Source organism: Mercenaria mercenaria, chromosome 6, assembly GCF_021730395.1.
Source record: "Mercenaria mercenaria strain notata chromosome 6, MADL_Memer_1, whole genome shotgun sequence".
NCBI classification, from domain to species: Eukaryota; Metazoa; Mollusca; class Bivalvia; order Venerida; family Veneridae; genus Mercenaria; species Mercenaria mercenaria.
In genome coordinates this window covers 53,646,046-53,790,224 of record NC_069366.1, presented here as the reverse complement: position 1 = coordinate 53,790,224, position 144,179 = coordinate 53,646,046, and the positions used below count along the sequence as shown (strand labels likewise).

General features: G+C 36.4%; 6 protein-coding genes across 9 annotated transcripts in view; 3 read left to right on the top strand and 3 right to left on the bottom strand.

Annotated features, from left to right (window-relative positions):
- Positions 1-10,618, top strand: part of LOC123548868 (uncharacterized) — an 11,549-nt gene extending 931 nt beyond the window's left edge. The window contains exon 2 of the mRNA XM_045336479.2: positions 6,265-10,618. Coding sequence (XP_045192414.2) covers positions 6,279-9,188 — 2,910 coding nt within the window. The 5' untranslated portion in view covers positions 6,265-6,278 and the 3' untranslated portion in view covers positions 9,189-10,618. The remainder of the gene's footprint in view (positions 1-6,264) is intronic.
- Positions 10,619-22,316: 11,698 nt separating this feature from the next.
- On the top strand, positions 22,317-26,794 carry LOC128557750 (uncharacterized). Of its 2 annotated transcripts, none has more exons than XM_053545929.1 (2): positions 22,317-22,525; positions 23,692-26,794. In XM_053545929.1, exon 2 carries the CDS (start codon positions 23,725-23,727, stop codon positions 26,143-26,145), a length of 2,421 nt encoding a protein of 806 aa, XP_053401904.1. In that variant the 5' UTR covers positions 22,317-22,525; positions 23,692-23,724; the 3' UTR covers positions 26,146-26,794. The 2 variants fall into 2 exon arrangements, with proteins under 2 accessions (XP_053401904.1, XP_053401902.1); XM_053545927.1 differs by having other exon boundaries at positions 22,318-22,495.
- An 8,273-nt stretch (positions 26,795-35,067) lies between these two features.
- LOC128557748 (uncharacterized) lies at positions 35,068-61,159 on the top strand. 3 transcript variants are annotated; one of them, XM_053545922.1, is made up of 2 exons: positions 35,068-35,537; positions 56,811-61,159. In XM_053545922.1, the coding sequence occupies exons 1-2, from the start codon at positions 35,504-35,506 to the stop codon at positions 59,852-59,854; spliced, it is 3,078 nt and encodes a 1,025-aa protein (XP_053401897.1). In that variant the 5' UTR covers positions 35,068-35,503; the 3' UTR covers positions 59,855-61,159. The 3 variants fall into 3 exon arrangements, with proteins under 3 accessions (XP_053401897.1, XP_053401898.1, XP_053401899.1); XM_053545923.1 differs by lacking the exon at positions 35,068-35,537 and adding an exon at positions 56,299-56,545; XM_053545924.1 differs by lacking the exon at positions 35,068-35,537 and adding an exon at positions 56,299-56,557.
- A 4,147-nt stretch (positions 61,160-65,306) lies between these two features.
- LOC128557747 (paraplegin-like) lies at positions 65,307-131,190 on the bottom strand. The gene is made up of 16 exons (XM_053545921.1): positions 130,951-131,190; positions 129,857-129,965; positions 128,749-128,886; positions 123,314-123,441; positions 118,168-118,284; positions 111,117-111,238; positions 103,126-103,345; positions 102,430-102,585; positions 99,730-99,874; positions 95,219-95,333; positions 89,952-90,078; positions 84,159-84,321; positions 82,029-82,139; positions 73,157-73,429; positions 69,244-69,476; positions 65,307-67,242 (listed from the first exon to the last, which is right to left on the bottom strand). The coding sequence occupies exons 1-16, from the start codon at positions 131,086-131,088 to the stop codon at positions 67,048-67,050; spliced, it is 2,490 nt and encodes an 829-aa protein (XP_053401896.1). The 5' UTR covers positions 131,089-131,190; the 3' UTR covers positions 65,307-67,047.
- A 5,350-nt stretch (positions 131,191-136,540) lies between these two features.
- Positions 136,541-137,908, bottom strand: LOC128558044 (uncharacterized protein K02A2.6-like). Its single transcript, XM_053546817.1, has one exon. It carries the CDS (start codon positions 137,906-137,908, stop codon positions 136,541-136,543), a length of 1,368 nt encoding a protein of 455 aa, XP_053402792.1.
- Positions 137,909-139,378: 1,470 nt separating this feature from the next.
- On the bottom strand, positions 139,379-141,223 carry LOC128558043 (uncharacterized). The gene is made up of 2 exons (XM_053546816.1): positions 140,663-141,223; positions 139,379-139,858 (listed from the first exon to the last, which is right to left on the bottom strand). The coding sequence occupies exons 1-2, from the start codon at positions 141,221-141,223 to the stop codon at positions 139,379-139,381; spliced, it is 1,041 nt and encodes a 346-aa protein (XP_053402791.1).
- Positions 141,224-144,179: the final 2,956 nt, after the last annotated feature.

Below are 144,179 nucleotides of genomic sequence, written 5' to 3'. Positions count from 1 at the left end.
ATGGCATATTTCGGACTGAACCGGGTGGGAAACATGCAGTAAAAATAGTGACATATGTTTTCAGTGCGATTCCTACCTGGTTATATTTTTACCCTCTGTTGCTACCCAAGGAATATCAATGGTACGTGATCTTGACTAATATCTATACATTTAAGTCCGTACGATAACTAGTAAGTCGATATACAAAGTCAAAATTTCGAGTTATTTTATATTTGCAAGGAATTGTCTATTTTAAGTGTTTTGTCATTTCAAAATAAGTAAATTGATTATGTCTTGCATATTTGTCAAACCTAGTATATCATTTTGAACCAAATATCTAATAGATATTCTCATCTGACTACATAATGAATGACGAAGGCAAATACTTCTACTTGCAGTAAATGTATTTGTACACAATTAATGACACGAATCCTTGACCCTTAGAATTTGGCATTTAGCACCAAGTACGTATACGACATATAACATTTGATATTTGGCATTAACCATTAATTACATACAAATATTTTGGTTTTAACTTAAAATATTTGGCATTTAAAGATTTGGCAATTAGCATGGCGCACCTGCCTTCGATAAGTAAAGTCTCTATAAAGACAAATGTATGAAAGGGCGGTGCGCCATGTTAATGGCCAAATGCTGAATGCCAAATTGTTAATATAAATGCTATTCTACAAATTGGTTAATGTTAAATATTATATACCCTTCTCAAATGCGCTCATTTGATTGGTCGAAATGAGTGCACGCGCGGGTCTGAAAGAAGCGATATTGACCTGCAAAAGTGATAATGACTCTTGTGATATGACTTTTTCTTATATGTATGAAATATGGGCCAGTCAAATGAATGCATTCGAGTAGGGCATATAATATAACAATTATAGAATTATGTTGAGATCAATATGTGTTTTTACGGACCTGTAAAATATGATATTGACCTCGGACTGCGTCCTCGGTCAGTATCATTTTTACAGGTCCGTAAAAACACATATTGACCTCAACATATGTCAATAACTGTATAATATTGACTGTCGAAGGTAATTGTCAGTTGCAATATACGAAACAATAAATGCCAAATTTTCATTGCTAAATGTTTATTCAAATAAAAGGGAGCGGTGGTCTAGTGGATAAGGTGTCGGCCGCTCAATCCAGGGGCCGTGGGTTCGAGCCCCACTGGGGTCACGACCATGACTTCTCATATGACACCAGTACTGGTTTTTCCAGGAAGCGGACTCGAGAGTGCTTCAAATAAGCTTGAAGCTTTTATTACAATCGAGCTAAAACAAATTAGTATAAACTAAATAAAGAACCGAATATATCAGCGGATGAATGCATCCTTTAAACAGTTGTTGGCATTCGTTACATACCTTTGTCTCTATTACAACTTTATTTTTCTAAAAACTTTTAAAGTTCCGTGGTCTCATAACTTATTATTGCTTGAAATTAGACTGGTGGAAGATCACATTGAATGTATATGTTCCAAAAAGTTAATTGTTAATTGCTAAACTGCCACCAAAAATGCATATATCTTCCACATTTAACGTATACGTGCATTGAATCAAAACTACCAAACTTAGGTTAAACTTAAATCTAATCTTTAGTCATTATATTATACATCCAATGCGTGCGAACGTCCAATAGGTGGATTAATGTTTGCGAACTGAAATTTTATGAGAAACTGTGTCCGTAAATTTTGAATATCTTTCTCATTTATTATTTTATCCCGGAAGAAAATAGGCACTTAATGTGACAATAAAAGTTCATAAAAATAATTGATTGTTAAAAACTGCATTTAATGAATTGTTTCAACACATATGACAAGGAAAGGCCACTTTGTCTACGTGCAACAGTTTGCGGACAAGAACACAACAACTTAAGGTAATATGCGCCACATAACAATTTTCAACGGACTGTTATGAAATTTTACCAAATTAAAGTTGACGATATTTTCGATTGACTGGTATTTTTCCCAGTTTTTTGTTATTCTCCATTTTGCAGCTGTAAATCTTCAAACATGACCACTAACGTCATTTTTCAGCAGAGCGCAAAATGACGTACTTGACAGGTTTTTTTAAGTAGCGTTTTTATATACAACAAAAATACGGCAAAAATTCTTTATTTTCAAGTTTGTATTAAAATCATCTCTCCAATGATATATAATTTGTCAAGTTTATTTCGACGTCACATCGGAGGCAAACGATTTATGACGCAAAACTGACGTCGAGCTTCACCCAAAATTTTGCGTAAGGACGCCGTATTTAAGAAACTGCCAGATAGTTTATTGAATAAATTTGAACAAGCGTGAAAAATTTCAATCGTTATCGATTCCGTAAAAGAAAAATGGGGGTCACCGACTTAGATTTCGTTCTATTTACCGTTGCGCTTCCCCTACCCCCAGTTAAAATAACGACGTATAATACTTATTTCGTAAACTTCCATTAATTTAAATTCAGTTTCTGTTTATATTTGTGGATATATGATATCAAATTCCAATAATGATAAAACAAAGATATTATTTCATGAAATTCTTGAAATAAATGAATGATTTCGAGAAAATGCTCTCCTATACGACATAGAAATACAAACAATCCTTTTATTGAAACATGAAATGCGTATCGGTAAAGTGCGTTCTAGCCAAAAGTCGTATTCAGCGGGCTTACGCTGATTTCTTATTTGTAGTTACAGCTTCAATTCTTAAACAAACTTTTTTTTTTAAATTTGAGAACATTAATAATATTTGTCGAAATGCTAAAACATTAGCAGAAAAGTGAATATAATCCTTTGATACACAAATCAAATGTTATAATTCTAAACTAAATGTTTGTAGTCAATCTTTAAGAGATTCTATTACTTGATATTTTGGTGTACATCTAAGACTTCGTTTTAAATTTATGTTCACGGAACTGATAGTTACCAGGTATGATCCATGCCGGGTCCGGATATTCCCATGTCAGTGTATTTTTATCTTCCTTTGGTATTCTGTCGAACGCATGATAGGGACAAAAGGAACCGTTATAGAAAATAATACTGCACGTGACTTGTGTGCACAAGCCGGTAGCTAGGAAACAGGCAAAAGTTAGAACTTCCTCGGCGGAAGTGCATTTTGCCCGTTCGTGTAGTCGAAAAGTTGATGGCGGAAACAGGATTCCGTACTATAACTGCATCTAAACTCTAACCTAATCCCAAATATACATGTGAACAAATCGCATATTCGAACCGTGTGAAAAGCTGTTATTATCATTATTTATTATTTAATATCCCCTACAATGTAAAGACTGCATACTTCTTAGGCAATGAATGGAACGTTAATGCACACATTAAGGATGTATTAGTTTTTTGTTGTTTTTTTTTGTTATCGTTTTTGAAATCTTTGTCAATGTTTAATTTAATGCATGACTTCTGCATCCGAATTTTGACATGTATCTACCCACACATTGCAAATATTTTAAGTTTTCTCGTGCGAAACGTAACTTTTTTCTAGTTACTGTATTTGCAAACGCAAATTCAAACTGCGTAAATTGCTATATGGTATTTCCGTATCTAGACTTGGATATAGATTGATAGATTTAATTGCAAACATGACAAATCAATATAACCAGGGGGAAGGACGTATGATGGTATGCTGTAAGGATTAAGTGAGCGAAATGTATCGCTGTAACAAAAATGGCGGTCATTTAAACAGAAAATACACTTTGCAGACATATTTTTGACCAAGGGATGCCCAATATACACATATCCATCCGTTTTGTCCTCGCTGTCAGCTTGTGTACTGGTGTTTGCGTGTGTGCATGAGTGTTTCTATTTGGCGGTCTGTGTCTGTGGCTGTGTTTGCTGTGCTATATGATTCCATGAAATTTAAACTTACCTTTTACGTGTTTTTTTTTCTACTGTATTCATGATTATTAAAAAATACAAATCAATCTCATACAGTAAATCCGGTATTATTCGCGATGTTTTAATTTCCGCTATTTTTCGCGAATCGGGTGCATCGCGAATTCATAAATCCGCATAAGTTTCCTTCCATAACATACAGACATATTCGAAAAAAATGTCCGAAATACGGTCAAGTTCAGCAATGAATACTAGCCGCCTGTACACGATGTTTATTAAATGTACTTAAATTTATTTCAATATATTATCAATAAGTATAATAAAAATCCTCGAAACTACATTTCATGTAGAATATACAGCTTAAAGACAGAATTAACGCTAATGTGTAGAGGTTGGATTTACATGCATCTCCGTGATGCACTTTGTCAAACAAGCAGATAATAGGGATTAGTGGACAATTTATCACACCATTGTATTATATACTTGTACGTTACAATTATTTGTGTAAGGACTGTAACAAGAATAATCGCCCGTAAATTGAATAAAGGATTAAAAAGCTCTTTTCAATCAATTTAAGTCGAACAAAAGCAATTTGTGTGAACACAGTAACCGATTACTAATACGAAATAACCATTACGGACCATGTATTTAACGAGTCTTTGGCGTGCATAAATCCGATACGATACGGAAGAATGGACATTAATGTAATCACGACTTCCAGAATTGGAATTTCACTAATATAAGATAAGAAACTTCGTGAATTTAAATTTCTGACCCTCCCGTCGCGAATTCATAAAGCCGCGAAATAATTCAGGGTGCGGGAATTCGCGAAATAAATATCATGCGGATATAACGTGATTTACAGTATTTCAAAAATGAATTTGATAATCTCATTAACTTAAAGATTATATTGTTCAAATGAAGAACTTTAAATAGCCACCTTACCTCCTAAGGCTTTACATTTTATTGCATTTTTAGCATTTTGAGCCTTTTCATTTTCACGGTGCCGAATTTGATTGTACGCACAGGCGTATGCCCAGGTACGCCGCTGGCGGTGAACTACGTTGGACTCCGCTTAAAGCCTCGGATAACTACGTTCAGCTACGGATCAATACGGCAAGGTACGTTTAAGTACGGATGACTACGTTTTAGTACGTTTAACTACGAATGAATAAGTTTCAACCAAGTTGGACTAAAGTCACGCTCAAATGGCTATGGATCGCTCAAACTTTTATGCATGTTCAAAAGTTAGAGAAACTTGCAAGTTTGGGATAGGTCTTGAATACGTTTTGACCAAGTGTTGGTACGGATTGATACGGATTACTACTTTGAGGTACGACTCAGGTACGGATAGATACGGATTACTGCGTTTCTATCCGTGGCTAGACGTAGCTACCCGCGCCGCGCCGTATGTGTGACTTGGGTATTAGGCAAATTTGTTTGTTGTCTATAATAAAATCTGTCTCTTTGTCTCATATAGAACATTTTCTCGAAAACATTCATCTGTTTGAAGAATATCATGAAATAGCGTCTTGATTTTATTATTATTGTGATATTATTTCATTATATCCACCAACAGAAACCGAAACTGAATTTAAATTGATGGAAATTTAAAAAATAAATATAAAAACGTCGTTATTTTAACTGGGGGGGGGGGGGGGGGGGGGGGGGTAGGGGAAGCGCCGCGGTAAATAGAGCGAAATCTAAAACGGTGACCCCCATTTTTCTTTTACGGAATCGATAACGATTGAAATTTTGCACGCTTGTTCAAATTTATTCAAAAAACTATCTGGCAGTTTCTTAAATATGGCGTCTTTACGCAAAATTTTGGGTGAAGCTCGACGTCAGTTTTGCGTGTTTTGCGTTCATAAATCGTTTGCCTCCGATGTGACGTCGAAATAAACTTGACAAATTATATATCATTGGAGAGATGATTTTAATACAAACTTGAAAATAAAGAATTTTTGCCGTATTTTTGTTGTATATAAAAAACGCTACTTAAAAAACCTGTCAAGTACGTCATTTTGCGCTCTGCTGAAAAATGACGTTAATGGTTTGAAGATATACACCTGCAAAATGGAGAAAAACAGAAAACTGGAAAAAAATACCAGTCAATCGAAAATATCGTCAACTTTAATTTGGTAAAATTTCATAACAGTCCGTTGAAAATTGTTAGGTGGCGCATATTACCTTAAGTTTCATATATTGGCATTGTATTAACCGACACTAAATGGCGTAGCTAACACTGTGTCCTGAATTAAATAGTATCAAAGTACAGTAAAAATACTAGAGAAAACAGCACTAGAATAGAAGTTTGCTTCATAGACAAAATGTTTTGAAAAAAACCCCAAAAATCAACAACAACAACAACAAAACTGCTGGTTGATCTGATCTGGTGCTCATTTGAATACAACTAATTTAACACATAACTTTTTTTCTCAGAATTGTTGAGCGACATGGTGGCACTGTCTGACTTTGCACTTTGGGTGATGGTATGCTGCAGTATTGCAATCTCACTGGCGCACAAAGAGATCATAGAGACTCACGATGAAATGTCTAGAAAGACAAATGATACATTCAGTCGGTTCCAGTCACAACGGTCAGAGGTCAGTGAAGCTTCCGAAGCTATGGGGCTGATGAGAGCAGAAACGCAGAAGTATAACAAAATGAACACGAGCAGCCCTAACAAGTATAAACAATTTGAAGAATTTAATTTGACAAGACAGAAAGGGCGTCAGATAAAAAGAAGCAAATCAGCGCCAGAACCTCTGGAAAACCAGAAACAGCTTGAAAATAAACACGGTACAGTGCACCCAACATTTAAAAATAAGCACTATTTACTGCGTGAAAGAAGACTGATAAAGACAGGACCTCCTTTGATAACAAATGTCACAACTTTACTAGGGCTATCGGATGACAATGATAAATTTTATAGTCGTAAATCCTTTAAACCACATGCACGAGCAGAAACCTTAACGAGAAATAAACGTAGTTTGGCTTCCGTGCCTACTTGTGAGCTTCAGATCAGCAATCAAAGTAAAACTTACTTTCATGCGCAGTTGTTATTAAGAGACCCAAATTTCATTGGATTCCACCTATCATTTTGTAATAAAATTAGGTACAACACATCAAGCACAACAAACGTTTTTAAACCACTGAGTTGGTTTTGGACATACAACACAACATCTGGACCATTTCCTTTTCTTTCCTGGAACCTCGACTACGGGACTCTATCTTTCGGACTTCTAGACGCACAAACGATAAATATTGATTTTGTTTGCATTGATACCATAAACACATCAGCATCATGTGATATAAAGTTTGGAGAATATCAGACATCAAAAGCTGTTACAACAGCACTGAAATCACTTGTCAGTGTAGAAGAAAATAATGCCTACTATAAATATCCAGAGAATTTCTTTTGCTACCTTTTGACAAGACAAAACTACCACGGTACAATTTCTTATTGGGCAGCAAAATATTTCATATACCCTATTCGATTTGTATATTACGAATGTTGTTCTGTGACGCTGAATTACACATCTTACAAGTTTGAAGTAAATTGTCCAGAGAATGGAACAAGTGAAGGACGATTTAATACCTGGAAAGAAACAAGAATATTACCATATATATTAGGCCTCTTGATTCTTTTGTATTTCCCAATAATGTTTTTCAATTTCGGGGCTTGGTTATCAAAAGACGAACACATATTGTGCGAGGATCGAGATAACTTGGACACCTCAAAGGCAATATTAAATGAGTGTTGGCTATTTGCTGATGGAACTTCTCCACTCATTTTGTGCGACCTTTTGAGTTTCAAAACTTTAGGTCTTGAAAAGTTCCCAGTCACAGCTTCTAGGATCAGACGCTTTTTCCTCGTGGTATTATTTCCAACCTTTGTCTATTTGGAACTTGTTATGTACTCCAATGGAATAGGCATATGGAAACAAGACAATTTAATCACTGTAAAAGAACTTGTTGAAGCAGGCGTTCCCATGGGAATTCTATCTGTCTTAGCAGATAACAAACATGGGACTAATGTCTTTGTTCCCTTGCTTGGCGGTCCAATAGGAGTTATCATTATATATTACGTAATGGGTCTTGTATTTATTTTTCTTCCACGAAGCCTGAAACAAATTGTAAATGACGGTTTGCCGTCTTCAAATTTGATGATTAAATCACCACTTTTCTTCGCGACGGATGAAATTATCGGAATGGCATTGATTGATGTAAAACCGCATGACTTGTTACCAGGTTACACTAAAGGGTCTACGTTAATGAGATGCAGATTTTATATGCTGTTTGGGTCTGTTTTCTGGAGAAAGGTATGGCATATTCAGACAGACAGATTTTCATTTGTCTTGTCTGGCAAACCGATATGGTTTAAGATAATAATCATTTGTTTGTTTTTGCCAGTTTATGCACTCTTTTGCTTGATCGAGATTTGTTGTTGTTTGGTGTTTAATGCTGTGCCTTTTTGCAATTTTGTTGCCATCCTTGTTGGCGGGGGACTTAAATCCTTGCGTCATCTTAGAGGACAGAATCGGTGCCTGTCTGCAATCTTTAAATATCGTGTGACCGCCTTTATAGGAGCAAGTTTCGTATCAGCTGTACTCATAGTCTACAGCTATGTTGATGCACTAGCTTTTCTCGCAAATTTCAGTTTTATTTCTAAAGTAGTAACATATTGCTTTGTTGCAATCGTGATATATCCATCTGTTTCTTTTGGATATTTATTTTTCTTCGTCATACTTTTGTACTACTTTGTCAAGCTCTTCAGAGACTTTGGAGACGGCTACACGGATCTATTATCAACAGCTGTTGATATTTCCAGAAATCTTTCTGATGGTGCAAAAATCTCGGCAAACGATGGAAATGTGGTTATTTCTAACTTGAAGGCCGACAGTTTCGAATCTATTCGAATAAATGGGAAATTGTTGGACGTTTCTCAAAACACCTTACAAACTTTGAGTGAAAATGAACTACCGGTAATGATTAGAGAAAGGAATAATATTTTCGGGATACCAAAGCAATTGTTTAACACTTTAGTTCAGAAACATCGACCAGTTCACCAGCAGGTATTAGTCCTGTGTTTCAAGTCCTCCATGTTGATTTTCTTTGTTATTTTGACTCTCAATATATCCTCCAATTACGTCAAAGGACCTAATGCAGACATATCAGAAGTGATGCACGTGATCTTTATTGTTGTAGTTGGTGTTCTTCCTAAGCTAGTTGTGGCCGCCCTCTCCCGCTCAGACAAAAGCATTGTTCGGGAAATTCAGAGAAGAGATATAAAGGCGTCAATTGTTGAATTCTGGAACACGGGCATGACTGAAGAGTTATCGAACCTTGCACAGTATCAATAATTTTCAAAAATTGAAATAATCATAAAATCAAATATTGATTTTGCATTAGATACACGGGAATTAATAAAAAGAGAACATTACCCGGATTTTAATGGGTATATAAAAAAACGTTACGTTGTTCGTCACGCTGAATAATTCTACAATTTTCAATGAATTAAATGTATCAAAAGATCAGTTATTTTGGCTAATTAAGCTAACACAATATTTCCTTTGTCTGCCGTAACATTTGACTTATGAAAGCTGGTAGGTTGTCAAAGTATGGTTTGTATAAAAATATTTATGGTCAGCATTTAGTAGGGTTTATCTTATATGCCTGCTAATCAATTAATTTCACCGTCGAAAGAGTTAGTTGTGTCGCTTTGAACAATACCCGAATTTTCAATTGATAAAACATTGTGGCAGCAAACGGTGTTGAATTTTTTTTCTAAACTAATATGAATTAAGGCACCGCCTAGCATGGGGATTTATCTTTTATACATCCACTTACAAAGAAATATTCAACACTCAAAACAAAGTGAGAAAGTGAAAATTCGCTCTATCTGAAGTTTACAATTAGTGTCATCATACCTCTTACAGCGAATATCATATTTTGCAAAATTTACGGGAAGCCGTGACATAACGTCATTCTCCGCGTTCTCGCACTGGCTTTGGATTTTTTTTTTGTTTGCACTCCACGCAGAATCTTGACGGCCTTTACACTTCTTTTTAAAGTGTTTTTTAGTTGCATGTGCAGTTTTCATTACGAAAAAGAAGTAAAAAAAATCATGTTGGCGCGGTTCACGAATTTCTGTGACTGGTTCGGGGTGCCCGGATGTTCATGCAGACAACCAGTCTGCGGTGTGTACATAAACCGGAACCGGAAAACATCGAAAAAATTGCCTCAGTATATGCAAACAACAAAGACGAATAACTATATACGGACGTTACCGTCTCGGGGATTTTCATCCCCGGCGCTTTGCGCCGTGGATAAATCCTGTTAAGAACAGGAGTGCCTTTACGAACGATGTGATTAAAACAATAAATTACAAGTGATTTGTTGCATAATAATTCGTTTTTTTTTGTTTATAGGAAAACCAGTCTACTAGCGTAATACCAAAGTTAAAAGTTATGAAATGGCGTTATTTCATTTCCATGACGTCAAACACGTGATAAAGACCATTATTCTTAAATGGTTTGAGTTAGGCATCTCCATATGCTTTGTATTTACGTATAGTTTCTGACATACCGGTAGTTACAAGAACTGTAAGACCACACGTCTCATAGTTTAAGTTTTCCGCGGTATGAAGCGTTCTATTTTCTATGGGCCCTGATGACTATCGGCCCAGGTTTACGTACTTGAACATATTTGTTTCTCATATGAGGGAGAGAGAGATTTGGAGAGAGAAAGGTTTGTAATAATTTCTTGTCACTGCATTAAATGTTTGTCTTAATTTGTCTTTGTTACGTTTGTCTGTGATATATTCATAAGCTACTAGTAGCCGTCGGATAAATTGCCCTGAAATATTCAAAAAGTAATATATACCAAACAGTGATTTATCGTTGAATAAAATCATTGTTTGGAGTTTAGATGAAAAGGAATTATATCACAAAGGGGCAGCCTGAAAGATATTATATAGAATAAAGAAGACCTGCAATTTAGTGTGTTTAGGCCTATTAGGCTTATCGCTACGCAATCCCTTCCCATTATCGGGTCCTTTCTTAAAAACCTCGTGTTTTACTCTTCTCCGTTTCAGTATGTCCTTGTAGGTTGAAATCACTGATTCACATCCTTCTTTGTTTCATATAAAAACGACAACTTCAGGTCGAATTTACGTATATTTATAGAATATCATTTTTTTCCTAAAAAATGCAAAGAAAATATGGGGCTGAAAAGTTCCTAGTGAAATGCCAGTTAGTTGTGGTGCATATTTTGCTCTCGGTTTCGATCTGCAAAACTCGCCATCGTTGGAGTATAAACATGAAAATCATCTTATTTGATGCAGAACGTAATGTAGGAATGAAAACGTGTGGTTAGAGCAATCTTTCCACTCGAATTTGCGCCAAAAATGGGAAAATAAGGATCTATTTACTTTGAACTTCTTTCGACTCGCCACGGAGGCACATTTTTGATCGAATTATACTGACTATATTCCTTGTAGTTTCAGCTTTTTATCTGTATTTCAACACTATCCATTAGAATACAAATCGCAAGCACAATGATTTTTCCATAAAAAAGTCATATGAAGACTACTGCTGTAAGTATTCTAAGCTTTGATATTTGTTTAAATAAATGCAAATAAAATGAGCTTATTATAGTGTGTTTTAATAGACCTGGCGGAGCGGAGTTAATCTCTAATTCATGCAAATAATGGTAATCTAAAACAAAAACGAGCAAAAGAGGTAGAGCTACAGTAGTTACAGTGTAAGGTAGATGGCCAGTGAATAAGAAATCAGGTAGCCGAATATACTACATATCCTGCACAATAATACAGTGGACCGTCGCGAAACCCCGCCCCGCCAGGTCAATTAAAATGCACTATACTTACTTTAGAAATAAAATGTTTTGAGGCTACAATAAACAAGAAAGAGAAAAATATTTAATGTTTTCCTACGAAATTACGATAAAAAGCCAGATATAAGATATTTGCCAAGGTTACTTTACAGACGCGCCACAAAATAACTGAATTCTTTTGTATTTCCATGATGGTAATTATAATACATGATTTGCATGAAAAATACAAGTATCTAGTTACAAACTGACAGGGATATACGATATAAGGCCAAGACAGTGTATTTAATGTCTAAATATAATTATTATTAAATTAATGTAGCTGCATGCACAGTACTTGGTGTATTAATGTGGGTTTAGACCACACTTTGTATCTATAGTGTAAGAAAGTTATCATTCTGTGTTTTTAAACTATGCTGAAAACAGAGTTCTGCATGGAATTCAATTCTTTGAATAATTTTGAAAGGGAGCCACCAAGGGATCATTCCTGTGAAGTTTGGTGTAATTCTGCCCAGTGGTTTTCAAGAAGAAGATTTTTTTAGAAATTGTTGACGGACGACGGACTACGCACGACGCACTACGCACGACGCACGACGGACATCAAGCGGTCACAATCACAGGTGGCAGTAACGTACCTAGGATACAGTATGGGTCCATGAGCCATATGCCCTTAAATTTACTACAATTATAATGTTTTCTTACGAAAAAAATGACAAAAAGCCATTTTGAAAAAAATTTTGCTCCTGTGACAATGAGCCATGAGAAAGGTGATCAAGAACAGTTTGACATGTGCATTGCTTCCATGTCCGTATTTTTTTTTCAAAACAATATTTCCTTATCAATGGTTGGCCGCCTTTTCGGCAAAAGATTAATCTTTCAGAAAAACCTTACTTCAAAACCCAGTTCCAAACCGTTTACGCATCACGAGCGAGCAACGGCATACGAAACGATAGTGATTTCTCCACCCGAATAAATCCCACACATTTTTCGCACCGAAGTCTCCCCCGTAAAACAAATCAAGTACACCATGTCAGTTAAAAATAGCACTGCAGGCAGTCAGAATAGGCTAGATGTAAACTGACAAGACTAAAAATAAGGTTCAATTCTACTTAATTACTTACCAGTTGTTATTTGTTTGAATTTGGTAAATAATCCTCGTGAGCCATCGCTGCTTGTTTATATTCGGGTACTCTTTGGATTTTATCGTTACGTTTGAAATACGTAAACTGTCTCCGCCAATGAAAACGTTCTTTACAACCACCGTCTTGTCAACGGTAATCATGGCAGGCGAAGGTAATTTCCGAAAGCGAAAATGTTAAATAGCGAATTTGTAAGTAACAAAGTAGGATTGAACCTAGTTTTCGTTCTTGTTACTTTGTGTTTAGTCTGTTATGAACGGTTATTACGTTATTTTAAACTCGCATTGTGAGCTTGATGTGTTTTAGGGGGGAGACTTCGATGCGAAAAATGTGTGGGATTTATTCGGGTGGAGAAATCACTATCGTTTCGTATGCCGTTGCTCGCTCGTGATGCGTTAACGGTTTGGAACTGGGTTTTGAAGTAAGATTTTTCTGAAAGATTAATCTTTTGCCGAAAAGGCGGCCAACCATTGATAAGGAAATATTGTTTTGAAAAAAAAATACGGACCTGGAAGCAATGCACATGTCAAACTTTTCTTGATCACCTTTCTCATGGCTCATTGTCACAGGAGCAAAATTTTTTTCAAAATGGCTTTTTGTCATTTTTCCCCTAAGAAAACATTATAATTGTAGTAAATTTAAGTGCATATGGCTCATGGATCCATACTGTATCCTAAGTACGTTACTGCCACCTGTGGTCACAACAGCTCACCTTGTCACTTCGTGACAGGTGAGCTAAAGAAGTGGAAACTCAACAGGTCGCTTAACACGACAAAACGAAAATATTGCAGGCTTGGTTTGATTGAGCCTGTTCATGGCCGGTAGTGGAAATGCATGCTACCGTCCATGCACACTAGCCCCGGGTTGAGCAGAACTCAACATTTACACATGCTACAAGTACAAAAATCAATTTGGAAACATCCGCAGATCTATTCATAAGGCGATGCACATGGAACCTTCAATGATACCCTAGCTTGTAATTCCATGAAAAGCGGCGTATGGTCCCCAGCTAAAATAAAAAAAATGCCCTAAACGAGAAAACAATGGACAGAACTAAAGAAACTGGAATTTAGATAGGGGATCTGAGGTTATGGAGCCTACATATCACAGGAACTGCAAGTTTGCAGATGAAGTTCTGAAAACCCATTAATTCAGGGAGGGTCTAAAATGTCCACCTGTTATCTTGCAGAATAGCTGCATTATACCAGTATTATCAAAATGATTTGCACAAAGTTCATGTAGGCGGAAAATGTAGGTCAGTAGGTTGTGGCGGGTCTTTAAACGTTAAGATAAATAGGGTACCATGTAAAGTGTTATATTTTCTGCTAATGATATAACCCTATCATTCCATTTTGGTCATTAAGAGAATGTACTGAAAACCCCGTTATAATACATAGTTATTTAAAAATGAGAGAAACTGCGTTACCATCGCGACATATACATTTATTCTAAGCTTATATTAGAAAGTTAACGCGCATTCTAATAAAATTATAAACTAAACAGACTTCTACGGGAAGGAGTGAAACCGAAATACACTAGAAAGAGTTAAATATCCGTATTTTCCTTCTTCATTCAATATAAAATGGTAGGGTGGCAATCAGGTCATTCAGAAAGTTGAACCCGGACCCAGTTTTTTACAAAGCAAGTTATATACCAAAATGTCTGTAGATGTCTGAACCGGCATAAATTGGCATAAAATAAATGGTGGCGATCTGAGAAATCTAAGATGGTGTCAAAGATGGCTGCAACAACAGGAATGAAAACTACAATGTTTAAACACACCATCATATCTACATTTTCATTTTCATATGAATTTTATTTATTTTCTTTTTCCAGTATTTTACTACCATATGTCAGATTCTATGAGTATTTATTTAACATAAATTGTCTAGAATTATTATCCAGATAAAAGATCAAAAGGTCAAATAATCATAAAATATACAAAAGGTAATCTTTATCATAAATTTTCAAGTCTATGTTCAGATTTAAAAAGTATTTACGCAAAAAGATGTCCTTAGGTTCAGAAATTTTGCATTCTGGCAAACCCTTCCTCAAATTGTATCTGATGAAGCGTACTAAACTGAATAATTACGAAATGATGCGAATATCTAATATTTATGCCGTAGGAAGATCCAGTCTGAAAAACTGGATAATGGTAAGTTATTTCTTCATGATTTATTTTTACAGTCTTTCTACAACAAAATACTGCATATTCATCTGTTCTATTTTTATGCAGTAATTAAGGGTAGGACCAAATGTCATGGATATAATTTGCCATGACGCGAGAGTTTAGTTGGAGGCAGATTCAAATGGAAAATTTAATTAAACAATGTAGTTAACCATCCTTTCAGAATGTGTTAAATGAATTCTAGTGAACTGGTGGAAGAAAAATCAATTTTATCATATAAACAGTGAATTTAATTCATTACCATCCCACCTTTGATAAATAAGTTAATCACTCTGAACTACATTTTAAATGTAATTTGTAAACAAGCAATAAATCTTTATTTCATTCAACATGGATATGTTATTGCAATACTATTGAGCATAGAGAAATTATACATTTGCAAAAGCTACTGACAATATTTGGCGATTTGATATTTCTTGCCCTGATATATAGTTATATTACTGAATGCTAGATGAATATATTTACCGGTGTTTATGTAAAACATAGTTGAGTCTGACCATAATATATTTGAGAGATTTAACCATAAAGAGGACACAGATACAGTTTCCATAGACATGAAATAAGCATTTGACACCGTTTAGACATATGACCTCATAGTCAAGTTAGACAAACTTGGAATTAAATGTAGCACATGGCAATATATATCGACCTTCTCGACAGAGCGAAATGCCAGATACCAATTAGGAAATGAAAAAGTGAGAACTTCAGCACTGATAATAGCTTGCCCCAAGGCTCAGTACTCTCAATTTTGCTCTTAAATTTTTATCTAACATTCATATTTAAAGAAACTGAATGCTGCAGCATCAAACGTGTGGATGATGTTATCATGTGGAAAACGGAGAAGATTTCAGACAAATAGCAGTAATTATCAACACAGATCTAGAATTAATACATGGTTGAACACATAAATGGAAAATGAAAGTGAATACAGAAAAGAGGTCGGCATTAAATCTCCCACATTAAGCGCTATTAAACCTATGTTAAACCTAACCATAACCTCTAGTCAGTATGTTGTACACTCAATACACGGTCTCAATTCCAAAATCTCAGCCTAGCTACAGACAACCTTTCAAATCCTAATTATCTTTAAAACATGCTTATCAAGTAAATAAAATCAAGTAAGTCAATAATATTATTCGTGTCAGTCCACCTGTCTGCCCGTTCAGTACTCAATAGTTATTCCCTTGTATACCATTGACGCCTCTATCACTCCATTAGCTACCCCTTTGACATATGAAAAGTTGTACAGTCTAATTTTTGCGTCAGTCTTATCTGCAGCATTATCCTCCTCCTGTGGTCTCCCATCACCCTCTAAAAACATAAACTGATACTTGTTCCGCAGGCCCCTTCTTGCGATCATGGGAAATGTTTTGCTGACATTCCTTTCTACAAACATGGCTGCAAATTCATGTGCCATGAGTCTCTGGTCGGCAGACATACTCCTCCAATTCTGTGGTGGCCGTACCAACTTCAGACCCGGTCCCAAATCTAACTCGGATGCCACACCCCAGTCCCTCTTTGCCGGTGGGCACATATATACATCCTTTCTGAAGAATCCTATACGCCTGGTCCTTTATATCTCCCCCAAGACCTTTGAATATAATGATGCTACTGTTCGAACTCTCAGAGGAACTTGGTGACCCCGCCTAACTATTCACATTATCATCCTTTCTATCAATTACTGGTCTGTTTGTTCTATCTTTATCCTCACCTTTATCTTCAGTTTCTTTATCTGACTCATCGGCCACTTCTTCTCCCAGATCAATTTCATCCTGGTATGTTTTAAGCCATCTCTTTCTGCGTCATCTTTCTCGCCCACTTACTCTATTTTCCGGCGCTGACTTCAAATCACTTGCCCCTCATCGATGTGGGTTCGAGCCTCACTCGGGGCGTTGAATTCTTCATGTGAGGAAGCCGTCCAGTTGGCTTAAGGAAGGTCGGTGGTTCTACCAAGGTTCCCGCTCGTGACGAAATAATGCACGGAGGGGCACCCGGGGGATTCGCCTACCATTAAAAAAAGCTGGAAAATCGCCATATGACCTATAATTATGTCGGTGCGACGTTAAATCCAACAAAATAAATAAAATACTTGTAGATTCCGCCCCCGCACCTTTCCATTGTACATCCCTATCGTCATCGTCTTTGCTACTACTATTTCCATTTTTTATCAATACCTTCACTCGTTGCTCCTTCTGATCCTCAATTGCTAATTCCAACTCTGTCCTTGACCACTGTTCTGTCCGTCGACACACTCCTTTCTATCCTAGTCAGCTTAACACACTCTTTCTAACTTTTATTCCATTCCTCCATTCTTTCCTTCCTATCCTCGAAATCCTCTGCCCAAGACCTCTTAGCCTTTCTTGCCTGATATGTCGTATCTGACTCATACTGGGTTATCTTTCCCACTATCATGGCATAGTCCTTTGGGTACTTTGCCAAGTAAAAACCATTTGACCTACTAAAAACCTTCTTGGGGACATTCACTTCGGTAGGGTGAAAGGTAATAACATGGACCTGAAAATCTCCTATTTTTGTAAAAGATTTGTCACCTCCCTTACACAGTGGACATATGACCGTCAACCTCCGATGGGCTGCTAAAGACAAATGACCATTCAGATGCGTCTTGTTAGTGAACATCGCTTCACACAACCAACATTTCTACATGAAAGATAAGAAACATTTACAAGAACTCGTATAGAAATAGAGGCTCTTATTGTCCACACACAGAGTCATTATTGCATTGCCAGTCTGTCGATGAGGGTAGCTGGTGACGGTTTCTTTGGCGGGGGGTGCAACTTAAACACACTGCCTTTACGTCTTATACTAACTTTTACATATTGTTACATTTATATTATTTCACTTGTTTATTGTTACATATATTTACATTTGTTATATATACATTTGTTTTACTGATAATTTATTAACTTTGTTGAACATGCCCTCACGCAGTCATTTTATGGGCATAAATTCTACACATTTTAAATACGGTTCCAACGAAAAACCTTCCTCCCATGATAAGGATGAAAAGGGTCAACACGGTAAGCTTTTGGCCTGCCCTTGGGCGTTCATATCAATATCAAAACCATGCACATTCATAAAGTCAGCATTGGTCACTTCTGCTACAACTGTGGTTAGTTGTTTTGTCTTTAGACATAGTGTTGTGCGTATTTGCAATGTGAGCCGAGTACAGATCTTCCCAAATCACGTTAAATGTTCCCTGGCTTAAATCATGGGACATCTCTCCAGTATGAATTGACAGCCGACACTATTGTTTGTTATTGTTTACTACGAGTTACTCATATACTACAGGCGCTTGCTTCGGGTCAAAATGTGTAATGATTGTGATTATTAAGAATTGACATAAGAAAACAGACCAAAAATCAGATGAACAAAATTCTTATTTCATTTATTTCACCGGACAGTGGAATCTGTAGTAAAATACATTTATAACATGATAATATGTGTTTTGAACGCCGCAAAATCCGGACCTTTGCGACGCTTGACAAAAAAGTCCGGCTAGTCACGTGACCACCTGACGTAGATCAAGGTCATGTGATCAAGTGCCGTAGATCAATAAAAATATACGGCACCTTGTTATTGGATTGAAATTGATACAAGTGACATAATAAATTATACTAAATCGTCAATGACTCTAGTGACTATATATGGTCCCTTCAAACATATTTGCCAATTTGGAGCTGACCCAAACTTTTCTAGTAGGACCATGTAGCCAGACTTGTTGTCCGGTTGTATAAGTTATCCTTTTAGAGTTGCTGTCGTAGTATCTTTTCTGGTACTTCGAAGCTAATTTCAAGTTTTCCCTTGCTGTTTTATGGCACTTGCTTAAACTATTCTGAAGATCCATTACATAATGGCCACAGTCACTCGGATCCTCCTCCATCTGAGACGCCCAGTAACAGTTTGCATAGGCAGAACTACTTCACGCCCAAACACCGTCTTATTTGGAGTGATCTTCGTGCTGCTTCTCGGAGATGAACGATATGACATCATTACCTGTTGTAGATACGTATCCCACTGGTTTTTGTGAGATTTACAGTATGACAGTAGAAATCAGGGTTCGACTGAACCTTTTTACTATGCCATTTGCTTGTGACTACTGGTGTAGCGTGCGTTTTCACAACGCCCAACATTTGACACAAGTCTATCATCAACTTTGATTCAAAACACCTGGAATATATCTGCAAAGGAACTCCATACCTGCACATGAAGTTGTCAATGATTGCTCTCCATGTCTGTAATAGCCACACTCTCGGTCCACATTGTGAACCAGTAACATATGACTAGAATACCGTTGAAACTGGAAGTGGTCCTAATATGCCAATCATAACGCTTTCCATAGGTCCGCCAACATGATACTGACCTAGTGGGGCTTTGTTAGATTTTCTAGAAAGTTTCATAACAGTACATTCATCACTTTCTCTGCAATACCGTTAACTTTTTCGGTCATTGCAGGCCAATAGAATGCTTATTAGACCATGATATCCTGTGGAATTCAAGTTCATTATTATTATTGTATTATTTGAAGGTTAATGATTATTGCGCACAGAACAAGCAGAACATTTTCGATTATATAAAGAATATAAAAATGATTCAGAATATAAACATTAGAGATATATTAGGTATTTTCCTTAAGTAAATAAATTCCAATTGTCCTTGATTTGATCCAGGTCTTAGGAATTTAGATTTTTAAATCTTTAATGAACATCGTTTTAAAAGGAAATATCCATCAAAGTTACAAAGGACATTCTTTTATTTAAAATTTTAGATAACGTGTGATATGTTTATTTTTGATTTTCAAAACAACTCCGTCACGTGATATATTAATTCGAGAGCGTACTAATTATGGCATTGATGATCGAAGGGCATTAAAGTAAGTTACATCAACGACATCTTATATGCTTCAGTGACTTTTATGACCCGGTCTAATTAGGTTACATCCTCGAATTTAAAAAAGTCCAACGTTATGGTCTTCACCACCAAGGTGACATATGTTGTATCATGTCAGTTGCATAAAGTTACGTTTTAATTTCCCGTATATTACTTAACACAGCAGGTTTTATATTTGTGTTGTGGGCGGATCTAGACTTCGGAAGAAAATAAGAATAAAGCCGGCTTCTCAAGAAAGATATTATGAATCTGACTTTGATCAAGGCATTCTGTTCAATAAATTGTCTGGTCAAAATTCTCTTTATTGTGGCAAAACAATTCCTTTTATGTAGGTTACTTATTGTTAAACAGTCTTTTTGTCACACGTAAAGAGCACCAATAGCGTTGTAAATCCGTCAATCATGTATAAATGAAATGTAAATATCAAAAATTTGTTCAATAGCCTGAATAGGATTGACAACGAATACTGAACTAACGGAAAGAATTAATGCAACGGCACGCCTTAAATTACGCCACGCACCCGATATAAAATTCAGGCGTCAGTGTATGGAAAATATTGACGTTTCCGATACCATTATAACTTAACGGGAGATATAAACGAGTATGTAATGAATTTGTTTTCAACACAGTTCAACACAGTTCGATGTTTACATTTAGGCCTATTCAGCGATGCTACTAACTGCATTTCTTTAGAAAATTTAACTAATGTTATAATTACAATATTAAAAAAATAAAAAAAAGTTAACATTTACATTTTCTTCGTCGACGGGATATCTTCTACGTGTTTCGGACATAAAAAATCTTAAAGTTTTCCTCAATACCAACCTGTTTTAATCAACAATTACATGTATATCTGAAACGTCCACATTATTTAGACATAGTTACTAGCTCTTGCAGACACACACAGATATGACAACAGCCTACTTTACATGTCAAAACTACATTTAACGAGTGGTGAAAGGCTGTTCTACTTGACCCAAGTGTCTGTTGATATTTTGCCAAAAGTGTAATTTCACTTTAAACATTTAAAAATGACTTGTCAAGGTTTACATCAGTCCTTTTCCAAATTAAGTGTACACCATACACACAGAGAAAACGTCTCGATTCAGGTGACATATTGCCTATATTTTCATTATTACTTGACGGATTTTCATAAAATATAGTGCGTCATAAACAGCAAAATGAGTGCTTTCCTCCGCACAAAGTAACTACCCTAGTTCTCAGTATGTTTTTTTCAAACATGTCACCCTACTGCTTTTCGTGGACTGTGTAGATAACGTACACACTTTCGCAGTTGAAGTGTTTGAGAACTTTACAGAGAGCGGACATTTTGTGCGGAGGAAAGCACTCATTTTCCCGTCCTTGCCAATCTTTATCGTATACAAATTCGTCAAGTAATGAGGAAAATCTTGAATATGGATAATCTGGATATTTTCTCCGTTAATAGTGTGGGTTAAAATTGGTCATCCTAATTTAACTGTCAAGTAAAATAACATGCCAAATAAATGCTCACAAAGCATTTTACATTTACTAACATGCATCATCATGTATTATGTATTTCTCAAAGTTAATTGTATATTGCTTATGGTGCTCCAAAATGAAACAAACAGAAACAAATGAGCCGTGCCATGGGAAAACCAACATAGTGGCTTTGCGACCAGCATGGATCCAGACTAGCCTGCGCATCCGCGCGGTCTGGTCAGGATCCATGCTGTTCGCTAACAGTTTCTCTAATTGCAATATGCTTTGAAAGCGAACAGCATGGATCCTGACCAGACTGCGCGGATGCGCAGGCTGGTCTGGATCCGTGCTGGTCGCAAACCCACTATGTTGATTTTCCCATGGCACGGCTCAAATATAGTCATACCTTTCTATAAAGACCTCTCTTAAGAAATAAAAAGTGTTGTTCGACTTTTGTTGACAGGAAGTCATTGAAAACAGGTGACTTTGCACTATTTATATTTAAGGGCCCCCGGGGCCAAGTGGTTAATGTCGCTGACTTTACGTCACTTGCCCCTCATCGATGTTGGTTCGAGCCTCACTCGGGGCGTTGAATTCTTCATGTGAGGAAGCCATCAAGCTGGCTTACAGAATGTCGGTGGCTCTACACAGGTGCCCGCTCGTGATGAAATAATGCACGGATAGGCACCTGGGGTCTTCCTCCACCATTAAAGCTGGACAGTCGCCATTTGACCTATAATTGTGTCGGTGCGACGTGAAACCCAACAAACTATTTCTGTTTAAAGAGTGGCATATATATGCAGGTTTTATAATTGTGGCGTTTATTCAGGAGTGAATCACAGATTTGACTGTATCAGAGTGCATATTTGTTGTTCCACACTTGTTAATTCCGGTGTCTTTCATGTTAAGTCTCATTGTCCAGTTAAAAAAGCCAATTTATCTTCCTGGCTACTCTGTTGATTCAAAAGCTCATTGGAAATTATGTTTTGTCATAGCCATGCGACAGAAGACTTTTCTTCCTTGATGGATTTTGTGCATAAATAATAAAATTAAATCAATCGATCAGTTCGGATTTATCCAAGATATTGAGCAGAATTGTCTATAACGGCGCAGTTTCATACAGGTTATTTCATATCTTCTGATATTATCTCACGTAAGATTTTAACATTGTCACTGGATAAAAGGTGGTCACATGGTGACCTCTATATTTCTGTGTAGTGTCAGTAGATTTTCATTTCGTTCTAGGCTAAAAATAAGTGGTTGATAAAACAAGTCAATCATAGTTTTTTAGTGACCGTAAATATGTGGGGTTCAGTATGATACATACCGGGACTAGGCTAAAGCCTCGCCCCCTTTAATCATATTGGCCCCACATGTTTCTGTGGAGGGTACCTAACAAACTCAATATCAATTGTAAGCTGCAGTATATATCAAGTCAGGTAAACAGGTAAATATATCTTGTACTTAATGTAGGGATAATGCATGGTTTCTGTGTGAAAGTATATTTGGCATTCCGGTGGTTTCACCAGACGTTATAACAGGAAACAAAATGGCGTTAACACTATTCTACCATAAGCCGTGAAAAATAACGATGTTGCTCATTGCAAAGCTGGAGAGGTCTTTTGCGCAAGTCCGGAAGTGATTATCAGATGGAGCGCACGGCAAAAATACTCAAAAAACTGCCTGTCCGCACGTATTTAGTGTATAATATGTATACTATACTGACTAAAGGTTAGGGTTAATATGGTTACAAAATATATACATTAAAGATATTCATCATTCAAATTGTTTCAACCGGTATATACCTGAGTCACAGTCGATAAATAACAGATCGTTCTGAAATGCGCGGGAATAACAACGTTTGATCACGTTTATGTCATTTTCCTTTCGAATTTTCCGTTTAACTAATATTTGACCATTTGTCACGAAAAGCGCATATATTGTGGATATGTATTGACAGCGGGTGAGCGCGAAAATCTCTATGATTATACGTATACTCTCTAGTGAAGCATACCCCTAGAAACCTTTTTATGCTCGAATTAATGCAAAACAAGGGTGACAGCACTACTATTCTTACACTTATTCATAATCTTATTGCACATAAAATAATAACCTGAAAGCCAATTTCCTGATGAGCAATTCAAAACGTGGTTTGAAGAATAGATTTATCAATAAAACGAAAAGTAAAAGTTGTACCCTCGAACTGAGGTATAATTTGATAACAAATAATATAATTTTATGTTAAATTAAATAGATGCAATACATAATAAAAAAAGGAAATATTTGTAAAGGTATATTCTATCTTCCTTTTCATTTCAGACCAGGCACAGGACACGTACGAAAAGCAGAATCATGATTATTAACATTTTCTTGCCAGTGGCACTCGTTGCATTTGCCGTTACTCTCGGAGGTACAGAAACAGACTTCAATACATATGACACATTAGAGGCAGACACAAACTGCACATTCACAATATGGAATCAAAGTAAGACCTTCTACGATAGTAGGCTTATTGCTGTAAAACCAAAATTTATGCACTTTACGCTACAGTTGAAACACCTTTATAACGCAACACCGGGCGTATTCCGGCCTCTTCATTGGGTGTGGACTTACACTTCTCCAACTGCAAGTTATCCGTACCTGTCTTGGAACATCGATCACGGACTGCTTTCATTTGGACTACTTGACGTGAAAACCGTGAACATTCCGTTTGTGCAACTCCAAGTTCAAGATAATTGTACGGTTACATTTGGAAGTCCAGGTACTACATCGAGTATTGTAAAAGCCTTGACTGATCTTATCATAAATATGGCTGACCAAAGTTATCACAAATATGAGCAAAGTTATTTTTGTTATCTGGCAGTGGCTCCGGGTATTCGAGAGAGAACAGAGTACTATGCAGCACTATATTTAAATTACCCAATTGCCTACTTGAATTACAACTGTTGTATGGTTTTGTTCAGTTACGTGAATAATTCATACCTACAAGATTGCGAAAGGTATAATCAGCATGAGAAATGGATACAATGCACACTAGGACCATATATTCTTGGACTTATAATTTTCATGAATTTTCCAATCATATTTTTGGAATTTTGCGCATGGTTATCCAAAGATGAAAAGATCTATCGACACGAAGTCGAGATGATACATAAAACTACGGAAGAATATGAAAGTTTAAACAGAGATGAAAGAGAATGGGTTTTCTTGGATGGAAAAGCGCCAGTAACACTGCTTGAGTCGTTCAATTTTTTATTCTGCGGTCTGAATAGAAAATACCCGATACTGGCATCAAGAATACGTCGGCTATTCTGCATTTTGCTGGCACCATCTGTCATTTTCATTCAGTTAAGAATGTACGCAGATGGAATTGGAGTTGAACAGTCAAAAATAACTGTTCCTGAATTGGTTAAAGAGGGAATGCCGATGGGATTTCTTTCCCTTCTTGCCGATAGAGAAGACCGAATAAAGGTTTTCGCGCCACTTTTTGGCGGACCAATGTGTCTCCTAATTATGTACTACGTCTTGGCTATCGTATTCCTCGTTTTCCCGCGCAGTCTAAAGCAGATCGTAGAACGAGGAATGCCTAATACTGACATTTCGTCTCCTCTCTTTCTACACGCGGACGAGATCATAAAATTATCAATGCTTTCCGTGTCACCTGAACCCGGGTATGAAAATGGTGCTGCTGTGTGCAAATGTGGTATATACATGATATTCAACAAGAAGTTTTGGCTCAGAGTGCTTGATATGCAACGAAGTCGATTTCACTTGAACCAGTATGACGAACCAATGCTCACACGTTGTTTGAAATATGCCATTCTCCCTTTCTACCTGTTATTTTGTTTTCTGGAAATTCTATTATGTACCATTTACTATGGTATTCCAGTATTTGGATCGGTGACTATAATGGTAAAAGGTGTTGCCAAATCATTTTTTATGTTTCGAATGCAGAATAGATATGTTTGTATGATATTTAGAAACACGTTGTCTGTTTTACTCGGCACAGTTATTGTACTGGGTCTGTTTCTGTTCTTCTTTTACACTGTGTGTTTGATCTTCATTCAGAGCTTTTCATTCATTTCTGAGGTCATCATCTTCTGTTTTATCGCGGTGATTGTGTACCCATCAGTGTCATTTGGTTACTTGTTTTTCTTCGTTGTCTTGTTGTATTATGTCGTTCGTTTGGTTAAAGATTTCGGGGATGGTTATTTAGAACTGTTGTCTATCGCTGTTGAAAAATCGCATGACATGTACAGCCAAATTAATCATTTGTGTGTGTATGACGGTCAGCTTCTTCTGTCAAATGTACAAACTCATGAGATAAGGGGAATTCGTGTAAACGACCAGCGACTGGACATCCCTCAGAATGTTTTGCAGAGACTGGGCAAAGAGGACATTGTGAAAAAGATCGTTGAAAATGACGATGTATTTGGAATACCTAAACGCTTGTTTGATGTAATTGTCCAGGCACACAGACCACTACACATACAGGCACTCAAAATACTGTTTCAGCTGGTTTTTGTCATATGCCTCGTTACCATAACAATGAGCATAACGTCGAAGTTTACAACAGGTGCAACATCAGAGATTTCTGACGTCATGCACGTGATATTCATCGTGACCGTTGGAGCGTTGCCGCGCATTCTTGAAGTAGCGTTAATGAATTCCAGCGAAACCGTAAAGCGGGAAATTGAAATAAGACGTATTGAACGGACGATAAAAAACTACTGGCTTCTTGAAGCAGACGATGGTTTCACATTTGAATCATGAGAATGTTTCAATAATATGTTCTTCACTTTTCATAAAATGATCACATATGAATCGTATTATAAATTAATATTTTAAGAAGACAGCTTGTAAAAGAACTGGAGCGCTGAAATAAAGTAGATGTACTTGAGTAAAGATTATTTTTATATAGCATTAATTAATAATGAAACACATTTTTGACGGATATTACTTCGAGTAGTTCAAGGTCTTCAAAACATTTATCGTCTGCTACAGTAGCGGGAGTGTAAAATGATGATGCCAAACTGAAATGATCTGAGCTTCAAATGCAACAATAAAACTTGTACCTTGCGTTTTAACTGGATTACTGCAGATATATCGCTCTTTTTATGCTGAGTTTCAACTTGCAGTTAAGGCATAATGAACAATAAAGATGATAGAGTGAGTTTCATTGAAGTATTTCATCTACGACAAAATTATCAAAATTTTCAAAGAACAAAAAATAAACCAGTGACAAATTCACAATGTGTAATACCCTCGAGATAACTGATTTAAGAACAATGTATATACATAATTATATGTTTTTGTTTTACATTTGTGTTTTATTAGATAGCAAGTTGTATTTGGCCAGTTCACATCATAATTGTTACATTTCATAGCAAATTTAGGAATTGTTAATAAAATGTGAGGACTGCGCAAGTTTCTAGTTTTTGAGCATGTTTGTTACACAAAGTAAAATACCTGGGCCGTTATGTGAGAAAACCTTTATTAGTGACTTGATGTAATTATAATATAATTTCTAGTTTCTGCATGAACATAATTATTATTGCATGACAAATAGTTTTAAGTACTGGAAAATCATTGCTTTCTTGTGTTCATGCAGAAACTAGAAACTAGTACACTGTAATTCAGTTGTTTAAGGCAAATCAAATCCGACAATATTTTACAAATAAATATGTTTGTGTTGTCTTAGCAACTGAAATTCTACAGCACCCATGCACCAAGAGAATATAAAGGTGTATAGATAAAAGGCTCATGACGACACCTAAAATAAACAGTTAAATCATTTTATATATGTTACTATATGTTCAAGTGTGTTTAGTGATATGTCGCATAAATGACATTTATCACAAGTTTGACGTCGCGGGAGTGTATTAAAGCCATTTCATAAAAATGATAATACACTAGTGTAATAAAGCTTTGACGTCGTTTATACGAGTAATTAGTATAGGGAACGTTGGTCCAACTGACTTGTTTATATTGTAAAAGAAAGTAGAATTTTCGACAGGAAAAGTTAACATGTGATAAAAGAATATTATATTTGTGACTTTCCACATTGAATTTATTAAACTCGTTGAATTGATAAAATGCTCGGCAGAGCATCGCCTTTAATTATTTTATTCAACCTGTTTAATAAATTCAATATGAAAAGAAACTCGTTTATCCTCTACGAAACCTCCACGCCATGCACAACGATGTCATACTGCTAACGTCACGCCTCTAAATTTTCAATGTAAGTCTTGAAATAGTGAATATGATTTTTTTGAAATTTTCAGATTTTAATAGTAAAAGAATGTTGTGCATGGCGTGGAGGTTTCGTAGATGATACGCGAGTGTCTTTTCATATTGAATTTATTAAACATATGTTGTTATGTCGATTTTGATCCCTTGTCGCCAATACAGGTTTTGTCACGGAACGGCTTAAACCTATTTGTTTGAAAAACAGTTCTGTGTTCACATTTAGGTCTATCCGTCGATGCTACCAACTGCATTTCTTTAGATAATTCAAACTATATTATAATTATAAGAAAAAAATAAACGTTTACATTTTCTTCGTCGACGGGATAGCTTCTATGTGTTTCGGACATATTAAGAAAACATTCTTAATGTTTTAATAATGACAAAGCTGTTTAATCAACAATTATATCTGAAACGTCCACATTGTTTGGACATAGCTACGAGCTCTAGCAGACATATGCGGACATGACAGCATTACTGGTGTCCTTCAGTCCTTGGGCAATACCATTTATCATCCGATGGGATGTTCACCGAAAATTTACTGACTGAATAGCGAACTGTGCAGACGGATGCGCAGACTGATCTTGAGAAATGTGTGCGAAAGGCAAAATGTGGTATATTGTGAGGATGAAGACTACGACGGAAAATGAATTACATATAAATATATAAAATTCTCATATCAACAGTTAAAATCACTTTACTGCATTGTATACAACCACATATTGTTAGCTCAATAAGAAGAACGCAGATCAAAGGATCGCGGGGTCGTGAGTTCGATCCCCGGGGGAAGTGTATGTTCTTTTCTTTTACGATTGGTCAGATATTTATCATCATATTTTATGTATTTGTAATTACGTAGCGCAATTAAAGCACTATCATCAAAGCTGTTAATGCAATTGATTTGCATTGTTTTAATCTTAAAATTCAGAATGCTATTTCTGTTTCGACCTTTATTGTTTTTGGCTTTGTTTATACACTTTCTCTTCCTGTTTAAAACAAAAGTTGAAAACCAATCAGATCGTAACAATTTATACATACATCTGACTCTTGGTTTCAGACAGGATGTTCTTTGATAACATTGTGAAAACAAAGATTGTATCTTTACACTGAAACATTAGTCATTCACATGTCTTACAAATAAAAATGAAAAATAGAAATATAAAAACATCAGAAAGGTAGCTTCAGATTTTTTTTTATAATAGTAACACTTAGGCACATTCAGTGAAATATTGAAGTCATACCTTCCGATATTTTCATGATTACTGACCTGATTACACAACTAATCAAAATGATGAAATATGGTGGTTCGATAGTAACTAAAAGATATACAATGCGTAAAAATAACTTCCTGCAGGATGAAAAAAGCATGAAGAAGGGATTTGAAATTCAAAACGATGCATTTATAATAAACAAATACTGCCAATTGAATATGTCAGGCTAAGACGTCTATAGCTTGTGAAGTAGGACTATTATGGGGTATATTCATTTCTTATATAAGGGTAAGAAGCTCATACTGGCATTCCGCACTGAATTGAATGGACAATAGATTTTTAAACGTTTTAGGCTGCAGTAGCGTTAACGCACATTTGTTTCATTTTATAACATCAGTAGATTCCTTTGTGATACACTAATACGTTCATTCTGCCTTGTTCTGTCTCGGAATTCTGAAGGGTGTTGTAACTGGAAAGCAAACATGCGTTACCCCTATATTCAAAGTCATAAAGGTCATGCTAATATAATTCGATATACTATAAAATTCACAGCTATTAAGCCATTTTGAAGTTATGACATCCATAGAACCGTCATAAGCAATTAGTTACAAAATTGTAAGTGTTAAAGAGACTTGAAGAGCGCTTACCAGTTCTTATAATAGCCTAACATTAATGTGCAAAGTAAATGAAATAGCTGATTCAAAAATATGAAGAGTATCATCTTCATGCTAATGGAATTAAAAATACATAACATTTGCACTTATCTAATATCTATACTTAAACTTTGATATCGCTTTATTTTTTTGTACAGAGATAGTATTTCTAAACGCCCACACATCCCTGAAATTACTACAGTACATGCGTAAACCACTGGAATAGAAATTTAATTGACAGCATAATGATAATGCTTGAGAGAATTTGCACATTATCTACTTTCTCACGAACAGACTTAATCAAACTATACTCAGTTCCAAAAGAAAGTGTGCACTTTTTAAGTTTAAATATTTCAAAAAATTCCCCGACGTTTTTGTTTCATTTTTTCATACACTAACTCTCAGGTATAACTCAAGATCTAAAATGCATACCAATTTGTTTACGAACTGATTTAAATTTTGGTACCAAACATTATAAGTTTTCATGAAAATAACCGAGAAAAAAATAACAGAAAACTAAGTGCACACTTTCTTTTGGAACTGAGTGTAAGTTTGCTATTTTTATGTCATTGCGTTCTGTGCTCCCGAAGGATATCTTTAGATCTGTCAACAGTTAGTACAGTCGAACTATGTTCGCAAGAACTCGACGGGACAAGCAAAATTCGTTCGAGATATCAGTAGTACGAGCCAACGAAAAATATACATTATACACATATTGTGCTGGGACTGACGATGAGTTCGAGCTAAGAGTAGTTAGCGAATATTCCGAGTACGAGCAAACGAAGTTTGACTGTACTAGTCTTTATAAAAGACATGCCATTTTTTTTTCACCCGGTACTGTTCATACAGAGAACAAACCAGCCTATTTTAAAATTGTTAGCCTGAAAACGGATGTTTTAGAAACATGAAAAAGATATCTTTCGTAAATGAACAAAATATCAGAGCGTACGGGAAGTAGCTCATTCTATAGAAATAACTTTAATCTTTTTGAATTTTGCCAGTCCCAAATTTAATAAATCTACTTCTCAAATTCATAATTATCACAAAAAATGTCAAGTTTATATTAAAAGGTAGCAAAAATGGCGAAAATCTGACGTTTATAACAAAAATGCACGTATTGACCTATGACCTTGTGTTGTGACCTTACTAGATCTACGACCCTTAGAAGGCGAAAATCACACTGAAACTTTTATTTTATGGGTACTTCTATCAACTACACCACGAAGGCACATTTTCAACCGAATTTTCGAACCTACACCCTTATTAAAAATGAATTTATTATACACACGTGTAAATTCGATAAATATTGCAAATCGAGCGAAATAAAGGCAAGAAAACGTATGATCAAATGTTGGTGTCAGAGTTATTTGTATATCTGATATATTGATAACGTAACACATAAGCACAGATAGTGTTTGATTCCCTTTTCATGGTGCCATTGCTATAATTATTGTTGAATTGCTGTTTATAAAAGGGTTTGGGCTATTTCTGGCTGATTTAGGTTCATTTATGTTGATAGCTGGATCCCAGCATCACACAGTAATAAGTCATATACAACAGGTAAATGGAACCAGATATTTGTTAGAAGAAGTACTCGTTGTAAAATACTATGTATAAATCTGGACCAATCGGAAACAAGTTCTATAAATAGCACGTCTGCTGAGGTATAAATAGGTAGATGGATGACAGAAAGAGCATTCCGTATCCAGCGGTAGAAGAAGACAAATCGAGGATTCAACTAATAATTTATCGCAGTACCTTGATAAGGAGGTTATTGCAACTACCCTGTCAGGGCGGATAAGATATCAAAAAAGGAAGTAATTTCAAAATTCGTTACATTTGAATAAGGGACTATTAACGTATTAACGCTGAGGGTAAGTTTGATTTTCATTTCTTACATTTCATTTTCTTTCATATTTTCATCCGCAATTCAAGAAAATGTTTTTAAATTACGTACGTTGATGTTTTTCTATAACCCTGCCGTTTCTCGTAAATATTTTCATTTTAGTAAATGATAGATTTCTTTTGGTACACGAGAAATAAAATCTATTCTGAGAATTATTTTTCAGTTGACTTTGAAACAGATAAAAATGTACTGCATGTATTCTAAAAAAATAATCAAGCGAGCACTGGCTGTAATACTTATGGAAGAGCATAAGTGTCAGGTAAAATTTATTAACTGGAAATTTCTCAATACAAAACTCAAAACTTCCATTTACTAACTCTAAATTTCAATTTAATATCTTGCCTCTTTAACAGCATAATTTAAACATCCGTCCATCTGTCCGTCACAGGTCAAAAGTAGGAATGAATAAGATGGCTACGTACTTTTCCCCAAAACCCGATGTCATTGTATTGACATTGAGATAGTAAGCTGTAAAATGGATGCATCTAACTTCACTTCATAATTTTATGGTATTTATTGGACCTGACTTTTAAGGACTAGAGCCAAAACGCAGTATGACATAAACCTATATTTCCACTTACAGTACGAGCGTATGTACTGACCGTAGACCGTAGACTTGAAACATGTCGAAAACCTTTTTTCCCTAGTTTTTACCCAACCTGACCCAAATTCAAAACCATCCAAGACTTCATGATAACAAACATTCTGACTAAGTTTGTTTCATGCACAGTAAATGAAAAATGCAGCCCTTATTGCCGACACAAGGTTTTTCTTTGATTAAATCAGGTGACCTAGTGTTTGACCCCAGATGACCAAGATTCGAACTTGACCTAGATTTCATCATGAAAATCATTCTGATCAAATTTCACAAATATCAAGTAAAAATGCAGCCCCTATTGCACATACACAGTGTTTCTTTGATTTGATCGGGTGACCTAGTTTTTGACTCCAGATGACCCATATTCAACCTTGACCTAGAATTTATCAAGACAAACATTCTGACCAAGTCTCATGAGTGTTAACAAGGTTTTCCTTTGATCCATTAAAATTAAAATTAAGGGAGGTTATTTGTCAAAAATTCACTCTGGAGTTGTCTGCTCTGCTTGTCTGTGTCAACTTGATCACATAAATGAAATTTGGAACCAATCATGCAAGTAGTTACCAAAATATGTTCATTTTAATTAAAGACAAAGGGAGGTAATTTGAAATAATATCAGTCTAGAGTTATCTACCTTCATAATCTGAGACCACTTGAAGACATATACTTGAACTTTCAAATCAATCACATACACATGATTACGACTGGTGAAGAAAGGAAAATGCGAAACAATGTGAAATATAACAATTTTTGTAAATCAAGGGCACATAACTCTGGTCCTACTAAACTGTTTTAGCTCTTGGAACCCGTCCATGATCTTTTACTCATACACATTCTGTGTAAATATTATTTGGATTGGTGAAGAAATGAAGTTGCTTGAGTGTAAACAAGGGAAAATATAGCAAATTCTGTAAAATCAAGGGCGAGTAACTCTAGTCCTAATGGTCAGATTTCACTCATAATCGAACTCATCTGAGACCTTATGCTCATACACATTATGTATAAATATGATTTGGATTGTTGAAGGAATGAAGGTGTTATAGTGTAAACAAGGTAAAATATATGGATTTTTGCAAAATCAAGGGCCCATAACTCTGGTCCTGCTTGTCTGATTTTGTTCAAAATGGAACTCAACCAAGATGTTATGAAAGTACATATACTATTTAAATACTAGTTTTGGATTGGTAAAGAAATGAAGGTGCTAGAGTGTAAACAACGTAAAATATAATAATTTTTGTAAATCAAGGGCACATAACTCTGGTTCTAACAGCCAAATTTTGCTAATAATCAAACTCATTCAAGCTCTTGAGGTCATACACAAGACACATGAGTGTAAACAAGGTGAAATATAGCAAATTTTGTCAATCAAGGGCACCTAACTCTGGTCCTACCAGACCGATTTTGCTCATAATCAAACTCATCCAAGATCTTGAGGTCATACATATTCTACATATATATGATTAGGATTGGTGAAGAAATGAAGATGCTAGAGTTTAAACAAAGTGAAATATAGCTAATTTTGTGAACAAGGGCACATAGCTCTGGACATACTGATCCGATCTAGCCCATTATCTAACTCGTCCGTGGTCTTGTGCCCAAAAACATTGTGACCAAGTTTGATTTAGATTGCTTCAAAATTGTGTATGCTAGAGTGTAAACAAACTTAATGTGAACGGACGACGGACGGACGGACGACGGACATTCATTGATCCTAATAGCTCACCATGAGCCTTCAGTTCAGGTGAGCTAAAAAGCAAGGTATAAGATATTTCAAACATATCTGTTGCCATGGTTACTTTAAACGTTAGAATAAATAGGGTACCATGTAAAGAGTTTGATCTTCTGCTAATAATATTACCCTAATTTTTCATTTTAGTCATAAAGAGAATGGAAGTGAAGCCGTCGAAAAGCCTGTTATCATACATAGTTGTTTAAAAATGAGAGAAAATGCGACATATACATTTAAATTCGGCTTATATGAGAAAGTTAACGCTCATTCTAATAAAATTATAAGCTAAGCAGACTTGCAGACTTCTACGGATAACAGTGAAACTGAAATACACTGAACAGTTTTAAATACCCGTATTTTGCTTCTTCTTTCAACATAAAATACCTTTGGAGGGTCATGTGCTTCAAAACTGGATAACAAAATGTACTTGAATGGACAGACAGATTCCGCTTAAGCCGTTGCTGGGGTGGGGGTGCGTGAGAGGTGTTGCACATTTCATTACCTCTCATTAACAGACTCAGTCAAACCGTTTGGTTGCATTCTATGCTCCCAAAGGATCTTCATATATTAGTATATTTTATTGATATTTTTCGTTCTTTTGAAAACAGGTTACAGTTGAAAAGATCAGGAAACTCATCACCTACCTTAATTTTTACTTTGGTATAACTGTTTTCTTGAACATTTTCCAGTTTTAACAGGTAATCTATACCGTTCATCTGTAATGTCGCGGTACTTGGCATTCGACGTAACGACATTAAACAAGAAACAACACAACAGTGTATTTCTTGTCTGTATCACAATACTTCATGCCATATGCATCAATAACTGTGTGAAAATGAATAAGATATCATTCAAGTAACATCCATGTGTACTTCGAACAACAATAGTCAGCCATTGTTATCATGTGACGTCACATCACTAATGTCGCGGTATAGGTCAACAATTGTGTCAATCAAACTATCATAGGTTACAAAACACTAAATATAATTCAAACATTGAAAAGCTATTTAAGTCAAACTAACAGGAACACTCAAAAGTCATTAAACGCCAATTTAAAAGTTTTATATTATCTGTTTACATTGGCACTATCGAAAATATTCTCCACTGGGCAGCGGACACAACAGATATTTTGCAAGTAAATCACAAGGTCGCGGGCGTGGTCATAATGTAGCGGAGCCTAAGAATCGTACTATTACTTAATATTTTCTATTTGATAGTTATCTAACATGTTAAAATTCACTGCTCAGTATCATGGGTGTATTTTGAGGAGATGGTCAGGGGCCCCCATCTCTTCCCACCCCCTTAAAATCCGTCGAGTTACGACGTTTTATGGTTCGCCTGATACCAATATTTCATTCATTTTTGTGTAGCTGGGGGATGTTACGTAAAATTTTGTGTCCTCTAACCTATAGGCGGGACTTAATTTGCATATTTAATGAGGACAAATGCCGATCAGCTGGTAGACGAACTTATAAACATTGCAGATATTTGCTTAATTCATGGATTTTTGCAATAGATATGTGAAAAATACGATTTTAATAAATATTGACAGATATTTAGCAATGTAACTGCAGGTAGGAACATTTTTCGCCAGCATGAGTAAAATAGGTCACGAACTTCCCCGGTAAACACCACATATAGGTGGCGCAACTCAAATACCGCGAAATTAGTGATGACGCGAGATTAGTGATGTTGAGTAGTACGAAATTTTATCACGAAACGCAGCAAAGACTTTTGGATATTGGCTAAATATTTTTCTAGGCCGACTGAAGTTTTGAATAATGTAAAATGTATAGAAATTGCTATTACTGGAATTTTATGAGTGAGTACCATGCGTTTATAAACAAAGCTTTAAATTTATATCAAATGCTATGTTAAGCCATTTGCAATTTGCGGACGCTTGCTGGTCCCATATGTTATGCAAAACACATTTGCTTAAAATATATTGGACTGCATTTCTAGATTTATAATGGGGATCTATGAAACATTTATCATGTTGATGTAAAAACACTTAACTGAAGATTTTACAGTATCTTCTCTCACTTCTTAATTTACTGTCATATGGTCAAATAAATTGTATAGGTCCGCTTATTCATTTTTAGATCTTGCTACCGATTATAGATATCAGCAAATTACAGACTGATTTTATGATATTAATACATTGTATTCATTTTTTTTCACATATTAGCAATTTTTATGATATTCAGTCTTAAGAAATATAGTGTCTTTTTACTTTATCCCTTAATGCACGGATTGTCATTTATTCAAGGCATGATCATGATGGTTACTACCTTAATTAAGTGAAAAGGTAGAGATAAATTTATAAATTATACGCTTTTTCGTCTTCATAATGCAACTTTTAAGTGATATCGCAACAATTTACCGTTTGTCTCAATCCTCTACACTGAGAAATAAGGATGAAACTGTGACTATACATAGTCTTAATAAAACCTTCCTTGTTTTACAATTGAGCCGCACCATGAGAAAACCAACATAGTGCATTTGCTACCATCATGGATCTAGACCAGCCTGCGCATCCCCGCAGTCTGGTCAGTATCCATGCTGTTCGCTTTCAAAGCCTATTGCAATTCGAGAAACCATTAGCGAACAGCATGGATCCTGACCAGACTGCGCGGATGCGCAGGCTGGTCTGGATCCATGCTGGTCGCAACGCATGTTGGTTTTCTCATGGCGCGGCTCAATTGTTTTGACCTAATTTTTATTATAACAAAAATTGTAGAACGCACATCCAAATCGGATCCAAAACTTGTAAAATCTTCCTCTTCACTGCTAAATATAGAAAATATTTAGCAATAAAAAGGAAGATTGTACAAGTTTTAAGAGTGTCCTATTATTGCATTGCACGAACTGTATTGCGGTATTGAAGTACTTGAAACTGAAGATGGTCAAAACAAGTGCGTGTGTCATTAGTGATAAGTCATTTATTAACATTTATTTAGCATGTATTAAACGCGTACTATCAAAATAGAAATAAAAAATAAGTAAAGGCGATGTAACTGCAAGAATTATAAAAATAATTAAAAAGCATTATACCCAACTTTGAATAAGTCTGCGCAAAGCAAACGAAGCTGTGATTAATTACTTCTTTTGACCTTACCATAGAATAACCTCTAATAAGGTAAAAGGAACAGCGCGGATTCAAACCAATGACGCATTATCTCAGTTAAGAGATTGTCTATTAAACCATTAAAGAAAGCTGAAGTAAGAAAGAGAGATTAAAACAATTAACAAACAAAACAAAACAACAAGTTTATTCTATATCAGTCGATAGAGTTTTTATTTAAATCTAACACTCTGGACACTTTTAGGCGTTAAGGTTATTTTTTTTAAAAAAAAAGGAATATAGTCTCTTATGTATGATACTATCGTCCTATGCAAAGAAACAATGGTATGGGAAACTGTTAAAAAAGATAAAAAGACTCAGCTGCACAAGGTTATCAGTACGAAGATAAATACCAGAATTTCATATGGGAAAATGCCCCTTACATATGCTTTATACATATGTATTGTCAAAAAGAGCAATAAATGAAAATTTTATGAAGCAAACATTATGTACAGCGCATTATATAACAAGTACGAAAGTTGAGAAGGATTTTTATTGTTAACTTGTGATTCAATGACCTAATTATTGACTGAACATGACCCAAATGCGAAATTGGAATGAAATGTATTGTATACACAATTAAGGTTGTACTTAAATTCAGACTCACGAAGTGACTGAGTTTCAAACTTAGCTCAGATGTTATCAAGACCCCTATTCTGATAAATGTTTTATCAGAAATGTGGGCTCTATATGATACTTTCAAGTTAAATGATGAGGAAGGACTAAGATGTACAATGAATGAAACACAACAAACATTATTTTATCCCGCCTAGGGGCGTGAAACTCATAGTTTAAAAGGAACAAGAAAATTATAACCAAAGTGTTATATGTTGACGATTACGTTGGTGTATTTACTTAGAGGGTATTGTTGTTGTTGTTGTTGTTGTTTTCTTCACCTCCTCCTTAGGAGAACAGCTTATGAATACGCGGCAATGAATATTGACTAAACAGTTCACTGCTATAAACACCTTTAGTTTAAACAATATTTTATTATTTTTTAAGCAACATACACATAACATGTACAACAAATTTTTACATGTCAAATACATGGATTTGAAAACAAGCTGATAGCTTATGTAAATTCCTTTCCAATAAACAGATTTACAACAATAAATGTACAAGGTTACGATCAGTATGACATTTATGAACATTGTAACGAGGTAATTCAATTTATACTTGATTAATGTTTCACGAGTTGGAAAGTTGTTTGGGGTAGAGCGTGTTGGGAAATGACCTAAGTAGACTCTTTAAAACATGTGTATATGTCACGTTACTACAATCAAATAAAAGTTTAATGTGAGAAATGAGTTAGAACGATAAAATCGATGGAAAAGAAAATAAGAGAAAGGAGGGGTTCACACAGCTCTTGACATCAGTCCAAAATACGAATACATTAACAGAATCGTTTAGAAGAAGATATAAAGCTTTGCACTTTTAGAAACACCTGACTGTTTTGTTCGAACGTGAGGTGCTCATTTCCATAAAGGAGATTGCTAACTGTTTTTGCACATGGGAGATTGCCAAGGTTTTCTTGTCTATGCATGGTGTAAAGGGGACATTGAAGCAAGAAATGGGAAACAGTCTCAGGGGCTCCGCATCTGCAGAGAGCGGTATCGGTAATATTTTTCCTGTGAAGGTCAAAATTTAAAGAGCTGCAACCGAGGCGTAGACGAGTATGTAATATCTGGTTTTTACGTGTTCCAACGTTAAAAAGGGCAGGAGACTTGGTTTGTTGTTTCGTGATTTTGGTTTTGAAGGTGTGAAGAGTGTTACAATTTCGAACATCAGACGGGAGAGAATTCCAGTCACGAATAGTTGCTGGCAAAAAGGAAGAGTTATAAAGTTGCGTTCTAGATGGTATCGTAGGTATGTTATCGGAATTCCTTAAAGTATATCGATTTTGGTTGTTTTCAGGAATCAAACTACTGAGATAATGAGGAGTAAGACCGTTTGTCATTTTGTAGAATAGAACGAGCCTGTTTTTCTAACGCCTTATTGGAAGGGTCTCCCACCGAAGCTCAGACAGCATAGTTTGAATATTGCATAGTTTGGTCGCACCAGTAACGATCCTCGCAGCATGTGCGTGAAATTAGCCAGAGCAGCCAGAGTAGCCAGAGTTCAGCCAGAGTTCGGCCAGAGTTCAGCCAGAGTAGCCAGAGTTCAGCCAGAGTTTAGCCAGCGTAGCCAGAGAAGTCAAAACTCTGGTTACTCTGGCTAGCCAGAGTAGCCAGAGTTCAGCCAGAGAAGTCAAAACTCTGGTTACTCTGGCTGGCCAGAGTAGCCAGAGTTCAGCCAGAGTTCAGCCAGAGAAGTCATAACTCTGGTTACTCTGGCTGGCCAGAGTAGCCAGAGTTCAGCCAGAGTTCAGCCAGAGAAGTCATAACTCAGGTTACTCTGGCTGGCCAGAGTAGTCAGAGTAGCCATAATTCTGGTTACTCTGGCTAGCCAGAGTAGCCAGAGTTCAGCTGGAGTAGCCAGAACTCTGGTTAGTTACTCTGGGGGCCCGGGTAGCCGGTTTTTAAGAAAGATTTCTCGTACCCAGAACTCTGGTTAACTCGGTGGCCAGAGTAGCCATAAAAACCGAGTAGGCAGAGTTTTGATTTTTTAAAGTTTGGTACTTGTTCACCCAAAGTGAAAACGTGCCCGAGTCACCAGGATTTCATTTGCTTGGTCATTTGGGCTGTTTTAAAGAGTGCCAGATTTTCAGCCAAGAAGCTAGAGGTTTGGTTTTTAACATTTTCGGCTCTCTGTCACCCAGACTAGCAGTGTAGCCAGGTAACCGGTCCCTGTATTTTCGTCTTAGAAAAGTTAATTTTGAAATTAAATATGTCATTTCTATCTAAATAGGTATTAAAACTGAATTTCAATTTAAATAACTTTTTTCAAGTGGTTAATTAAGTAGCTTGGTTACTCGGGCTAGCCGGTTTTTGGGTTTTAACTGTTCTGGCTCTCTGGTCGCAAGAGTGCCAGAGTAATGGGTCCCGTGTTCGCAAAAATTTTCGTTTAGCTGAATTCGATCTTGAAACTTGATGTATTTCTTTCTAATAGCATTTTTTAAAACTAAATTTCAAGTTAAAAAACTTTTTTTGTTAGTATTTATAGTACCCGAGAACCAGAACTCTGGTTTACTTTGCGGGAAAGATTTGGCAGGTTCAGCCAGAGTGTAGAAGTTGATTATCGGGCTGGCCAGAGAACCAGGTTCAGCCAGGTAACCGACTTTTTTGGTTTTTAACATTTTTTGGGTATATCCCAAAGCAGGAAACTCAATGTTTAAAAAACTGAAGGGCAGAACTAGAAATAGAGGAATAATGATCCCGTTTTTGTTATACAAAAAACCATTAATAAAATCATTCCTTTCATTTTTAATTTTGCATATGCCTTTTTTTTTGTTTTTCCAATATTGGTATGTCAATGTTTAATTTTAAGCGCCCTTGAAGTATATTTTTATTAAATGGGCGCTCAACAAATTTGGTTAGTAGTGAAAAATAAATATAATAATAAATAATAATAATAATAATGAAAATAATTCTTTACAAAGTTTTTTTGAAATGGATGAAATAGGTGTTCAGATTTAATTGTGAGCGAACGTTGTTTTTAGCAGTTTTTTAATATTATTGTTTAAAATTGTCACATTTTGTATAAATCTGAGAGTTTTATAGCTTTTGAAGATGAAATATTTCGTAAGTGTTTCAAAGTTAAGACATCATAAGATATAAAGCTTTTTCGTGTTTTTAGGTCTTGATTAAGTTTATTGGAAAGATATTTTTTTTTTTGGATTCCTTTTATTCGCATTTATCGATTGTTTCCCATAGACCGTTACGTTTCCCATTATTTATTTTGTAAAATCATCTTGAACTTTGTAAGAGTTTTTAAAACGATTCTTGTTGAGGAAAATTTGATAGTGTCATCAGCAAAAAAGCGTTTTTCCCCTTTAACAGAGTCAGGAAGGTCATTGTAAAATAAAAAAAAAAACAAGGACCAAACTGAACCTTGAGGAACCCCCCTAAAAGAACTGGTAAAGTTGTGAGCCTTCAATTACAAGATTGAAAATTTGTTACAAAGGAAATTGAATCCGGATAGAGAGTTCTACCGTTTTTGGAATTTTCGAAAGTTTTCTAAAAAAACCATTAAAATGGATGTTTGTTTCCAGATTGGATTTGTCAAAAGTTCCTTTTTTAAAAGGATATAGGTGAGCCTCACAGCTATGTTTAAAACGGAAGCTTTTGGAAGGTGTGAGAGTTGTTGACATCTGGGTTCTCTCAGGGTTGGTTTTTTGTTTTTATGTATAAAGTGATTATAAAACGGATTTTTGCCAGGTGCCGAGTTTCAAAGGTTTTAATGTTGCAAAAAATGCCTTATTTGTACCCTCGGGGTTTTTTTTGTTTTTCATGTACAAGGTTTCATCCAAACGGACTTAAAGAATGTCTTATCTTTTAGCAGTAAAAAACTGTTTAATCCGAACACAGTGAGTACGCTTCATACAATACACAAGTGATACCGTGTTAATAAACGGGAATGTTAATTGTTGATGGCTAAGGTGACCCAATCTTTTTTTAAATGGCATTTTGCGTTTTGATTTCATCCCACGGGTACCTACCTTTTCCAAAGGGTTTAGATGAAAAGCGTTTTTAAAAGCCGCTTTAGTGTATGTTTTTCAATTTCAACTTTCGTCAACCCCACATTTTAATATGCAAATTACGGGGAATTTGGTGGTTGTCAAATGTATGAAAAATTTATTCTCCAATTTTTTTATATTATCTTTATGTCTTCAGTTGTTTTTTGGTACAAATTCAAGGCAAACACTAAATTTAAAAAAATAAAAACAAGAAGCCTTCAAATAAATTTTCTTTATTTTTACACTAAAAGTTATTGGAATTCCTAAAAATTTTTTTATGTTCGTTAAAAATTACAGGACTGTGGTCTGAATCGCTTCCCTGGATTTTTGGGGATTGCGTCATAGAAAAATTCAAAATTTTTGGAATTGTCAACTTTATTCTGGGTATTCGGGAAATTTTTAAACTTATATTGTATAAGATTAAAGTATACTTAAATCCAAGAGAAGGATTATATTCCCCGGGGGGGGGTTCAATAAAGTTTGAAAGAACACCTTATAAATTTTGCAAATTTACAGCAAACTATTTACTCTTCAGTCCCCTTTGTGGTCTAAGATTTTTTGTTGTAAATATTAAATTTTTTTTTTCTTGAAAAAAATTTTGTAGGATCGTTTGACTCTGGGGATTGGTTTACTGAAAAATATCTTTTTTGTCGCAATTTTATGAGAGTTTTTAAAAAGATTTTCTGAAAGACTTTGCAAGTCATTAGCACGCGGGGGCAATTTGATATCAGGGGACTGATTTGTAAATTTTTAAAGAAGGGTTTTAAAGGGGATGTACATACAAATATATATAGGGGCCTAAATGAAAATAAGCTTTTTTATGGTTTTATATTACTTATATAAAACTTATGCCCAAGGCAGATCCAATTGACCCAAAGTCCATGATTGAAACTTTTTGAAAGGATGATTTCCCAAATGTTCTTGCAAAAACCTAAACTCTGGGTCTTGGATTTGGAAGATTTTTAAGGTTTACAATACAAAATGGAAAAAAGTCCCCGGTTTCAGTCAAAGACCTGATAAATTTGATAGAAAAGACAAAATTTGATCTTAAACCTCACACGTGAAAATAAACAAAAAATTTTAAGTTAGTTTATGGGGTCACTCAATATATAATGGTAAACTATTAAATATCATTTAATCGACTTGTTTTATTTTTTAAATTTTGTTCAGTAATGTAAAGTGTTTTACCATTTTCAACCTGTTAGTACGGCGTTCGTTTGGGCAATCGTGATTTTTTTTTTATCAAACCGCAATGCACGATGGTACGATGACGAAAACGCGATGGCGCGATGACCGATTGATAAAAACACGTGGTACGATTTTTTAAAAAAAACGCGATGGTACGTGCTAAATCGCGTTTTTGCGATGTCGATGAAATATCGCGTTTCAATCTCGTACCATGCGTTTTTTCAAATGTCCCATCACGTTTTCACATCATTCATGCTTTTTTTCCCATCGTCCATCGCGTTTCTCCCCGTCCTCGTGGTTTCCATGTGCCATCGCGTTTATCATTCCATCGGGGGTTTCCCATGTACCATAGCCTTCCAGTTAGAAAAGCGTGTCCCCTACCATTTTTTTTTTTGTCAACTTTTGAGGAATTTTATCTAAAAGTATTTTTTGGGGAAGAAATTTACCATTTAGATTTGTTGTTTTCCAAATGTCGGCTTGCTCAATAAACTGTAAAATTGCAATGTGAAAATGAGATTGTATCAAAGCCTGTATTTTTTCTGAAAAATGTATTGTACCCTGCGCATGACCTGGATGGGGACAATGCGATGGTACATGATGAAAAACGATGTTCGAGACGAAAAACGACGTGAAAAAGCGTTTCTCGACATTTCACCTGCGCCGTGTTTCATCACGTGCCATCCGTTTTGTCTTGCCCCCCCCCCCCTTTCATCACTTTTTTTTGTGGCGTAAAACGGGAAATGTACCCTTATGGGGAAAATTGTACGTTTGTATGACAACGCTATTTTCAAAGGATGCTCCCCAAAAATGGACAATGACAAAAAAAAATTTAAAAAAAAAAAGTGCTCCATTATCGTCGTGCCCTGCCGGCTTAGCCTTTATTCCCATGATGTAATTTTTACCCCAACATGGCAGGCAATTATGTCCGTTTCCGCCGGGCTCAAACTCGCGCGGTCGGATTGATGACGACGCTCTGCACTGAGCTAGGAGGCGGAATTTTTAAACAAGGTTTCTCAAAAAGGTGTTTATCATAAAAAAGTATTTGCAATATATAATTAGTAACTTGGTTTTAGCCCTGGGCAACCGAAATGAGTTTCGTGTGGAGGTTGACCCGGGTAATAAATAAAATGCCCGGACCCGTTAAAAAAGTTTTTAAAAGGGTATTTTAAGAAATTGATCGAAAATACCCTTTTTAATGATACAGGTTTTTACTAGTATGTTAGCCCTTTAATATCCGGGGTCGAATGTTTTTACGGTTCTTTGTTTTCATTAAGAGTCCTGGAACAATGAAATTTTTAAAGCTTGTATAAGCTTATAGAAAAAAGACAACCGATTTTGGGGCGTTTAAATAAAGTCATTTTTGAAAAAATTTGAAAGGGAAAATTCAAAATTTTTTTTTTTTGTATCTTAGTAGTCAAATTTTAAAATTTTGTTAAATTAAAATTTAAAGTAGTGGATTTAAAAAAGGGCCCAAAACCTGGGGGCGCCCACCAGTTTAAAAATAAATTAGATGTGGGCGTAAATCAAATATAAAGCGGTATTTTGCCCCCAGACCTTGAGGCTTTGTTAAATTACAATTATAGAAAAAAAAAAACATACCTAAGCTTTTTCAATGTAACTCGGCGGCACTGAAAAAGTTTCCCCCAATATATTACCTCTTTATTTTTAAAATATCGCGTCACTTTTTCATGGCCTTTTTGCCGGTTTAAATGGGACCCTGTCTGATCATGTTCCTAACCCTTTCATGACTGTCGGTGAGAACAGCTATACGACGTGCAATTTCCCACATGAAAGTTCGGCGTCAACCCTGCCAAAGGCTGATGGCGTTCATCGTACCTTAAACGTGGCTTCTTACAAGGATATTTGGGTTTTTGACTATTCCTTTTAGTCTGTCGGGCAATTTTTTAAGTGCGATGAATGATTTGCGATAGAAAATTCGTACATGTCAACATTGCTGGAAAAAGTCATTTTGCAAGTGCAGGGCCCTTTCCTCAAATGGGGGGTTAAACGAATTTGACAAATCTTTAACGTAACGTCCAGCTGCGTCAAAAATGTTTGTCGTGTTAACCCTTTAACACAGTCCCTGCGATTTTTAAATTTAAGGGTCATTAGGTGGTACTTTTTGTGACGCTGAGTTTGTTAAAAAAACAGCCTTTGCATTAAAACCCGTTACTTTTTTTTTTTTTGGAAAAAGTCATTTTTGTTTGTGTTACTTTAACTTTGTTCGAAAATCAGCCGTCTTACAGTTTTTTTTGTTGTTGGTTTTTGTTTTTTTTTATTTTTAGGGTGTTTTAAAGACTTTCAAACTACCATAAAATATAGACCCGTCCCCTTTAATCTTTGTGAATTTCGCCTTTTTTTAAACCCCCACACAAAAACGCAACAGGTCTAACTTTTTATTTACATTATAATTTTATACAAAAAGTTAGTGCAGCCTTTCATGTATAATATGATTTTTATGAAAAAAAGGGGCATACATTTTAAAAAAAAGGGTTAGTTTACATGTTTTTCTGTATTTTCTTGGCTTTTTGGCCAGCCAGGTAACCAGAACCCGTGCGCATTTCAGTTATTCCTGGTTACTTGGCCGCCCGGTACCGATATGTGAAAATTTTTTAACAGATGTCTGGTCAGCAACAGTAACCGAGTTGTTAAATTTGGGTACTTGGCAAAGGTTTTACTGATTTTCTTTGGTATTTTGATTAGCAGGGTAGCTTGTTCCAATGGCCTCCGAAAATTCTGGTGTTCTGGCTAGCCCGAGTAGCCAGAGCAAATGAAAATCATGGGCACTCTGAACTTGGCTCCGGGCCAAATAGAAAAAATTAAAAAACCTAGAACGTCGGCTCTCTGGGTGCGTTAAAAAATAAGACAATTCTTTTAAATCCGTTTTAGAAAAAATTGATATATATAAAAAAACTCAAAAAATCAAAACCTGAAGAACCAAAAGGGCATTTCGCAATAGGTATTACAGTTTTTTTGGCATTGGGGTAGCCTAGGTAGCTAGAACAAGGCATTTTGGAAATTTTGGTGTTCTGCCTAACCCAAAATAGCCAGAGCAAATTTACTTGGTTACCGGCCAGTCTGGCCAGCCAGGCAACCAGGGGTTTTGGTCTCTGGCTGATCTGGATATTTGGCCCGCCAGAGTAACCAGGACTGGTATCTGGGTGAACTTGTTACTTGGCTACTGGTGAACTTGGGCCCGCTATGTGACCAGAGTCCTGGCTCCCCTTTGGGTACTTAAAATACCCCTTGAAAATAGTTTTTAAATTAAAAATTTAGTTTGAACTGCTTTTAGATGAATGAAGAGTCGTGCCCGAGAAAACCAAAAATAGTGGGTTTGGCCTAATGGATCCAGACCAGCCCCGAGCGTTAGGATCCCTACTGCTCGCTAACAGTTTCTCAAAGCCAAAACGCTTTAAAAGCAAACAACAGGAAGTGACAAAACTGCACGTATGCGCAGCCGGTCTGGATCCCTGCTGGTCCAAAGCCACTATGTTTTTTTTTTTATGGCACGGCTCATTATTAATTTCTAATCAAATCCAGTAAGAAATGAAAAACTTTTGTGAAAATGGGACCTGGTTCCTTTGGGTCTTGGCTGACCAGATTTGCAAAAAAAAAGTTAAATCTTTCAGACTCTGGTTCTTGGCCAGCAAAGTTTCCAGAGCAAAAGGAATCCCGGTGACTCGGGCTACTTGGTTTCTGGGACCAGAGTAGTCAGAAATGTTAAAAAATCCCAGAAATCTTCCTTTGGGTGAACTTTGGGGAACTCTGGCTTCTGGCCGCCCGAGTAACAAAAGGTTTTGGGGTACCTGGCTACTCTAGATTAACCCGATTTTTTTGCACTTGGCTCTTAAATAGCCACTTAAAAAAAGTAATTAAAATTAAATTCAGTTTTAAAAATGCTATTTTGATAGAATTTACTATAAGTTTCTAATAAATTTAGCTAAGACGGAAAAAGTTTTTTGAACCAGGTTATCGCCTGCTCTTTAAATCATAGAAAACTTTGGCTCTTGGCCCGCTAACCAAGCAAATAAAATCCAGGTGACTCGGGCTTTTTTGGAAAAAAAATTCTATGGCTACCGAGTAGCCCCGAAAAATTTTAACTCCCACAAACCGGCTTTTTTTGTGAACTTGGCTACTTTGCCAGCCCCGGGTAATAGGTTCTGGCTACTCTGGTGAAAAATCTGGCTACTTGGCAGCCAGGGTAACTGAGTTCTGGTACTTGAATGAAAAATTTGGGTACTCTGGCCAGCCAGAGTAACGAGTTTGGCTACTCTGGCTGAACTTGGCTATCGGCTGAAAAATTGGTACTCGGCCGCCCGAGAACCACAGTTTGATTTTCTGGCGAACTCTGGCTACTCTGGCTGAATCTGGCCGAACTTGGGTGAACTCTGGCTACTTGGCTGAACTTGGGCCCAACTCTGGCTGAAATCTGGCTACTCTGGCGCTCTGGCTAAATTTTACCACTCCTCGCAGCCTCGTTTGAAAGGATCTATATATTTTTTAATTTACAGAAAAAAATGTCCCTATAACTCTCCGTACTCAAGAAGAGGCCTAACGAATGAAAAGTACTTTTTTTCCAGACTGGAACGTGACAAGATAAATTTCAGTGATCGCAATTTGCCTAACTTCTGCCAGGCTTTATTTACAGACGAAGATATATGCTCCTTCCACTTAGCGTCCTCGGAAAATGAAATACCAAAATGTTTGTGAGTTTTAACAGAAGAAATAGGGACGTCATCCATGATTAGACAGGGGTGGTTTGCACGATCTCTCTTTCTAGAGAATAGAACCTGTTTCAGTTTTTTGGGGGTTAAAATCCACAAGCCATGTTCTTGACCAATTTGTTACTTTACGAAGATCAGAATTAAGGACAACAGCGGATGCATCCGGGGAATCAACAGTTATGTAAAGTGTAGTATCATCGGCAAACAGCCGGATATTGGCCTGGAGATCATTTACAATATCGTTAATATAGATTAGAAACAAAAGAGGTCCAAGAATTGAACCCTGAGGAACGCCAGCGGAAATGTTACGCCAGGACGAAGAAGTATTTGAAATAACAACTCGTTGCCGACGGCCCGAAAGGTATGAAGAGAACCATTCTAGGAGCTTTCCCTGGATTCCAAAAGAAGAAAGTTTAAGAAGAAGACCCCGATGCCAGACTCTATCGAAGGCTTTTGATATGTCACAAAACACCGCGCGCACTTCCTTGCCCTCGTCCAGTGCTTGACATATTTCATTGTAAAGGAAGGTCAGCTGGTTAACCGTTGAATCACCTTTTATGAAACCAGATTGATTCGGAGTTAGGAGGTTATTAGCAACAATGTAATTGTAGATGTGCTTGTGAATACAGCGTTCCATAAGTTTGCCTATGCAGCTTAAGAGCGAGACAGGGCGATAGTTAGACGGTTTGGATGGGTCGGACTTCTTGAATATTGGCGTGACATTAGCGAGTTTCCAAGAAGAAGGAAAGAAAGATTGCTGAAGGAGCTTGTTGAAGTAGATGGACAGGGGTTCAGCAAGAACATTGGATCCCTCCCGAATAAGACGGGGACTGACCAAATCTGGGCCGCATGCCTTTCCGGGGTCGATTGAATTTTAACTGTCAGTCACGTCTTGGACTGATATAGATATGTCCTGAAGTGAGCATCTGCTGACAGGGATATTTGGTAACTCGTGACCTGTATCATCTATGCATGACTGGGGACAGAAGTATTGATTTAATAAGTTTGCTTTGTCTACATCACTTGAAGATTGCGCATTGCCACTTACCAAGTTCGGGATAGATTTTGAGGAATCCTTTTTGGTTACCTGTTTGGCCAATTTGAACCATTCTTTAGCTGTTGTATTATCAGAGTTCATTTTATCGGTGAGTTTTGATAGGTATTCAGATTTCGATTTTCTTATTTGATTTGTAACCTCATTTCTTATTTTCCTAAAATTAGCACAGGTAGTAGGATCATTGGAGGTTTTCGCTATTTATAAACACCTTTACCTCTATATATAGTCATATACTGATCAACTGATATTTTGGAAGGACAAACGGACAATTTTGTGTAATCAGCCATCTCTCAAGAAAGACTACTGTTCTGACATTGCTAAAGGTCAGCCTGTAAGAAACATACATTGAGATAATAGAGCAAGGCTACTTTAAAATGCAAGTCACCTTGGTTCAAAGGCCAGTTTTTTGCCTTATTGTTAGGTGACATTTGTAAAAGGTTTGACTTTAATTATGCATATCAAACATTAAATACATAAATATTAACTTAAAAAAATCAAAGTATAAAACTAAAAACACAGGTTTAATTGTTGATTACCGAATGAGGAATGGGCATAGCTACGCCTATGGCCATGCCTACATTAAGATGATAGAGCATTATACCTTTAAAGTGTTGCAATGCAACTAGATACACAACATACAACAATCTTTAACAAATGCACATCGCTTGTATAAAACTTATTTATATACCGTACCTGATGATGATAGTTGAGTTTATTTATACTCGCTGCCGGGAGACCCATATGAGCGAGAATATCTGCGCCTTCGTCTTCATTGTAGAGTGTCGACGGGCCTCTTTTCATGCTGATCTGTCGTAATCCTTGCGGAGTACCCTGTTCTGCGTACGTTGGTAACTTGAAACTAACGAAGGTAAACCACCCTTCTTAGGACCACTGCTCCCGCCCTTGGTTGTGACTCCACCCGCTGTCATCAATATAATTATGGTCACTTCCGGTGGAGCCACATGCCTTCTCCACGACGTGCACGCGGCGGGAGCTCAGGAGAAGAATACTGTACCAATAGACATTTTCGAATTAAGTCTGCGTGGACTGTGAACACCTAAGACGATCGATTTTTCAAGGGGACCGTCTCAACATAATAATTTTAATTTATGTTTGGTAGGAAACATTCCTATAATGATGGTAAGGTCTGGCTTATTATGTCGCCGAACAGGATAAGATTTTTGTTTGTTTGTTTTGGGTCTAACGCCGTTTTTCAACAGTATTTCAGTCATGTAACGGCGGGGAGGATAAGATTTGGATTTGTCTTTCCGGCTGTCTGTTTACCAGAGAAATGTTTTGTTATATATATCGCAAAAAGTATTTGAGCTAGCGTCATAACACTTTCCTGAAATGTTATTTAATATTATAAGTTGCGCATCTGCGTCTAAGTTGAAAAGATGAGCTAGTCTGATTGCAATGTATCCATATTCCATCGTCGTCCGACATGAAAAAATCTAAACTGGGTCAGCTGGGATCAAAATGTAGGTCAGTAGGTAAGTCATTGTGAAAACTGTGGAAAACATAATACTAGTAGCTTGCGCCTCCATTCCCTTGTTATTATTATGAGGGGACGTATTTTGGGATACCTCAGGTGTTCATCTGGCCGTCTGTCTGTCTGTGTCCGTCTATCCGTAAGCAATTTCGTTTTGTCTCCGTTCTGTAACTCGTGAACCCCTTAAAGGATTTTAAACAAACTTGACAAATGTTCTCCACATCAAGACGACGTGCAGAGCGCCTGTATCAGCTTTAAGGTCAAGGTCACACTTAGGTGTCAAGGTCATATGACTTTGTTTCGTGTCCGCTCTGTAACTCTTGATCTGTTTGAAGGATTTTAAAGAAACATTGCACAAATGTCCACCACATCGAAACAAGGTCAATGTCACACTTAGAGTGGGGTCAAACGTCATATAACTTTGTTTCGAGTGCGATGTGTAACACTTGAACTGCTTGAAGGATTTTAAAGAAACTTGGCACAAATTTTCACAACATTATGGCGACGTGCAGAGCGTATGGCTCGTTATAATACTTTTTTTGCGATATGTGTAGCATATTTTTCTTTCTGATGGACAGAAACACGGAACAAGAGCTGTCCGTAAGACAGCGCGCTCGACTTTTCTCAGTGATTGACTCTGAATTAGAGCTTTGCCAGTAAAAAGATTCTAAGTTAAAACGGGACATAACTCTGTCAAAATTCAAATCAGAGTAATGAGGAATAATTCTCTGCGTGAAGACTTTGACAGTAAAAACGTATTTTAAGTTTCAAGTCAAAAGCTTTAATAATAACAGAGATATTTGACAAAAATTTATCCAAAATGAATCTATGTCAAAAGGGACATAATTCTGTCACAATTCAAATCAGAGTTATGGGGACTGATTTTCCTGGTGTAGACTTCGATAGTAGTTAAGAGGGGCATAATTCTATCAAAATTCAAACCAGAGTTATGGGGATTATTTCTCCTGGTGAAGCCTTTGATGGTAAATAAGTATTTTAAATTTTAAGTCAATTTCTTTGATAATAACAGATATATTTGAGTTTATCAAAAATTTTAACCGAATATTCTAAGTTAAAAAGGGGCATATTTCTGTCAAAATTCAATCAGAGTAATGAAGATTGTTTTTCCTCGTGTAGACTTCGATAGTAAATAACTGTTTTAAGTTTCAAGTCAATAGCTTTGATAGTAACAGAGATACTTGACTTTATCAAAAACTTAAACCAGAACTTCTAAGTTAAAAAGGGGCATAATTCTATCAAAATTCAAATCAGAGTTATGGGGATTATTTCTCCTGGTGTAGACTTTGACAGTAAATATTTTAAGTTTCAAGTCAATAGCTTTGATAGTAACAGAGATATTTGACTTTATCAAAAACTTTAACCAACGGCGACGCCGACTCCGACGCCGGAGCGAGTACAAGAGCTCTATTTTTTCTTCAAAAAGTCGAGCTAAAAACAGGCACATCCGAATTTATATCACCTACCGCATAGTGATGATATAGTAATCCAAACCCTATTGCCGTTATAAACTCTTTTTCCTACCGCCCATAATATAATCAAATTATGTTGAGATGGTCCCCTTGAAAAATCTATCTTCTTAGGTGTTCACAGTCCACGTAGACTTAATTCGCAAATGTCTAATAAAAGTAACACAATAAAAAGGCTTTAAAATTGGCATAAATTAACTTTACAAAGTAGTATCCGGAATTTCGGTTGGCATAAAAGGCCTAACCCCCTATCATATGAAATAAATGAGGCAAATAACAATGCCTACAATATAATAATCAAATATTTTACAATAAAATAAAAACTAAAATTACTGCACACGAATAAGGTAACCTTCTCTCTTTCCGTATTCATTAAACTGAAAAGGAATTCTCAAAGTGATGTCCGACATAAATTGCTTTCTTTACTGCTATTTTATTCTTTTACTGCTTCTTTTTTCTAGTGAAACTTATTTTTCTCGTTTGTGTTGTTTAATCTGATTCCATTAGTATGAACTAGATCAGACATTAAAAATTTGAAATTTTGCAAATCGAATGAAAAAATCGTCATTTACGATATAGACTGCACACTTAGCACTAAAAAAAAAGCCATCACAAATACTCAGCGCCTGTGGGCGCGGAGAATAAAATGTATACAATGGAGGATTTCGCAAAGTCAATTGCATTAGAAACCTTTGGCATATTGTATTTGTATATTATATTGTATTTGTATGGTAGGTTGTAAGGTACAGTATTGTATAAGTAGTAACGTAATCCTGACCTACTTTAAAAAAAAAAAAGAAAAGCAAAACTTTGTATTCAGGTATTTTAGATTTTTACAAAGATTAGAGGAAGGTAAGTTGCAATCACTCGAAACTATTTTGATATATCAAATTACGAAAAGAAGTATTACAAGGCTTCGCCCAAACATAAAACAGGAAGATTAATAAATAAACAATAATGCGTTGAAAAGATATGTTTTGTTATTTAAAACATGTAACTGAAGAAACTATTTTAACATTACCATTCACGTTTTGACCTAATTTTTAGCATAACGGAGAAATTGATTGAAACCGATAAATTTCACGAATAAAAAATAAAGGAGGCTTGTTGATTTTAAAAATGTAAACTTTTAACTTCTCAAATATTTTTTATTCAGAACGCGAGAATATGTTAACATGAAGTTTTATCGAACACTTACGCATGGAAAACTCAGTCACACATCTAAACTTTCTAAATGTTGTCTTACATTGAATAAACAATGTGCATTTCAATGTTATAAGATAAAACACGAGCAATGCACACTTTATGCAACGAAAAAATAGATTTGAAAATTCAATATAGATGAAACACAATGCAATAATTTTGTCCCATTTTATTATATTCCAAAAAAAAAATGATTGCATGTTGATAAAATCATTTTACCATTTTTTGTATAAGTATTGTATAGAAAATATAAAGGTAAGACAACTATCACTGGTGTAGCTTTTACCCATTTATATGATATTTGCAGATACTCTATCAATAAAACAAATTTTATCGGGTTTTCACAATACCTGTGGTTAATTATTATTACAATTTATTATTATTATCATTATTATTATACTTTATAAATATTTTATTATTATTATTACAATTTATTTATTATTATTAGTATTAGTATTATTATCATTATCACTGTTGTTATTATACATTCACTGAAGGAAGACTACTCTCTTTTAACTCCATTGCACACATCTTCATGGTCTAGTTGGGACCCCCCTGCTGTGCTAATTTCCTTTACTACTGATAAGATGGATTATTTTTATCTTTATGGAATATTCCGAAAATTTATCTAATTTGTACAGTACCTGTACATGGGTCGTATCTCGGAGTATTATCTGTTTGGTCTTCTTTTTAGCTCATCTGTACGGAATTCCGTTAGGGCCATCGCCTTTGTATGTGTTGATCTGAAACGCGATACTCGATAGTACGATGATGAAAACGCGAAATCACGAAACTACGATAACGAAAACGCGACAACACGATGATGATAACGCGATACTACGATAACGAAAATGCGATAATACGATAGTACGATGATGATAATGCGATATACTATCGCATTTTCACCATCGTACTGTCGCGTTTTCACCATCGTACTGTCGTATTATCGCGTTTTCGTTATCGTAGTATCGTGATTTCGCAATATCATTATCGTACTATCGCGTTATCACCATCGTACTATCGCGTTATCACCATCGTACTGTCGCGTTATCACCATCGTACTATCGCGTTTTCATCATCGTACTGTCGCGTTTTCACCATCGTACTATCGTATTATCGCATTTTCGTTATTGTAGTATCGTGATTTCGCAATATCATTATCGTACTATCGCGTTATCACCATCGTACTGTTGCGTTATCGTCATCGTACTGTCGCATTATCGTCATCGTACTGTCGCGTTATCACCATCGTACTGTCGCGTTATCACCATCGTACTATCGCGTTATCATCATCGTACTATCGCCTTCCGGTGCCCATGCGCACAGAAGAATTTCCTCTCCAGTGTTCTGGTTTCTATTTATCTTGTTATTTAAGCTCTGTTGAAATTAAAAATGATTTCTATTGCTTGCTAATGGGTTGTAAAACGTTTTTTCAGCTAAAACCAAATATGTACTTAGGCAAAAACTCTGCAGGTCAATCGGTTTGAGTTTTCTATATAGTATATGATAACAAGAAAAAAAAGAATGTTATATTGTACCATGATCAGGGCGTTTTTTGTTTGTTTTTATTTTGGTCTGACATGAATATTTTCACAAATATGATGATGAATATTTTCACAAATATGATGGTTTATATTTCAACACTGAAAAGCAAATGCATGTCTTGTAAAGCTCAGGTCATTGATGTTGAATTCCGTAAGACGCATAACAACACTGAAATCGGAGCATCGCAAATATTCGAAGAATATTGTTTGCAGTTTTCATGGCACATAGTTTCTTTTAATGCATCAAAGTCTGGCAATTTTCTGCAAAAATAAAATAAAAAGTAAAGCAGTTTACAACCAAAAGTGAGTTAACGCCCCCTTACTCAGACATTTTATTTATGATTTTACAGGAATGAGAAATGCAGTAAAATTATATCTGCACAGCATTCTGAACCTGTTCAAAATCCAACACGCTTTGTCTCCCTAAATTCATTTTCTGTAAATGACTCTTAAATTGACGAAAGCTAAAAAAGCATGGAAAAATGCTAATTATTTTTTGCTTTTGACTAACTAGCAGCTGTAGCTATAGGAGGATCATCAATACAAATCACGATTTTCACATACTAGCACCCGCGTTCGAATCTGCATATCGCCCTATCGCTAGAGCAGGAGCTGTAGTTCTAAAAGTATAACTTCTAATCTTCTCATTTTTAGCATGCACATGCGCACCGGAAGGCGATGGTGCGATAATGATAACGCGACAGTACGATGGTGATAACGCGACACTACGATGGTGATAACGCGACAGTACGATGATGATAATGCGACAGTACGATGGTGATAACGCGACAGTACGATGGTGATAACGCGACAGTACGATGGTGATAACGCGATAGTACGATAATGATATTGCGAAATCACGATACTACGATAACGAAAACGCGATAATACGACAGTACGATGGTGAAAACGCGACAGTACGATGATGAAAATGCGATAGTATATCGCATTATCATCATCGTACTATCGTATTATCGCGTTTTCGTTATCGTAGTATCGCGTTATCATCATCGTGTTGTCGCGTTTTCGTTATCGTAGTTTCGTGATTTCGCGTTTTCATCATCGTACTATCGAGTATCGGGTTTCAGATCAACACATACAAAGGCGATGGCCCTAACGGAATTCCGTACATCTGTCACGTAGTGACAAGGTGAGCTTTTGTGATCACCCTTCGTCCATCGTCCGTCGTGCGTCGTGTGTCAGCAATTTCTAAAAAAAAATCTTCTTCTCCAAAACCACTGGGCAGATTTACACCAAACTTCACAGGAATAATCCTTGGGTGGCCCCCTTTCAAAGTTGCCCAAAGAATTGAAATCCATACAGAACTTTGGTTGCCATGGCAACCGAAAGGAAAATCTTTAAAAGTTTTCTTGTCAGAAACTGTTTGTCGGATTTCAAAAATATTTTGTAGAAATGATCTCTAGGAGACCCTCTACCAAAATGGCCTAAGCCATTCTGATCCGGTAAAAAGCATGGCCGCCAGGGGGTCGGGGCTTATTTCCCCTATATGGCTGTATTGTAAATTTTTTAAAAAATCTTCTTCAAAATCATTTACACTAAACGTCACAGAAATGATCCTTGGGTGGCCCCCTATCAAAAGTGCCTAAAGAATTGAAATCCATGCAGAAAAAAGGAAAAACTTTAAAAATCAAATCTTCTTGTTCAAAACCACAGTAGCTAGGGCTTTAGTATTTGGTATGTGGCATCATCTAATAGTCCTCTACTAAGATTTTTCAAATTATCCCCCTACGGTTAAATATGGCCCCACCCCAGGGGTCACATGGTTTATATAGACTTATATAGGGAAAAACTTTGAAAATCTTCTTGTTGAAAACCACAGGGCCTAGGGGTTGCTGTCAGTCTTGGGATAAACAATTCAAGCATGACTGCGATATCGTACAGCACGTATATCAGTCACGTCTCAATGGACTATCTTGTTGCATTTTCTGGTGCATCATGGGATCCATTCGATATTTCTGAGTGACAGTGTTCTGCTGAAGCTGGTGCTTGGGGGAACGAGAGGTGCTTACACATTTCATTACATCTCATCAACAAACTTAATCAAACCGAATCTGCTACTATTTTGCTTCGTTTCAATGTTCGTATTATTAGTTTTATTCCGAGTCTTTTGGAAAGTAGTGATTTTAAATATCTGTAATTCGGGGTGTCAAGTTTCATTTAACTTCCTGTTGTAAACGTGAGTAAGAATTTCAGTTCTAATACGGAAATTTTATCCTTATTACTTACATGAGCATCAGTGACAAAAAAGAACAAGCCGTAACAAAAGGATTACGCGGACAAAGGAAGATAAAGCAATATCGGTGAACATATTCATATTTAAAAAATAAGGTTATGAATTTAAAAACTTTATTTTCTTGAGTTTTGCAGGAATAACGGTGAGTGCCTAGGTATGATATTCTTTTTTCGATATCATAATATGTTGACATATTGAACGTCAAAATTGTTTGAACCGTTGATAAACTGTTTTGATAAATTTTTGGAGATTCCTCACACAAAAAAGCGATTATTTCATTTCACATGCAGTAGTATTTCCGATTTTACTTTTATTTTTAAAGTCATGAGATGGGCAGAGATAATATAAGTCTGTGCAAAAATATCTGGTTATAACAGTAATGAAAAAAACGGTTTCTGTATTTTTAGATCGTTTTTGGAATAAAATGGGTACAGTGAAAACGTATTCGATTCTAATGTATTTCGTATTGTTAACGATACATACATGCGATAGTGCCACAGTCAAGCAGACGCAAGAATATCAAAACTTGCCCGACCGTCAAAATCATGATGATGAGGTATACGCTTCAGCCACGGCTAAGGAGGATAAATATTTGTATGATACATCAGTCAGGCCGAAAAGCGAACTGCAACATACCACAACAAAAGTAGGAATGAACACAAACGATTCTGAAATAATGAAAATACTGTATTTCACTGAACAAAGAAAGAAAAATAAAGGAAGCTCTGATATTGTTGATATAGGCGGAAACACGGAGTCCAGGCAAAAACATCTGGTGAACCAGACAGCTGACCCTAACAAAAATACCAGGAACCACAACATAAAGGAATATATGCATACTAACCCTCTTGTAAAACAAAATGTTCACCATTTCAGCAATAAGATTTTAGACATTAATGATTTAAGTGAGACATCTTATAAAAAGTTGAAAGCAGAATTTTCAGGGGCAAGTCAACATATAAGAAAAACTGATAAACATGTTGGAACACCACAAAATGCCCTTACACATAGCAAAAGTCAAAGAACACACTCGCGATTTAAATGCAATATCGAAGTGCTAGAGAGAAGCAAAACAAAATTTCATTCGCAACTGATATCAAGAGATCCGAATTTCATCCAGTTTAATTTAACAATTTGTGATTCAGAATCTGCTCGTACGGGTTTTACCAGTGATGTTTTCCAAGGCCATAGATGGTTTTGGACGTACAATGCATCATCAGGACCATACCCTTTTCTATCGTGGAATCTGGACTACGGTATACTCTCTTTCCATCTACTTGAAGCAAAAACTATAAATATTCCGTATGTGAGCATAAAGTTAAAATCACCAGATTCAAGATTTGGGTGTGATTTCACATTTGGAGATTACAAAACATCTCTAGCAGTAACCGCCGCTCTGATACCGTTAATAAATGTGACAGAAGGTGGTGATTACATCAAATATCCCGAAAGTTATTTTTGTTATCTAACAACACGGCAAGAATATTTTGGGTCAGTACACTATTGGGCAGCCGTTTATCTCTATTACCCGATTAGTTTCGTACATTATAAATGTTGTTCTGCGTCATTGAACTATACAAGTGGCGAGTACGACAAAAAATGCCAAGGCAATGAAAAACATATTGCAGGAGTTCACTCGTGGACAGTCACAAAAACCCTACCCTACCTCTTAGGTGTATTGTTTCTTTTGTACTTTCCGGTCATGTTTTTCAAAATCGCTGCATGGTTGGCGAAAGAAGAGCGTATTTATGAGGACCTGGTTATGGTTGAAATGGCAGACGACATTGAATGTTTAGAGTTTTTAGACGATTGCTGGAAATTTGCTGATGGACAGTCTCCACTCACGTTAGGTGACCTGCTTAGCTTCAAAACTCTTGGACTGACCCGCCATCCTGTGATTGTTTCAAGATTACGAAGACTTCTTTTTGTGCTATCATTTCCGATATTCATCTACATACAGCTTGCCATGTACACGGAAGGTTTTGGGCAATGGAGAAGTAAAATCACTGTGAAAGATCTTGTGAAAGTTGGAACTCCTATGGGATTTTTGGCTCTTCTGGCTGATGCAGACGACAGGAGACGTGTATTCGTTCCAATACTTGGTGGTCCTGTTGGTGTTGTTACAATATATTATACATTAAGTCTTTTATTCATTGCCCTGCCAAGAAGCGTGAAACAAGTTGTCGAAGCTGGATTGCCGTCTTCAAATTTAGTAATAAATTCACCTCTTTTCTTTGGAACATCAGAAATTATTCAAATGTCAATGATCAATGTTAAAGCTCGCGACTTGAAACCTGGTTACACAAAAGCGTCAACATTGATGAAATGCAGGTTTTATATGTTATTCACGCGACTTTTCTGGAAAGAGTTATGGAACATTCAAACTGAAAGAATCACTACTTTCCTGAGACCAACCTCTACATGCTGTCGTGTTCTGTTGCTCCCTTTATTTCTTCCGTTCTATGTTATATTTTGCGCAACTGAAGTTATTTGCTGTATCGTTTTCCATGGTATACCGTTTTGTACGTTTGTTTCTGGTATGCTAAATGGTGGGATTAAATCTCTGCGTTACTTGAGAGGACAGAGTCTAATTCTAAATGCCGTCTTCAGGTATCGCGGCACCTGTTTCCTCGGAGTTAGTTTTGTTTTCATTTCATTTATGGTTTACATTTACGTGATTTCCCTTGTGTTTCTCGTAAGTTTTGGTTTCATTTCTCAAATCATAACTCACTGCTTTGTTGCAATTATCATTTATCCATCTGTATCTTTTGGTTACTTATTTTTCTTTATCGTTCTTTTCTACTACTTTATCAATTTAGTGAGAGATTTCGGAGGGGTATACATGGAGTTGCTGGCTACTACCGTAGATATTTCAAGACATTTGTCAAACGAGAGTGCAAGGATTGCAGTGTACAACGGACAACTTACAGTATCAAATGTACAAGTAGAGAACATTGTTGATGTTCGAATAAATGGAGTTTCGTTGCATGTCCCACTTAATATTCTTCGGACTATTCAAACACAATCAGCAGTTAGAGTCAAGCAGAGAAATAGCACATACGGCATCCCCAAGGATTTGTTTGAGTATATTGTGAAGAAGCATCGCCCTGTTCATCAACAAGTAGTTATTCTTTGCATCAAAGCTGTCATAATGATAACCTTTGTCATACTGACGCTCAGTATATCCGCAGATTATGTTGCAGGCCCCACATCAGAGATTTCAGAAGTTATGCACGTGATTTTTATTGTCGCTGTAGGAGCGCTACCTCAGCTCGTTCAAGCAATATTGGCGCGATCAGACACAGTTCTTGTACGGGAAATAGAAGAAAGAGAGATTGAAAAATCAACTATTGAATTTTGGAATAAAGAGAGTGCCGATGCACAGAACCATCGTTGCGTCGAGTTGTCACAAATAACGGGCAGATGTACGACACAAGGCCCAAAGGTATAATACGATACGATCATACGAGTGTACAGTGTGAAGGTACAATACTATACGCAAGGGTTTGACACAAGACAAAACGGCACATGGGACGCAAAGCCAGTCAGGATTAAAAGAAAAATATTGCACAAACCCTTGCAGAAAAATTGTGACTTCCAAAATAATCAGCATTACTTTACATTACTAGAATAAAAGAAAATATATGGAGCGAAATGTTGTTCAGCGAGCGTGCTTTTGATTTCAACCATGGAGTGCGTTTGATTTTGGTGAACTTATTACGTGTTCACACTTCCGTCAGTCTTGGTAGAAACGTATTTGCAGTGATTTAGCCCAATGCAATTTGCTTAACACATTTATATAACATTTCAGCCAGCTTACTATTGTTTTTTTTTTCCATTTTCCGTACTGTTAGTTTTTGACTTAAAGTGCTATATCTCCATTGTTTCAACATGTGCACATTTTCGTTTTCTACTTTTAAAATGAACATTACCGATAGGAACAACACAAGTTTCGTTTCAAGAGAAACACAAAGCGTTTATGTGCTATGAATTATTCCGACTCATTTTGGTATGTAATCGTTTATTGTAAAAGTGCGACTTTTTCATATTGTAAAGGCTAATACCATACTATAACCTATTGAAAATATACACTAATATTAAAAACAGATGTAGGTGTGTATGCGTGTGTTCGGGTTTAGCGCCTTTTTCAACAATTTTTCAGTAACATAAACGACGGTGTCTACTTGTAGCAGTGGGCACAATGCCCAAAGATATAGTGAGCCTCATGACATGATACCCCACCCAGTCACATTTTACAGACAATGGACTGACTAATCCTAGCACTATCCTCACAGTGCTGAGCGCCAAGCGAGGAAGCTACTAAAGTGTAGATGAATGCGGTTAGAATATCCGAACTAATTAACGACTTCAAACAATACCAAGTTACATTGTATCGCCGTTAAGGAGTCCCTTGAAACACCCCAAAACGTCAACCCCGCCCCAAATAAAAATGTACACGTAGAAAAGCTAATTGAAATATATAAAGTTCAAGAATAATATGTATTTATAGTTGTATCTCACAAACATTAAACTTTCGTCTTAACAATTTTCAAAAATAAACATATAAACATTTCTGACATGTTCAAAACAATTTAAACTGAATTTGCTATTGAAGCTTGAAGATTATTGAAATTTCTTCAATTATTTTTAAAAACGCATGAAGTCGCATTTACTTTTTAAATAAAAAAGAATGTCTTATTAATAAAATGATGAAATAAATCAATAAGTTTCATTGTTTTGTAAATATATGCGTTTTTTGTTGGGGGGGGGGGGGGGGGGTGGTTGTCGCACTGACACAATTATAGGTCATAAGGCGACTTTCCAGCTTTGAAGCTTTGATGGTGGAGGAAGACCCTAGGTGCCCCTCCGTGCATTATTTCATCACGAGCGGGCACCTGGGTAGAACCACCGACCTTCCGTAAGCCAGCAGGATGGTTTCCTCCCAAGAAGAATTCAACGCCCCGAGTGAGGCTTGAACCCATATCGATGAGGACCAAGTGATTTGAAGTCAGCGATCTTAACGGCCCCAATGTAAAATATGTGCGTTAAAACATCAATGTATAATTCATTTATCTGTGAAATGGTCATATTCAAATGTTTTTGCAATAACAACATCAGTGTCAAATAAAAGTTTTACTTTTTGTTGCTTTATTTGTATTTTGCATATTTAAATATGTGATTTATTTGCCTTTAAAATAGAATTTTTATAGGGTTGTGGGCATTCGATGGACCGCCATTAAGACAGCCTCTGTGGTCATGTGGTTGAGTTTGCTAATTTCGATGTTTTATTGTGTTCCGTTTGGACCATCGAGATTTTTGTTCTTGAATCCCATACCTCGATAGTCGAAATCACGAAACAACGATGATGAAGGCGAAACCACAATGGCGAGAATCGAAACCACGATGGCGATAGTCGAAATCACGATGGCGAAAACATAAAACTAAGATGATGAAAGTCGAAATCACGAAACCACGATGATGAAAACGCTATATCATTTCGCATATTCACCATCGTGGTTTCGTGTCTTCATCGTCGTGGTTTCGACTCTCATAATCGAATTTTCGACTTTCACCTTCGTGGTTTCGAGTTTCATCATCGTAGTTCCATGATTTCGACTTTCGAGGTATGAGATTCAGGAATAAAAATCTCGATGATCCAAACGGAACACCGTAATGTTTTGACCTAGTTACCTATTTTTTTTTAATCCAAGATGACACGGTTTCAACCTTGACCAAGATATCATAAAGACAAATGTTCTTAAAAGGTTTCGTGAAGAACAAGTACATAATTTGCTCTGTAGCGTTTATCAGATTTTATATCATTTGACAGACCGACCTAGTTTTTGTCCTTATATAACAAAGTTTTAAACTTGACTTAGATTTATTAATTAACCTTTAGTCTGCTGGTGGCAATTGTTTCTGCCTTTGCGATCAGTGCAGACCAAGATCAACCTGCACGTCCGTGCAGGCTGATCATGGTCTGCACTTTTCGCTATTCAGTCAGTAAATTTTCAGTTAACACCCCTTCGAATAATAAATGGTACTGCCCAAATTGAATGATGGACCAGTCCATTTTAAAAAAGGTTAATAAGAGAAACATTCTAACCATGTTTCATAGAAATTAAATACAACGTGCTTTACCTAAAGTGTTTCAAACGTTTTTCTAAAATTTGACCTAGTGATCTAGTTTATTACTGTAGATGACCCAGTTTCGTATAAGGCATATACTGAACAATTGAGTTTTAACATGATTTGAACCCCTGACAGCCCAGTTCTTGAACTTTAGCTAGATTTCAATAGGACCTGTTGCGTGTTAATAAGCATTTCTTACGACCAAGTATCAAACTCGTCCGTGACTTTATTAAGGCTATCATTCTGACAAATTCTCAGTAAGCTTTGGCTAAAATTTTGACCTCTAGTGTATTAACTTTACAACTACGGACCAACGCACCATCCACCTTACTAAACCTTTACCCTGCTAAATTTCTAAATATGACTGATCCATCATTCAATTTGGGCAGGTACGGGCGTGCATGCACTGGTCGCAAAGGCAGATAAAGGTTAATAATGAGCCCGGACTCAAGAAGAAACAGGGCCACGACTAACCTCATTCGTTCACCAGAGTACACAACAAGAACACAGTAAAAAGGTGTTTTCAGAGTGCCGTTCATCATTTTTATATGATTTGACCTAGTATCTTATATTTTAAACAAAGTAGGTACGGTTTCGTTTCCAACATAGAATATATAGACAAATATTCTGAATACATTTCCTAAGAACAGGCGGAAATGTCACATCGGGAGTATGTGTAAGGGTAATCTTAGTATGGTTGGATAGTGATCCTATTTTTTGTTCCAAGATGACCCAGTTTCGACCTTCAATAACTTATAAGAACAAATATTTTGGCCAGGTTTTGATCCCTGTAATGAAGAAAATATTGCCCATAGGGTATTCACAAGTATTTTTCTAAAATTCGCCCGAGTAACCTAGTATTTATACCCCCGACGAACATTATGACTTGGTTTCAAAAAGATCAGGTGTAAAATAAGGCCTCTAGTAATGAAAAATCTGTTTTTTATAACTCGGCATCCTGATTATGAGCCCAGATGAACAAGCTACGACCCTCTAGACAATTATTCTAGTTAGAAATCGTATAGATAGGGTAGAAAACAGTGTTTTAGAGTGTTGACAATATAATCGACAAACATTTCGAAAGTTTCCTATAGATGGACTAGATGATCAACAAGGATTCTCAAGATTCACTTTGTGACTTGGTTTTTGACCCCAAATGATCAAATCTTAAAGCGGTTCGAAATTTTGATAAGGCAAACAGGTTTTCGATTCTGTTCGTTTGGTTGTTGCCGTTTTTTCAACAGTATTTCAGATATGTAACGGCGTGAAGTTAACGTTTCCAGTGTTCCTGAATTCTGTACCAGTACAAACGTATTCTCCGCAAGTAACTGCCAACTTCCTAAAAAATGAATGAGAGGTGGAGGACGAATGATTTCAGACACAATGCCTTCCATCAAATCATCACGAACATACGCCTCGTCCAGGGATCGAACTCACGACCCCGCGATCTGTAAATCTGCCTTTCCTTACTGAGCTAAGCGGGCAGGCGTCAGGCCGGGTTTTCAAGGTCTGTAAGGAAAAAAATATGGCCTCTCAGAGTGTTCACAAGGTTTACTTAAGTATTGCCCTTGTTATCTTGTTATTCATTTTCAAATTTAACCTAGATTTCACAATCATTCCAGTTTCATATAGGTCATATGTGGTCTCTTATGTTACACTGTTTCTATGATTTGCCATTTTGTGACCCCAGATAACAGTTTCAAATTTAACCTTATAAAAAGTCAAACATTCTAACCATGTTTAGTGTACAATAAGTAGGAAAAAAAACTCTTAAGTGTTCATAAGTTATTCTGTGATTTGACCTAGTGATCTAGTTTTTGAACAGATGACCCGTTTTGATCTCAATCGAGATGTTGTTGATGCAAACATTTTGAACAAGTTTCAGAAAGATTTGGCTAAAATTGTGATCGCAAGTGTGTCAACAGTGAAATTGTGGACAACCGTATAATGAATACGGACCATTTTAGACTAATTGCTTAAATACATGACTCTGTTCATGTTGGTCAAGTAATTATGTAATTTATGTAGATATAATATTTGAAGTTCAAAAGAAACGGCAGATCACAAGGAAACAAGAGAGCTATGAAAGCCCTGCATTACACAGGAGTAAATCAGATAACCTTGCTGAATTCTTATTTGGCACATATTCTGTTTCAAGCAGATCCAGTAGAAAATGAACCTCTAAAATGTTAACAAGGCCTTCTTTAGATTCGACATAGTCATCTTCCATCTTCTCAACTACACCTACAACTCCTCTAACTTGACCTTAGTTTCACCAACCAATATATATCTTGAATATCAGTATAATAATGTGGCCAACGGTCTAAAAAAAACTTTGTTTCTAGAATTGAACAGTTTGACCCTAAATGATCAAGTTTTAACTTAATTTATTATTTTGTTTTAAGTATTAAATATTACATAGATCAGGAAAAAGTGTGCTATAATGCAAGCCAGATTTTTCTATGAATTGATCCAGTGTCCCAGTTTCTGACCCTGTAGGATCCAGTTTCAAACATGATGTATAGTTCATGAAAACAGATATTCTGACAAAGGTTCCCCTTAATAATACACAATGTGGCTTCAAAAGTGTTTACAAGGTTTCCCTATCCACCGACCTAGTGATCTACTACTTTGGTCTACAATGACCCAGTTTTGAATTTGACAGTACACAAGTGCGATATATGGATGGAATGAACGTCAGAGGGACAGTTAAAAAAACTATGCCTACAGAGTCTTCAACACTGGGAGCATACAAAACTGGAATCCAAGCAAACACTTTGATGATTTATTTCTCATAACAATATTGTCAGTTGTTTTACCAACAATACATTTTTATATACAAATATTTTGTAAAGGTACCTATGCAAAACCCACACTAAAACATGGAAAGCTCATGTTAGAGCATGGAAAATAAAGCGCTAACATTAGAGCATGGTAAGCTCATGTTAGAACATGAAAAATGGAGAGCTCACATTGGAGCATGGTAAGCTCACGTAAGAGCAAGGAAAATGGAGAGCTCACATTGGAGCATGGGAAGCTCAAAGCAGAGCATGGAAAATGGAATGCTCATATTACAGCATAGAATGCTCATCCTTTGAGCATGGAAAGCTTTAAGACAATGTTTAAGACTAGTCAGCACTCTCTTCTAGACAAGAATTTGAAACATTTTACAAGCATTTTACACATTCCATTGGCAAAAGACATAAGTTACATCAGTTAAAATAAGCACGAAACCTGCAAGTAGTGTTTCTATATGTATCTTACTATTGTGTTCTCTTTCACTAATTGACCAAGTATCAACCTTTGTGCAGTCTCAATCAAAACAAGAGCTGTCACTAATGGTGACAAATGCCCCCACAGCACCTTGACCTTTGACCTGGTGACCCCAAAGTCAGTAGGGGCGGTGTACACAATAAGTACTATCAGCATGTGAAGTTTGAAGGTCCTGGGTGAAGTGGTTCGCGAGTAAAGTGCCGTCATGCAAAAAGTTAACGTTGGCCCCTGTGACCTTCACCTTTTAGCTGGTGACCCCAAAGTCAGTAGGGATGGTGTACTCAATAAGTACTATCAGCATGTAAAGTTTGAAGGTCCTGGGTGCAGTGGTTTGCGAGTAAAATGCCTTCATGCAAAAAGTTAACGCTGACTTCTGTGACCTTGACCTTTGACCTGGTGACCCCAAAGTCAGTAGGGGTGGTGTACTCAATAAGTACTATCAGCATGTGAAGTTTAAAGGTCCTGGGTACAGTGGTTTGCGAGTAAAGTGCCTTCATGCAAAAAGTTAACGTTGGCTTCTGTGACCTTGACCTTTGACCTGGTGATCCCAAAGTCAGTAGGGGTGGTGTACTCAATAAGTACTATCAGCATGTGAAGTTTGAAGGTCCTGGGTGCAGTGGTTCGCGAGTAAAGTGCCTTCATGCAAAAAGTTAACTTTGTGACGAACGAACGGACAGTTGAAAACTAATATGCCTCCCTTCGGGGGCATAAAAAGCATTTTTTTGTACTAGTAGTAAAATATTTCAAAAGAATCTTCAAGAAAAAGAATGATATCAACATTATATGAGACATACCCCATAAAATGCTTGACAGAATAAAATTCAAAGTCAAAAAGGGGTTAACAGTTAAACAAATCTGATATGAAATTGCAAACAATATGTGCATGTCAAGTTCCATTTGAATTGGAGAGAAACTGTAGGAGAGTTCAGTATACAAGAAAGTGTGACTGACGGATGGATGGTCAGTTCAAACACTATATGCCTCCTAGGTCTTCTACATTGCGAGGTATAATTGGAAAAAGGTACATAACCTTTCTATTGATCATATATCACAATGACACGATGTAAATGAAGCCTGCTCCTTTTAATGACTACACAATTGCTGTTTTTTTTACGAGAATTAATACACGAAACACTAAATCACATAGTCTTTACTTTCATTCCATTTACTAACTTATGAAAGTGCTTTTTTTAAATTTCAAAATCTGAAACATAAATGATGTAAAATGAGCTAGCTGCTTTAAGTTGACTTTTCAGTTGTGTCATTTTTTTCTACATTCTGCGGTGGGGGAATATTGTCATTAGTGCCAGTAAGTTCTTCATCATAAAATGTTGCAGGATCTATCATGGTTTTTCTTCCAAATGGGGGTGGACCAATCACATCCTCAATCTCTGTGGCATTTATTGTCTCTTTCTCTAGTAACAGGTTGGCAACCTGAAATATAACAAAATGTTAACATTTTATTCAACACTTTTATACCATTATGATTCATATTATACTACTTTTCACTGTTTTTTAAGCTATACTCATTAGAACAAATAAAATCTCATCAGAACAAACAAAATTTCAGTGATTTTCCATTTTGATTTCACTTTTAAGTCCCCACAATATACTCATTCTTGCTAAAATCATGGAACATTACGCCAACAGAATCAGAAGATTGTATAGTATTATTATGAATGGATGTTAAATTACATTAATATCTGAAAGTAAAGAGCCTGTGTTTTAATATACTCATTTTTATCGTTATTGTATAAATTGTCTCCCTTTTCAAGACTTTCAAAAAAAAAAAAAAATTGCAAGTCCACACAAAAATCATTATCAGGTAGAGATTGGTCAAAATACACCTCAAAATTGGATTTAGCATGCTTGTTGTACTACAGAGAAGTGGTCTCGATTTTTCCCTACAACTAGTAATGAAAAATTTACAATAAAAGCTATTTAAAGTAACAACAAAGGGAAGTAATTCTAAAGAAGGGAACTGCGCATGACACTTCGTCTCATGATGGTGTATAATTGTGCCAAGTTACATCAAAATCCCTCCATGCATGAAGAAGAAATGCTTCGGACAAAGTCATTCTTGTATCTGACCTTTGGCCTCTTAAGTGTGACCTTGACCTTAGGCCTAGTGACCTGGATCTTGCGCACGACACTCCGTCTCGTGGTGGTGAACATTTGTGCCAAGTTATATCAAAATCCCTCTATGCATGAAGAAGAAATGCTCCGGACAAGGTTTTTATTCTTATATCCTTTGACCTCTAAGTGTGACCTTGACCTTAGACCTAGGGACCTGGTTCTTGCGCACACACTCCGCCTCATGGTGGTAAACATTTGTGCCAAGACATATCAAAATCCCGCCATGCATGAAGAAGATATGCTCCGGACAAATTTTTTTAAGAAAATATGATAAAGGGGAATAACTCAAAAAATAGGCAAGGTAGAGTTATTGTTCGGGCACACTGCCCTTCCTCCCAATGTGTTCTATCAGTGTATGAAGTTTGAAGAAAATCCCTCCAATACTTTTGGGGTTATGCTCCGGACAAAATGTTTTAAGAAAATATGATAAAGGGGAATTACTCAAAAAATAGGCAAGGTAGAGTTATTGTTCTTGCATACTGCACTTCCTCCCAATGTGTTCTATCAGTGTATGAAGTTTGAAGAAAATCCCTCCAGTACTTTTGGAGTTATGCTCTGGACAAAATTTTTTTATGAAAATATGATAAAGGGGAATAACTCAAAAAATAGGCAAGGTAGAGTTATTGTTCTTGCACACTGCACTTCCTCCCAATGTGTTCTATCAGTGTATGAAGTTTGAAGAAAATCCCTCCAGTACTTTTGGAGTTATGCTCCGGACAAAATTTTTTATGAAAATATTATAAAGGGGAATAACTCAAAAAATAGGCAAGGTAGAGTTATTGTTCTTGCACACTGCACTTCCTCCCAATGTGTTCTATCAGTGTATGAAGTTTGAAGTAAATCCCTCCAGTACTTTTGGAGTTATGCTCCGGACAAAGATCGTTGCGGACGCACGCACGCACGGACGGACGGAGAGCATTTCTAATATCCCCTTCGCCTTTGGCGGGGGGATAAAAAATAACATAATGAATAAAAGTTTTATAACAAACAGTTACAAAAAAAAATGAACTGGTACGAAAAAACTTAAACAAGATTTGTAAGTTAACAGGGGCCATTATTCAGTCAAAATCCTTGACAGAATTATGTACTCTTGCCTAAAACTGGACATAGTGATGGTACACAAGTGCTGAATGTTTCAAAGCCTTATGACAATAGGTTAAGTCAAAATGTGGACTGGTACAAAAAAAACTTAACCAAGGTGTGAAGCAGACGTGGTGGTGAGTAGGACAGCTCTCCTTATTCTTTGAATAGTCAAGCTAAAAAGTATCAAAACTAACAAAATCAAAACAACAAAAATACCTTGTGTAATTTATCTATATTTTCTCTAATCACTTCCTCTGTATGTTTGTAAGCTTTTCCAACCAGCTGCCGTGCCTCAAGGTCAAGGATATTCTGATACTTCTTGCTAAATGGCTTGATTCCATATTCTTCCTCCAAGGGAAATGAAAGTAGTCCCACATTCTTGCTCATCCCATATGTCTTTATCTGGGCATATGCCAGCTTTGATACTCTACTTAAGTCATCTTGAGCACCTTAACACAAGAAAACATGGTAGTTTATTCTTGGAAATTAAATAACATACTGAGAGCTTCATGTAGTTCACTAATTTGTGTATGAATTCTTGTATAAAACTGCTCTTCCTGTCATCGTTCTGGGGTGTTTAGCAGGAGAGTATATTATGTGTGTTAAAAGAGAGATTCTTGCACTACTAGCAGTACAAACAAACACGCATATGCCACAGCAAGTCCACTAACCCCAATAAGATTAGTTTCGATGCTGCTTTATATATGAGCCCGAAAGGTACTACACATTCGTACTGGTTCAACATTTACATATATATACTCAAATCTCTGTTTTCATGTCTCACAAATCTATATATATATGTGACTTCTGGCAAAGCGTAAACATATCACAGCCCCAAAATGGATAACTTGAAATGAGGTCAATGTGAAACAAGAGCTGTCCGTAAGACAGCCAAGCTCGACTATTCGAAATATTGTCACAGAAGCAGGAAATTATTACCCAAAATGTTAAATATCAAAAGAGTTTTAAGTTCCGGAATGGGACATAATTTGACCAAAATGCATATCAGAGTTATGGGACTTGATGCTATCAACTAGTTTTGAAATGTCAGTATGGTGTCAGTATGAAATGTCAGTATGGTGTCTCTGGTGTTGCATTGGACTGGTTGAACTCATATCTGAGGCCACGGAGCTGCCGCGTGAGTGTGAATCAAACAGTGTCATCAGCACGTGAGCTTACGTGTAGTGTCCCCCAGGGAAGCTGTTTAGGGCCGTGGCTCTATCTCACGTACGCAGGAACGATTTTTGACATTGTTCCCCCGTCCATTTCCGTCTTTGGCTTTGCCGACGACCACACCGCAAGCACACGTTTTAAGCCCGAACCATCCATCGAGGCTAAATCCATTGGTGAACTAGAGGAGTTTGCTACAGATTCAAATAAGTGGATGAACAGTAACAAACTAAAAATGAATTCCTCAAAAACTGAACATATTGCCTTTGGAAGTGCCCCTCAGTTGAATAAGTTAAACATTCACTAGATAGATATTTGTGGTGATAAAATCAAGAGACAGAGTAACATCAGATATTTGGGGGCCTATTTGGACGAAACTTTAACTTTCAAAGAGCATATAAAAATAAAGTGTAGAACGGCAATGTTGAATTTTTGCCGAATCAAAAACATTCGCAAATATCTGACTCAGGATGCAACTGAAACCTTAGTGCTATCGCTGGTTATTTTGCATTTAGACTACTGTAATGTTATTTTATACGGTATTTCTGATTGTGACATCGCAAAACTGCAACGCATTCAAAATATGTGTGCGAAGTTAGTTCTGAATCGTAGAAGAAGAGACAGTTCTAAGCAGGCACTCTACGATTTGCACTGGCTGCCGATCAAAGCCAGAATAAACTTTAAGATCTTGACGTACATGTTCAATTGCCATGTTGGAAATGCGCCTGCATATTTGATTGAACTCTTAACACCGAAAATCCCCCAGCACTCCCTCAGATCCTCGGAGTCATCAGTTGACTGTTACATCGTCCCTTTCAACAAGCGAAAAACTTTTAGTGATAAAAGCTTTAGTACTATAGGGCCAAAGTTGTGGAACAATTTGCCGTTGAACATCAGACAAAGTTCTTCAATTGACTGCTTTAGGAAAAAGTTGAAAACGCATTTCTTCAGAGACTACTTTGCATTATTCTAAGTTTTGACTGAGTTTTAAACAGTGATGCTGGTGACAGTGATAGAAATTTAATGTTTGTCTGTGATAATTGTATGTTAGTAATATTTTAAAATATAGTATTATCATTGACTTTAAATTAATAATTGCTATTTTGATTCGTTTTAATTAATCTTATTTAAAATATTTTATATTTAATATTTTATTTCAACTTGTATTGTAAAACGCCATTGAATATGTTTTAAATGTAGAAATAGGCGTTTAAGCAAATAAACCAGTTTCAGTTTTTCAGTTTCAGTTTTATAACCCCTAAGAAACATGTTAAGTTTCAATTCCATATCTGCATTAGTTTTGGAGATAGTAACTTGCATGTAAAACTTAAACCAGAATTTTCTAAGTCCAAAAGGGGGCATAATTTGCTCAAAATGCATGTTAAGAGTTATGGAACTTGACCCAGTGAGGTTGGTAACTGACCTAGAAAAAGAATAAACAAGTTTCAAATCTATATGCCTTTAAGTAATAGCTGTATGTACTTGCACGCAAAACATTATCCATAATTTTCTAAGTCCAAAAGGGGGCATAATTTGGCTAAAATACATGTCAGAGTTATGGGACTTGATTCTATCAACTAGTTTTATAACCCCTAAGACACATGTGAAGTTTCAATTTAATACCTGCATTAGTTTTGGAGATAGTAACTTGCATGTAAAACTTTAACCAGGATTTTCTAAGTCCAAAAGGGGGCATAATTTGCTCAAAATACATGTCAGAGTTATGGGACTTGACCCAGTGAGGTAGGTAATTGAACTAGAAAAAGAAAAAAATAAGTTTCAAATCTATATGCCTTTTAGTAATAGCTTTTTGTACTTGCACGCAAAACTTTAACCAGAATTTTCTAAGTCCAAAAGGGGGCATAATTTGGCAAAAATACATGTCAGAGTTATAGGACTTGACCCAGTAAGGTGGGTACTAGTTTTATAACCCCGAAGACACATGTGAAGTTTCAATTCAATATCTGCATTAGTTTTGGAGATAGTAACTTGCATGTAAAACCTTAACCAGAATTTTCTAAGTCCAAAAGGGGGCATAATTTGCTCAAAATACATGTTAGAGTTATGGAACTTGACCCAGTGAGGTTGGTAATTGACCTAGAAAAAGAATAAATAAGTTTAAAAGCTATATGCCTTTAAATGATAGCTGTATGTACTTGCATGCAAAAACTTAACCAAGGTGTGATGCCGACGCCGACGCCAGGGTGAGTAGAATAGCTAGACTATTTTTCGAATAGTCCAGCTAAAAAACAATGCAGACATTCCTGAGCATTTCATGAAAGTTCAATGACGTTGCATGACAATATATTCATTTATTAGTTTTCACAAATTTCAAATTTTTGTTATTTGATGTAACAGCTTTATAAACATTGCTGTGTACAAAGCAACTTTCCAGCTTTTCACGATGGAAGAAGACCCCAAGTGCTCCTCCATGCATTACTTCATTATAGGCATCAGAGTAAAACCACTGACCTGTAACCCAGCTGGTTAGATTTTTCTCAAATGAAGAATTCAATGCCCCAAGCAAAGCACTAACCAACTAACCAGAGACCTGAACCACTCTGCCTTGGAGACCACTGATGGTCAGATTATCAAGTTTGATGAAAGTTTTCAGGTAATTTACTTCACATCATTACCCTTGAAATAAGTCAATACAAAAGCAATTTTTAATCCTATCTCATTTTTAATCTGCTAGAAAGCCAATCTGCATTATTGAAAGTTCTGCTGGAAACAACTAAAACTTCAGCATCTCGATGGGATGTGTTGACTAATTGTATTCTGCTAGACAAAAAATCAAACTCTCCTGAATCAGTAAATACTCGTCATACAGCTTGCCACATCTGACTTCATTGCTGTATAGCGATTTATCCCCATAATGTTTGAGTTAACACCAAGATCAAAGAAAACAAAAACTACACATATTCTAAAAGCTCTTAAAATAATGCCAAACTCCCTTTACCTGTTGTAACTTTATTAAATATCACAGATTCCGCTACACGGCCTCCAAGTGCCATACACATCATATCGAAGAGGTGTTCTTTAGAGTACAATGACGTTTCTTTAGGTAAATACTGTGCAAACCCTCCAATATTTGAAGTCCTTGGAACAATTGTGACCTTCAACAGCGCATCAGTATGCTCAAGTAACCATCCGACAAGGGCATGACCAGACTCATGGTACGCTATTACTTTCTTCTCCCCAAATGTCATTTTATTTGTAGATTTAGCAGCACCTACAAAGGATAAGTTTAAAATAAATATTTTGTAATGATTACCCTTTCTATAAAAACAGCATTTCCGTATTAGAGCGAGATATTGCTTAGAGAAACAATACTTCCTTGAATGACTTTGTACATGTATATGTTCCATGGGCAATTACCAAGTTAGTACAATCACTGTGATATCATTTAAAGTCAATTGGCATGTAATTTCACACAAATGGCAGAAAGAACAGCTTTGTTTGGACTTAAATACATGCATTTTAAATTTCAGAAAGAAGTTTTTTGAAGTTGCCAGCACCACCTGTGTCATTTATGGTACCACTCAATTTTAAATATGTCATTCAGAGTGGTCCGTTCTAGAAACTGGTAGAATAAACAAGAGGGCAGCCTAACTTGATAATTGTTGTTAATTGACATTATGGTTTTGTAAAGTGTGACAAAATAAACAAGAGGGCCAAGATGGCCCTAGGTAGCTCACCTGAGAAACACAACATAACAGTGTAAACATGTTTGACCTGTTGCATACACAATGTTTTTCTTTGATATGACCTAATGACCGAGTTTTTGATCCCAGATGACCAATGTTCGTACATGACTAAGGTTTCATCAAGGCAACCATTCTGACTTAATTTCATGAAGATCCAGTGTAAAATGCAGTCCCTATTGCATACACAAGGTTTTTCTTTCATTTGACCCAGTGACCTAGTTTTTGACTACAGATGACCCATATTCTAACTTGACCTAGATTTCATCAAGGATATCATTCTAAATTTTATGAATATCCAGTGTAAAATGCAGCCCCTATTGCGTACACAAGGTTTTTTTTAAATCTGACCGGGTGACCTAGTTCTTTTACCTTAGATGACCCATATTCAAATTCGACCTAGTTTTCATCCAGACAAACATTCTGATCAAATTTCATGAAGATCCCGTGTAAAATGCAGCCATTATTGCATACACAATGTTTTTCTTTGATTTGACCTAGTGACCTAGTTTTTGACCCCAGATGAAATATATTCAAACTTGACCTAGATTTCATCAAGGCAATCATTCTGACCAAAGTACCATAAGATCAATTGAAAAATACAATCTCTATCGCATACACAAGGGTTTTCTTTGATTTGAACTAGTGACCTAGTTTTTGACCCCAGATGACCCATTTTCAAACTTGGCCTAGATTTTATCAATGTTATCATTCTGACCAAAATTAATGAAGATTTTTAAGATCAGTGTGCAAAACTGTACAAGTCACCAACATTTTAAGGCTGAATCTTAACAAGAGCTGTCCGTAAGACAGCCAAGCTCGACTATTCGAAATATTGTCACAGAAGCAGGAAATTATTACCCAAAATGTTAAATATCAAAAGAGTTTTAAGTTCGAAAGGGGACATAATTTGACCAAAATGCATATCAGAGTTATGGGACTTGATGCTATCAACTAGTTTTATAACCCCGAAGAAACATGTTAAGTTTCAATTCCATATCTGCATTAGTTTTGGAGATAGCAACTTGCATGTAAAACTTTAACCAGAATTTTCTAAGTCCAAAAGGGGGCACAATTTGCCCAAAATACATGTCAGAGTTATGGGACTTGGTTCTGTCAACTAGTTTTATAACCCCAAAGACACATGTGAAGTTTCAATTCAATATCTGCATTAGTTTTGGAGATAGTAACTTGCATGTAAAACTTTAACCAGAATTTTCTAAGTCCAAAAGGGGGCATAATTTGCCTAAATACATGTCAGAGTTATGGGACTTGATTCTGTCAACTAGTTTTATAACCCCAAAGACACATGTGAAGTTTCAATTCAATATCTGCATTAGTTTTGGAGATAGTAACTTGCATGTAAAACTTTAACCAGAATTTTCTAAGTCCATATGGGGGCATAATTTGCCCAAAATACATGTCAGAGTTATGGGACTTGACCCAGTGAGGTAGGTAATTGATCTAGAAAAAGAAAAAATAAGTTTTAAATCCATATGCCTTTTAGTAATAGCTGTATGTACTTGCACGCAAAACTTTAACCAGAATTTTCTAAGTCCAAAAGGGGGCATAATTTGGCCAAAATACATGTAAGAGTTATGGGACTTGACCTAGTGATGTAGGTAATTGATCTAGAAAAAGAAAAAATAAGTTTCAAATCTATATGCCTTTTGGTAATAGCTGTATGTACTTGCACGCAAAACTTTAACCAGAATTTTCTAAGTCCAAAAGGGGGCATAATTTGGCCAAAATGAAGGTCACAGTTATGGGACTTGCTGCTATCAACTAGTTTTATAACCCCGAAGAAACATGTGAAGTTTCAATTCAATATCTACATTAGTTTTGGAGATAGTAACTTGCATGTAAAACTTTAACCAGAATTTTCTAAGTTCAAAAGGGGGCATAATTTGCTCAAAATACATGTTAGAGTTATGGAACTTGACCCAGTGAGGTTGGTAATTGACCTAGAAAAAGAATAAATAAGTTTCAAAGCTTTATGCCTTTAAATGATAGCTGTATGTACTTGCATGCAAAAACTTAACCAAGGTGTGACGCCGACGCCGACGCCAGGGTGAGTAGAATAGCTAGACTATTCTTCGAATAGTCGAGCTAAAAAACAAGAAAGTAGGTCGGGGCAGGGCCTCTTTTCACCCCAGGGGCATAATTCAAACAATCTTGTTAGAAATCAACTAGGCAATGATACATACCAAATATCAAAGGCCTAGGCCTTGAACTTTCAGACAAGAAGATTTTTAAAATTTTTTCCTATGTAAAACTTGTGACACCCTGGGTGGGGCCTCTTTTCAACTGAGGGGCATAATTTGAATAATATTGGTATACAGGACCACTAGGCAATGCAACATACCAAATATCAAAAGCCTAGGCCTTCCAGTTTCAGACAAGAAGATTTCTAAAGTTTTTCCTATATAAGCATAAGTAAAACTATGGACCCACAGGGAAGGGCCTCTTTTCACCCCAGGTTAATAACTTGAACAATCTTAGTAGAGGACCATAAGGCAATGCTACATACAAAACATCAAAGGATAGGTCTTGTGGTTTCAGACAAGAAGATTTTTTCCTATACAGGTCTGTTTAAACTATGTAACCTGGGCCTGGGCGGGGCAATATTTGACCCTAGGGGGATAAATAGAACAAACTTGGTAAAGGACCAATAGATGATGCTACATACCAAATATCAAAGCCTAGGCCCTGTGTTTTGGACAAGAAGATTTTCGAAGTATTTCCTATGTAAGTCTATGTAAACCATATGACCCCCAGGGCAGAGCCATATTTGATCCTAAGGGGATAATTTGAACTAATTTGGTAGAGGACCATTAGATGATGCCACATACCAAATATCAAAGCCCTAGCTACTGTGGTTTTGGACAAGAAGATTTTCGAGGTTTCCCTATATAAGTCTATATAAACCATGTGACCCCCGGGGCAGACCATATTTAACCCTAGGGGAATAATTTGAACAATCTCAGTAGAGGACCGATGGATGATGTTACATAAAAAATTATCAAAGCCCTAAGCCCTGTGGTTTTGGACAAGAAGATTTTCGAAGTTTTCCCTATATAAGTCTATATAAACCATGTGACCCCAGGGGCGTGCCATATTTAACCCTAAGGGAATAATTTGAACAATCTCAGTAGAGGACCACTAGATGATGTTACATAAAAAATTATCAAAGCCCTAAGCCCTGTGGTTTTGGACAAGAAGATTTTCGAAGTTTTCCCTATATAAGTCTATATAAACCATGTGACCCCCGGGGCGTGCCATATTTAACCCTAGGGGAATAATTTTAACAATCTCAGTAGAGGACCACTAGATGATGTTACATAAAAAATTATCAAAGCCCTAAGCCCTGTGGTTTTGGACAAGAAGATTTTCAAAGTTTTTCCTATATAAGTCTATGCAAACCATATGACCCCAGGGCAGTGCCATATTTGACCCTAGAGAGAATATGAATTAACTTGGTAGAGGACCATTAGATGATGTCACAATGCCACATACCAAATATCAAAGCCCTAGCTACTGTGGTTTTGGACAATAAGATTTTTTCAAATTTTTCCTTTAGGTTGGAGTTCTGCCCGGATTTCAATTCTTTGGGCAATTTTGATAGGGGTACCCAAGGATCATTTCTGTGAAGTTTAGTGTAAATCTGCCCAGTGGTTTTGAAGAAAAAGATTTTTGAAATTTACAATATAGCCATATAGGGAAAATAAGTCCCGCCCCCTGGCGGCCATGTTTTTTACAAACAGAATGGCTTAGGCAATTTTGGTAGAGGGTCACCTAGGGCACCTAGAGATCATTTCTACAAAATATTTTTGAAATCCAGCTAACAGTTTCTGACAAGAAGATTTTCAAAGTTTTTCCTTTCGGTTGCCATGGAACCACAGTTCTGCATGGAATTAAATTCTTTCGGCAATTTTGAAAGGGGGCCAACCAAGGATCATTCCTGTGAAGTTTGGTGTAAATCTGCCCAGTAGTTCTGAAGAAGAAGATTTTTTTACAAATTGTTGACACATGACCCACATGAGCGGGCACAAAAGCTCATCTTGTCACTACGTGACAGGTGAGCTAAAAATGAAACACACTAATGTAAAACATGCATATATTTTGTACAGGAAATAAGTAGGGATAATAAAGGATAAATGATAGCGCGGTCTTGAATTCATGCATCATTCCCAGGGCAAAATACAAAATAATACATCCTACGTGAACAAAATGATTTCACAGTACTTCTCTGACTTGAAATATGTATTTTATAAAATCAGGGATCTTGTACTCTTTCATGCAATTCATTGAGAATCAAATTTAAATCAATATGAGCCGCGCCATGAGAAAACCAACATAGTGTGGTTGCAACCAGCATGGATCCAGACCGGCCTGCGCATCCGCGCAGTCTGGCCAGGATCCATAGTGTTCGCTTTCAAAGCCTATTGGAATTAGAGAAACTGATAGCGAACAGCATGGATCCTGACCAGACTGCGCGGATGCGCAGGCTGGTCTGGATCCATGCTGGTCGCAACCACACTATATTGGTTTTCTCATGTCGCGGCTCATATAATTTCTTTGAATAATATAAATCGATGTAATTAGAGTTGATACTCCGTATCCCAAATATCCTTGAAAATGTCTTCAAGACAGCCTAAATTTTGCAACCAAAGTTTGAGATATTGAGGTTCAAGTGTACATTGAAATCAAGAATATATCGATGCCTTTCCTTGGTCTTCTAGCATCAAACAATGTAGCTGCTTGGGAAACAAACAAGTATAAATCAACATAAATGTTTGGGAATCAATTATAAATCATTGTAACACCTTGTGTATCAAGTACAAAACACAATAACAACTAGAACTGTAACAGGAGTGACTCATACCCCCACCATACGGTCTTGTCACAGAAGAATGGCAACCATAAGAAATCTTAAAAATACTTAGTCTTTGGAGTACCTTATCCTGGGCTTCCACATATAAGTAATACTAGTATAATACTAGTATAGTAATACTAGTAAATATATTAAATCTCTAATATTAGAGATACACTAAAAGTGAATACAAAATAGTGTCTTACCGACCCATGTTACCACAGAAAAATGTATTTACTTTTTACATAGGACTTATAATAAAAAAGTTAGAAAAATATCTAAAATATTGAAAATCTAAAAATAGGATTTCTAAAAATAGATTAATTCCTGGAATTTAAGGGGAAGAAACTCAGTACAAAAGTTAAAAAAAAGGTTACTTCCCTTTGGCTCTAAGCCAATCAGAATGAGAAATAGTGAAAATACATCAAAATTAACCTTAAATTCTAGGTAAAAGGGGACACAATTCAAGAAAAATTAGTGTCAGAGTTATGCACCTTGTGTCACATGATGTGGGTGATAAGGTGGAACATCTATTTTAAGTCTGAATCAAATCCATTCAGTAGTAACTGAGATATAGTGAAAATACATCAAAATTAACCTTAAATTCTAAGTAAAAAGGGGCATAATTCATGAAAAATTGGTGTCAGAGTTACGCATCTTGTGTCACATGATGCGGGTGATGAGGTGGAACATCTATTTTAAGTTTGAATCAAATCCATTTTGTAACAAGAGGGCCAAGATGGCCCTAGGTCGCTCACCTAAGAAACACACCATAACAGTGTAAAACATGTCTGACCTAGTGATTTCATGGAAACAAATATTCTGACCAATTTTCATTAAGATTGGACCAAAAAATTGGTCTCTTGCGATAAAACAAGCATTTTCTTAGATATGACCTAGTTTTTGACCCTAGACGACCCATGTTCAAATTCGACCTAGATTTTATCAAGGCAATCATTCTGACCAAAATTCATGAAGATCAATTGAAAAATACAGCCTCTATCACATACACAAGTTTTTTCTTTGATTTGACCAAATGACCTAGTTTTTGACCTCAGATGACCCATATTAAAATTCTACCTAGATTTCATTAAGGCAATCATCCTGACCAAATTTCATAAAAATCAATTGAAAAAAACAGTCTCTATCGCATACACAAGATTTTTCTTTAATTTGACCTAGTGACCTAGTTTTTGACCTCAGATAACCCATATTCAAACTCGACCTAGATTTCATCAAGGCAATCACTCTGACCAAATTTCATGAAGATCAATTGAAAACTACATCCTCTATTGCATACACAATGTTTTTCTTCGATTTGACCTAGTGACCTAGTTTTTGACCCCAGATGACCCATTTTCGAATTCGAACTAGATTTTATCAAGGTAATCATTCTGGCTAAATTTCATGAAGATCAGTTGAAAAATACAGCCTCTATCGCATACACAAGGTTTTTCCTTGATTTGACCTAGTGACCTAGTTTTTGACTGCAGATGACCCATTTTCGAACTCGGCCTAGATTTCATCAAGGTCATCATTCTGACCAAAATTCATGAAGATCAATTGAAAAATACCGCCTCTATCGCATACACAAGGTTTTTCTTTGATTTGACCTAGTGACCTAGTTTTTGACCCAAGATGACCCATTTTCGAACTCGGCCTAGATTTCATCAAGGCAATCATTCTGACCAACATTCATGAAGATCAAATGAAAAATACAGCCTCTATCGCATACACAAGGTTTTTCTTTGATTTGACCTAGTGACCTAGTTTTTGACTGCAGATGACCCATTTTCGAACCCGGCCTAGATTTCATCAAGGCAATCATTCTGACCAATATTCATGAAGATCAATTAAAAAATACAGCCTCTATCGCATACACAAGGTTTTTCTTTGATTTGACCTAGTGACCTAGTTTCTGACCCGAGATGACCCATTTTCGAACTCAGCCTAGATTTCATCAAGGTTATCATTCTGACCAATATTCATGAAGATCAACTGAAAAATACAGCCCTTATCGCATACACAAGGTTTTTCTTTGATTTGACCTAGTGACCTAGTTTTTGACCCGAGATGACCCATTTTCGAACTCGGCCTAGATTTCATCAAGGTTATCATTCTGACCAATATTCATGAAGATCAATTGAAAAATACAGCCTCTATCGCATACACAAGGCTTTTCTTTGATTTGACCTAGTGACCTAGTTTTTGACCCGAGATGACCCATTTTCGAACTCGGCCTAGATTTCATCAAGGTTATCATTCTGACCAATATTCATGAAGATTAATTGAAAAATACAGCCTCTATCGCATACACAAGCTAAATGTTGACAGACGACAGACGACAGACGACAGACAGACAGACGACGGACGCCGGACATTGAGTGATCAGAAAAACTCACCTGAGCATTGCTCAGGTGAGCTAATAACTGAGATATAGTGAAAATACATCAAAATCAACCTTAAATTTAAAGTAAAAGGGGACATAATTCATAAAAAATTTATGTCAGAGTTAAGCACCTTATGTCACATGATCTGGGTGATGAGGTGGAACAACTACTTTAAGTTTGAATCAAATCCATTTAGTAATAACTGAGATATAGTGAAAATACAACAAAATTAACCTTAAATTCTAAGTAAAAGGGGACATAATTCATGAAAACTTGGTGTCAGAGTTATGCATCTTGTGTCACATGATGTGGGCACATGATGTGGGCACATGATGTGGGTGATGAGGTGGAACATCTATTTTAAGTTTGAATAAAATCCATTCAGTAGTAACTGAGATATAGTGAAAATACATCAAAATCAACCTTAAATTCTAAGTAAAAAGGGACATAATTCATAAAAAATTGGTGTCAGAGTTATGCACCTTGTGTCACATGATGTGGGTGATGAGGTGGAACATCTATTTTAAGTTTCAATCAAATCCATTTAGTAATAACTGAGATATAGTGAAAATACAACAAAATTAACCTTAAATTCTAAGTAAAAGGGGACATAATTCATGAAAACTTGGTGTCAAGAGTTATGCACCTTGTGTCACATGATGTGGGTGATAAAGTGGAACATGTATGTTCAGTTTGAATCAAACCCATTTGGTAATAACTGAGATAATAGATTTCGGGACGCGACGGGACGCGACAAAACTGACTCCTATATACCCCCCTCAAACATGTTTGGTGGGGGTATAACAATACTGTATTTAAAACATATATAAATGTGAACTACACAAATAATGATGTATACCATACCTGCAATCATTCTCTCAACAGCATATTCAAAATCTTTAGCCGTGACTGACTTCTGACTTTCCCTTGCAGCATGTATTGCAGCTTCATTGCATATATTAGCAATATCCGCACCTGAAATGAATACATTTTGAAACAAATAATTATTTTCCAATATCATTTATGCAAAAACAAATCAAATGCTTGATCAGCATCCCTTCCCGCCATCTATTTTACATGTCCCATAAGAATGGGTTTATATTTCAACAGTGGGTTTATGTCTCATCACAGTGGGTTAATGTCCCATAAGAGTGGGTTTATGTCTCATCACAGTGCGTTTATTTCTCGTAACAGTGCATTTATGTCTCAACAGTGGGTTTATGTCTCATCACAGCGGGTTCATGTCTCATCACAGTGCGTTTATGTCTCAACATTGGGTTTATGTCTCATCACAATGGTTTTACGTCTCAACAGTGGGTTTATGTCTCAACAGTGGGTTTATGTCTCATCACTGTGGGTTTATGTCTCAACAGTGGGTTTCTGTCTCATCACAACGGCTTATGTTTCAACACTGGTTTTATGTCTCAACAGTGGGTTTATGTCTCATCACAGTGGGTTTATGTTTCAACAGTGGGTTTTTGTCTCAACAGAGGGTTTATGTCTCATCACAGTGGGTTTATGTCTCAACAGTGGGTTTATGTCTCACCACAATGGCTTTATGTCTCAACAGTGGGTTTATGTCTCAAAGATGGGTTTATGTCTCATCAGTGGGTTTATGTCTCACCACAAAGGCTTTATGTCTCATCACCATGGGTTTATGTCTCAACAGTGGGTTTATGTCTCATCACAATGGCTTTATGTCTCAACAGTGGGTTTATGTCTCATCACAATGGCTGTATGTCTCAACAGTGGGTTTATGTCTCATTGCAGTGGATTTATGTTTCAACAGTGGGTTTATGTCTCACCACAAAGGTTTTATGTCTCATCACCATGGGTTTATGTCTCAACAGTGGGTTTTTGCCTCATCACGTTGGGTTTATGTCTCATCACAGTGGGTTTATGTCTCAACAGTGGCTTTTTGTCTCATCACAGTGGGTTTATGTCTCAACAGTGGCTTTTTGTCTCATCACAGTAGGTTTATGTCTCAAAAGTGGGTTTATGTCCAACAACAGTTGTTTATGTGTCAAAACAGTTGGTCTACCAGTATGTCATGTCCCAGTGGACTTATATTTCTGAGGGTTTATGTCTCATGGAAGTGGGCATATGTCTCAACACAGCTGGTTTATACCTCATCATAATGGGTTTATGCCTAACCACAGCGTGTTTACGCCTCACAATAGTGGGCTTGTGTCTCACCACACAATATTTGTCTTATCGCAAATGTCTGTCTCACCATATTGGGTGTACCCCTCACCAACCTGAGTTTATGCCTAGCCACAGTGGGTTAGGTTAATGTCTCACCAGTGTTTTCTTCTCATACGAGACTAAATTTATGTCATACCAGCGGGTTTTAATTATACCTCAGTGGGTTAACAGTCTAATCTGTCTTAAGCAGCCAGCCTGGGAAAACAGACAATTTGGCCGCTTAAGCAAGGTGACTGATGATCGGAGGGGCATCCAGAATACATAGTGGGTTTATGTCTCATCACTATAAGTTTATATCTCATCAGAAGCAGAACTGTCTAATATGAGGACACCTTCCAATTCTGTCTTTAACAGGTTGCCAATTCTCCCAACACACCAAGCAGATGTCTAAAATAATGTCTAGTAGGACAACTCAAGTGCAAAGTTGCCTGGGACTTGGGTGTTAAGTTGCCGTAAGACTTTAGTTGTCTGTTTGTCATTTAATCCAAACAAATTTTGTATATGATTATTTAAACCAGCTTGAAGACATTATTATACAAACTGAAATTTTACCAAATTTGAAACAAGCAGATCAGAGCCACTTTACCAGACTTCTGATGGCGATATCATCAGGTCCACCATACTAGCAGAATTATGTAAATCTCAGAAGGCCCATCTGGTCAGAATGATTGAATCAATGTTTTAAGTTTTATGCTAATTCAAACAGCGAACAATTTCCTTCTGAAGAAAATACCTATCTTCTATTATTTTAGACTTATTTACAGCTACAACTCGTATTTTTTAACTTACCACTCATTCCAGGTGTTAACTGGGCCAGTCTCGAAGAATATGTAGACAGAGGATTCTTCAATGTCAATTTAGCGAGATAAAGGTCAAACAATTCTATTCTTTCTTTTAATGTTGGCAGATCAATCATTATATGTCTATCAAATCTTCCAGGTCGTAACAAAGCCTGCAAAAAATATAAGAAAACAACATATTTAGGCCAACTTGTTTGTCTTCCATTATTTTACTATTTTTAGCCTCAATGATGGGTTCACATGGGGCCTTTGTCATAGAGTAATTAAAGTCATTCACTTCAATTCACCTGACCCTCACCTATGAGGGTTCGAGCCTCACTCGGGACGTTGAATTCTTCATGAGAGGAAGCCATCTAGCTGGCTTACAGAAGCTTGGTGGTTCTACTTAGGTGCATGCTTGTGATGAAACAAGGCAGTCTGAAAGACAGCTAAATCCCCCGCCACTGCTATGGATAGTAAAAGGGTAAACCTTTGATCTTAGCTGTGACCTTGACCATGAACTGACATGGCTGACTCAAGAATTCTGCACAGCGTCTTAATCAGGGTTCATACAGCCAGACTGACAAAAAATTCAAGGGGTTTTCAAGGAGTTTTCAAGGACTTTTATTACGTTTTCAAGGATAAGCAAAAATTGAACAAGCAATTATTGCACATGAAATGACTGGCTTACAATTGGTGAACACTTCGTACATCCAAAATAACTATCACGTGATATAAGTTTTTCTATAAAGTTCCAATCTGCAATTGATCAACACTTTATCACACACAAAATAACTGGCAAAAAATTGATCAACACTTCTTACATCAACAGCGACTTATCATGTCATATAAGATTAAGTTTTAGGTGCCTCTTGCTGCTGGGGGCGAAGGTGGAATAGTAAACACATCAAGAGTGGCCGTGGGTGACTCGATCAGGTACATTTTTCTTGTGCTTCTCAGACTTGACGTGCGATTTCAGCGCCGATTCACCCATTGAACTAATGTCAATAACTTTGTTACAATATTTGCACATGGCTTTCCGTTTGTTTTCGAGCTCCAGCAGCCACGGATAGGATACAAGCCACTTTTTGTTGAAAATTGATCAGGTCGGATATCCGGGCACTTTAGCGTATCACGTTGCGTAGCAACAAGCGGAGGTGACAGCAAACGCTATGTTGTAATTGAAAAGCGTTTCATGTTTCACCAGTGCTGTTGTTTTTCTTTGCTTAAAGTAAAATTTTGGGCAATATTAATAAGTCAGTGAATTTATAATGTAGCATGATGTTCCAGAAATCACTCCTGAGAAAGAAAACTATCTTTTTTAGGTTTCAGACGTGATATTCATAATTGATCCGTGTAAGCTGCAAGGTCTCATATTTGTGACGGACTGGATGAAAATCATAATTTGAAAACTCGGAGGTCTTTTAAAAATAAATAAAATAGAGAATCTAGCTCACCTAATTAGGTTTCTCCATTTGTTTCACATTTCTCGTTCTATTTTGTAGCCTGCCATTAAAATAGTTCTGAAAGCCAGATAGCTTGAACTGTGGTGTCAAAAGTGATTCAGTCACGCCAAATTTAATTAAATCAACACCTCTTACCTAAATTCTGATTCGTGTGAGATTAAATGAGAGGTGTCAAAATTTAAAGCTTAATACTACATTATGCATAAATACTGGGAAAGGAATTTTTTCTCCCTCGAAGCGTATCAGGATCACATTTTAAGATCTTTATCTGCATTTATAACACAAAGGGATTTTTTATATGTTACAATTGTTTTAAATGTAATATGACATCTAGAGCTACTGTGTTACACGCGGAGATAAAATTATATATAATAACTGCATGCTAGCTTCTTTTTACGAAAAGCCAGGACGTCTCAATAAATTGATGACTTCTATTTACGAAAATACCGATCTCTCCTTTGTAGTAAATTGTCAATTATTAAAACTGTGAACAATAACTTGCATCCATATTTTTTGTTAATTGTTAGACTGTCACAATTGACTGCTTCCACATACCACAAAATTAAAGCATTCATTCCAGTCATAAGTCAAAAATCACTATGGAAACCAATCAGTATGTGGTATATTAATGAAAATCAGTTTTGACCAGTTCCTAATGACTATCACCAATTAATAGATTGATTTCCTGTTTGTTTTTTCCCTCTGATATACCCCTTCGGGGCCTTATGGTAATTTCCTGTCTTATCTGTTTGATGTATGCCTTCAGGGTCTTATGACATTTGGAAGATGCACATTATTGTTATTTGCGTGTCATAGCATGCTATTTGACAAAGGGATTAATAGAGCTACTACATAAAAAGACCTTAATTAATACACATGCCCGAGCATGTAGTTCATTTGAAATTTTAGAATCAATTTTGACTGGAAGGACAGTTCTCATTTCTTCTTCTTTTCCTTCTTCTTCAAAAAAATGACTGCAATAAGATTACATAGAATAAAGTATAAGTTTTCAACTTTATTTAAATGACTTTCATACTTAATGTACTTCGACATTACAGCATTTTACATAAAACTAAATAAAATATATCGTACAAAGTACATTTCAGAAAATGGCAACAATATAATTATTTCAGAGCATTAAAACATTTAGAAAATCAGCTTATTTAAAAAAAAAAAAAAACATAAAAAAATCAGAAAATTAATTTACTTATTTATTTGATCTGTTCATTCTTGAAAAAAAACCAAACATTCTTTTTCAAGACACTTAAAAGATTCGCTGAAAGATGAAAGAAACAACTGCTACGATTTTATGCAAAGAAGTTGAATAAAAAAATGTTATGTTCTCAGATATTTAGTTTAGTTTAATATTTATATATGCAAACTGAGAAAATGTTGAATAAGCTTGGAAACTTGTTTTAATTATAACTTATCCGTAGCGCCGAAGAGCTGACAATACATAATGTGTCACTTTTTCCAGACCGTTTTAAAATGCCACAAAATCGATTATTACAAAAACCCTACTTTTTTTTTGAAAAGTATATAGATTGTACCACAGCGTAAGGACTGTAGATAATAAAATAATGACTCTTGATTTGTTTTATTTGAAAATAAAAACGTCACAACCCACACCGCTAGTTAATTCGCTACGAATTGCAGGGTCCTGCTTTCACCTCCAAGGTGATTTGCATAATCGATTGCTCCTGATGTGACGTCATGCCGACCTGATCAATACACGACATTTTCTTCGATATCGGTAACGGAAATGGTGTCCGTAATTCTTACACGTCGTAATTTTCCTAGTCCCGGTCTGTTTAAAACCCGTATCATACGATACACATAGGTTATGCAGACATAAAACATGGCGATGCGTACATATAACAAAGCCTCTTTTACGATCCTTTTTTATTAAGCTGACCAAAATTTTTGAAGAAGGAAATTCAAGGACTTTTATCATAAAATCAAGCACTTTTCAAGCAGCTTTCAAGGCAAGAAACGAATTCAAGGAGTTTTAAGGAGGTTTTTGCAAATTCAAGCACTTTTCATCTAGCAGCTTGAAATTCAAGGAGTTTTCAAGTCTGTGCGAACCCTGTTAATGAGGTGATCATTTGACCCAAGTTTCATGAAAATCCTTCAAGGGGTTAAGGAGATACAGAGCTGAAACCTTTGACCTTCAGTTGTGACCCTGACCTTGAGTTGACATGGCAGACTCATGAGTTCTTGATGAGGTGATCATTTGACTAAAGTTTGATGAAAATCCTTCAAGGGGTTTAGGAGATACAGAGTGGACACAAAATGGAAAGCACAACCCTTCGACCCTTAGTTGTGACCTTGACCTTGAGCTGGCATGGTTGACTCATAATTTCTGCACATCGTTTTGATGAGGTAATCATTTTACCCAAGTTTTATAAAATTCCTTCAAGGGGTTTAGGAGATATAGAGCGGACACGAAATGGAAGGCTCAAACCTTTGACCCTAAGTTGTGACCTTGACCTTGAGCCGACATGGCTGACCCATAAGTTCTGCATATTGCCTTGATGAGGTGATCGTTTGACCCAAGTTTGATGAAAATCCTTCAAGGAGTTTAGGAGATATAGAGCGGACACAAAATGGAAGGCTCAAACCTTTGACCCTAAGTTGTGACCTTGACCTTGAGCCGGCATGACTGACTCATGGATTCTGCACATCGTCTTGATGAGGTGATCATTTGACCCAAGATTGATAAAATTCCTCCAAGGGGTTTAGGAGATATAGAGCGGACACAAAATGGAAGGCTCAAACCTTTGACCTTGAGTTGTAACCTTGACCTTGAGCCGACAAGGCTGACCAATGGGTTCTGCACATTGTCTTGATGAGGTGATCATTTGACCCAAGTTTCATGAAAATCCTTCAAGGAGTTTAGAAGATATAGAGCGGACACAAAATGGAAGGCTCAAAACCTTTGACCCTAAGTTGTGACCTTGACCTTGAGCCGGCATGGCTGACTCATGGGTTCTGCACATCGTCTTGATGAGGTGATCATTTGACCCAAGTTTGATAAAATTCCTTCAAGGGGTTTAGGAGATATAGAGCGGACACAAAATAGAAGGCTCAAACCTTTGACCTTGAGTTGTAACCTTGACCTTGAGCCGACAAGGCTGACCCATGGGTTCTGCACATTGTCTTGATGAGGTGATCATTTGACCCAAGTTTCATGAAAATCCTTCAAGGAGTTTAGAAGATATAGAGCGGACACAAAATGGAAGGCTCAAAAACTTTGACCCTAAGTTGTGACCTTGACCTTGAGCCGGCATGGCTGACTCATGGGTTCTGCACATCGTCTTGATGAGGTGATCATTTGACCCAAGTTTTATAAAATTCCTTCAAGGGGTTTATGAGATATAGAGCGGACACAAAATGGCAGGCTCAAACCTTTGACCTTGAATTGTGACCTTGACCTTGAACCGACAAGGCTGACTCATGGGTTCTGCACATCATCTTGATGAGGTGATCATTTGACCAAAGTTACATGAAAATCCTTCAAGGGGTTTAGGACATATGGACTGGACACGATTTTGTTACGGACGGACGCAGACCATTCCTATAATCCCTCCGCCACGGCGGGGGATTAATAATGTACAAAGTGTCAGCTGGGGTCTTCCTCCATCATCAATATCTGGAAGTTGCCACATGCCCAATTGTGCTTGTACGATTCTAAACCAAACAAAAACATTAAGAACTAGAGCTGCTTTTGAGAAAAGCGCATGTCTCCCACAACTGCTTAATCATCTCGACTGGCATTTCTTCTCCATTATGTATCTGAGTAAACCATGCACCAGAACTGTATCACTTGCATCTGTGTTTTCGGTACTTCAAGGGCCATAATTCCGAAGTACCTCGGGCGATTTGGCTAATTATCGAACTTGGCCGAGGAATTATTGGCAAACACATTTTGTTCATGTTTGGTGAAGATCGGATGAGAACTGTTCGACTTACAGCGCAAACAAGATTTGTGACAGATAAACAGACAGGAGTAAATCAATACATCTCCCACCACAGCGGTGTGGGAGACATAATTATAATTTAAAGCATACACACATACTTATAGAAACATATATTTCCTTTATGAGCAATAAATAAACATCTGTTATCTATTACTTTTAAAATTCAATTTGAAAACCATCATCTAATAATCTATAAACACAAAAGAATAGTAAAACCTGTACCAAATGTATCAATTTTGCTGTAACATAATTTTCTTATTAAAAACATCATGTTAAATGATGATCATTGGAAGATACTGCAAATAGGTTCTTCCAAGGATATTCACCATGCCAACAGATATCACTATCTGACATTACCTTATCAAGTACATCTGCTCTATTGGTTGATGCCAGAACAATTACATCTGTTCTTGCATGCATGCCATCTAACTCAGTCAGCAACTGGTTCAACGTCTGATCCTTTTCACTATTACCTGCCCAAGCACTGAAATTCATTTTTGTAAAAACAATTATTCATAAATTCACAAAGCAAACTGTAGTTCTTAAACAGTCAGACACTCTCCTTTAAAAAACAAGAGGACCATGATGGTCCTGAATCGCTCACCTCTTCCCACATGACCCAGTTTTGAGTATGAAGTCGTTTTTTCTATTATTTGACATAGTGACCTAGTTTTAGAGCTCATGTGACCCAGTTTTGAACTTGACCTAGATATTATCAAGATAAAAATTCTGACCAATTTTCATGAAGATCCATTGAAAAATATGGTCTCTAGAGAGGTCACAAGATTTTGAACTTTACCTAGATATCATCAAGGTGAACACTAATTTTCATGAAGATCTCATGAAAAATATGGCCTCTAGAGAGGTCACAAGGCTTTTCTATTTTTATACCTACTGGCCTAGTTTTTGACCGCATGTGACCCAGTTTCGAAACTGACCTAGATATCATCAAGGTGAACATTCAGATCAATTTTCATGAAGATCCATTGAAAAATATGGCCTCTAGAGAGGTCAAAAGATTTTAATAATTTTAGACCTACTGACCTAGTTTTTGACTGAAGTTGACCCAGTTGACCTAGATATCATCAAGATGAACATTCAGACCAACTTTCATACAGATCCCATGAAAAGTATGGCCTGTAGAGATGTCACAAAGTTTTTTTATTATTTGACCCACTGACCTAGTTTTTAAAGGCACGTGACCCAGTTTCAAACCTGACCTAGATATCATCAAAGTGAACATTCTGACCAATTTTTATGGAGATCCATTCAAAAGTATGGCCTCTAGAGAGGTCACAAGGTTTTTCTCTTTTTAGACCTACTGACCTAGTTTTTGACTGCACATGACCCTGTTTTGAACTTGACCTAGATATCATCAAGATGAACATTCAGAATAATTTTCATACAGATCCCATGAAAAATATGGCCTTTAGAGGTCACAAGGTTTTTCTATTATTTGACCTACTGACCTAGTTTTTGACGGCACGTGACCCAGTTTCGAACTTGACCTAGATATCATCAAGATAGCATTCAGACCAACTTTCATACAGATCCCATGAAAAATATGGCCTCTAGAGAGGTCACAAGGGTTTTTCTATTATTTGACCTACTGACCTAGTTTTTGATGGCACATGACCCACTTTCGAACTTGACCTAGATATCATCAAGGTGAACATTCTGACCAATTTTCATGCAGATCTCATGAAATATATGGCCTCTAGAGTAGTCACAAGGTTTTTCTATTTTTAGACCTACTGACCTAGTTTTTGACCGCACGTGACCCAGTTTCGAACTTGACCTAGAAATCATAAAGATGAACATTCAGACCAACTTTCATACAGATCCCATGAAAAATATGGCCTTTAGAGAGGTCACAAGGTTTTTCTATTATTTGACCTACTGACCTAGTTTTTGATGGCACGTGACCCAGTTCCAAACTTGACCTAGATATCATCAAGGTGAAAGTTCTGACCAATTTTCATGAAGATCTCATGAAATATATGGCCTCTAGAGAGGTCACAAGGTTTTTCTATTTTTAGACCTACTGACCTAGTTTTTGACGGCACGTGACCCAGTTTCGAACTTGACCTAGATATCATCAAGGTGAATATTTTGACCAATTTTCATGAAGATCTTGTGAAATATATGGCCTCTAGAGAGGTCACAAGGTTTTTCTATTTTTAGACCTACTGACCTAGTTTTTGAAGGCACGTGACCCAGTTTCGAACATGACCTAGATATCATCAAGATGAACGTTCTGACCAACTTTCATAAAGATCCCATGAAAAGTGTGACCTCTAGAGTGGTCACAAGCAAAAGTTTACGAACGGACGGACGCACGCACGCACGGATGGACGACGGACACCGCGCGATCACAAAAGCTCACCTTGTCACTTTGTGACATGTGAGCTAAAAATACCAGAAATTTAGTCAGGTCCATGACCTTGACCTAATAGCCACTAATCCCCAATTCAAAAGGAATCTTAATCTAGTGGCAATTAAATCCTTAAATTGTGTGACATCTGAAAGCCATAGCTATTCAACTTTTGTCCAGAAACCATTTGCAGTCTCCAGGCCACCTTCACCTATAGGTGGCCCCTAAAGGGGGCCAGGCAGAACCATTTGAAAATTCAAAGACTATAACTCTTGTATGACTAATTCCATCTGGCTCATTAAAAAACTTGTCTTGATATTTTGTGATTACAATATATACTATCTGACTGCTCAACCTGAAAGTCACAATGTGTTAACAAGATCAAAATGTTTTGTTTTTTTTGCCAGTTGGCAACACTAGGGCAATAACTCTGATGTTATAAGCCAGACCTTACCTATTATTGAACTCAACCAAGATCTTATGGTCATACACTGAAGATTTTTTAAGCATCAAAGATTATCATATAAACAAGGTATTAATGCATAGAAAGATGGATGGATGGTAGGTCTGTGACTATTTTAAACTAAAAAGTAAGGTACTGTAAATCTAGAAACGTTCGCGAACACTATATTTCGCCTTTTTTATGACGACAGATGATTTAACGGCTACCAAGATTCGCGAAATACGCTAAAACTTAATAGCTTAAGCACATAACAAACAGTCGCAGGTAAAATAACAGATAAGGCTGCACATAAATTGGGCAATTACTAGTAATTGGTCACTTATCCTTAACACATTTTCAATCTACCCTACTTTGTGATCGTGAGTGAAATTCACATTCTTTAAAATACCGTCTGAAATCACAAATCGCTGTATAGTTGTACAAGAAAGCAGATCAATATGTCTAAACAGATTTTTTGTGATATCAATTTTGATCAAACAAACACAAGCATTAGTCCCTGTGATAACTGGACCATGGCTGAGAATGGTAAGTGTTTTAACAATAAAATTTATTGTTTTATACGGTAACATAGCCAAGGTGATTAAAATAACAGGCTCAAACAAATATTTTACTATTGTCAGTGTTTGATATAATTTTCGATAAAATAAAATGTTTGCATATTGTCCCATAGAGGATGTATTTGTTTGTCTCACATTTTTGCTTAAATTATTTGATCCGTGATATAAGTATATAATATAAATATACTATAATAAGAAATTTCTATGTTATTAAAACATCTTAATTAATAAAACAATCATGTCAAACTTTTCAGGTGCCAAGCATGTTTCTCTAACCGGCTTAGAAGATAAACGGTAAATCAAAGCATTGTTGTCATGTACAATGAAAACTACAAACTTTCGCGTTTTCATGATAGCTGGCTGGTTCGCGGCTACAAAACTTTGCGGATACACATCAACCGCGGAAGTCGCTAACTTAAATAGCGCGAAACCATTTCTAGGTTTACAGTAATTAAAAAGATTGGGTTGTGTGCCTGTGTTTGGTGGAATGATTTCAGAAATTGCATCTTCAAGTGAGTTTTCATAATGGGAGTATATGCAGTGATTTTTTTTACTTTGTTTTACAGCAAAATACAGGCTGTTTCTGCCAGCCAAAAATAGCTATATTTTCCCCTAAAATTGTTATATTTTCCCATAAAGAAGGTCATACTTTCCCCTTGAAATTTAAAGAAAATATTCCATAAAATGCCTAGTGAATAATTTTATGAAAGTCAGCATTTACATAATCTTTCAACCCTAATTACCCCCATATTACTTCATATTCACAACTCGCCCAGCTGTTAATTGGACTAATAATTATGTCACGCTGTGTTTACTTCTAATCAGTTGCCAAATTCATAAGGACACTGGCATCAGTTCTTGTAAATAGGTACATTGCATGTTATCATGAAAATCAAATGATTTTGAATTTCCCTTTTTGGGGTTTATTGCGCTATATTTTCTCCCTCAGAAAGCTACAGGTCCTCTTGAAATATAAAAAACAAGAGGGTCATGATGACCCTGGGTCGCTCACCTGAGTAATATGAGCCACATGTTTCAAATGGCAAACTGATGCTAAAATATTAAGAAGGTAGGTCAGTAGGTCATATTCATGGTCACTGAAAGTCAGTTTTAAGATCAGTGTACAAAACTGGACATGTCATCTAAATTTCAAGGCTGTATCTTAAAAAACAAGAAAGTAGGCCATAGTTCAAGGTCACAGTCAAGTGATCAAAATATCAAAGGCCTAGGTCTTGTGGTTTTAGACAAGAAAATTTTTAAAAGCTTTTTCCTATATAAGTCTTAAAACTTGTGACCCCCGGGGCGGGGCCTCTTTTCACCCCAGGGGCACAATTTGAACAATCTTGATAGAGGACCATAAGATGATGTCACAAGCCAAATATCAAGGCTCTACGCCTTACAGTTTTAGACAAGAAGATTTTTGAAGTTTTGCCATGGCAACCGAAGTTCTGCATGGAATTAAATCTTTGAACAATTTTGAAAGGGGACCACCCAAGGATCATTCCTGTGAAGTTTGGTGTAATACTGCCTAGTGGTTTTCAAGAAGACTCTTTTTTATAAATTGTTGACAGACGCATGACACACAACACAGACAGACATTGAGCTGTCACAAAAGCTCATCATGTGCCTCTGGCTCAGGTAAACTAACAAGAGCTGTCAGTGGACAGTGCGCTCGGCTATTCTCGGTGCTTGATAGTATAATATAAGCAATGAGTAAAACTTTAACATCACAATAAGCATATTCTAAGTCGAAAGGGGCAATAATTCAGTCAAAATGCTTGATAGAGTTGCCTCCTCTTTTTTACAGACTGGGGTCATGATGGTAAACAAGTATGCAAAATATGAAAGCAATATCTCAATGGACTTTGAAAATATTTGGGGTGGTATGCAAACTTTAACATTTATTCTATGTCGAAAAGGGGCCATAATTCAGTCAAAATGCTTGATAAGAGTTGCCTCCTCCTTTTTACAGACTGAGGTCATGATGGTAAACAAGTATGCAAAATATGAAAGCAATATCCCAATGAACTTTGAAAATATTTGGGGTGGTACGCAAACTTTAACATTTGTGTGACGCTAACGCTCATGCTCACGCCGACACCGGGGCGAGTAGGATAGCTCCCCTATTCTTCGAATATTCGGGCTAAAAATCACTAGTATATAAGAAAATTGTGAGTTTGATGCCACCCATTGCCCATAATTGTAAATTTCAAGCAAACTTTATACTTACTTGGAAGCATCGGATCTTTTACCACCAATGGCATCTATTTCATCAATGTATACAATGCATGGAGAAGTTTGACGAGCTTTCTTAAACAGAGCACGCACTTTTGAGGCACCCAGACCTGGTATACAACAAATATAATTCCATTAAAGAACAGCCGCTGCTTGTTAAAAACAATTTAGTTCAACTGTGTTTTGTTTTCACAAATTAGTTTTGGCTCAATTGAGAGGAAAGCCTGATTATTTGAAGCAATCACAAGTCTGGAAATCAAAGGCCTGAACGGCCTGAGTCGGCTAATGATTGATGTACTGATAGTATAGTCTACCAGTTTCAGTTTGTTTTTAGTTTTTTTCCCGAACTAAAGAGAGATTTTGTTACAATAAATAAAATGAACATTCGGTCGATGCCTAGTAAAACTTTGATTGACATTATACAAGTATTTAAACCCAATACATTTCTCTAAAATTGAAGAGTGGTTCGCAGAAATAAAAATGTTGAAAGTACAAACTACAATTTGACAGCTGACACTAAGATACTGCCCATGACTTTATATATTTTTCCAGTAAACATTTGCCTCCGGCATTGCCAAAAGAGGCAATTATCGGCTGGTATATATTCGCACATGATAAAATTTGAATATGACAATTTATAATATTAAAATTTTACAGCACGGATTGCCACATACAATTTGTAACAGATGGACGAAAGAACTGATATTTTACCGATATTATAATGGGCCTGGCGATAGCCTTGTCATATGTTAGGTATTGTTCAATCATATTATAAGTGATGTCAATATAAAGTATACTTATTTTTGCTTTCAGAGATACATGTATGTAAATGTTGCTGAGTGTCAATATATAGTGTAACCGATATTAATAAATGCAGTTCTTTTTTAGTTAAAACTATCATTTATTCTATTTCAGACTTGTTAACCCCTTAAAAATCATGTCTATTATCCCGAAGTCCATCCACTTTCAATTATCCATTTTGATTCATGTAGACAGACAGGCCCAGACTGGGCAGAATCATGTTTGAGCCATTTTTACGTGGTCGGTAGCAGGGTGGGTGTGGGGAGGGGTGTTTCTTTCCGCTTTAAATTGCAGTCAGATTTTGAAATGGGCATTGCGGCAGGTGGTAAAAGGGCAAATGCATCAAACTGTAAAGTGGCAATATGGGGGAAGGGTGTGGGAGGATACCCCCTCCTGTAAGTAGGGTTTGGGGTATTACCACAAGAAATTTTTGAATATGTAGACCCTTGATACAGCCTTTGGTGCGATTTTAACTGAAAATCTTCTGTTTCAATTTCTAAATATTACCTAGATTCTTTCTAGTATTACAATATCCAAAGTATGACTGTCACTTCATCTTTTTACTTTCATGCCTCAGGACTAGAATATGAGTCTGATATAGATTATATGTAGGTGTAATAAAAATAAATTCTAGAATCATTTCTGTTACAATAGTATCTACCATGTATGTTACTTGAATGTTAAAAATTTCATAACACAGCTCGATATTTACCCAAAATATTATACCCGGATACGATTACACTTTTCTCCAGTTTCAACAATATATTTTACAAATTGTGATGATACGAAGACATTTAGCAGCAATTGGCAGTATCTGACATTGAAGTTTATGGTTAAATTACCTCTTATTTAAATCTTTTCATAAAAACATTGTTTCGTTTCGTCAAAGCAGCCAAACATAGACGATCTACTTTCGATTTCAAAAACTACAAGAAAATACAATTTAATGTTTCGCCGATTTGTTTATTTCTCGAAAAATAAGAAATAAAATCATTTTTAATATCATTTTTAATATCAGAAGTAACTAAACAAACCAGTAAGAGCTTCTTCTTCCGATAATTTATCTGTTTACTGACTGCAAAATTCAACCCACGCAAAGTCGTAGAAGCGTTGTTTTATAAACAGGTCACGCGTGTTTGCCGACAAGTGTCCAGAATGTGGAAGTCTCGCAGAAGAATTAACATACTGCACATATCTCATTCGGGTCATTTAAAATGAAGCTGTCATAATTTAATTTCATCGATGTGGTAAACTCTTTGATAAGAGACATTCAAATACTTTCAGAGGTACCCACTCAATAAAATACTAGCAGTTTTTATTTGAATTTGTGAACATCATATTTGCTATTTTGTGACAAAAGGGCATAAAATTCGTCTCCATAAGCATATACGCAAAAGTATTACCAAATCCCGCAGAATCGTTATGCGTGTTTATGCTTAATGAGTTACCGCGGAAGAAAATACGTGGCTTTATTCGAGTATTGCTCAATTACAAGTCATAAATATGACAGATTACATCGTATATTTGTCATAGCAAATAGGATTGACATATATGAACTTCATTCGATCAATGAATTCTTTGAAATTAGAGACAATCTAATGGAACTACATCACTTCGCTGTGTTGTGAGGCCATTTAAGAATGAGAAATCGGGCGATAGCAAGGACTCGTCAAACGCTTGACAGCGTTTAGCCGACTCAAAAAAAACAGTACTTGTTTCATAAGAGATGTGGTTGTGATCCCAGTGGCTGAGGGAGATCAGCACCATCACAAGAGCTGTCTAATGACAGCATGCTCAACAATTTAAAGCTCTTCCACCTAATACTAGCTTACATACCAAAGTCTGAGCAAAATTTTTGAAGATGAAAAAAGGGGCATAATTTTGCCAAAAATGAAAGCCAGAGTTAAGTAACTTGTTACATGAGGTCGCCTCATGATGCCAAAGACATGTGTGTGAAGTATGAAAGCATTTAGCGAAACCTGCTTACATGCAAAGCGTTAACCTAAAATTTTAAGTTAAGATGGGGCACAATTTTGAGAAAATACTAGGCAGTCTGAAAGACAGCTAAATCCCCCGCCACTGCTATGGATAATGAAAGGGTAAAACCTTTGATTTTAGCTGTGACCTTGACCTTGAACTGACACGGCTGACTCATGAATTCTGCACAACGTCTTGATGAGGTGATCATTTGACCAAAGTTTCATGAAAATCCTTCAAGGGGTTTAGGAGATACAGAGCTGAAACCTTTGACCTTCAGTTGTGACCTTGACCTTGAGTTGACATGGCTGTCTCATGAGTTCTTGATGAGGTGATCATTTGACCAAAGTTTGATGAAAATCCTTCAAGGGGTTAAGGAGATACAGAGTGGACACCAAATGGAAGGCTCAAACCTTCGACCCTTAGTTGTGACCTTGACCTTGAGCTGGCATGGTTGACTCATAATTTCTGCACATCGTCTTGATGAGGTTATCATTTGACCCAGGTTTTATAAAATTCCTTCAAGGGGTTTAGGAGATATAGAGTGGACACGAAATGGAAGGCTCAAACCTTTGACCTTCAGTTGTGACCTTGACCTGACATGGCTGACTCATAAGTTCTGCACATCGCCTTGATGAGGTGATCGTTTGACACAAGTTTGATGAAAATCCTTCAAGGGGTTTAGGAGATATAGAGCAGACACAAAATGGAAGGTTAAAACCTTTGACCCTAAGTTGTGACCTTGACCTTGAGCCGGCATGACTGACTCATGGGTTCTGCACATCGTCTTGATGAGGTGATCATTTGACCCAAGTTTTATAAAAGTCCTTCAAGGGGTTTAAGAGATATAGAGCGGACACAAAATGGAAGGCTCAAACCTTTGACCTTGAGTTGTGATCTTGACCTTGAGCCGGCATGGCTGACTCATGGGTTCTGCACATCGTCTTGATGAGGTGATCATTTGACCCAAGTTTTATAAAATTCCTTCAAGGGGTTTAGGAGATATAGAGCAGACACAAAATGGCAGGCTCAAACCTTTGACCTTGAGTTGTGACGTTGACCTTGAACCGACAAGGCTGACTCATGGGTTCTGCACATCGTCTTGATGAGGTGATCATTTGACCCAAGTTTCATGAAAATCCTTCAAGGGGTTTAGGAGATATGGACCGGACACGAATTTGTTACGGACGGAAGGACGGACGGACGCAGACCATTCCTATAATCCCTCCGCCACGGTGGGGGATTAAAAAGATAGTGTTAAGTTATTTGTCCTGGGAGGCCATCTCATGAAGCAGAACAGGTGTTAAGTTTGAAAGCATTTGGCCTAGTAGTTTCTATGAATTTGCTTACATTCAAAACCTTAACCCAAACTGTTGTGCTGCCAATGCCAACGCGGCCAAAAGGATGACTATAAAAACTCTACCATTTGAAAATATTCAAATAGTCTAGCTGAAAAATTAAACCTGCTCTCACCTCAACACAAACTGAAATATTTTCTGACATCAAGCTTTTATTTCCCCAACTGAAGGTTTATTTGACATGTATCATAACTGTTACAGAATGAAGCAGTGGTCTGCCTTTGCAAAAATTGAGAAGTAAGTGAAGCAGTTTTCTCTTGTTGTTGGGTGGAGAGGAGTTCAGGGTGGTGGAGGGGTGAAGAGTTGGGTGGTGAGGATTTTGGGGGTAGGGGGAGTTGGGGGGGTGGAGAGTTTATGCATTTCTGCTTACCTCCAATCATATTGATGAATTCAGATCCAGCGATGAAGTAGAATGGCACTCCACACTCTGCTGCTAATGCTTTGGCTAGCAATGTTTTACCACAACCAGGAGGACCTAACAGTAATGCACCAGTCGGTGGTCGAGCTCCGAGTACCTATTTCAATAAGACAATTAAATACTCTTATAGTAGACGTTTACAATAAAACCTGTCTATAAAGAAAGAAAATCCTTTGGGGAGACCAATGACGGTTTTTCCTTGCACTTTGTCTTTATTCAAAGTTTACATTTACAGTCGAGACTGCCTTAACGACCCCCTGAATTTAGCGACTCCCTGTCATATGCGACCCTTTTTATGCTCCGGACGCAGTTTACTATTAAAAGAGTCTGAATTAAGCAACACCCTGCCTTACGCGACAAGCGACTCTGAAATCAGGCTCCCGAATCGATAATCAGACCGTTTTCAGCGACTTTGAGACGCTCCCTCGCAAGATTTTACACGATAGAGTTACCGTTCGTTATCTCGCGTTAAGTTGTTTGTGATGAGAACTTACTTGTTTACAAAAAATGGCCGATGAAAAACATAAAAAAGAACTGTTTTGACATTAGAACAGTGTGTTAAGGCACTTGAATTGCTCGACTGGGGAAAACCAGGGTATAAAGTCGCTGAAGAATTCGGAGTCAGTGCATAAATTAACAATGTTCCTGGTGAAACAAAAAGATGGCGGTATTTAACAGGAAACGACGAAGAAAACACGGATTAAAGATGCAGTCAATAAACGGATAAATGTCAATGAACCATTACACAAAAATATAAATATCGTAAACCTCAGTGTGTAAAATAGTTCTAATGGAACATTTATATTCTACCGCTCCCCTTTATTTTCTCGCCTGATCATGAGCTTAAATTTGTTTTATCAACATCATACGAATGATGCAAATTATTTGAAATTTATATTTATCAATATGCAATTAAAGAAATAGTATTTAATCATTTTTCACTTCTACCTTAAAAGAGGTCTATATATAAGTATCCGATATACATGAACTTTAACTGGAAAAATATATGAAACCAACGTCATCCAGTTAAGTGAGACTGTTTTAAGAGACTCCCTGTCATATGTGACCTTTTTTGCTGCTTCCCAAAGTCGGTCTCTTAAAACAGTCTTGACTGTACTGAACTGTTTAAATTAGATTAATTAAGTGGTCTGTAAAGACCTGTGGTCACTATGCGATCTTAGCACCAATGTCACAGTAAAATCAAATTTTATTCAATACTTGAAATCAATATTCTTTTCAAAATCCCGTTCCTGTATAAAACAAGAAATATCTACCTATCAGGTATCAAGTTCTCTAGCATGTCATTTGATCTAGCAAACAAACACATACACCATCTCCTGCCTTGCAAGATTTCATGTACGTGTCAAAATTAATTATTTATATAACAGTCTGAATGTTTGTTTTGTTTGGTTTATCACCGCATTGACACAGTTTAGGTGATATGGCAACCTTCCAGCTTTGTGGAAGAAGACCCAGGTGCCCTTTCTAGCACATATTTCTTCACGGGTGGGCACCTGGGTAGAACCACCGACCTTCCATGAGTCAGCTGGATTTCAACACCCTGAGTGAGGCTCAAAATCACATTGGTGAGGGGCAAGTGATTTGAAGTCAGCGACCATAACTGCTTGGCCTTGGAGGCCCCAACAGTCCGAATGAATTGTCACTTTTATCAGTTAAGCAAATACCTTAAAGTACCAGTAGTGATCAACTTGACCTGGAATGATACTATAATACAAGAGGACAAAAATTCCTTTTTGCCAATCTTCATGGCAAGGAAGTGAAATATGCTGAGAAAAGGGTTTCACAATGTTGCTGTCGAAAAAGTTTGGTACAGTTCCATCAAAATAATTTATTTTTCAACCTAATAAAATTGAGTTTGACCATCAGTCTGGAATCTCCATCATATGATTGGCAGATTTTTGGCACAAATTTGAAATCAACCAATGGCAAGAATGCAATCTCTGACTGCTCTCCAAACTCAATTTTAAAACTTCAAAGCCATCATCTAGCCCAGTATTAACATTGACCTATGGAACTACTGCAGCATCCGATTTTATTACTTAACTCTTAGCATGCTGGACACGACTGATTCCACCTTTGTGACCAGTATAGATCATGATCAGCCTGCACATCCGTTAAGTCTTATCATGATGTGCACTGTTCGCCATTCAGTCAGCATCTTTTTAAGTATGCACCTGTTTTAACGGTTCTGTCCTAACTGAAAGATGGACAAGTTCATTATAGAAATTTAGCAGGGTAAGGGTTAAGGTCAGGGCCAAGCTTTGTATAAATCAGACAGGTTATTTCAGATAAGATGTGGCTTAAGTATAAATGAGAGATAAAGGATTTCAACCTATCTAACAAAACATGCAAACTTTTTGGCTAAGGTGAGCTAAAAATAAAGATTCAGATGAGAATATTTGAGCCTCACCATGAGAAAACCAACCTGGTGCATTTGCGACCAGCGTAGATTGAGACCAGTCTGCACATTCAGGCAGTCTGGTCAGGATCCATACTGTTCGCTAACCAATAGGGTTTGAAAGCGCAGTATTGATCCTGACCAGACTGTGTGATGCGCAGGCTGGTCCGGAGCCATGCTGGTCCCAAATGCACTATGTTGGTTTTCCCATGGAGTAGCTCATTTATACTTACTACAAATCTGGCTGGATTCTTTAAATAATCTACAAATTCTAAGACTTCGACTTTTGGTTCATGCATTCCAACCACATCTTTGAAGCTTATCTGGTCTTTCATTAATTTGTCGCCACGCTTGATCACAAATTCATCACCAAACATAGAATTTCTTAACTGCAATTTAAAGATGTTTCATCTATAAGCAAGCACCTAGGTCATCAATAATATTAAACAAGAGGGCCCTGTATCGCTCACCTGACCTATTAAAAATGACACTGATACGTATACAAATATGAAATAAAGGAATGATTAATTAATCTGAAAAAATACTGGCTCTGGTCTTCATTTGTCCTATTTCATAAATTTGCAAAATGTTAAAGTTAAGATGCTTTGGGTACAGAAATCTGATGTTCATTTGAATAAAGCCTACTGCGAAATCATTAATACTTGTCGGGGACTAATTTTCGTGGATTTTGTGGTTGAGTCAATCCACGAAATTTAATCCCAATGGATAAGTAAAATTCCAATTCATTTGATACTCAAAGTTGAAATCCAAGAATACATATTCCCACAAAATTGTTGTTTCGACCAAAACCACAAGTTTTCATGCCCACAAAATTAAATGATTTTACAGTATTTATACAGATTATGAGCTTGTCAGATTTATAGCGAAAACTCTAAATACCTATAATTTTACAGGTGTTAAAAGCTCACCAAATCTGAAAACGAATCCGGTTTCGAGGCATCTTTCTGCTTTTCTGCAGTCTCTTCTTTTACTTCCTTTTTTCCCTTAAACATATATTTTTCCCCTCTGAACATCCCCTGACTCTTCATTCCTCTCCGTATCATCATAAGTGCCGCAATCGCAATGGCAATTCGGAACGGGCTTAACAACATGTTGTTATATGTAGATTCATTCTCAAGTGATGTGTAGCTGAAATTCAAACAGAATGACAAATTTAATGTATGGTAACTTAACAAGAGCCATCACAGGAGACAGCGGGCTCGACTATTTTGATGCTGGATAGTGAAACTGGACACATCTAAGGAAGCTGGAGCTGTTACTTAAGTGTTTAATGACTCCAATAAGAATGAAGATAATGGACACTAGCTTGAGTCTGTGTCAAAAGGATTAAGTAATAAGAGAGATAAAGAACATTAAATAAGTATAATTCTAAGCAAAAAGGGGGATAATTCATGAAATATTGGTGCAAGAGTGATTTTTGCACCTTGAGTCAAATGATGTGGGTGATGATGTGGAATAAGAACTTCAAATTTAAATCGAATGCATTTAGTAATAACTGAGATACAGTGAAAATGCATCAAAATTAACCTTAAAGTCTAAGTAAAAGGAATGCATAACTCATAAATCTTTGTACCAGCGTTATGAACCTTGTGTCATATGATGTGGGTGATAAGGTGGAACAACTATTTAAAGTTTGAATCAAATCCATTTAGTAATAACTGAGACAGAGTGAAAATACATCAAAACTTAACCCTGAAATTCTAACAAACAAGAGGGCCATGATGGTCCTATATTGCTCTACAGTGTTTATCTGGCCTACTGACCTAGTTTTTGACCCCAAATGACCCAGTTTCGGATTTTACCTAAAGATCATCAAGACAAACTTTCTGACCAAGTTTGATATAGATTAAGTCACAACTGTTGCCTTTAGAATGTTCACAAACTGTTCCTTTGAGTTGACCATGTGATCTAGGGCTGTCATTGATTGGGTCTTAGGCATATCGGCGATACCGATATATCAGAAGACAAATATCGACGATACATCGATATATCGATTATTAAGTTAGATTAACAAACTATTTGTCCGTATGCATACTATATACCTTCCTGTAAATGCTATTTTTAGTTTTATTGCCTACTTTTCATATTACTGTTTGATTGTGTTGTATTTGTATTTATGAAATAAAAGAAATAAATAAAAATTAATAAAATCTTTCATTTTTATTTTGCCTTCACTTCTCTTTTGGATTTATCCAAATTTACAACTTTGTGAACTTTATAGTTTTTGAGGGTCTGAGTGTTTATCTGGATAGTTTTTTCTCTCTGTAAAATATCGATTTTTGAAAATGGGAATCGATAATCGATCGACAAAAAAATATCGTTGATATATCGATATAGTTTTTATCGATGACAGCCCTAATGTGATCTAGTTTTTGATCCCAACTGACCAAGATTAAAACTGGACCCAGAGATCATCAAGACAAACATTGTGACCACGTTAAATAAGGATTGAGTCAAAACTGTTGCCTCTAGAGTGTTCACAAGCTTTTCCTTTGATCTCGCCAACTGGCCAAGTTTTTGACCCCTTATGACTAAGTTTTGAATTTGAGATAGAAATGGTTCATACAGACCTTCCCAAAAAAAATTCAAGTAGTTTTCAAGTAGTTTTCCTCCATTTTCAAGGACTAAAATGGGCGCAATGTCACTGTTGCTGAGACATGAAATAACCAATTTAAATCCAATTTAGGACAAAATTAAACAATGTAACACAAGATTTACCTTCAACGCATCGCGGATAAATTATACAGTGTGAAAATTACTTGAATGAGCATAAAACCCGTAAAGTACCATAAAACTCCGTGGCAGGCCATAATGGCGGTAACGGTTGTTTTCTTTTCGTCGTTTTTTAGTTTATTTTGGTCCGTTTATAATGTTTGTCCGTTTTCACTTCGCACCCGGAATTTAAGGACTATTTGCCATCTTTTATACGTTTTTTCCTAAATTCATGTAGTTTTCAAGTAGTTTCTGACTGTTACAAAATTCAAGTAGTTTTCAAGGAGTAGGCATCAAATTAAAGGACTTTTCATGGCCTGTGCGAACATGAGAAATCATCAAGGAAAACATTCTGACAAAGTTTCATAAATACTGGGTCACAACTGTGGCCTTTAGAGTGTTCACAAGCTTTTCCTTTGATCTGGCCTACTGACATACTTTTTGATCCCTCATGACCCAGATTCGAACTTGACCTAGAAATCTTTAAGACGAACATTCTGACAAAGTTTCATAAAGACTGAGTCAAACCTGTGGCCTCTAGAGTGTTCACAAACTGTTCCTTTGATCTGACCTACTGACCTACTTTTTGTCCCAACATGACCCAGATTCAAACTTGACCTAGAGATCATGAAGACAAACATTCTGACAAAATTTCATAAAGACTGAGTCACAGCTGTGGCCTTTAGAGTGTTCACATGCTTTTCCTTTGATCTGTCCTACTGACCTAGTTTTTCACCTCACATGACCAAGATTTAAACTTGACCTAGAGATCATCAAGACAAACATTCTGACCAAACTTCAGAAAGATTGGGTCACAACTGTGGCCTCTAGAGTGTTCACAAGCTTTTACTTTGATCTGGCCTACTGACCTAGTTTTTGAACCCATATGACCCGGTTTTGAATATGACCTAGAAATCATCAAGATAAACAGTCTGACCAAGTTTCATAAAGATTGGGTCACAACTGTGGCCTCTAGAGTGTTTACAATCTTTTCCTTTGATTTGATCAGGTGACCTAGTTTTTGAACCCACATGACCCAGATTCAAATCTGACCTATAGATTATCAAGACAAACATTCTGATTAATTCTCATGAGTTTCAAACATAAATTGTGGTCTCTAGAGTGTTGACAAAATTTACATTTGATCTGGCATAGTGACCTAGTTTCTGATCCCACATGATCCAGTTTCAAATCTGACCTAGAAATCATCAAGACAAACATTCTGACCAAGTTTCATAAAGATTGAGTCAAAATTGTGGCCTCAAAAGTGTTCACAAGCTTTTCCTTTGATTTGACCGGGTGACCTAGTTTTTGACCCCACATGACCCAGATTCATACTTGACCTAGAAATCATCAAGACAATCATTCTAACGAAGTTTCATAAATTTTAGGTCACAACTGTGGCCTCTAGAGTGTTCACAAGCTTTTCCTTTGATTTGGCCTACCGACATAGTTTTTGATCCCACATGACCCAGTTTTGAACTTGAACTAGAGATCATCAAGACAAACCTTCTGCCCAAATTTCATGAAGATTGGGTCAAAAATGTGGCATCTAGAGTGTTCACAAGGCAAATGTTGACGGATGACGGACGACGGATGACCCAAAATGGACGCCAGACAATGTCAGGTCACAATAGCTCATCTTAAGCACTTTGTGCTCTGGTGAGCTAAAAAAGGGGGGTAATTAATAAAATATTGGTGCAAGAGTAATTGCCATTGTGTCATATGATGTGATGATGCTGAGTAAGTATTTCAAGTTTGAATCAAATCCATTTTGTAACAAGCAAATTCGATTAATTGGTATCCCCCGCCGAAAGGGTTTGTGGTGAGGAATGGCAAAAAAATATATCTGGCAAGAAGTTAAGGATGTTAATAAGAAGCAAATAATTTCATTAGTCAAAATCAATTTAACAGAAAACAAATGTTTAAATAAAGAGTACATAATAAATGTATGATACTTTGATCCTGACTAAAGAATTTATTTTGAATGGGATATGCTTACTGTAATAAGCTTAGCTTTTAAAATTAAATGCAGTTAATTGAAATGTGAGCTTGAAGTTTAACTGGAACGAAATATTGTCTTTGAGTGGTTTGGCACCAGGTGTTGCAGTTTAACAAGGACAGTCCTTAAGAGAACACAGGTAAGATATCTTGAACATGACTGAGGGCAAGGTTTGTGCAGTCACAACTTAACATGTTGAAGGTTTGAAAATAAAAAAAAAAAAAAAAAAATGGAATGGAAATATATATATGTATATATATTTATTTTTTTAGGGGGTGGGGGAACGGGAGAGGAAGCAAAATTTCACATGTTGATTATAAATATTGATGGAAAATTAAAAATGAAAAAAAACATGAGGACCATGATGGTCCTGAATCGCTCACCTGTCCCCACATGAACTGAGTATGACGTTGTTTTTACTATTATTTGACATAGTGACCTAGTTTTTGAGCTCATGTGACCTAGTTCGGAACTTGACCTAGATATCATCAAGATAAAAATTCTGACAAATTTTCACGAAGATCCATTGAAAACTATGGCGTCTAGAGAGGTCACAAGGTTTTTCTATTATTTGACCTAATGACCTAGTTTTTGAAGGCATGTGACCCAGTTTTGTACTTGGCCTAGATATCATCAAGATGAACATTCTGACCAATTTTCATGAAGATCTCATGAAAAATATGGCCTCCAGAGAGGTCACAAGGTTTTTCTATTTTTAGACCTACTGACCTAGTTTTTGACCGCACGTAACCAAGTTTCGAACTTGACCTAGATATCATCAAGCTGAACATTCAGACCAACTTTCATACAGATCCCATGAAAAATATGGCCTCTAGAGTGGTCACAAGGTTTTTCTATTATTTGACCTACTGACCTAGTTTTGGACTGGACGTGACTCAGTTTCGAACTTGACCTAGATATCATCAAGATGAACATTCTGACCAATTTTCATGCAGATCCCATAAACAATATGACCTCTAGAGAGCTCACAAGGATTTTCTATTATTTGACCTACTGACCTAGTTTTTGACCGCAGTTGGCCCAGTTTTGAACTTGATCTAGATATCATCAAGATGAACATTCTGATCAATTTTCATGCAGATCCCATAAAAATACAGCCTCTACAGAGGTCACAAAGTTTTTCTATTATTTAACCAACTGACCTAGTTTTGGATCTGACGTGACCCAGTTTCGAAACTGACCTAGATATCATCAAGATGAACATTCTGACCAATATTCATGCAGATCCCATGAAAAATATGACCTCTAGAGAGGTCACAAGGATTTTCTATTATTTGACCTACTGACCTAGTTTTTGACCGCAGTTGACCCAGTTTCGAACTTGACCTAAATATCATCAAGGTGAACATTCTCACCAATTTTCATGAAGATCCATAGAAAAATATGGCCTCTAGAGAGGTCACAAGGTTTTTCTATTTTTAGATCTACTGACCTAGATTTTGACCGCACGTGACCCAGTTTCGAACTTGACCTAGATATCATCAAGGTGAACATTCTGACCAACTTTCATAAAGATCCCATGAAAAATGTGACCTCTAGAGTGGTCACAAGCAAAAGTTTACGCATGCACGCACGAACGCACAGACGCTGCGTGATCACAAAAGCTCACCTTGTCACTATGTGACAGGTGAGCTAAAAAAAGGGTAAAAGGGTGAAGTTTAGTGTGTGTGTGTGTGTGGGGGGGGGGGGGGGCAGAGGATGCATGATCAGTGGAGGGCATGACTGGGTGGAGGAGTGAGGTGGGGGAATGGTACAACTTGTATGTTGATAAATAATGGAAGGTTTGAAAAAAATCTAAAATAAGAAATGAAAAAAAAAAATTTTTTGGGGGGGGGGGGGGGGGGGGGGGGGTTGGGGTTGGGGGGGAGGGGGGGGTGTAACAAGGCAAGTGGGCGACAGGTGGGGTGCGCACTTACATGTTTATAATAAATGTTCACAGAAAAGAATGAAGGAAATTTAATGAAATTCTGCCAAATGGTAAGTTTGTTATGTACAAATATGTGGATTTTTAGACAATTAAAGGGCAATAACTCTGAAGTTACAAAAGAAATCCATATGAAATTGTGTGTGCACAACCATATTATAGTGCTCTAAATTCTGTTAAAGTTTCATAGTTCAAAGTCAAATATATCAAAAGTTATGATGCAGAAATTGCCATATATACAGTACCCTATATAGATAACACCAGAAACTTTGAAAGGGCCATAACTCTGGTGTTACTTGGGCAATCTGTCTGAAACTTGATGGGCCTTATAACCTCATATTGGTGAACATGTATATGAAGTTTGTTTGAAAAAAATCTAAAATAAGGAATGAATTGTTTGGGGGGGGGGGGGGGGGGGGGGGGGGGGGGAGGGCGATCGGGAGGGGTGTGATCAAGGTAAGGGGGTGACCAGTGTGGGTACACAACTTCACATGTTTACAACAAATGTTCATGGAAAAGAATGGAAGATATTTAATGATATTCTACCAAATGGTAAGTTTGTTATGTACAAATATGTGGATTTTTATACAATTAAAGGGCAATAACTCTTAATTTACAAATAAATCCGAACGAAATTGTGTGTACACAACCACATTATGGTGACCTAAATTCTGTTTAAGTTTCATAGTTCTAGGTCAAATATATCAAAAGTTATGATGCAGAAATTGCCATATTTATAGTACCCTATATAGTTAACACTAGAAACTTCTAAGGGCCATAACTCTGGTGTTACTTGGGCAATCTGACTGAAACTTGATGGGCCGCAAGAACTCATAGTGGTGAACATGTATATGAAGTTTTAAATAAATATTCCCAACCATTTCCTAGATATGGCTCCGGACGGACGGACGGACGGAAAGATGGACAGACGTTCCTACATATGGATACTTATGTGGCTACTCTTTTGTTCTCTCTATTGTTCTTTTAGCCACGTAAGAGAAAAATAGCCACATAAAAGCCTTACGGAATGAATGACATCAAAGAAAAAGTACAGTTACCTATTGTTTCTAAAGCCACCTAAGTAAGCAAATGTGAGCTCGGAAGGACGGACGGACGGACAACGCCAAAACTATATCCCTCCGACTTTCGTCGGTGGATAATAACTGAGATAGAGAGAAAGTGCATCAAAGTTTTAACCTGAAATTCTAAGTAAAAGTGGGACATAACTTATGAAATATTGGTACCAGAGTTATGGACCATGAGTCATATGATGTGGTTGATAAGGTAGAACAACTATCTTAAGTTTGAATCAAATCCATTTGGTAATAACTGAGATAGAGTGAAAGTGTATCAAAACTTTAACCTGAAATTCTAAGTAAAGGGGAGATTATTCATGAACTAGAGCTGCTTTTGAGAAAAGCAAATGTCTCCCACAACTGCCTAATCATCTAAATACTAAGTCAGTCTTTATATACTGTTTACTAACTACAATTAGGGCCAGAACTCCAAAATGCCTGGACCGATTTGGTTCATTATCAAACTTGTCCGAGGTCTTATGGTCAAACACATTTTGTTCAAATCTGGTGAAGATCGGATGAGAAATTTTCAACTTAAGAGTGCGGACAAGAGTAGAAAGACTAATTTTTTGGTAATTCAAGGCCGTAACTCCAAAATGCCTGAACCAATTTGGCTAGTTATCCAAGTTGGCCAAGGTCTTATGGTCAAACACATTTTGTTCAAGTTTGTTGAAGATGCCTGAACCGATTTGGCTAGTTATCCAACTTGGCCAAGGTCTTATGGTCAAACACATTTTGTTCAATGAGAAATGTTCATCTTAAAGTGCAGACAAGAGATATTGACTTTATCAAAAACTTTAACCAAAAATATCTAATACCCTGATGAAGGCTCTGTAAAAGCCGAAACGTTGGTCTAATAATAAAATTGTTAACTTAACCTGCTTTGATTGTGTGGTAACATTACACCTCTGTGTCTTTTTATACAAAAATATCCAATTTAAAAAGGGATATAACTTTGTCAAAACTGAACTCAGAATTACGGGGATTGTTCCTTTTGGTGTAGATTTTGAGAATTAATAACTACGTCCAGTTTCAAGTCAATAGCTTTGACACTAATAGAGATATTTTACTTTATCAAAAGTTTAACCAACAGTGACCCCGATGCCAGGCGAGTGCAACAGCTCCACTTTTTTCGAGAAGTCGAGCTAAAAAAGACAAAATAACCTTGCTTGGTGGTGAACTTTGATTCTTTCCTTCGGACTGACATTATGTGTGGCTTCAAAATGGTTCAACATTTCTTCAAACTGACCTCTCTGCCTTGTATCCACAATCACTCTTTCTTCATTCTGTCAAAAAGTAATAGTTGGATCTGTTTTATATTTGGATTAACAAAGTATTTTAGTAACAAAATTGCAGTCAGCTAACCTACTCATAGTTATAGTGTAAGCTTAACTTTAAACTTTAACCATAATCTTACAGCAGCTTTTTAAGAACAGAACAGTACATACGTTTATTTTTCTAGGAATTAAACCAAAGTTCCTTTTAAGAATCCTCTCACTGTACACTCTATACTACTAATGGCGAACTAATATTCACGAGTTTCATGGTTGAGTTAAATAAGCTATGAAATTACCGATAAAACTAAAAGATGCCTTTTTAGGAAAGCCAGTGTCTCCCAAAATGCATAATCATGTAGGCAAGAAGTCAATAGGGGACAGGAGCAAATGCCAAAGAGAGACTGATGGTTGGTTGAAATAGGGGTCATCTGCTTGGCATGTCCAATCATCAGACTAAGTTTCAACATTTAGGGCCTAGTGGTTCTCAAGTTATGAAATGGAAACGGTTTTCCATGTTCAGACCAATGTGACCTTGACCTTTGACTGAGTGACCCCAAAATCAGTAGGGATCATCTAGTCTGCATGTCCAATCATCATATGAAGTTTCAACATTCTGGGTCATGTGGTTCTTAAGTTACTGACTGAAACTGGTTTTCCATGTCAGGTCCCTGTGACCTTGGTCTTTAGTTTAAACAGTATTTATTTCAATCAAGTAAACGTAACATAAACATCCTTTGAACAAAAACAGTTAGGATTAGGAAAAAAGGTAACTTATCTGAATCCTTTTCCTAACTTGACCTTTGATGGAGTGACCCCAAAAACAATAGGGGTCATCTACTCAATAAGCCCTACCACCCTATGAAGTTTGAAGGTTCTAGGTCAAATGGTTGTCCAGTTACTGATCGGAATCAAAGGGGCTCACTTGACTTTAAAAGCCCAAATTTTTAAAATGAAATTCTCAAGAGTCAATGTGAAAATTACAAGAGTCAACCACTAGCTGTGAACGCATTGTACTGTATTGTACTGTATACAGGTTTGAACTTACGGATTTATAAGTACGTTTTTTGTACTTTACCACAACTAACTCCTTTTCTGAGCCATTTTTATTAATCCATATGAACCTTATATTGAACTTATTTTTCATCCGTTATAACTGAAAACTTTTTAAGACTTTTCTGGGGTTTTGTGGGAAAGAGGCCCCTGGTCAAATTGGGATTTTTAACGGAGTAAATTGTCAAAATTGGGAAAATGTATCGACAAATCAAGCAAGTTTTTAACATTTAATTATAATAATTTAAAACTTCAGTTTCAAGCATTAAAATCAATTACAAACTTCAAGTATCCTCTTGTAAAATTTTCAGAATTTATTTTTTCTGGATTATTTTCCAAGTTGCGGATACTATATTGCAAAAATAAAATGCAGTAACTCTTCATTATGTCATGTTTAAACTTTCGTTTCAGTTTGTTTTCACCAAAATCATAACTAAATTTTCAAAAAGTAGTGACAAAGTGTGAAAAAAAAAACAAGAGGGCCAAGATGGCCCTAGGTCGCTCACCTAAGAAACACACCATAACAGTGTAAAACATGTTTGACCTAGTGATTTCATGGAAACAAATATTCTGACCAATTTTCATTAAGACTGGACCAAAAAATTGGTCTCTTGCGATAAAACAAGCATTTTCTTAGATATGACCTAGTTTTTGACCCTAGATGACCCATGTTCAAACTCAACCTAGATTTTATCAAGGCAATCATCCTGACCAAAATTCATGAAGATCAACTGAAAAATACAGCCTCTATCACATACACAAGTTTTTTCTTTGATTTGACCAAGTGACCTAGAGTTTGACCTCAGATGACCCATATTCAAATTCGACCTAGATTTCATTAAGGCAATCATCCTGACCAAATTTCATAAAAATCAATTAAAAAAAACAGTCTCTATCGCATAAACAAGATTTTTCTTTAATTTGACCTATTGACCTAGTTTTTGACCTCAGATAACCCATATTCAAACTCGACCTAGATTTCATCAAGGCAATCACTCTGACCAAATTTCATGAAGATCAATTGAAAAATACATCCTCTATTGCATACACAATGTTTTTCTTCGATTTGATCTAGTGACCTAGTTTTTGATCCCAGATGACCCATTTTCGAACTCGGCCTAGATTTTATCAAGTTAATCATTCTGGCTAAATTTCATGAAGATTAGTTGAAAAATACAGCCTCTATTGCATACACAAGGTTTTTCTTTGATTTAACCTAGTGACCTAGTTTTTGACCCCAGATGACCCATTTTCGAACTTGGTCTAAATTTCATCAAGGTAATCATTCTGACCAAAATTCATGAAGATCAATTGAAAAGTACAGCTTCTATCGCATACACAAGGTTTTTCTTTGATTTGACCTAGTGACCTAGTTTTTTACCCGAGATGACCCATTTTCAAACTCAGCCTAGATTTCATCAAGGTTATTGTTCTGACCAAGATTCATGAAGAATAATTGAAAAATACAGCCTCTATCGCATACACAAGGTTTTTCTTTGATTTGACCTAGTGACCTAGTTTTTGACCCCAGATAACCCAATTTCGAACTCCGCCTAGATTTCATTAAGGTTATCATTCTGACCAATATTCATGAAGAATAATTGAAAAATACAGCCCCTATCGCATACACAAGGTTTTTCTTTGATTTGACCTAGTGACCTAGTTTTTGACCCGAGATGACCCATTTTCGAACTCGGCCTAGATTTCATCAAGGTTATCATTCTGACCAATATTCATGAAGATTAATTGAAAAATATAGCCTCTATCGCATACACAAGCTAAATGTTGACAGACAGACGACAGACGCCGGACATCGAGCGATCAGAAAAACTCACCTGAGCATTGCTCAGGTGAGCTAAAAAAAGGGTTGCGAAAATGTGTAACAATTGACTTCAATGGTGTAAAAGCTATCTGTCAACATGCTTTGGGTACTTCAATCAATAAATACTGGTGTACTTATGCATTTTTAGAGGTTTTTGCATACAAATAGTACAATTTTTAGAAAAATCATGTATTTGATTTTTGCCGAGGTTGCAGACAGTCATTTTACTAACAAGAGGGTCATTGACCCTAAAGCGCTCACCTGTATACAAGGCTTCAAGTGTGTTTGTATAAGCACAGAGTTAGGTTTCTTCTATGTTACAAATCTGATATCACACGCCAAATACCAATGCTCTAGCTATAATTGATTCAGAGAAGAAAAGTGACCATATCCCCTGGCAGCCATGTTTTTAGACAAATCGGAATAATTTGAACAATCTTGGTAGAGGGTCACACAAGAACTATTTGTGTAAAATAATTTTAAAATCGGGCTTGCAGTTTCAAACAAGATTTTTAAAGTTTCCACTATATACATATAGGGAAAAGTGACCATGCCCTATAGCACCAAGTTTTTTTGACAAATCAAAATAATTTGAATAATCTTGGTAGAGGGTCACACAAGGACCATTTGTGCAAAATTATTTTAAAATCGAGCAAGCAGTTTCACATAAGAAGATTTTTAAAATTTCCACTATATACATATAGGGACAAGAGGGCCACGATAGCCCTATATCGCTCACCTGAGTAATATGAGCCCATGTTTCAAATGGCAAACTGATGCTAAAATATTAGAAAGTAGGTCAGTAGGTCACATTCATGGTCACTGAAAGTCAGTTTTAAGATCGGTATGCAAAACTGTACATGTCATCCAAATTTCAAGGCTGTATCTCAAAAAACAAGGAAGTAGGTCAGTAGGTTAAGGTCACTTGGGTACATCAGGTAAATATAGTTAAACAGTCTAAGAAACATGATCTGATAATTTTTGAAGAATTTTTTCCTATATAACTTATATAACAAGTGACCCCCAGGGCAGGGCCTCTTTTCACCCCAGGCGCATAATTTGAACAATCCTGTAAGAGGTCCACTAGGCAATGATACACACCAAATATCAAAGGCCTATGCCTTAAACTTTCAGACAAGAAGCTTTTAATTTATTCCCTATATAAGTCTATGTTAAACTTGGGACCCCGGGGTAGGGCCTCTTTTCACCCCAGGGTACTAATTTGAACAATTTTGGTAAAGAACCACCAGGCAATGCAACACACCAAATATCAAAAGCCTATGCCTTGCAGTTTCAGACAAGAAGATTTTTAAAGTGTTCTCCTATATATATCTATGTAAAACTTGGGACCCCCAATGCAGGGTCTTTTTTCACCCCAGGGGCAGAATTTGGACACTCTTCGTAGAGGACCACAAGGCAATGCTACATACAAAATATCAAAGGCCTAGGTATTGTAGTTTCAGACAAGAAAAGTTTTGAAGCTTTTTCCTCTATAAGTCTATGTAAAACTCGAGGCCCCCCGGGGCGGGGCTTCTTTTCACCCCAGGGTAATAATTTGAATAATTTTGGTATAGGGCCAAAAGGCAATGCTACATACCAAATATCAAAGGCCTAGGTCTTACAATTTCAGACAAGATGATTTTTGAAGTTTTTCCCTATGTAAAACTTGTGACCCCCGGGACGGAGCCATTTTTCACCCCAGGGACACAATTTGAACAATTTTGATAGAGGACCATAAGATGATGTCACATGCCAAATATCAAGGTTCTATGTCTTGCCGTTTTGGACAAGAAGATTTTTAAAGTTTTTCCTTTCGGTTGCCATGGCAACCAGAGTTCTGCATGGAATTAAATTCTTTGAACAATTTTGAAAGGGGACCACCCAAGGATCATTCTTGAGAAGTTTGGTGTAATTCTGCCCAGTGGTTCAACAAGGAAGATTTCTTTAGAAAATGTTGACGGACACACGACACACGACGGACATTGAGCGATTACAAAAGCTCAAGGCTCAGGTGAGCTAAAAAGTGACCAAGCCCTCTGGCAGCCATGTTCTTGACAAATCAAAATAATTTGAACAATCTTCGTAGAGGGTCACACAAAGACCATTTGTGTAAAATTATTCTAAAATCAGGCAAGCAGTTTCACACAAGAAGATTTTTTAAGTTTCCATTATATACATACAAGGAAAAGTGACCACACTCTCTGGTGGCCATGTTTTCTGACAAATCAAAATAATTTGAACGTCTTAGTAGAGGGTCACATAAGAACCATTTGTGTAAAATTATTCGAAAATTGGGCCAGCAGTTTCACACAAGAATTTAAAGTTTCTACTATATACATATAGGGAAAAGTGACCACACCTTCTAGCAGCCATGTTTTTTGACAAATCAAAATAGTTTGAACAATATTGGCAGACAGTGACATAAGGATCATTTGTGTGAAGGTATTTCAAAATCAGACCATTGGTTTAGGAGGAGATATTGTTTGAAGATTTTTCTATATTTAGCTCTGGCAGCCCCTATGTGCAACCAGGCGGAACCGTTTGAACAACTTTGGTAGAGGACCATCCAAGGAGCATCCATGCCAAGTTTCATCAAAATCAATTCAGTGGTTAAGGAGGAGATGTCTTTTAAACACAACTGTTGATGACGGACGGACAGACAATCAGCGGATGCCAGACACAGCATGATCACAATAGCTCACCATGAGCATTGCTAAGGTGAGCTAAAAATAAAAACAAGCTGGTTTTTCCAAAATTTTGTTATGCAAGAATTATATTTGAATAAACAAGAAGCTGCGTTCAATAAACGCTTGATGCCCCCAGTGGCATCCTTGTTGATACAAAGCAACCTAAGTCCAAAACGAGGTTAAGGTCAAACTGAGGTCAGGTGATGTTTGAAGATGAGGAATGGTTACAGATTACATATGCATTAGTATCAAGTCATTCTAGTAAGGAGTATTGATGCTAGACGAAACGGTCCCATTTGGTTAACCATGAGATGGCCCATAAAAAGCAACCTAAGTCCAAAACGAGGTCAAGGTCAAACTGAGGTCAGGTGATGTTTGAAGATGAGGAATGGTCACAGGTTACATCTGCATTAGTATCAAGTCATTCTAGTAAGGGGTATTGATGCTAGACGAAACGGTCCCATTTGGTTAACCTCGTACGGACGGACGAACCGACGGACAGACGGATGAAAGGACAGGACAATCACTATATGCTCCAGCATCAGGAGATGCCGGGGGCATAAAAATAGCTGATTTCAATTGGATTTCTTTAAATTGGGAATTTTTTGCTCCAGATTGGGCAAAATGGAGCAGATTTCATTGGGAATGGGGCCGAATATTGGCCCTGTGAGACAGGTGGAAAAGCCCTGCTTTTCATAGAATGGCTTAATATTCGTAGACGTTAGTATTTCACATAGGAACAAATTTAATAACAATCTGCCATAATTATTATCATTGTTGTTGATAATAAATCATTATAAATTCAATATTATTCCTATCGCCGATCGGATACAAGTTGGTCCTAACCTGATAATTATCAAACGATACCGGTCCAATTAAAAAATATTACCTGTACCGCTAATTGCCTTTCAAATTATTATAAAAACATTGAGTTTGCCCTAACCTAACCTTTGTGGAATACACAGACTTTGATATCTGTCGACGCATGGCTGAAAATGGCCCCGGTCAAAGTTAAAATGGCCCCGGTCAAAGTTGAATCTTGGACCATATTTTCTATGAGTCAAACAAGCGTCTATGGGAAGTTTCGTGCGTCAAAACCCGGGACCTCGGGTCAATTAAGCACCCTGGAAATGTAGTGTGACAGACAAACAGACGGATGGATAGGGCAAAAACAATATGTCTCCCTGTGGGGTGGGGGGGAGACATAATCATAAAGTTCAAATTCTTTCATTCAAAACAATTTAAAATGTAAAATCCATGAATGTTTAAACAAAATTGCCATTTTGGTCAGAAACAAATGATCTCACAGTACACTGAATCAAATCTGCTGCTGAGCTGCTTTAAAAAGATAGCAGACTTCCATAAGTAGAGTATCTTACCATATTTGCTGAACCACCATGGTGTCTTTGATTTGAGCCAGTGGAAGGATAAAGCCTTACAACTGGTACTTCCTGACCAGAGCTTCCTTGTGATACAAAAATATGAACTTCCTTTACCTGTAATAGTACGTAAGAAAGAGAATTACATAAATTAACAGTAAACAAGACGACCATAACAGCCCAAGATCACTCATCTGACATTCTGGTAATGTTGTGAAATAATTTTAAAACCAAGCAAGCGATTTCAGAAGAGAAAATTTCTAAAATTTTCAAAACAACCATACACTGGGAACTAGCCCTTCCCCCTGCCAGCCTGATTTTAGTGAAATAGAATGAAATTTAGTAGAGTGTCACACAAGGGATATTGAAGTTAAATTGAGGTCAAATTATAGAAAAACATTGTTAACATGCTAGAGGCCACATTTACCATATGATCTTCATAAAACTCAGAATATTTGTCATTTTGAAATATAAGCTAGTTTCAAAATTAGGTTACATGAGATTAGAAACTGTGTCACTAGGTCAAATCATGGATTACCTTGTTAACTCTGAGGCCACATTTTCTACTTGATCATCCTAAATCTTTGTTGGAAAGTGCATCTCTGTGAAATCTAGGTCAAGTTCAAACCTTGGTTTTCTGTTGTCTTAAACTAGATCATGAGGTTGTATCATAAAAAAACTTTGTAAACACCCTAGAGCCCACATTTTCGACTTTATCTTCATAAAACTTTGTCACAATGTTTGTCTTTATGAAATCTAGTTCAAGTTAAAAACTTAATTATCTAGGTGAAAAACTAAGTCATAAGGTCAAATTGTAGAAAGTCATTGTTAATTCTCAAAAGACCACATTTTCTACCTGACTTGGTGGCAGTGTTTGTCTGTTAAATACTGTAAAAATTTTGTGTCACTTGAGAATAAACTAGGGCATTAGATCAGATCATAGAAAAACCTCATTAACACTTTAGAGGATATTTTTTAGTGCAGACGTCATAAATCTTTGTCAGAATGTTTTTCTAAATGAAATCTAGGTCAAGTTCAAACACAAGGTCAGTTCATTAAAAACTTGCTTAATTATTTACCTGATTTACTTTAAGATATTAAGCAGGGGAAATATCGGTGAAATGAATAAAATCAATGAAATGAAATAGGTGTGAAATTCTAATAGAATACCAGAGTCATTTTCCCTAAATCTCCTGATAATCAAAAGAGATTTGAGCCGTGCCATGAGAAAACCAACATAGTGGGTTTGCAACCAGCATGGATCCAGACCAGCCTGCGCATCCACGCAGTCTGGTCAGGATCCATGCTGTTCGCTTTTAAAGCCTACTGCAATTAGAGAAACTGTTAGCGAACAGCATGGACCCTGACCAGACTGCGCGGATGCACAGGCTGGTCTGGATCCATGCTAGTCGCAAAGCCACTATGTTGGTTTTCTCATGGCACGGCTCAATTATTTTTAGATGGAGCCAGCACTTTCAAAGGCGAAAACTTTTGAAGCTTTCCATATAGCCATAAAGAGAAAAGTAGTCCCCACCCCAACCCCCACAAATCAGCCATGTCAGATAAAGGCAAAACTTTACTTCTTCACTTGAATATATGTCATAATCTTAAGACATATCGATTGAGAAAATAAAGATCTAGCTTTATTAGTGAAGCCAGAAATTAAACCAAATGGGAGCCTCAACAAACTGATTTGCATCACCATGTGCCAAAACTACAACAGGTCAAGTAGAATTAATTGTAAACAAATTATCTTTTTACCTTAAAAGTATTTTCAAAGTATTTTCAAAGTTTCTGACTAGTTTTCTCATTATATACAAATGTAGTTCAAGACCAGTAAAAACAAGAGGGTCATGATGATCTTGAATCGCTTACCTGAGTAATATGAGCCACATGTTTCAAATGGCAAATTGATGATAAAATATTAGAAAGTAGGTCAGTAGGTCACATTCATGGTTACTGAAAATCAGTTTTAAGATCGGTATGCAAAACTGTACATATCATCCAAATTTCAATGCTGTATCTTAAACAAAAGGTTCATGATGACCCTGGATCGCTCACCTGAGTAATATAATATCATCGAACTGATGTTAAAATATTAAGAAAGTAGGTCATTAGGTCACATTTATGGTCACCGAAAGTCAGTTTTAAGATCAAATTGTGATAACGCTGATTCAATGTTCAGGCTCCTGTGACCTTGACCTTTGACCGAGTGACCCCAAAATCAGTAGGGGTCATCTATTCTGCATGCCCAATCATCCTAAGAAGTTTCAACATTCTTGGTCAAGTGGTTCTCAAGTTATTGACTGAAAATGGTTTTCCATGTTCAGGCCCCTTTTACCTTGGCCTTTACCAACAGACTCCAAAATCAATAGTGGTCATCTAGTCTGCATGACCAATCATCCTATGAAGTTTCAATATTCTGGATCAAGTGGTTCTCAAGATATTGATCGGAAATTGTTTTGCAAGTTAAGGCCCCTGTGTCCTTGACCTTTACCAGAGTGACCCAGAACTCAATAGGGGTATCCTATGAAGTTTCAAATTCTCTGTCAAGTGGTTCTCAAGTTATTGATAGTAAACGGTTTTCCATGTTCAGGCCCCTGTCAACTTGACCTTTGATGGATTGACCCCAAAAACAATAGGGGTTCTCTACTCCATAAGCCCTACCACCCCATAAGGTTTGAAGGTTCTAGGTCAAATGGTTCTCAAGTTATTGATCGGAAATGAAGTGTAACTGATGGACGGACAGACAATAACAAAAACAATATGTCTCTCCCAGTGGGGGTGGGGGGGAGGGGGGACATAATAATATAAACAGCAGACAGCATACAAAATTGACAAAAAAATCCGATTTTCGGTGATATTTATGTGCTATCAAACTAAGAAAACAAGAGCTGTCCATAAGACAGTCAATGCTCGACTATTCGAAATATTGTCCCAAAAGCAGGAAAATACTAGAGATGCTTTTGAGAAAAGCGCATGTCTCCCATTGAAAAGTGCCCCAATGAAAAATGTCTAGTTTCTCTCGATGACTCTGATGAATGGACCCCATTGAAAAATGTCTAGTTTCTCTCGATGGCTTTGATGAATGGATCCAATCAGTAATTCAAGGGCCATAATTCAAAAGTGCCTTGGCGGATTTGGCTAGTTATCGAACTCGGCCGAGGTCTTATGGTCAAACACATTTTGTTCAAGTTTGGTGAAGATCGGATGAGAAATGTTTGACTTAGAGTGCGGACAAGCTTTGTGACAGACACACACACAGACAGACAGACTGGAGTTAATCAATATGTCTCCCACACCACTGTGTGGTGGGAGATATAATTACCCAAAATGTTAAAATATCAAAAGAGTTTTAAGTTCAAAAGGGACATAATTTGACCAAAATGCATGTCAGAGTTATGGGACTTGATGATATCAACTAGTTTTATAACCACGAAGGCACATGTGAAGTTTCAACCTCATATCTGCATTTGTTCTGCAGATAGTAACTTGCATGCAAAACTTTAAACAGAATTTTCTCAGTCCAAAAGGGGGCATAATTTGCTCAAAATACCTGTCAGAGTTATGGGACTTGATCCAGGCAGTGAGCTTGGTAATTGATCTAGAAAAAAGAAAAAATAAGTTTAAAATCTATTTGCCTTTTAGTAATAGCTGTATGTACTTGCACGCAAAATGCAGGTCAGAGCTATGGGACTTGATGCTGTCAACTAGTTTTGTAACCCTGAAGACACATGTGAAGTTTCAATTCAATATCTGCATTAGTTTTGGAGATAGTAACTTGCACGCAAAACTTTATTAAACCAGAATTTTCCAAGTCCAAAAGGGGGCATAATTTGCCCAAAATACATGTCAGAGTTATGGGACTTGACCAAGTGAGGTTGGTAATTGACCTAGAAAAAGAAAAAAATAAGCTTCAAAGCTATATGCCTTTAAATGATAGCTGTATGTACTTGCACGCAAAACTTTAACCTGGAATTTCTAAGTCCAAAAGGTGTGGCATTGGTCTGCTGATGCGTCAAGTGTGGTGTGCTGTGTGTTGTGTGCTTGTCACCTTCCGCTTTCAACCTCCACCGCTGGCTAGCCTTCTGGTGAACAAGGAGCTGTGTGCGTAAGTGACTAAATCTTCCCAGTACATAGCCTCTCTGCACACAAGCCCTTTTGCAGTGCCTCCCAGTTGGTGCCACACAGTAACTGAGCACCCTGCGGCCTCAGGCAGAACTGCAGGGGACTCGGAGGAGGTCTGCCCCTAGACATGTGGCATGCCATGCCCACCGGTGTGTGGACACGCCCTGATGCCTATGAACAGACCCCCAGCTATGGGACAAATAGCTCTTGTGTTCCAAGGATAGGATTTTAAACTCGGAACTAAGGATGAGGTAACCCCGAAAGAAACCTAGAGAGTTGAAGACGGAGGTGCTGGGCAATTGCCACTCTCTTAACGAACCACAGCATCATGCAATATCGCTATGACTACACAGCCTAAGTCCAAAAGGGGGCATAATTTGGCTAAAATGCAGGTCAGAGTTATGGGACTTGATGCTATCAACTAATTTTATAACCCTGAAGACACATGTTAAGTTTCAATTCAATATCTGCAATAGTTTTGGAGACAGTAACTTGCATGTAAAACTTAACCAGGATTTCCTAAGCCAAAAGGGGGCATAATTTGCTCAAAATACATGTCGGAGTTATGGAACTTGACCCAGTGAGGTTGGTAATTGACCTAGAAAAAGGAAAAATAAGTTTCAAAGCTATATGCCTTGAAATGATAACTGTATGTACTTGCATGCAAAACTTTAACCAAGGTGTGACGCCGACGCCAGGGTGAGTAGAATAGCTGCTAGACTATTCTTCGAATAGTCGAGTTAAAAATGTACGAAGCTCTGCTTTGGTGTATAATATACACCCCTTTGTGAAAATGAAAAAAGTCGTAATACCTGCATAATATACTCAAGTTTTTACGTTACAAGAAAAGACCTTTCCTGGATGCTACAGATCAAGTTTAGAATAATTCTGACCTTTATTTTCACAAGAGAAGATGTTTATTTAAATTGTGGACAACGAACGATAGACACTAGGCCATCTAACTATACTGACTGCTCGTTTGGTTCAGATGAGCTAATAAAAAGATGTAAAATCATACCTTTCCTTTCATCAGATATTCTGCTTCAAACTTCTCAAAATTGACATGCTGGGGCAAAACTGATTTTGCACTTGGCATAATAGAATACTGTACACTCCCTGCTATAACACAGAACAATGCTAGCCCACCTGGAAAAGGTTTAAAAATAAAATCAATACAAATGCTTGATATGGTAAAAACTCAGGGTTCATTTAAATACTGAAGGTGATTGTGATTTTCGTATAAATTCTCAGAAAGATTATAAATTATGAAAATTAATTCTCATTTATAACAGTTAACCCTTACCCTGCTAAATTTCTATAATGAACTTTGGACTGTACCATTAACTTCCAAAAGGGTTGCTTACCAAGACACTGACTAAATGGCGAACAGTGCAGATCATTATCAGACTGCATGGATGTGCAGGCTGATCTTGATTTACACTGGTCGCAACATCAAACTCTATCGTGTCCAGCATGACAGGGGTTAAAACAGCCTTAAACTGTTTGCATACAGAGTTTTACATAGGAAAATTAGGAAGAGGCTCTTGCCTTTTAAATTGGGAACTTCAAACATGCTTCATAGCTCATTTTGGGAAAACAGGATTTTACTAAAACTGACACATGTTCAGTCTGCGAAAGATGTCTGTTACAGAAGAAGGAATTTGGTGGTTTCCTCATCGTTCAATTTTGGCAGTACCACTTCTTATTCAAAGGGGTGTTCACTGAAAATTTCCTGACTGAATAATGATCAGTGCAGACCATGACCACAGATGTGCAGACTGATCTTGGTCTGCACTGGTTGCAAAGGCATTATCACCTGCCAGCAGCAGGCTAAAGGTTAATATTTGTGAAATACAACTGCCAAATTGGAAGAGAAAATATATTTATATATTTTTTGGACGTTTCTTTGCCACAGTTGGGGAGGGGGGTGAAAAACACCCTGTTTTAAACTGAGAAGGGCCCCAATATATAAGAATGAAAAGCCGTGTCATGACAGCAATAAAATATTTCCCTCTAAAGATAAAGCTCAATAGAGGCAAGAGCGCAGATCTATGGATCATGGGGTTGCGATTCAATTCCTGGGCGAGGTGTATGTACTCTGTGGCAATTTTGATAAGACATTGTGTCTTCAGGGCCCTCGTTTGCCAATTTTTGGGGCCGAAATTCGGCCCCATTCCCCCCTCGAAATAGTATGTTTTTTTCCCCCCAAGTACAGAAAAATTCCCACTCGAAAAAAAAAAAAATCAAGAAAAAAATCGATACCCCATAGTCTTAGGAGCCCGGGTCCGGGAGATTTTCAAAAGACGCTCAAAGGACCCGGCATAATAATTGCCTGTGCGTCACTCGGGACCCGGAGACATTTTCCTTTGATAATCCTTCCTCTTATCAGTCATTTCCTAAAGTAAAACTATGTCCACGATAAACACGTGTATTCAAAATAAACACTCGCGGTCATGCTCTCCTGCCTTTGATCTTCTGCTAAATTCCCGCCCTTTATCCTGTGGACATGCCACGCTGATTTTTCTTTATCAGCAAGTTACGTCACGGCAAGTGCACATAGGTAATGAGAATCAATGAAGTGTTAACATTAATTGATAAAGCGTTACACGTATTGAGCCTGCATACTGTCAAAAAAGGCGCCAATTATTAAATTATCGTAATTAAGCGACCAGCTGAATACCGAGCATGTGAAAAGTGTCCTGCAAGATTTCTTCATGCAAACTTTAAATTAGATCATTGTTTAATGATTGTACCTTAACTTCAACGAGAAAATCCACAAATTTAAATGAATTTGGAAAGTAAAAATAAGTTTAGAATGTCCATTCACGATTCTAATTACACCCGATGACATATGCAATTTTTCCAAAATTCACTAAAAAAAAAACTTGACTTTCAATGCAATTTTTAATGAAAAGTAGCATCATTATTTGAGGAACTATCTCTGGTTTACCTTAGTGGACCAAGTAACTGGCAAAAAACAACATTTCAGACGACATTCCAAAAGTGTACCAGTATCCGGATAGTACGTTTTTGGATACATTTTTACAGTGTTTTAGCACTTTTCTGCTAACAAACAAAAATATTGAAGAAAAACCTCATCAAATTAAAATGAATTTTGATAAAAATTTATATACAATATGAGATTATATGACCTGAAACAGAAATTGTTATTATGCTGTAACATGTTCTTGGTTGTAGTAGCTATTAATTACCTAGTATTACTTTATAAGAAAATATAGTCAATTGTATCGATGTGTTGGGGCAGGACTCTTGTATTTTGAAAAAGGACCCTTCAAAATTTGGACCCAAGGGTCCCGGGACTCCTGGGTTTTCAGGTCTAGTGGAACCCCTGGTTTTACTGATCCGTATAATACGCTCGTTTTTCAGTTCCCCGGATGCGTGTATGCAAAGTTACTTCCCTTTGAAAAAAAATGTTGCATAATCCACATCATACAGTAAAATGATCACGGATGCAACTGGGGCGAAATGCGCAAAAACAGATTTGCTTTTTAAGCAGCATGCTCTCAAAAAACAAACTACTGTCACGGACACCGCTGTTTCATCAGGGCCAGACAAGCACAATCAGGTAGATACGATGAAGGGAAGCCCTGCTCTGGCTGCTGCTGAGACAATGTCCGTGGATACTGCTTGTGCTTCCGTTAATGACGACATGTGAACCTCGATTGGATGTCACCTAACTGATTTAATAAAAGAAAATAAAAGTTGCCTGTTTTCAATAGATTATGTTCTGTACAATACTTCTTATATATTCACATTAGTTTGATATCTGTAATACTCAATTGACCTTAATTTAAGGGGTTATGATCAGATGTCATATCTCCAGAATGAATTCCCCCCTCCCTTGAAAATGACGCGAAATTCCCCCCTCCAAGGGCCCCGGCCCCAATCCCCCAAAATGTAGAGAGGGCCCTGGTCTTAAATCATTGGAACTCCACCTCTGATTCATGTGGAGAAGTTGGCAGTTACTTGTGGAGAACAAGTTAGTTCTGGTACAGAATCCAGAAATACTTCATAGGCTAACTACCAACTGTTACATAACTGCAATAATATCAAACAAAATCTTACAACAAAATTAGTTCAATGCTTAATGTATCGATAAATATGATTTCTATTTTTTAAAAACGGTAAAAAGTCCTGAGTTCGCTGTTATACAATGATGCCCCTTCATCACTCATTACTAAATGAAAATTGAGCCATGCCATGAGAAAACCAACATAGTGGGTTTGCGACCAGCATGGATCCAGACCAGCCTGCGCATCCGCGCAGTCTGGTCAGGATCCATGCTGTTCGCTAACAGTTTCTCTGATTGCAATAGGCTTTGAAAGTGAACAGCATGGATTCTGACCAGACTGCGTGGATGCGCAGGCTGGTCTGGATCCATGCTGGTTGCAAACCCACTATGTTGGTTTTCTCATGGCGCGGCTCAAATCTCTTTTGATTATCAGGAGATTTAGGGAAAATGACTCTGGTATTCTATCAGAATTTCACACCTATTTCATTTCATTGATTTTATTCATTTCACCGATATTTCCCCTGCTTAATATCTTAAAGTAAATCAGGTAAATAATTAAGCAAGTTTTTAATGAACTGACCTTGTGTTTGAACTTGACCTAGATTTCATTTAGAAAAACATTCTGACAAAGATTTATGACGTCTGCACTAAAAAATATCCTCTAAAGTGTTAATGAGGTTTTTCTATGATCTGATCTAATGCCCTAGTTTATTCTCAAGTGACACAAAATTTTTACAGTATTTAACAGACAAACACTGCCACCAAGTCAGGTAGAAAATGTGGTCTTTTGAGAATTAACAATGACTTTCTACAATTTGACCTTATGACTTAGTTTTTCACCTAGATAATTAAGTTTTTAACTTGAACTAGATTTCATAAAGACAAACATTGTGACAAAGTTTTATAAAGATAAAGTCAAAAATGTGGGCTCTAGGATGTTTACAAAGTTTTTTTATGATACAACCTTATGATCTAGTTTAAGACAACAGAAAACTAAGGTTTGAACTTGACCTAGATTTCACAGAGATGCACTTTCCAACAAAGATTTAGGATGATCAAGTAGAAAATGTGGCCTCAGAGTTAACAAGGTAATCCATGATTTGACCCAGTGACACAGTTTCTAATCTCATGTAACCTAATTTTGAAACTAGCTTATATTTCAAAATGACAAATATTCTGAGTTTTATGAAGATCATATGAGCCGCGCCATGAGAAAACCAACATAGTGGCTTTGCGACCAGCATGGATCCAGACCAGCCTGCGCATCCGCGCAGTCTGGTCAGGATCCATGCTGTTCGCTAACAGTTTCTCCAATTCCAATAGGCTTTAAAAGCGAACAGCATGGAGCCTGACCAGACTGCGCGAATGCGCAGGCTGGTCTGGATCCATGCTGGTCGCACACCCACTATGTTGGTTTTCTCATGGCACGGCTCATATGGTAAATGTGGCCTCTAGCATGTTAACAATGTTTTTCTATAATTTGACCTAATGGCCTAGTCTAAGACCTTGGGTAACTTTGCTTGGAACAGAACAGCACATAACATTTTTTTTTTCCTTTTCATCTATTACTCAATCATTTTTTTCCTTTTTGTGTCTTTTTATTTATCCTTCACTTGAAAATATATTCCGTTATCGGTTTAATCTACGTATTAATGACGAAATGGGGAGGACTGTTTATAATGTTGGCATAACTTTAAGTCCAACCCATTTGCTGTTCTTTTCATTTCAATATATGATTATTTATTATGTATGTTTTGTATGTAGAAATGAAAATTATATGCAATAAATATGATTAAACTAAACTAAGGTAACCAAGTTCTAAACTTGACCTAGATTTCATAAAGACAAACTTTCTGACAAAGATATATGAGGCCGAGTAAAAAGCATGGTCTCTAGGTGTTTCAATCATCTGACCTAGTGACCTAGTTTCTGACTACACGTAACCTAGTTTTGAAATTAATCTAAACTTCACAGAGAAAATCTTTAAAAGATCAAGCAGAAGCTGTGACCTCTAGAGTATTAAAAAGGTTTTTCCTAGATTTGACCTAGAGACCTAGTTTTTGACCACAGGTAACCTAGTTTTGAACTTGAAGTAGATTTCATAGAGAGTCAGACTAACACTCTTAAAAAGTTTTATGAAAACAAAACATAAAATTTGGCCTCTAGTGTTAAAAAGGTTTTTACTATCGGGCTAAAAATGTGATCTCTAGAGTGTTAACAGTCAAATTTTTGACAACAGATGACAGACACAGGATGATCACAATAGCTCACCTTGAGCACTTATGCTTAGGTGAGCTAAAATGTGCTCTACATGTTTTTGATTTCCTGTCATTGGCTCACACTAAAGTTGGTAAGCAGCTGAAAGATTTTACACTGAGATGTGGTAACAAACTGCTAAAACTGACTAAAGGCATCGTTACCGAGCCAGTACTGTAATTTATCTATTCCCTGATCACCACTACTTTCTTCTTCTTTCTCATTCTTCTCTCTATCCTTTCTTTCGCCTTCTTCACTTCCTGCATTTTTATTGCTATCAGTACTGTAGAAGCACTGGTGACCTGAAATAAGATATAATAGGATTATTATGATAGTAGCTCGATCTGGGATGCTGTATTCGGCTCAAGTGGATTTTGCCAGATCGAAACTCATAAAGCAAGCAAGCAAGCGAGGAGTGTGATAATTCCTTGCAAAATCCATGAGAGCCGAATACAATATCTCAAATGAGTTACTGTTGTAATGACCCTTTTATTTTAGACCTCCACATTTTAGTTAGCTTTGTTATCTAATGATTCTTAAACATTTGTCAAAGTTGGATTAAAAATGAGTGATTTCTTTGTGTGCGCTATTTATAGAACTATGTCAGGCAACATACAATACAAAACTTTTGAAAAGGAACAATATGGATTTTTTTTACTGTATTTTTGATAAAATGTATACACTCAGGCATATAAAAGAAATCTGATTAGCTCAACTTGACTACAATACAACTGAGACAGCCTATTTGTTCCATGATTTTGTATGTTTAACTTGATGCAATGGTACAAGCTATGAAATCTAAGCAATATTGTTGTCTGCACATTACAATATCAATCATATATTAACATATGGATCTGATTATTTGGTGTCTAGAGCAGGTAGGCTTTAAAAAGCAGCTCTTCAAAAACAATAAAAGCCCTCCTCCTCTAAATACTGAGGTAGTTTTCTTATGTCCCTAAGCCATATCCCTTGAACTACTCTAACATTCTGCATACAACTGAAAACACAAAGTGAAAAAGGGCAGTGTTCTGGAAGATTCACATGATAAATATTTACCACAATGAAAAGCAGGTCTTGTTTCCTATCTACTATGGATAATCTCAGTGCTGGGTACCAGTGCAGAACAGTGTACATACTACCTGGTATTTTATTCCTTTGACAAGAATCATAAGATTACTCTTGAATTCCTAGAACACCATTCTTGCTAGTCAAGGAATATGGCCATAGTCATGTAAACCAGGCAGTTTGAAAAAGAAGGGACATAACTCTCACCTGCACATATCCTTGATGAAGACAGAAATATCTGATCAGAACCTGCAATCAGTCTTCTCACAGCTTTGTACTCTTTTTTCAAATGTTTTACTTGGCTGTATGTACATCGCTAAAAACAACAAATAATATTGCAGTTAATATCATTATCCAAAATACAAAAATCACTGAAATAATCTACCTTGATGCTCTAGTGAAACTCAGCGCAGTGACAGAATGCATGAACAACAAAGGTTATGAGACTTTTGAACATTGAAATGTTGAAAGATGCAAAAGACAGGGAAATGTCATTATAGAGCCTAAGAATCTTAGTCTTACGACAAGTGGAGATATAATAAAAAAAATTTGCCTACTGGTACTGATGATAAACCCGGACAGATGATAAAGTCGACCACCTTGGAAATATTCGATTGCAATCAGTTATTTATAAAATTGAACACACCATCTAATAGTTTCCACTTCCAACACCAACTGGTGTAAACGAAAACAAAATTGGTAAATATTCTGTATAAATAAATGACTTACATAAATTTGTATAAAAAATATTTATCCAAAATTACTGGGGAAGAGGGTGTTTTTTTGCGTATGCTCACTGTCGAAACATGAAGGCCTGACATTTGTTAACTTTTCATTACTTGATCAGGAATGACTGTTGCAGCTTTTTTGGGAAAGTTTCAATATAATACCAAGAAAATTTTGTAAATGACAACGTGTTCGAATTTATCATCAGTCAATGTTCATACAGTCCCCTTTTTACATACCCCTTTCATGCCCTTACTTCATGTGAGTTTGCTTACTAAATATAAATTTGAATTATGTAAAGTTTTCAGCAAAGGTTAAGCTTTATTTTGATACCGACCATTGATTTAATTTGCAGAAATAAAAAAGTTACAGGTAAAAAAACCTCATTTTCTGTTCGGGTTTATCATCAGTACCAGTATATGAAAAAAGTATCTCAAAAAGCCAATATTTCCTAGGATCACATTAAGTTAGTTTGACTACAACAGGTTTACAGCCAATACAAGGAGTATTACTTGGCTCTTTTCCTTCTGTAAAAAGGCCATTTTTGACGCTCATGTACATAAATCTTGACTTACCAGGTTTGATGTTCGAATCGATTTTGAGCTCTTTGAACTTACGTAAGTTCTCCTACAACAATGATGCAAGATATTTCTCGAAGATAGCAACCATGGAAACCGATTAGGACCAATCGGTCTAGCTATCATTTGCACCATTCTCTAATTTTCTTCGATAGGTAGGCTAATGTGTAAAAAGAACTTCTTCAGCATATTATTAAATATTACGAAATTTTGGACTATGCAGCCATCTTGGTAATGTTGAACTCTTGATTAAATGAATAAATCAAATTATATTTGGAATATGTTCTCAATAGTTCCAAAGTAGTATGTGCATGGTGGGGAAAATAGTCATTAAACCAAGGAAAGATTGATTTAGCCTGGGATTTTTTTGTCTGTTTTTTCTGGAGTTAGCTGGAACGACTAATAACGTAATATGAAATTAGGCGCTGCCTATCTGACGGGAAAACCTAGTGATAGTGATACGGATTCTTTCTTTTTTTCTGCATTAAATTGTTCTTTCTGATATTTTCTGTTTGGCTTTCAGTTTTGACAGTAAGCCTGATGGTTTTGCTATTGTTATAAAAATAAGAAGGGGAAATGTTTTAAAAAGTTTTGTTTAAATGAACATAGATCTAATCATTTCTTCAAATATATCAAGACTAGACAGACAATGGAAAATAGTGTTCATGAGTTAAAGATAATACTAAAGTGATATTTGGGTGCACCGAATCTAGTCCTAAAATGCACCATTAGTTGTACTGATGATAAAATAGAGAAAAGTGGAAACTTCACATGTCGCTCAACACGACAAAAACGAAACTGTTGCATAAACCCGGACAGATAACGGGGGATTTTTGACCTGTCACTTTTTTATTTCTGCAAATTGTTAACATTTATTGGTATCAAAATAATGCTTTTGCTGAAAACTTTACATAATTCAAATTTATATCTAGTAAGCAATTTTTAACTCACACGAAGTGAGCGCCAGAAAAGGGTATGTAAAATGGGGGCTGTACGAACATTGATAAATTCGAACACTTTGTCATTTACAAAATTTTCCTCATAGTATTATATATGGTGCAACAGTCATTCAAAAGTGACCCAATATCAGGCCTTTATGTGTTGTCAGTGAGCACGCTTAAAACACACTCTTCCTCAGTAGTTTTGGATAAATATTTTATTATATACAGATAAATGCAAGTCATTTATTTATACATAATATTACCAATTTTGTTTCTGTTTACAACGATCATGCCTTTGCTATCAATTTGTTTCTCTAATACAAATTTCTGAATCCGGAAATGCACATATTCTTTTCAGTTCATTTGTTACAAACAAACAGTTTCTAAAAACGACAAAACAATCCAAAAAATAAAACACAACAATTTACACATTATGCCTGCGTAACATCACATTCAATATCATCTTGTTCTGATATTCTTTTGTAGTATAGATACCAGAACTTACATAATCCTGCTATCCTAAACACGGACTATTTTAATTCTTTTAAATGCCATTATTGTCAAATGACACTCTTTTAGGACAAATTGTGTTCCACTAATACAGCTATGGTAAAACTCGTGTATGTGAGAATGACAAACAACCATTTACATGTGAAATTCTTATTTCAAATTCATTGTAAAAAGTTCTTGACCAGAATTTTATATATAACACAAACACCCGAAGATCTTGGTCGAAATTCAATTTAATTTAGCTAACTGCTAACAGTCTGGGACCTTTTTTTGAATATGATTAAGGTTAATTTCTTAGCTTGATAGTGATCGTAGTGAGCCTCTCAAGTTTATAGCCAACATTTTTTTCCAAGTGTAATTTTACTAAAACTCTAGTCAATGAATTGACTTTTAGAAAGTAGTTGCAACGTATGTGAAAGATTGTGGAAGGGAGGGGAGATAAGCAATATCGATATATGCTTTTCCATGCCTTCGGATATTTTGTTCAAAATTTACAGACAGAACATTGGTTAACTATACTTATTATTGATTTGTGTCCCAGTAATTGAAAAAAGTGTGATAAATATACAGAAAAAAATTAAATTGGGCCTAAGCTAAACAAAAAAAAAAAAAAAAAAAAAATTCAAGCACCTTACGATTTGAACTCGGACCTCGCGCATGGAAAATATGTGCGCTAACCACTGGACCACAGTGACTTGTTACATAAATATGTGATAAAATTATGTATATAAATAAATTTTGTTAGGACAGCGTGTCTATATTCGTTTTACATTGACATTTTTGAAATTATTGACTTTTCTACATTCAAAGAAATAAATAAACAATGGTTTTGTTATTCAAACAGTGCAGTAATGTAGCTTACATCATAATTCATTATTGGAAACAAAAAGCGGGCCGCTTGAATCATCCATAAACTCGTTTCATGAAGAAACCCGAATAACACCGACTTCTATTGATACCGCGAATTTTCAACTGGATAGAATACTTTGTTTTAATAATGTGGCGCCCGATCGTTCATAAGAAATTTTATTTTATCAAATGTCGTCCTGAAAATTATTTATTGCGCAAGCACGGCAGCAGGTCCGGTAGAATTATGGGAGAACAACAACAACAAAACCGGTGAAGGTATAGAACATATTCCCAAGTTGAACGGTATATAGGTTTACTTTGACATATATACACGTACACATTATCTATAGACGGAAAACCCTTCGGTTTTCCCGTATTAGACCTATGAAGTTAGTAAAATTAGCAACATCTCTCATGTATGTATCCCACCAGTTTAAGCAGAATTCCGTCATTACAAAAGAATTGAAAGCTCTTATATATTAAATATAAGCTTTTGAAACAACATTTTGAATAATGTACAGGCATAACAAATAAAAGAAGCTGGTAAAAGCACAAGATATTACAATATGTTCTATCTGCTTAATCTCTATCAGTTTTTTTTTAAATTCTTCTTCTTCTTCTTTTCTTTTCTTTTTATTTTTTGTTTGTGAATAGTGGCTTAAGATAATGTCAAAGATCAAAATTATTTATTTTTCACTATGGTAAAATAGACAAAATCATAATTTTGAAGAACTACTTTTCAGACATTTTACAAAAAAAAAAAAATAAAATAAATAAAACAATGCAGCTTATCATGGATAACACCTGACAGATTGGTGGAAATCTAACCAATGGTGTAAGAGAAGTTGTAAAAATATAAAAAGGTTTAACAAATAAAGGGTAATTATATTTGTTAATGGTCGGTTAAAAAGCTCATCAGAGCTTATGTTTCATAGTTTAGTTTATTGTTTATTTTCAGTCTCATCCATTTACATGTTTACAGTATAAAAACATGACATATACATAATAAAACACAAGTAAATGGCCACTCAAATTTGAATTACAAGAGACTATATATATAAAATTTCTACATATCACATATTTCACATAAATCAATTCTCATATATTACAGTAAAAAGCAAGACATGTCTGCTAATCATAACACAAAGATGTGTCCTAAAATTTAATTAAAAAAAAGGGTCATAAGACACTGAACCAGATTAGACAGGTGCACTAAATGTGCGCTAGTAAAAAATGGCTTAAAGAATCAAGTATCCCCACCAATCAGATTTGTAGAGAACAGATTAGCAGATATCTCTTACTTAACACTAAAATACTGTAATTATTTAAAAGAATCTACATACAATTTAGTAAAAAAAAAATATAAATAAATAAAAGCCTATCTATACAGGTACATTAAACTGTATTTATATTATATAAAGTATTACTTCTTTTTTTAAGTATATCATAACAGGTTTTTGCAACTATTCTTATCAAATTTGGATGTGTGAATAACAGAACCAGTTTATCATTGTCATTTAGACTACCAAAGTTTACAAATATAGAAGTGACCTTTTCTAATAGAAGTCTTCGTTCAACAGTATAAAGCGGACAGCATAGAATAACATGTATCTCTGATTCTACAGCATTACAACCAAATGGGCACAATCTTTGATTTTCCGTTAAACCTTCGTAACGACCCGTTTCGAGTCTTATGGGTGCAACACCGCACCTGAATCTAGACAATGCAGATCTATGAGAGAAAGGCATAAGCAACTTACAATAAGGTTCTACATTACACTCATTCTTAAACATTCTGTAGGTTCGTAACTTATTTTGACCAGCACCATTGTAATGTTGTAATGTTCTGATTATATATATGAACATTTCGGACCCTTAAAGGGATTTGTATTCTAAATGACTGACCCAAGACGGGATTGTTTAACACTACGTTTATTCACTACAGCTAATACAAGATAACTGATTTAACAGTATAATACAAACATGTATACGTTCTTAGAACCGGCACGCTATACGCTAGTGCGGTGAAGGAGGGAGGAGCTACATTTCATGAATGAGTGACCATTACATCCCTCCTATCTTCAGATTTAAAATCTTATAATAATCGTATTTTCTAAGAACAAAATATAATGTGAAGCTTATAACACAAACAAAAGAAAGGCATCAAACTTTAAAGAAAATAAATATCAACAGTATCCGATCAATTCCCTATTTACTCATTTCGGACCCTTAAAGGGATTTGTATTCTAAATGACTGACCCAAGACGGGATTGTTTAACACTACGTTTATTCACTACAGCTAATACAAGATAACTGATTTAACAGTATAATACAAACATGTATACGTTCTTAGAACCGGCACGCTATACGCTAGTGCGGTGAAGGAGGGAGGAGCTACATTTCATGAATGAGTGACCATTACATCCCTCCTATCTTCAGATTTAAAATCTTATAATAATCGTATTTTCTAAGAACAAAATATAATGTGAAGCTTATAACACAAACAAAAGAAAGGCATCAAACTTTAAAGAAAATAAATATCAACAGTATCCGATCAATTCCCTATTTACTCATTTGTCATGCATAATGATGTATTCCTTCTCATGAGGTTAGAGTCGTTTTCCCAGAACGAAATAAATGTCAGTGTCAAATCACTAAGCTTCACATATTCAGATTTACGATTCATTTATAAGTTCGTAGTTGTTCTTGAGAATGTCATTATTACCGAATACAAGAAATAATGTCTGTAAAATTAAGGGATTATCATCTAATGTTCATCATGACACCAGAATAGTCTGCGAAAACACCATGAAATTTTGTTTTAAATGCTTGTAAAGTTAATGTCCATTTTGTCCGACGCTCATTAATCACCCCGTGATAGCGTTCGCTGATATTTTATTATCCACAGCTGTGCAAATTAAAGAGCTAGTTTGTGGAACCAGATATTTATATTATAAACAAGAAAAAAAAACACTAGACATTAAATGACCACCAGCAGTGGTTATGCTCATTTGTTTCGCAATAGAATATGTACTTTGCAGGTTTTATTATGACCTGGCTATAACACTTCGCAGTATAATTGCACTTTTTGCACTTTACAGGTTTTATTATGACCTGGCTATTTAAAACACGCCACAAATAGAATCGCACTTTTTTTTTGTACTTCCAGGTTTTATTATGACCTGAACATTAGAACACTTCCAACTAAATTAATCCATAAGTTTAAGAATTTTTCTTTTGTAATTGAGACACATTTTTTAGGCAATTTATACACACTGTATTTACTATTATTCGTCTATAAACCTTCTAGGGGGTCTTCGTTTCCTTCCTGATTTTCGCAGTGAGGTACCGTCGGCGTCGGAAGAGGATTTACGCTGGTCGCTGTCGTTAAATGAGTTTACAGGTTTGAAATGGGATATGTCACGGGTAATTGTACGATCATTGTGTTGAACTGTGACCATAGAACCTTTTCCCGAGATTACCTTACCGATTGAAGAGCTGAATGGTGTGTCAAGTTTATTTCTTATATTTTGTTTCACAAGTACCTTGTCTCCAGGTTTTATTGTTGAATACTTCGTTTTCCGTCGGATGTCGGCATAACGTTTATTTTTCATCTTTGCTTTAGTGTCTCTTTCTCTGACATACTTATCCTTTCTGAAAACTGAAAACTGGGGAAGTTTTGTTTTCATTTTTCTGTTAAACATGAGTTCATACGGAGAAAGCCCAGTGCTTGGATGTGGGGTACTCCTATAGTTCATGAGGAAACTACTGATTTCAGTTTTAAAGTTCTTTCCTGATGCTGATGCGGTTTTCATGGTTTTAACTAAAGGCTTCATAAAAGCTTCTGCTGTACCGTTTGCCATCGGATGGAGTGGTGTTATTTTTCTATGTTTAAAACCAAAACGATCTGCAAAGTCCGAGAAGATTTGACTGTTGAATGGAGATCCATTGTCAGTTTTCACGACACTTGGGATAGAAAACAAACTGAATAATTTCTCAAGATGTGGAATAACTGTTTGCGCAGAAAGGCTATGGAGTTTTTCTACAACAGGATATCTGCTATAGTCACATATGACTACCATGAAATATTCGCCTGACGGGAAAGGTCCACAAAAATCCACGGATACTTCGTCCCAAGGTTGTTTTGGTAACGGACTGGGTTTTATAGGCTCTTGTATTGTTGAGGGAGAAGCGGACATGCACGGTATGCAGTTTTTACACATTTCATCTACACGTGTATCCATGTATGGAAACCAACATGTTTCTCTCAAAAGTGCTTTGCAGCGAACACGACCCTGATGACCTTCGTGTGCTAGCTTAACGACCTTTTGTTGCAGCGAATCAGGAATGCACAGTCGCGTGCCGCGCAATAAAACATTTCCTTCATCGAGTGACACGACAGTTAGCTCTTCGCTCACAGTTTGATAACTCCTGAAGCTGTCATCTTGGTAACATAATTGTTTCGACCAACTGTTATTCGGTAACGCGTCCATTACGCACTTAATAACACAGTCTTTCTGAGTGGCAGTTGCGATGTCAGACATAGTTAATGAACTTGGCACTGACGTGTGAGCAATAAACCTGACGTAATCTTCAGCAAAGCTTTCAACTGGCTGCTCTTTAACTGGATGTCTGGAGCAGTAGTCTGAGATCATTTGGCTTCCGGCGCGATATTTCACTTTGAAATTGTAAGTTGTCAATTTTAACCTCCATCTTTCAAGGCGCGCTGACTGAATTTGCTTGGTGTTATTGAATATTGATTCTAAACAACGATGATCACTGATTAATGTAAACTCTTTTCCAAACAAATAAAGGTGGAAATGCTGGCAACCAAAACACAAGCCAATGCCTCACGCTCTGTTTGGCTGTAGCGTTGCTCAAACGGGTGTAAGTGACCTACTTCCATATGACACGATTCGATTTTCTTGAACTAAGATCGCAGAAACACCAACAGGACTTCCATCAACCCCCAGTTCTGTTTGTTTTGACGGGTCAAAATATGCCATGACCTTGTCACTGACTAATGCATTTTTCAGTTGATGAAACGCGTTTTCCTGCTGTGTTGTCCATTCAAATGGCTGATTTTGCTGTGTTAAGCGTCTGAGGGGTTCTGAGATTGTAGAGTAGTTTTCAATAAATCTTGACACGTAATTTGTCATTCCAAGGAAAGATCGAACCTCGCCCTGATTTTTCGGCTTTTCAACGTTCTTGATAGCAGTGATTTTCTCAGGATCTGGTGATATTCCCGATTCAGAAAAGACATATCCGAAGAATTTTATTTTGCTTTTTCCAAATTCACATTTTTCTTTGTTGAGCGTCAGATTTCTATCTTGTAGCCGTTGCAGAAGTGCTTCTAAGTTCGAGTCATGATCTGTTTGCGTTTTCCCATGAATGATTATGTCATCTGAAATGTTCAGCACACCATTTAATCCATTTATCACTTGCCGTATTTCATTTTGGAAAATTTCTGGGGCTACACTTACACCGAAATTTAGCCGTTTGTACCTCCAAAGTCCAACATGGCTTGCGAACACGGTCATGTTTCTTGATTCCTCGGAAAGTTCGAGCTGATGGAACCCTTTGTAAAGGTCCACCTTTGAAAACACGGTGGAGCCATTTAGTTCCATTATTGTGTCATCCACTGTAGGCACGACATGTCTTTCACGCTTTAATGCTAGATTCGCTTTTTTCATATCTACACAAATTCTGACATCATTCGGAGACTTGGGTTTCGGAGCAACGACCAAGTTCGAGACCCAGGGTGTCGCACCTGTGGCTTTTTCAATTACATCAAGTTTTTCAAGTTTCTCGAGCTCTTGTGCAACTTATCACGGACGTGAAACGGAATGCGTCTAGCTGGCTGGGCAGTAGGTATTACACTTTCGTCTATATGGAATTTGATTTGCTTATCCTTTAATTTTCCTAGCCCATTGAACACTGGTTTGTATTTGTCATATAAGTCTGAATACTTCTCATTTTTACTAGATATAGTCTGTATGACTGATACAATTTCAAGCTCCACGGCGGTTTCATAACTTATCAAATTTTCCGATGCACCGTTCACGACATGAAAATCCGTTGTTGCGAATTTAGGACCCGATTCTATGACACATACGTATTTCCCTTTATAGACAATGGTTTGTTTTGACCGAATGCATATGCTTTTGTTTTTGTTTTCGGATTTTCGGCTTCGGTCTCATTTTGTCGATTAAAGACTCGTCGAGAATATTCAAGCTACTTCCTGTGTCAACAAGAAAAGTCACATCAACACCATTTACTTTTAAGTTTATTTTTGGCACTTTTTTGTTTGAAATTTTCTTTACAACACTAAGTCCAAAAGCCACATCCGTTTCAGAACAAGATTCGTCTTCACTGTTTGTTTCATAGCCATTGTTATTTTCGGATATTTCGTGTAGTTGTCCTTTTGAATTCAGCCGTTTACGACATACCCCAATGAAATGGTTTCTTTTATGGCAGTAATTGCATTTTGCGCCAAGGGCTGGGCATTTTCGCGCATGTGGATAAGTTCCTCCGCAGTTTCTACACTTCTGTATTTCTTTCTGATAAGCAGGATTTTCAGGCTTTCGTCGCTGGGAAGGATGTTTCTTAAGGTAGTAGAGGTGTAATAGCAATGTTTACAAAATGGCATTTGCATGGTATATTCTTAAAGATGACCGTGTTTTGCACTGCATTGCAAATTTTAAACAACTTTTACCATGCCGTTTTTTCTAAATTTTGTATAACTTGTGGTATCTCCTCTAGCTCAAGTAGAGAAAAATTTCAAAGTGATGGACGCTATATAAAATGTTTGCAGAGAACTCATTTTACCATTAATTTTAATAAAAGAATCATCAAACTATAGTTAAACAATTATTAAACACAAAATAAAAATGTGGATATCATTTTATATAGTGTTCCTCAAGTAAACGGATTTAATGATACAGAATTCTTATTTCAACGTTGAAAAAATAAGGTCGAATCCTTGTTTCTGTTTTGAATTTTGCTTACTTCATTCAAAAATTACCTTGGGACAGATGTAAATCCTACCTAAATTTCTTCCACAATATGTAATCTAAAGAATGGAAGCAAAATAGAGAACTTTTACCACATGTAACTCAATATTTTTACAGATGTGTAACTCTATCCCTTCTGTTTAAGTAGTAAATTCACTTTGAACAGCAAGAAATCGCTTAGCAAATGTTTTTTTTTCATTTTTGTACAATAAATCTATCATAAGTCTTGAAAGAAGTAAAAACTTACTAGAAAAAATCGAAAATAAGGGGGAAAAAAAAATGGTCCCAGTAGGGCTTGAACCTACGCCCCCCCCCCTGAGAATTGCAGTAAATGTGGGTTTATGGTAGGAATTGAATACTCTTCAAAAAGGAGGTACTCTATTACACATCTACTACCTTAATTTTGTTTACCGGAAGACTGTCATGTCTGTCCATTGCGTGTGCTTGTTTTTCCGCCATTTCCATACTTCTTGCTAAAATTAGGATATCTTTCAATTCCTTTTCTTCTTCTAAGCACTTAATTCTTAATTTCTTTGATACGCATCCTTGTATTATCTGACTTTTAATTTCACCATCCTTATCACTGAATTCACAATGTTCCGCTTTCTGACGTAATTTCGTTACATACATATCTATTGTTTCGCCTTGATTTTGCTTCAGATTTCTAAACTCAAATCTTTCGAATTCTTTATTCTTTTTTGGCATGAAGTAGTCATGAAACGCAGTTTTTGTTTCTGTATAATTGTCGTCGGTAGTTCCAAGGTTGAGCATCTCGTATATTTCAAATACTTCATCTCCGGAGTAGTGTAATAACAATGCCTTTTTTCTTTTATTTTTGTCTATGTTCATTCCCACAAATAAATTCTCTAATTTCGCGACATATTTGTTCCATCTTACACCTGCAGACTGTTCATCACTGTAAACTTCAAATTTCGGAAATTCCGGAATGCTAGCCATAGTTCAATTGTTCATAAATATCCACTGTTTTATTGCACTGATTAAATTGATAAATTGTATTCCATAATTCTTCGAAAAGCACGCTTTATCCTCGTCGCCAATGTAATGTTCTGATTATATATATGAACATTTCGGACCCTTAAAGGGATTTGTATTCTAAATGACTGACCCAAGACGGGATTGTTTAACACTACGTTTATTCACTACAGCTAATACAAGATAACTAATTTAACAGTATAATACAAACATGTATACGTTCTTAGAACCGGCACGCTATACGCTAGTGCGGTGAAGGAGGGAGGAGCTACATTTCATGAATGAGTGACCATTACACCAGTTAATCTTGAAATGTCAGTAGACCATTTTTCTAAATGAGTATTTAACAAAACAGTAGACATAGTTTCAATTAAGCGTTTTCTTGAGAAAGGTAATTGCAAGAAGTCATTTAACTCTAAACACTTAAATTTTTCTTTAACAATAAATGGCCAGTTCTTACATCTTGAGTTACCTTTCTTACAGGACCAGCTAAAGATCTTTTTATTTATACGTGTATTTTCATAACTCAGACAGCGATACCAATGATTACATACTGAAGTCCACTGATCTATAAGGATTGGCTTCCAACCCATTTCACCATAAACAGCCACATTTGGTGTATATTTTCCTGTTCCAAGGTAGAATCTCATGGCCCGGTGGTGGACTGCATTTATACATGAAAATACCTTAGTTCCCCAAATTGAGGAGCCATATGTTATAATTGGGACAACAATTGAATAATACAGTTTTGTGTATACATCATATGGTAAGCCTCCATTGTTTTTAAAGCGAGCAATGAGAAGACCCAGGGCACGTCCAGCACTCTGGGCAACAACTTTTGCTGTTACATTATAATCAAGGTGTTCTGTCAACATAATACCAAGGTACAAACACTGACTGACATAATCTAATTTTGATTCACCACATACAAATAAATAATCAGATCTTTGAACAGAGGTAGGTCTAAAATGTACAATATTGCTCTTGCTGGTATTAACAGACATACAATTAATTTTACACCAATCATTTAACATATTTAACATGAATTGCAAATCAGCTTCATTTTCAGCAATCAAGACAATGTCACCTGCATAAAGCAAAATACACACCTTTTGATTATCAATATAGACACCTTCTCTGTACCTTTCAACATTAATGCTAGATCATTAATGTAGATATTAAAAAGAACAGTAGACAATGAACAGCCTTGACGTAAGCCTGTATTGACAGAAAACCAGTCAGTAAAATATCCATTAAGTCGTACACATGAAGAGATATTACTGTAAAGAGATCTTACTGCCGATAGCATTTTGGTTGATATACCAATTTCAATTAATTTTTGCCAAAGGCGGTTTCTGTTAATGGAATCGAAGGCCTTTTTGAAATCAATGAAAGCACAAAAAGTTGAGAGACGGTTTTTCTTGCGTGTATCAATGATATTTGTCAAACTAGAGATGTGATCTACAGTGCTACGCTTACTTCGAAAGCCATTTTGCTCTTCAACAATAACATCTCTTTCATCAGTCCAGGATACAATACGGTTATTCAAAATACCAGAATACATTTTATACATTGTAGCAGCTAGTGATATACCACGGTAAGAGAGCGGATCTCTTTTGTCATTACAACTTGTTTTGGGGATAGGGGTTATGATACTCTTCGTCCAGAGTGAAGGGACCTGACCTGTTTCAAAACATACATTGAACAAGCTATGCAGAATAAACAAAGAAGAATCATTTTTTATAACCTCTGAAGGAATATTGTCAACCCCTGCTGCTTTACCTAGTTTGGCTGTTTCTATTGCTTTTACAACTTCTAATATACTTATTCCATTATCAAGCGTGTCACAAGATACTTTATGTGTAAAAGAATTAACATGAGCTGTAGAACTATTATCATCAGTTTTTACATTTAATAAATTACCAAAACCATTTTTCCACTTTTGCAAAACAGCTTTGACTTCGTAAGAAACAGTTCCATTCTCAAGAACAACTTGCATAGGAATAGAGATATTACGGTCAGATATAATACCCAACTTCCCAATACTTTTCCAAAAATTTTCTGTATTTTTATCATTTAGGTCAGACAAAATATCATTCTGCTTCTTGTACCAATAGAAACGTTTACATTTTTGGACCTCTCTATCAAATTCTTTTCTAATAGATACATATATGTGCTTAACATTGTTTTTTCTGGCTCTTTCTTTACATTTTAGCCATTCCTTTTCAGCCGTATGTAGTTTCTTAAAAATACTTGTTAAATTCGGATTCCACCACGGTTTCGAGTTTCTGTTTTTCCTTGTAATAGTAGTACCAGCGTATATTGTCTTATGAGGCAGCTTTTCATACATTTCATGCTTCACAATTTCACACCAGCCACTATAGGCTGTATCAATATCACCTTGTGTACGCAATCCCTGTTCAAGCCTATCAATAAGCTGATTAACTTTTGTTAGAGTACAAGTATCAAGTAAAAAGTCAGAGGGAATATTTTTTAAATCAAATCTGTCATAAGGAGCTACACATTCCTCAACATTTGAAAAACTATTCAAATTATCTGATTGTTCAGTGTCTGGTATATTGATTTTCCATGAAATTATAGAATGATCAGGTATATTTTTAGAAAAACAATTATGTATACCAATAGTATTCAATAAATCAGAGATATGTGTCACATTAAAATCTGAAAAATAATGTAAATTTTCATGTGTGACAAGGCAATAATCAACAACGGCGCAGCCTTTTGATGAAATTGATGTATAATCATTACATATGTAGTTTCGCCCATTTAATATACACATACTACAGTCAATCAAAAATTGTATCAACATGTCACCATATGAATTACAAGTAAAGTCAACAATATCACGACTTACAATGTTATATACACCTGCAATAATATCATCATTATTGCCACAGCG

Excerpts from the sequence above, each read along its gene's own strand:
- LOC128557750 (XM_053545929.1), top strand. The coding sequence starts at position 23,725 with ATGATTATTAACATTTTCTTGCCAGTGGCACTCGTTGCATTTGCCGTT.
- LOC128557748 (XM_053545922.1), top strand. The coding sequence starts at position 35,504 with ATGTATAGAAATTGCTATTACTGGAATTTTATGA. Across the intron at positions 35,538-56,810 it reads CTATTACTGGAATTTTATGA|ATCGTTTTTGGAATAAAATG; the intron begins GTGAGTACCATG and ends CTGTATTTTTAG.
- LOC128557747 (XM_053545921.1), bottom strand. The coding sequence starts at position 131,088 with ATGGTGCAAATGATAGCTAGACCGATTGGTCCTAATCGGTTTCCATGG. Across the intron at positions 118,285-123,313 it reads AATATCTGATGAAAGGAAAG|GTAAAGGAAGTTCATATTTT; the intron begins GTATGATTTTAC and ends GTACTATTACAG. Across the intron at positions 102,586-103,125 it reads CGGATTCGTTTTCAGATTTG|TTAAGAAATTCTATGTTTGG; the intron begins GTGAGCTTTTAA and ends TTTAAATTGCAG.
- LOC128558044 (XM_053546817.1), bottom strand. The coding sequence starts at position 137,908 with ATGATCTCAGACTACTGCTCCAGACATCCAGTTAAAGAGCAGCCAGTT.
- LOC128558043 (XM_053546816.1), bottom strand. The coding sequence starts at position 141,223 with ATGGCTAGCATTCCGGAATTTCCGAAATTTGAAGTTTACAGTGATGAA. Across the intron at positions 139,859-140,662 it reads TTCCGGTAAACAAAATTAAG|AAACATCCTTCCCAGCGACG; the intron begins GTAGTAGATGTG and ends TACTACCTTAAG.